Source organism: the organism of the source record quoted next, unplaced genomic scaffold (assembly GCF_019419815.1).
Source record: "Pyrus x bretschneideri cultivar Hongxiangsu unplaced genomic scaffold, Pyrus_bretschneideri_v1 Contig3, whole genome shotgun sequence".
NCBI lineage: Eukaryota > Viridiplantae > Streptophyta > Magnoliopsida > Rosales > Rosaceae > Pyrus > Pyrus x bretschneideri.
This window is the reverse complement of record NW_025999612.1, coordinates 7,438,160-7,575,600: the sequence shown is the minus strand read 5'-3', so window position 1 is coordinate 7,575,600 and position 137,441 is coordinate 7,438,160. Positions and strand designations below refer to the sequence as shown.

General features: G+C 37.2%; 19 protein-coding genes across 29 annotated transcripts in view; 9 read left to right on the top strand and 10 right to left on the bottom strand.

Annotated features, from left to right (window-relative positions):
- LOC103958263 (transcription factor bHLH137) overlaps positions 1 to 1,006 on the bottom strand; it is a 2,728-nt gene extending 1,722 nt beyond the window's left edge. For both annotated transcript variants that reach the window (XM_009370511.2, XM_009370512.2), the window contains exons 1-3: positions 483 to 1,006; positions 190 to 375; positions 5 to 70 (exon numbers count right to left, since the gene is read on the bottom strand). In XM_009370511.2, the coding sequence (XP_009368786.2) occupies positions 5 to 70; positions 190 to 375; positions 483 to 872 (642 nt within the window). In that variant the 5' untranslated portion in view covers positions 873 to 1,006. The remainder of the gene's footprint in view (positions 1 to 4; positions 71 to 189; positions 376 to 482) is intronic.
- Positions 1,007 to 19,428: 18,422 nt separating this feature from the next.
- LOC103958265 (poly(A) polymerase I) lies at positions 19,429 to 22,696 on the top strand. Of its 3 annotated transcripts, none has more exons than XM_009370514.3 (14): positions 19,429 to 19,642; positions 19,749 to 19,842; positions 19,956 to 20,066; positions 20,199 to 20,296; positions 20,384 to 20,467; positions 20,649 to 20,782; positions 20,874 to 20,946; positions 21,039 to 21,084; positions 21,186 to 21,295; positions 21,391 to 21,498; positions 21,576 to 21,635; positions 21,755 to 21,816; positions 21,986 to 22,298; positions 22,419 to 22,696. In XM_009370514.3, the coding sequence occupies exons 1-14, from the start codon at positions 19,565 to 19,567 to the stop codon at positions 22,632 to 22,634; spliced, it is 1,587 nt and encodes a 528-aa protein (XP_009368789.2). In that variant the 5' UTR covers positions 19,429 to 19,564; the 3' UTR covers positions 22,635 to 22,696. The 3 variants fall into 3 exon arrangements, with proteins under 3 accessions (XP_009368789.2, XP_048445682.1, XP_048445684.1); XM_048589725.1 differs by having other exon boundaries at positions 19,749 to 19,860; XM_048589727.1 differs by lacking the exon at positions 22,419 to 22,696 and having other exon boundaries at positions 19,749 to 19,860; positions 21,972 to 22,142.
- Positions 22,697 to 22,796: 100 nt separating this feature from the next.
- Positions 22,797 to 25,381, bottom strand: LOC103958264 (mitochondrial phosphate carrier protein 3, mitochondrial-like). The gene is made up of 6 exons (XM_009370513.3): positions 24,880 to 25,381; positions 23,867 to 24,228; positions 23,737 to 23,780; positions 23,425 to 23,639; positions 23,208 to 23,332; positions 22,797 to 23,105 (listed from the first exon to the last, which is right to left on the bottom strand). Exons 1-6 carry the CDS (start codon positions 25,165 to 25,167, stop codon positions 23,039 to 23,041), a joined length of 1,101 nt encoding a protein of 366 aa, XP_009368788.2. The 5' UTR covers positions 25,168 to 25,381; the 3' UTR covers positions 22,797 to 23,038.
- A 1,483-nt stretch (positions 25,382 to 26,864) lies between these two features.
- Positions 26,865 to 28,362, top strand: LOC103958267 (acyl carrier protein 1, chloroplastic). Its single transcript, XM_009370516.2, has 4 exons — positions 26,865 to 27,020; positions 27,498 to 27,596; positions 27,761 to 27,883; positions 28,084 to 28,362. The coding sequence occupies exons 1-4, from the start codon at positions 26,949 to 26,951 to the stop codon at positions 28,213 to 28,215; spliced, it is 426 nt and encodes a 141-aa protein (XP_009368791.2). The 5' UTR covers positions 26,865 to 26,948; the 3' UTR covers positions 28,216 to 28,362.
- A 1,468-nt stretch (positions 28,363 to 29,830) lies between these two features.
- LOC103958268 (coiled-coil domain-containing protein SCD2) lies at positions 29,831 to 34,500 on the top strand. The gene is given in 18 exon segments (XM_009370517.3): positions 29,831 to 30,210; positions 30,562 to 30,656; positions 30,658 to 30,735; positions 30,833 to 30,914; positions 31,068 to 31,109; positions 31,254 to 31,316; positions 31,496 to 31,545; positions 31,624 to 31,651; positions 31,788 to 31,862; positions 31,940 to 32,050; positions 32,131 to 32,191; positions 32,459 to 32,575; positions 32,689 to 32,807; positions 32,926 to 32,995; positions 33,226 to 33,267; positions 33,656 to 33,696; positions 33,847 to 33,973; positions 34,153 to 34,500. Coding segments are annotated over 18 exon segments (1,701 nt in total). The 5' UTR covers positions 29,831 to 29,841; the 3' UTR covers positions 34,284 to 34,500.
- Positions 34,501 to 38,618: 4,118 nt separating this feature from the next.
- On the top strand, positions 38,619 to 41,929 carry LOC103958270 (serine carboxypeptidase-like 45). The gene is given in 11 exon segments (XM_009370522.3): positions 38,619 to 38,892; positions 38,894 to 38,984; positions 39,187 to 39,288; positions 39,428 to 39,523; positions 40,106 to 40,198; positions 40,335 to 40,411; positions 40,486 to 40,767; positions 40,968 to 41,092; positions 41,214 to 41,306; positions 41,386 to 41,503; positions 41,588 to 41,929. Coding segments are annotated over 11 exon segments (1,500 nt in total). The 5' UTR covers position 38,619; the 3' UTR covers positions 41,738 to 41,929.
- Positions 41,930 to 42,438: 509 nt separating this feature from the next.
- On the top strand, positions 42,439 to 47,349 carry LOC103958269 (dual specificity protein phosphatase PHS1-like). Its single transcript, XM_009370521.3, is given in 12 exon segments — positions 42,439 to 42,680; positions 42,928 to 42,993; positions 43,137 to 43,279; positions 43,359 to 43,563; positions 43,698 to 43,874; positions 43,959 to 44,119; positions 44,457 to 45,531; positions 45,648 to 45,794; positions 45,877 to 46,104; positions 46,330 to 46,414; positions 46,417 to 46,486; positions 46,652 to 47,349. Coding segments are annotated over 12 exon segments (2,769 nt in total). The 5' UTR covers positions 42,439 to 42,626; the 3' UTR covers positions 47,010 to 47,349.
- A 341-nt stretch (positions 47,350 to 47,690) lies between these two features.
- LOC103958271 (ATP-dependent Clp protease ATP-binding subunit ClpA homolog CD4B, chloroplastic) lies at positions 47,691 to 53,141 on the bottom strand. The gene is given in 11 exon segments (XM_009370523.3): positions 47,691 to 49,172; positions 49,333 to 49,422; positions 49,517 to 49,592; positions 49,854 to 50,071; positions 50,356 to 50,571; positions 50,712 to 50,897; positions 51,014 to 51,136; positions 51,228 to 51,343; positions 51,707 to 51,935; positions 51,937 to 52,278; positions 52,973 to 53,141. Coding segments are annotated over 10 exon segments (2,766 nt in total). The 5' UTR covers positions 52,270 to 52,278; positions 52,973 to 53,141; the 3' UTR covers positions 47,691 to 47,993.
- A 7,975-nt stretch (positions 53,142 to 61,116) lies between these two features.
- Positions 61,117 to 64,131, top strand: LOC103958272 (transcription factor ICE1). The gene is made up of 4 exons (XM_009370524.3): positions 61,117 to 62,729; positions 63,029 to 63,256; positions 63,444 to 63,614; positions 63,813 to 64,131. The coding sequence occupies exons 1-4, from the start codon at positions 61,572 to 61,574 to the stop codon at positions 63,894 to 63,896; spliced, it is 1,641 nt and encodes a 546-aa protein (XP_009368799.1). The 5' UTR covers positions 61,117 to 61,571; the 3' UTR covers positions 63,897 to 64,131.
- A 2,868-nt stretch (positions 64,132 to 66,999) lies between these two features.
- Positions 67,000 to 72,220, bottom strand: LOC103958273 (auxin response factor 2B). Its single transcript, XM_009370525.3, has 14 exons — positions 71,563 to 72,220; positions 71,342 to 71,454; positions 70,992 to 71,087; positions 70,813 to 70,869; positions 70,562 to 70,717; positions 70,384 to 70,468; positions 70,124 to 70,214; positions 69,860 to 70,024; positions 69,586 to 69,705; positions 69,401 to 69,476; positions 69,148 to 69,319; positions 68,144 to 69,033; positions 67,848 to 68,038; positions 67,000 to 67,718 (listed from the first exon to the last, which is right to left on the bottom strand). Exons 1-14 carry the CDS (start codon positions 71,702 to 71,704, stop codon positions 67,538 to 67,540), a joined length of 2,535 nt encoding a protein of 844 aa, XP_009368800.1. The 5' UTR covers positions 71,705 to 72,220; the 3' UTR covers positions 67,000 to 67,537.
- A 17,463-nt stretch (positions 72,221 to 89,683) lies between these two features.
- On the bottom strand, positions 89,684 to 92,376 carry LOC103958274. 3 transcript variants are annotated; one of them, XR_007260155.1, is made up of 5 exons: positions 92,219 to 92,375; positions 91,725 to 92,011; positions 91,055 to 91,243; positions 90,026 to 90,198; positions 89,684 to 89,918 (listed from the first exon to the last, which is right to left on the bottom strand). XR_007260155.1 is itself a non-coding variant. In XM_048589317.1 (5 exons), exons 2-5 carry the CDS (start codon positions 91,986 to 91,988, stop codon positions 89,834 to 89,836), a joined length of 618 nt encoding a protein of 205 aa, XP_048445274.1. In that variant the 5' UTR covers positions 91,989 to 92,011; positions 92,219 to 92,376; the 3' UTR covers positions 89,684 to 89,833. The 3 variants fall into 3 exon arrangements, 2 of the variants coding, with proteins under 2 accessions (XP_048445274.1, XP_009368803.2); XM_048589317.1 differs by having other exon boundaries at positions 90,119 to 90,198; positions 92,219 to 92,376; XM_009370528.3 differs by having other exon boundaries at positions 90,119 to 90,198; positions 91,725 to 92,039; positions 92,219 to 92,359.
- A 77-nt stretch (positions 92,377 to 92,453) lies between these two features.
- Positions 92,454 to 96,444, top strand: LOC103958353 (pentatricopeptide repeat-containing protein At5g61990, mitochondrial). The gene is made up of 2 exons (XM_048589316.1): positions 92,454 to 95,901; positions 96,019 to 96,444. Exon 1 carries the CDS (start codon positions 92,587 to 92,589, stop codon positions 95,665 to 95,667), a length of 3,081 nt encoding a protein of 1,026 aa, XP_048445273.1. The 5' UTR covers positions 92,454 to 92,586; the 3' UTR covers positions 95,668 to 95,901; positions 96,019 to 96,444.
- A 505-nt stretch (positions 96,445 to 96,949) lies between these two features.
- On the bottom strand, positions 96,950 to 102,604 carry LOC103958278 (ADP-ribosylation factor GTPase-activating protein AGD3-like). Its single transcript, XM_009370536.3, has 20 exons — positions 102,317 to 102,604; positions 101,695 to 101,771; positions 101,229 to 101,329; positions 101,082 to 101,152; positions 100,873 to 100,935; positions 100,658 to 100,702; positions 100,447 to 100,512; positions 100,280 to 100,327; positions 100,094 to 100,189; positions 99,976 to 100,017; positions 99,639 to 99,854; positions 99,416 to 99,547; positions 99,107 to 99,331; positions 98,916 to 99,002; positions 98,502 to 98,831; positions 98,279 to 98,424; positions 98,104 to 98,197; positions 97,839 to 98,004; positions 97,511 to 97,760; positions 96,950 to 97,401 (listed from the first exon to the last, which is right to left on the bottom strand). The coding sequence occupies exons 1-20, from the start codon at positions 102,359 to 102,361 to the stop codon at positions 97,287 to 97,289; spliced, it is 2,415 nt and encodes an 804-aa protein (XP_009368811.2). The 5' UTR covers positions 102,362 to 102,604; the 3' UTR covers positions 96,950 to 97,286.
- Positions 102,605 to 103,662: 1,058 nt separating this feature from the next.
- Positions 103,663 to 109,175, bottom strand: LOC103931326 (signal recognition particle subunit SRP68). Its single transcript, XM_009340777.3, is given in 15 exon segments — positions 103,663 to 103,994; positions 103,997 to 104,087; positions 104,483 to 104,632; positions 104,926 to 105,055; positions 105,573 to 105,682; positions 105,808 to 106,014; positions 106,146 to 106,273; positions 107,016 to 107,127; positions 107,239 to 107,434; positions 107,752 to 107,837; positions 108,061 to 108,256; positions 108,439 to 108,549; positions 108,669 to 108,735; positions 108,826 to 108,916; positions 109,021 to 109,175. Coding segments are annotated over 14 exon segments (1,803 nt in total). The 5' UTR covers positions 109,021 to 109,175; the 3' UTR covers positions 103,663 to 103,866.
- Positions 109,017 to 118,288, bottom strand: LOC103931321 (probable alpha-mannosidase At5g13980). Of its 6 annotated transcripts, none has more exons than XM_048589576.1 (28): positions 117,990 to 118,288; positions 117,235 to 117,318; positions 115,472 to 115,560; positions 115,201 to 115,375; positions 114,946 to 115,071; positions 114,710 to 114,796; positions 114,553 to 114,624; positions 114,325 to 114,438; positions 114,138 to 114,238; positions 113,956 to 114,049; positions 113,687 to 113,854; positions 113,516 to 113,605; positions 113,334 to 113,399; positions 113,180 to 113,236; positions 112,814 to 113,033; positions 112,568 to 112,707; positions 112,402 to 112,467; positions 112,238 to 112,315; positions 112,090 to 112,164; positions 111,884 to 111,931; positions 111,655 to 111,774; positions 111,467 to 111,532; positions 111,229 to 111,341; positions 110,914 to 110,998; positions 110,607 to 110,813; positions 110,459 to 110,506; positions 110,304 to 110,372; positions 109,017 to 110,200 (listed from the first exon to the last, which is right to left on the bottom strand). In XM_048589576.1, exons 1-28 carry the CDS (start codon positions 118,203 to 118,205, stop codon positions 110,006 to 110,008), a joined length of 3,069 nt encoding a protein of 1,022 aa, XP_048445533.1. In that variant the 5' UTR covers positions 118,206 to 118,288; the 3' UTR covers positions 109,017 to 110,005. The 6 variants fall into 6 exon arrangements, with proteins under 6 accessions (XP_048445533.1, XP_018499032.2, XP_048445530.1 ...); XM_018643516.2 differs by having other exon boundaries at positions 114,952 to 115,071; XM_048589573.1 differs by having other exon boundaries at positions 115,201 to 115,560.
- Positions 118,289 to 119,178: 890 nt separating this feature from the next.
- LOC103958275 (probable alpha-mannosidase At5g13980) lies at positions 119,179 to 125,371 on the bottom strand. Its single transcript, XM_048589578.1, has 27 exons — positions 124,961 to 125,371; positions 124,696 to 124,868; positions 124,425 to 124,599; positions 124,189 to 124,308; positions 123,954 to 124,040; positions 123,759 to 123,830; positions 123,552 to 123,665; positions 123,356 to 123,456; positions 123,166 to 123,259; positions 122,897 to 123,064; positions 122,726 to 122,815; positions 122,568 to 122,633; positions 122,422 to 122,478; positions 121,996 to 122,215; positions 121,750 to 121,889; positions 121,586 to 121,660; positions 121,439 to 121,498; positions 121,279 to 121,350; positions 121,138 to 121,185; positions 120,913 to 121,032; positions 120,711 to 120,776; positions 120,461 to 120,573; positions 120,267 to 120,351; positions 119,971 to 120,177; positions 119,822 to 119,869; positions 119,667 to 119,735; positions 119,179 to 119,564 (listed from the first exon to the last, which is right to left on the bottom strand). The coding sequence occupies exons 1-27, from the start codon at positions 125,192 to 125,194 to the stop codon at positions 119,370 to 119,372; spliced, it is 3,069 nt and encodes a 1,022-aa protein (XP_048445535.1). The 5' UTR covers positions 125,195 to 125,371; the 3' UTR covers positions 119,179 to 119,369.
- Positions 125,372 to 127,691: 2,320 nt separating this feature from the next.
- Positions 127,692 to 129,437, top strand: LOC103931332 (magnesium protoporphyrin IX methyltransferase, chloroplastic). Its single transcript, XM_048589927.1, has 2 exons — positions 127,692 to 128,343; positions 128,802 to 129,437. Exons 1-2 carry the CDS (start codon positions 127,780 to 127,782, stop codon positions 129,207 to 129,209), a joined length of 972 nt encoding a protein of 323 aa, XP_048445884.1. The 5' UTR covers positions 127,692 to 127,779; the 3' UTR covers positions 129,210 to 129,437.
- A 53-nt stretch (positions 129,438 to 129,490) lies between these two features.
- On the bottom strand, positions 129,491 to 131,162 carry LOC103931330 (trihelix transcription factor ASR3-like). Its single transcript, XM_009340780.3, has 2 exons — positions 130,213 to 131,162; positions 129,491 to 130,021 (listed from the first exon to the last, which is right to left on the bottom strand). Exons 1-2 carry the CDS (start codon positions 130,946 to 130,948, stop codon positions 129,732 to 129,734), a joined length of 1,026 nt encoding a protein of 341 aa, XP_009339055.1. The 5' UTR covers positions 130,949 to 131,162; the 3' UTR covers positions 129,491 to 129,731.
- A 3,576-nt stretch (positions 131,163 to 134,738) lies between these two features.
- On the top strand, positions 134,739 to 136,439 carry LOC103931320 (protein MHF1 homolog). The gene is made up of 4 exons (XM_009340768.3): positions 134,739 to 135,004; positions 135,094 to 135,165; positions 135,812 to 135,892; positions 136,075 to 136,439. The coding sequence occupies exons 1-4, from the start codon at positions 134,920 to 134,922 to the stop codon at positions 136,221 to 136,223; spliced, it is 387 nt and encodes a 128-aa protein (XP_009339043.1). The 5' UTR covers positions 134,739 to 134,919; the 3' UTR covers positions 136,224 to 136,439.
- Positions 136,440 to 137,441: the final 1,002 nt, after the last annotated feature.

Sequence of the window (137,441 nt, the reverse complement as noted above, 5' to 3'; positions counted from 1 at the left end):
CCACCTTGTCACAGCCAGGAACAAGTCTTTGCAACATCTTCATCCTCTCACTAATTTTCTGTCTTCTTACCTAAGAAATAGAGAAAAAAAGAATACACAATTATGAGATATGATAAAATGGTGGGCACAATAGCAATTTTGGGACATGAACTGTTGGACATGTTTAATGAAATTTCATATTTTGTGTACCCTTTCTGCAAGGCTGTGACTATCTGTAGCCTGACCCCTCCTTGCTCTAACATGAATGTAGCCAGTTGGAGGTCCTTCTCTTGCTTTCACCTGGTCTTCTTCATCTGATTTAATCTTCTTTTCCTCATCTTTCTTGGTACCGCCATCAATCTTCTTTTGCTTCTTTCCCTTCTGCTCTTTAGTACCCTAATGGAACACAGCACCATTAAACACCCCACTCCCCAAATTCCTATCAATTAAGATTTTTTGAAGGCTCGTATATTACATGTATATATAATAGATTATGAAAATACCTTGGATTGAGCAGAATTGAAGGATGATCCAGGTCTGGATTTTCTCTTCTTGCCCATAGGAGTCACTTTCTGAGTGACCTGATCACCAATTTCAAGCCTATCCACATCCACAACAGTTGAGGACTCTGTGCTCTTGTTTTTGGTCACGGAAGGATCATTCTCATTATCACTAAAAGCAACCTTAGTAGAGCTATGATCCATAGTGCAGCTGCTTTCAACGGCTCTTGAATTATTATCAGCTTGAATTTCCTGGGTTAAAGGCGCAGATGGGTAAAAAGATTGAGAGAAGTTACTGTCAGTGTTGATGTTATTGGTAGTAGGAGAGTTGGGCAAGAAAATTGAGTCAAGGAGAGAAGGGTGGTGGGGATTTTGGTATGAAAAGGCTGCCATGTGTCCTATATCTGGACAGAGAGCTTTTGAAAAATTGGAAAAATGGTTGAGAGTGTTATACGAAAGAAAGTGATATATGGAAGAGAGAGAGAGAGAGAGAGAGAGAGAGAGAGAGAGAGCAAGTCAAGAAAAGTGGGTTTTCTGTGAGAAACTAAGTGGGAAGTGGCATATATAAAGATGAGGAGGGGGGAGTGGAGAGAAGGGAGACACATCCAACAGGTGTATAAAATCTTTCGGTAACTCATTCGCATGCAAATGTTTTCTCTACACCGGTCTTATCTCATCAATCCCTTTCTTTTTTCTCTCTTACTCTACATGAATATACATACAGTTGTGTATGAAAAGAACATAAAATAAAAGAGAAACAGAAAAAGATGAATAGCTGATAAGGATTGAAGCTTATATTATCAACTATGGCCATATATTATTTAAGGGTAATATTAAAATAAAATTCTTATTTAAATCATATTCGGTAAATTATATGACGTGATTGTTAGCATGCTATTTTAAATGTGTACTGGCGGGTGCATCTTTTGTATTGGCTATTTGGTTTAATGTGAAAATAGTATGTTACCAGCTGGGGCATCTTTTGTACTGGCTACTTGGTTAAATGTGATTTAAAATGTCCATGTACATGAGCAGAAACAATCGCACTATGCAGTCAGAAACTAAAAGCAACCGATCGACGGGTGTCATCAATGACAAAATATCACTATCAGTAGAAACAGAAATAAATAAGAAAGAGAGGAAACACTGAGCATTCACCGTTAATTTGCTTCTCTTTCTTCTGCAATTATTTGAGCTAAAGAGCTAGCTATGATGATGTTTTTCAGTTTGGTGAAGTACTGCCTCTGTCTTGAAATTATGGTCCAACGTTTTTTCTTGTTCTACCAAAAGCATATGCCTCTCCTAGCCCCTCATCCTTGCAATTGTACCTAGCTTCTTTTTTGAGATATTGGGGTTCATATTTGAAAGAAAAAGTTCCTTAGCTTCCAATAGAATTCGCATTGTGTTCGAAAACTTTTTAAACAAAGCATTGATCTAGAAAGGTGATCCATCAATCTAATGGTACAAACGCACTTGTATTTGTATAAGTTTCGCGAATTTGATCATTAATAAGTTGACCAAGATCATATATGGCTGAACTCTGTCACAGGGCTATACGGCATACACATTTTTACAAAGGGGTGCTGCTATCTACACTCATTTTCATCTCTCACATATCTGTCTTAATTTTCAACCGTCGGATGAATGAGTTGAAGAAGATCAATGAATAAAAATTAACAAGAGTGTGTAAGTGATAAAAAATGATGTATAAATAGCATTATCCTTTTACAAAACGGAAATTTGACTTCAAAAGAAAATTACGAATTTAATTTTTTCGGAAACAGGAGTACTGGTACTCTTTGTATCATTTGACATGTCAATCATTATATAAGCCAATATACACTCAGTGATATTGTTATCCAGAAATTAAACATGGGTCTGTAATTAGGGATTAATTATGACGAGTTTCCATAGTAGAAGCAAATTAGGACCACCGTCAATGCTATAGGTTCCCTATTCTTAGAGCATGTCCTTGGAGACTAAAGGTCCCCCATTAATCGTTTAGGCCATGTCCGACGAAGATTTAGGTTCCCTAGTGTTGGTCAATGTACACACAATAATATAGAAAACTTCGATCTCTACAGCGGTTAGCAGCACTTGTGGTTACCCTATTTTTGCATTGCGGGTCGATCAAGATTGTCACATTGTCGTTTGACAGGCATTTTTGCATGACAGTTGGGGCGCATGTATATCCGTCACATGTTGATATAGGAAGCCTTTAAAGGAAGGGATCCATATTTTTAAAAAAATATAAGAGCATCCTCCTGACCGTTAGATTTGAATTTAATGAAATCTTGTAGTTGAGATTCTGTGACCTGTGATTTAATCTCAACCACAGAATTTCATTAAAGTCAAATCTAACGGTCAAGAGGGGTATCCCCATTTTTTTTGAAAAATGGGGATCCCTTTCCTTAAAAGGCATGTGTTGACATATTTAAGATTTGATCATCCTTAGTTGCAAGTTTAAGTAAACTACATAACTCTAAAAACTAAAAGTGAGCATCATCTCCTCTTATTGAGTGTTCTAAAATGAGGCATAGGCACTAAAACAATTGTGATTTTTCTTTCTGCCACCGACTACCGTTTTGCGATTTTCAGAACATTGTTAATGAAAAATGTAATGTGACTCATTACTTAAAAGATCTTTAAAAAAATCACAAATGAATTAAGTCAATTGATTAAAACACTATACCTTCTTGCACTAGATTCATTAATTTAAATGTCCTTCCCATATAGATTAAAATAGTTTGGTATTTTTAGAAGAATCACAACATAGAATGCCTTTTGGCGATTAAAAGCGAAGTGCATGAACCAGAGTGCACAGGTAGGTACGTGTACATGTCACGTAAAAGTCTCAGTGTTCTTTTGCTTGCTCTTTTGGTTTCAACTTTGGAAGTACGATTTGTAGAAATTGAGAGGCCCTGAGGGGAACCTCTGTGTTTTCGCGTTCACTTCTCTCTCTGCATGTAAATTGAAAAAAGCATCACCATCGTCATCATGGATTGGGTTCGTGAATTGTAAGGTATCTTTAGGAGCTCTCTGTGCCATGCATACACTGTCATGAAGGGCATCATTCGTTCAGATTTTCTAATCATGGCCTTTTTTTCCCTTCATTTTGTTTTATTTTTATATTATAACAGTGGCCCCTTGTCCTCAGCAACGGATAAAATGTACAATCAACATTTGACCAAATAAAAAATATATATAAATTAAAAAAAAAAAAAAAAAAAAAAACCATTTACAATTATTGTACATGACCTTACCTTCATTATACAAATGGTACAAATATAAAAAAAATGTAATAAGTGTAATATTATTCATTTAAACTACGTATGTACCCATATATGAAAAAGATCTACGTAGTTTATACTGTTTTCACAATTTAACCGTATAAGTATATTAGGGGTTGTTATCCTTTTTAATTAATCCAATTTTTAGTTTTCAAAAATGATGAATATAGCTAAATTACTTAGCATCCCTTAATTTTAAATTGGATCCAAAAAAATACAAAACATGCACTTTAACATCCAAACCCGTTGAACAATATTATCTATTTACTAACTTGGCTCTTATTGCCCTACTTTAATCCTCTCAAAAGATTGGTGCGTCAGTAGTTGTTTTGATAGGTTTTGGTATTAAAAAATATAGTAGAAGATATCACAGTTTCCAATTGGAAATAATATATGTCTAAGAAATTTACACCCAATACTTTCATTTAGAATTTAATCTCCTCATCCTCTAATATGAAATTCGATCTCCGCCACTAAACCTTGCAAAATAGTTAATATTTCCGGTCGGAGGTATATTCTATAATGCTTTACTATTTTGATCACTTTATTTTCTTTATTTTGCACTAGAATGTAGCAAGATCTGCATAGTTTCACTTAAGTTAGTAATTTGCTTGCATTCTTTGACAAAATTGAACTCTCAACCTCATCATTTATTCGAACCCTATGGCCTATACTTCCATCCATCACTTCCTCAAGAAAAATATATCTTAAAAATATTTGTCGGTCTGAAACTGATCAATCTTGGTCGTCCACCTCTTTAAATAGCTAGTTTGGCCGGTTCTTGCTTAAGTATACGGGTGTGATCTTCAATTAAATGCACTTTGTTGACTAGCTAGGCGTACCTAGAAGCCAATAATAAAGATACAACTGGCAACAATAATATTTTGTGCACATTTTCATTGCTTTGTTTTCCCTTCTTCTTCTTCTTCCTCCAAAATAAACCTGCAGATGTCCCTTCAGACCAGCCCTTTGGATATATTTTTGCAATTTTGACTGGTTGGTGCTGCGTGGGTTCTGGTGGGTGCTTGTATATTGATGGTGGTAAATAGCACATCTATTGACTGTGACGAGTCTTTTACGCGTGAAGTGTGGGGGTCCTTGTGATATATTGTCACCATTCTCATATACTTTAGTACGTACCGCAAAAAAATACTATAGTCGGTGCATGTATACACGTTTGGCACCTCATAACTTTAAGAAGCCAAACTCATGAGCTAATAAGATCCGCAGAAATTCTCTATTATGTTCTGATGTATGAAATATACCGAATGGATAAAAAGTTGAACGTGCAACTAAGAATTCAATAATTAAGAATACAATGGCTAAGGATCTTAATGTATAGTATACACTAGTGCACACTAAAAAATTCCTAAGATCAAACTTTGGTTAATAATTGTTGAAGATAACATGAACATTGTGAATTGAGAAAGTAAAACATCATTTTCCATTGTGGAAATGCTCGACCATGGGTTATCGGAAGGAGAGAGTACTTTTCCACCACGAAGATGTCACTGTTACAATATGCATATATGTTGAGAGTATGAATCTCACATATATTAAAAAAAAATAAAAAAATAAAAAGATAATCGTATTCCGGTCTATAAAAATTTATAAAATGAATAAAAAGTTGAACGCCGGTTAAAAAGTCAATAACCGAATCCAACAGCCAAAAAAATATACATTGATGCGTAATAGAAAATCTCTAAAATCAAACTTGGAATAATTGGAGATGGAGAACATGAAAACTATGAATTGGGAAATTAAACATCGTTTTCTATTGCGGAAATGCTCTAGTAGGTCTTGGAAGTTCTACTGCATGGCTGTCATTAAGGAGAGAAGAACTTTCGTAAAACAACGACAATGTCACTGTATAATCTGCATAAATTCTCTTTACATTATATTTTGTTTACGTGCTCTAGCTACAAGCTAGTAGTCCATCATGCATGAAACAGCTTTAGTCTGCATGTGGTTGTTAATTAATTACCGATCCAAATGCAAGCTCTTTGGAGCAACGCATGTGATAGATTAGCTTATAATTAGCAATTATGTGTCTAAATCCTCCCTGGCTCTTATAATTATATATAGCTAATTAACTTAATATAATTTATACGTCGGCATGCATCTTCTCTGGCTCTTATATGTTAGTTCATGACTCCGTCGACTGTATCGCACAAATTAAGGACCTGTATGTAGCCATCTTCTTTCATAACACGAAGTTAATCGCATGGCAAGCTAGCTATCTCATGTGCAACTCTATCATCCAAATTTGGTACACTGAATCTTAATTAGGAGGGCTCTAGTCACTAGCTAGTTCAAATTATCACTTATTACCACTTGTTCAATCCGTATGTAAAAGAAAATTTTAAGTGACTAGCATTTATATTTGTATATTTACTAAACGTCTAATTTACTTGTACATACGCGTACACATATGCAAAACAATAAACATACATGAACACACTGACAAAATCCAGGGCCAACCTCAAAATTTGGGGGGCCTAGGTGAGCTTTTGAAGTGGGAGGCAGATTGTCTGCCCTCCTGTTACCGTGCACTTCCCATTCCCTCCTATTTGTGCGGTCACGATTAAGTTACGTCAACATTTTATATTGATTTTTAAATAGAGATAATAAGACAAAAAGTAATAGGAATATAAAATGTTGACGTGGCTTAATCGTGACCGCACAAATAAAAGGAGATGAGAAGGCACGATAACAAGAGGGCAAAGAATCTGCCTCCTTTGAAGTGGGGCTCTAGAGTTTTTTGAACCAGGGCCTTCCCTTTTTTACATTGGTATATATATATATATAAAAAATAAAAAATAAAAACTACATCTACTGTGCTGTGAAAATAAACAGCTGTAAAATAAAGTTGTTGAGTGTTTGGTAAACCTTTTTTTTTTTTTGTAAAAGTGCTTTTAACAAAGAAAATAGTGTCTGAGTGTTTGGGAAATTTTTATATAAATTGTTATGAATATGTTAAATGACAAAAAAGGATATGGTTATTAATGTGATATAATAATTGTCAAAGAGAATAAAGTATGGGCAATGATTGTCATTTTGTAAAATATATGGGGTTATAAAAAACACTGTTTAAGAAGCATGTAGACCTTGTTTCTACTTTTCTATACTTTTTTATTGTCATTGACAACAGTTTTTTTTTTTAAAAAATCAATTTTTTTGTTTTACCAAACACATTTGATATACTTGATTTTTTTAATAAACTACTTTTTTTAAAGGGAACTTTAACAAAAAGCTTGCGGTACTATTTATTTTAACGAAAAACCACATTTTTACACTACAAAGTCAATCATGGTACTATTCACTTTACCCTTTATTTTTTCTTTATCGTTAAAACTTAAAGTTTTCAAGCCCTTTTCATTAGTTTTCCTTTTTTTTAAAAGCACAACATTCCCAAACCAACCCTAAATAAATGAAAAAGTCTATTTATACATCAAAATCATTAAAAATTAATATCAAAAGAAGAAATATAGTACAAATATTACTTAAATGTTTACTTCTCACGTTTTGTAGATGCAAATGTACTATTAAGTTTACATAATTGTTATCTACTAACTATTTTCAATTAATAACATAGCTAATCCTTCGGGAAACAGTTAAGACCATCTCCAATGGAAGGATAATGTTAGAGAAACTAAAATTTTAAACCAGATTTGCAAACCAAATGATGTGTCACCAATAAGAATGAGCATGTTAATCAACACTTGAGTAATAATCCAATTAGGATAATGCTAGGGAGACAAAATTTACAAACTAAATGATCTGTCACCAATAGAAATGAGCACATTTATCAACGGTTAAGTAATAATCCAATCATTAACTTCCATATCATTTAGTTTATAACATTTTGTCTACAAATTTAGTCTCCCTAACATTACCCATCCAATTATTAACAACCATATCATTTTGTTTACAAAATTTGTTTAAAAATTTAGTCTTCCTAGCATTATCCCTAGTAGCGAAGATACACATGGGCAAGGAGGGGCAGGCCGCCCCTCCCATCATCGGAAATCAAGCTTAGGAGAGGTGGTTTCACCCCTCTAGTCCAGCTGAAAGTGGTGGTGCTCGCTCTGCTGTCAAGTTTTTGCTATACAACAAGGTGTTTTAATTTTTTTTTGGAAAATCCTTAAGTTAGACGACGCCGTTTCGGTTAATGATTAGAAAATTTTTAAAATACTCCTTAGGCAATTTCACAGTTCCATTTAGTTGAATACAAAAAAAAAAGAAAAAAAAAAAAAACCAAAAACTAAGTAGGGACCACTGGTCCCCCTTTGCGTTCACACCATTCAGTCCCACCCCTTTTTGAAAACCAATCATAAAGCACATAGGTGTGTTTTGTGCCTCCCAAAATTTTAATTTCTAAATTTATATATTGGTAACTCTAATTGATTAATTAATATAATTTTGTTTAATTAATATAGAATCATAGAGCAATACACTAATAGAGTTATTGATTATTAATTAGAGATATGAATCCTACAAATGATTATTGATGAATGAAATTGTTATTTAGGGTAGAAATTGAATTCTTGATTATTGATTAATTAATTATCGATATTGATTGAATTTTTGTTTCTGGAATAATTTATACGATTATTGGTATTGATTAATTGAATTGTTGGTTTAATTAGTTAGTAGTCATATGGTATATTTTACTCTAGGATTAAGAGTATTACGACTTTTTTTTTCCATTATACAGTTATGTATTGAAACAATACAATAAGAAACAGTGCTTAAATCCTTCAAATATTCCGGATAGTCCTCCTTCAAATTTCCAGGTAGTCATTCCCATTATTAATATTGGTAAATTAAAGAAGACGTTACTATATAAAAGGATTTGGTTATTGCCATTTTTTTAACATTGCACTCTTTAAATTCCGCTCATCCACTCGAAAATTTCTGGCTTCGCTACTAATTACCCCCAATGAAAATGTCAAAATATAACAGTCAAATTATAATTAATGGTTGATGTGGTAATCTGAAGTTTTATATCAAATTTTGTGTTTGTCTAACCAAATTGTCAAATATTATTTTCTTATTAATGTAGAGCTTTAATTGGTTGTATATATTAAAAAATTGTTGAAACAAAATTTTTATAGGCTAAAATGATAGTGGAATAAGGGACCCACTACTAAACTAATCAAAATAAATTTGACATTGATGTCAAATTTGAAGGCTAATCACAAAGACTTTAAATTTAATTTACAAATAAAATTTCATTGGAAAGATTTTTTTATGACATACATGTAGTGAAATCTGCACTTAAGAATGTTTTGACATCTATTTTGAAATTGCTATAATTCTTATCGGAAGTTGAAAAGGCCAAAATTAAAAAGGGAGCTTTAATGAAAAGGGCTTGAGTTAAGTTTAATTTAATAAAAAATCATCATATAACATTATTTAACAAAAAAAGCTTCATATTTAATCATAAAGATAAAACTAATCTATATCAAACTCACAAATATTTAATACACATGGGCTGAACTAAAAGCCCAAAACGAAATAATTTTTTTTTTCACCTTTGCCCCTAACAGCAATGCTATTATGTCAGCCAATTCTATTAGAAATAAACTTTCTTTTATTTACAAGTATGCCATTATGTCAGCCAATTCTTTCTCTCTTTATTTTTTTTCTTTTGGTTGCTCGTTCTCTCTTCAGGTTTTGCCTTTTTTTTAGGAAAACTAATGAAAATGGCTTGAAAACTTTGAATTTTAACGAAAATGACAAAATAAAGGGTAAAGCGAATAGTACCAAGATTGACTTTTTACTGTAAAAATGTGATTTTTCGTTAAAATGAACAGTACCTGAAGTTTTTTTGTTAAGGTTCTTTTTTTTTTTTCTTTTCTTGTTTCTTCTTGTTGTCCCCCTTCCTCCTGAAAGGGAGGTAAAACTCAACGTGGGTGAAGGAGAGTGGCCACCTCCTCAAACCATTTTGCATGTTTAAAGAAAGGCTTTTTATATCAGCACCCCACATTAAAATTTAATATTAAATGACTTATTTACCCCACCATGCAATGACAAATTTGACCTCATTAGGGTTTTTAAAAATAAAATAAAAATTCTAAATACACCCCAAATCACTTTTAGCGTATTATTTCTCTTCTCAACTATCAAAAACCTCTCACCCTCCATTGTTGAACAAAATCCTAACCAATGAAACTACAAACATGTTGATTGAGAAAAATTATTTTTGACAAATGGAGAACCCTAAACTGGTGATCGTATCTAGAAACGGATCAAGAGAAAAACCAATGAAGACTTGTTGGTGGAAATGTTTGAGAAAATTGGGTTTGAAGTTGAAGTTCTTAGACCTGATTCGAGGATCGAGTTGGTAAAGATTTATTGGGTTCTTAATTTAAGTGATGTCGTGATAGGGGTTCACGGTGCTACCATGACACATTTTCTATTCATGAGACCTGGCTCTGTGTTGATCCAAGTGATTCCTCTTGGAACTAGTTGGGGAGCAGAGGCATACTTTGGGGAACCTGCAAGAAAGCTTGATTTAAACTACATTGGCTACAAAATTCTTCCCACAGATAGCTCATCGTACGATAAGTATGGTAAAGTTGATCCTGTTCTTAAAAATCCAGCAATGCAGCCATTACTGATGTTACCCTACTTAACGATGGTAAAGTTTAGGCCTGGCAAACGGGTCGTGTCTATCGTGTTCGTGTCGTTTTCGTTTAACACCTGTTATCTTAACGGGTCGTGTCGTGTCACACCCGTTATCTTAACGGGTCCTTAACAGGTCGTGTCACTTTACCCAACGGGTAAAGTGACCCGACCCGTTATGACCCGTTAAGAAAAAAATATATTTTTTTTAAATTTGCACATACCACACATTGCCACGTAAATATTACTTCAAAACATTAAAACATTTCTCGTTCAAGTACTATATCTACACTCAAAAATAAAAGCCTAATAAAAAAATAATACATACACTACTAATCTATTACAAATATTAAATGTGCAAGGATAAAGAGTTTTTGTTTTTAAGATAAGATTTTGTGGTATTCACTTGTGTAAATATTTTAAATTGAAGATCGAATTCATTCATTGTATTCATATAGGGTCAAGGAGTGTAGTTATAAAAAATCATCAAAATCGGAGTTAAAATAACCGTTAAATCGTGATTTTTCGTTTATAACCGTTGAAAAGCTTTGTCCCGTTACTTGATCTCTAAATGTTTTTTTTTTGTGATTTTTTGCTGATATGATCTCCAAGCATATACAAACAATTTTGACGGTTTGGATCGTTGAAATTAGTTTTGGAGAATTCGTAAAACGATAGATTGACTAACACTTAGAGTTTATTTATACTTTCATTAAGTATAACATAAGATTTTGTGGTATCCACTTGTGTAAATATTTTAAATTGAAGATCGAATTCATTCATTGTATTCATATAGGGTCAAGGAGTGTAGTTATAAAAAATCATCAAAATCGGAGTTAAAATAACCGTTAAATCGTGATTTTTCGTTTATAACCGTTGAAAAGCTTTGTCCCGTTACTTGATCTCTAAATGTTTTTTTCTTGTGATTTTTTGCTGATGTGATCTCCAAGCATATACAAACAATTTTGACGGTTTGGATCGTTGAAATTAGTTTTGGAGAATTCGTAAAACGATAGATTGACTAACACTTAGAGTTTATTTATACTTTTATTAAGTATAACATAAGATTTTGTGGTATTCACTTGTGTAAATATTTTAAATTGAAGATCGAATTCATTCATTGTATTCATATAGGGTCAAGGAGTGTAGTTATAAAAAATCATCAAAATCGGAGTTAAAATAACCGTTAAATCGTGATTTTTCGTTTATAACCGTTGAAAAGCTTTGTCCCGTTACTTGATCTCTGAATGTTTTTTTTTTGTGATTTTTTGCTGATATGATCTCCAAGCATATACAAACAATTTTGACGGTTTGGATCGTTGAAATTAGTTTTGGATAATTCGTAAAACGATAGATTGACTAACACTTAGAGTTTATTTATACTTTCATTAAGTATAACATAAGATTTTGTGGTATCCACTTGTGTAAATATTTTAAATTGAAGATCGAATTCATTCATTGTATTCATATAGGGTCAAGGAGTGTAGTTATAAAAAATCATCAAAATCGGAGTTAAAATAACCGTTAAATCGTGATTTTTCGTTTATAACCGTTGAAAAGCTTTGTCCCGTTACTTGATCTCTAAATGTTTTTTTTTTGTGATTTTTTGCTGATATGATCTCCAATCATATACAAACAATTTTGACGGTTTGGATCGTTGAAATTAGTTTTGGAGAATTCGTAAAACGATAGATTGACTAACACTTAGAGTTTATTTATACTTTCATTAAGTATAACATAAGATTTTGTGGTATCCACTTGTGTAAATATTTTAAATTGAAGATCGAATTCATTCATTGTATTCATATAGGGTCAAGGAGTGTAGTTATAAAAAATCATCAAAATCGGAGTTAAAATAACCGTTAAATCGTGATTTTTCGTTTATAACCGTTGAAAAGCTTTGTCCCGTTACTTGATCTCTAAATGTTTTTTTTTTGTGATTTTTTGCTGATGTGATCTCCAAGCATATACAAACAATTTTAACGGTTTGGATCGTTGAAATTAGTTTTGGAGAATTCGTAAAACGATAGATTGACTAACACTTAGAGTTTATTTATACTTTTATTAAGTATAACATAAGATTTTGTGGTATTCACTTGTGTAAATATTTTAAATTGAAGATCGAATTCATTCATTGTATTCATATAGGGTCAAGGAGTGTAGTTATAAAAAATCATCAAAATCGGAGTTAAAATAACCGTTAAATCGTGATTTTTCGTTTATAACCGTTGAAAAGCTTGTCCCGTTACTTGATCTCTGAATGTTTTTTTTTGTGAGTTTTTGCTGATATGATCTCCAAGCATATACAAACAATTTTGACGGTTTGGATCGTTGAAATTAGTTTTGGAGAATTCGTAAATAGATAGATTGACTAACACTTAGAGTTTATTTATACTTTTATTAAGTATAACATAAGATTTTGTGGTATTCACTTGTGTAAATATTTTAAATTGAAGATCAAATTCATTAATTGTATTCATATAGGGTCAAGGAGTGTAGTTATAAAAAATCATCAAAATCGGAGTTAAAATAACCGTTAAATCGTGATTTTTCATTTATAACCGTTGAAAAGCTTTGTCCCGTTACTTGATCTCTAAATGTTTTTTTTTTGTGATTTTTTGCTGATGTGATCTCCAAGCATATACAAACAATTTTGATGGTTTGGATCGTTGAAATTAGTTTTGGAGAATTCGTAAAACGATAGATTGACTAACACTTAGAGTTTATTTATACTTTCATTAAGTATAACATAAGATTTTGTGGTATCCACTTGTGTAAATATTTTAAATTGAAGATCGAATTCATTCATTGTATTCATATAGGGTCAAGGAGTGTAGTTATAAAAAATCATCAAAATTGGAGTTAAAATAACCATTAAATAGTGAGATATGTCATGACAGTCATGTGTGTGATAAAAAGTTAAATAACTTAAAAAAAAAAAAAAAATTTCTCACCACTTCTATTAATTTTCATTTTTCCCTCTCTTTTTTGTTACCTTTTCAACTTTTTCTTATCATTTTCACTTTTCCCTCCAACATCTTTCCCTAATTCCCTCACTTTTTTGTTTTATTTTCAACTTTTCTTAACATTTTCATTTTCCCTCCATTTTTTTTCTTTCAAAAAGGGCGGCAAGTTGGCAAATGGCAATGGCAAAAAATTGATTATTGAAATTTGAATGGAAACAAATCACATCTGACGCATCAAATTTCAATGGATGCAAAATCATGCAAGTATGCAATGCATGATCATGCATATTAAATTATTAATTATTAATTATTATAGTTTTTATAAAATTTAATATATATATATATAATTATTATAGATAGACTTAATATTTTGGGGGTATAATTATTATAGTATATATAATTATTATAATTATTATAAATTTTATAGTTAATTTAATATATATATATATATTTATTATAATTTTTAGGGGTATAAAATTGTAAAATTAATGTATATAATTATTACAGTATTTTTTTAGGGTTATAAAATTATAAAAATAATATTCTGCTTATCGTGTATCGTGTTACCCACGTGTATACCCGAACCAACCCGTTATCTTAACAGGTGCTTATCGGGTTACCCGATAAGACCCGATTCGTTATCGTGTCGACCCAAACACCTGTTAATTTCGTGTCGTGTCGTGTCGGGTTATCGGGTCATGTCAGAAATTGCCAGGCCTAGTAAAGTTGATCCTGTTCTTAAAAATCCAGCAATGCAGCCATTACTGATGTTACCCTACTTAACGATGGTAAACATCTGTCAATGAAAACTATACTAAGATGATTTCAAATCATCATTTTGAAATCATTCGGCAAACTAAACATTCAGATGATTTGAAATCTTTCGGCAAACTAAACATTTAAATGGTTAGATTCAGTCCTTGAAAATTAAAAATGAGTGTTATAAGATTTGAGAAATGTGGGGTGTATGTACAAAATATAAGGTGTATATTGAGAATGTGGGGTATGGGGGTATTATGGGAAAGTATGTGGGGTGTATTAAGATAATTTTTAAGTGAAAAAAAAATGTGGGGTGTATTAAGTATATGAGGTTTATTCAACAATTTGTGGGGTGTTAATATAATAAGCCTAAAGAAAATGGGAGCAATTGCTTTCCCAATTTCTTTTATTATATATATATATATATATATATATATTATTATTATTATTATTATTATTTTATTAGTTTATTACTTATTTGTAATTAGGTTGTTCAGATTCTTTTGTTGATCAATTTCCACCCTTAATTTTGCTTACCACTTAGAACCCACCTTCCTAGAATGCAGGAGCCACTTCCATTGGAAATTATCCCTGTTTCATTTTCAGTTTGGGAGTCTTTGTAGATTTGCCAGTGGGTCTCGACTCTTGACAGATAAAACAATGGTCTTGTAGATTTGCTCGTAAAGCTCCAGTATTTTCACCGGCTCTCGGATGTTTTCAACATCACCACCTTTTCGTTGTTATATGTCTTTACCGACAGTGTTGTCCGTGGCTTTGTTATGTCCTAGCAACAACCTAAAAACAAACCAACAAAAAATGCATTGATATCGTACTAACAATTTGATACTTTACGTCTTCAAGTTAAAAAAAAAAAGAGATCAAATAGCTACAATATTTACCCAAGTAAACAAAATATCAATTATAAACATTTAACACTAACTATTTCTCGAATTGAATAGGGCTACCGATATTATTCCTTAAATAGAGCACTAGTACTATTATTATTTTTTAAACTGAATACTGGCACTTTCACTATTTCTTAAACTAACACTCATTATTTCTTAAACTGAGTGGTACTATCACTATTTTTTAAACTAAACATTCACTATTTCGTAAAACTAAATACATATATTATCACTATTTCATAAATTGAATACTCACTATTTTTTATACTGAACACGGGTATTATCATTATTTCTTAAACTTAACACTAATATTTTTTTTTTTTTAAACTGAATACTGACACATATAAAGGAAAGAAAATAAATAGGATATTATCAGCACATCATAACATTTTTCATTTCGAATTCAACTTAACACACTGGGTCGTTCTTTCTCTAAGGTTCCTCTTCCTGAAGTTTCTACTACTGTTTGGATGATTTAGTTGGAGTGTCTTGGCCAAGAGCTGTTTGTTCTGGCTCTAGGGGTTAAGTTTTTCTTTTTAGTATTTGCGCTTTGTGCCCATTTTCTAACCCAAAAGAAAAAAAAAATCAACTGAACACATTTTCTAATATCGTAAATAATTAAGTGGTGTTCAAGTGTATAAGCGCTATCATATTTCCAACCAGAAAATACTCTTTGCCAGATGGCTAGAATGTAACAGTGGGTTTAGATATAGTGTGACTTATCTTGCTGCAGTTTCAGAAATAGTGTGGGTTATTTTGCTGCAATTTCAAAAATAATGTGAGTTACTTTGGTTCAGTTTCAGAAATAGTGAAGTTACTTTGCTGTAGTTTCAGAAACAATGAGTTATTTTGCTGTAGTTCCATAAATAGTGTGAGTTATTTTGCTGTAGCTCCAGAAGTAGCATGACTTATTTTGCTGTAGTTCCAGAAATAATGTGAGTTATTTTGGTTTAATTTCAGAAAGAGTGTAAGTATTTTGGTTCATTTCCAGAAATAGTGTGGGTTATTTTGCTGTAGTTCTAGAAATAGTATGAGTTATTTTAGTTCAGTTTCAGAAATAGTGTGAGTTATTTTGCTATAGTTTTAAAAATAGTGTGAGTTTTTTTTGTTGTATTTCTAGAAATAGTGTGAGTTGCTTTGGTTTAGTATCAGAAATATGGTGGGTTATTTTGGTTCAGTTTCAGAAATAGAAGCCACTGTTCAAGTTCGTAATTTCCCTTTCCTCAATTTAAGTTAACTTATTAAATATTATATAAATAAATGTCTATTTACACTTAAAAAACTATATTTGTATTACGAATTTGGGTTTATTATTTAATATAGAACATATAAATATTAGAATTTTAGAATTTTCTCTTCAGTATCTTAGTAATTTCATGGTATGATATGAAATGCAAACTCAAATGATTACGAGTTCGTAGTACTTTACAAAATATTTTTCAAAAGTCTCATGAATTTATAATAAAGTTTAAAAGAAATAATGGTGTTTTTACATGTGAATAAAAATCATTGGCTGATATAAGACATCGCATCACACCTCCTAATTTTTTTTGTCGGCATGTGTATCGCCTCCGAATTCATAAGTCCTTGAGTTGATAGGATGCTAGGTGGCGGAAGGTCATAGGATTACAATTACAAAAGAAGACTTTGTTTGTCACGTGGGAGAGAGAAAATAAGGTTGAGGTTTCATGTAGACACAGGGAGACATAATCGCAAAGAGAAGGAAGAGAGATTAAACGGAAAAGGCAGGGGCAAAATCGAAATTTCAGTGTTTGGATCATTTTAATTGGATTGATTTAGTATTAGGCTCTCTTCTAATTATTAAATAAAGTTATTACCTGATTTTTGGTTAACATTTCAAAGTTTATAAGTCATTTTTATTAGTTTTCCTAATTAAAAGAGAGAGAGAGAGAGAGAGAGAGAGAGAGGGGAGGGGGGAGGGGGGAGGGGGAGAGAGGGTGGGGAAGCATGTCGCAATCTCCGTGCATGCCCGTATCTAGATAGATCATAATCATAGTAAAAGTCAGTCAAGGGTCAAGTCCAAATTAATTTGCTTTGGACGTATATATTTCTGCAGATTAATTTCTCATACAAGTGGTGGCATATCTTGGATCAGTTCGATTTTATGCTACGGTATGTAAAACAAATTTTGAACTAAACGACGTCAATCAATCCAAGTTGATCAATCAGAAGTGTTCTTCCGCGAAATTGCCTGCAAAATTCATACAAAATTCGATCAAATTTTCACGGAAGTGAATCACTTTCAGAGGGCACCATTAACTTCAAATTGCATGAGATATGTGTACTGTGTTGGCTACGCGTAAACAGACATTGGACGGTGGCCTGTTGACAAACTTATCCCACAACAAATTAAAGAAAAAATGATCCGAAAATCTTGATTTAAAGATCTTCATATATTAAGTGAAAGCAATGCATGCAGGCATGCAGCCCAATAGGAAGCACGTAACATCGATGGTTATATTTGTGGTTGTTGCTTGCCCTTCTTCTCTCTGTGTACCGTCACAGGTTCACAATATTTACGCGTATCTTTTCCCTCCATCAAATTTGGCTTTTCATTTTTCTTCTTCTTTCCTATCAGGTTCCAATCATGTTTTTTACTTAATTTTCCTTCCCCTCCAATTATAAATTACCAAACTACAATTTGATTATGATTGATCAATTATCTAATGTTACATATTCAATGAAGGCTAGTGCTAGTTTCATCATCAATTATTCTAAAGATATTTGTCGATTTTCTCTCTAAACTTGTAAGAAGCTGTCAATTTTCCTCTTGAACTTTAATTTTATAATTACCTCTGAACTTTTATAATTAGCTAATTTCCCTTAACTTTGATTTTCACCGATTACCCACATGAACTTTTATAATTGGTCAATTTCTCCCATGAACTTTAATTTTATAATTGTAAGAAGGAATTTTATCCTTGATGTAGTGGACAACATTTTTTTTCTTCTTCTTCTTCTATTCTACTAGTTCTACTCCATACACTTTTTGTTGAATTTTAAAGTTTAGGAGGGAAATTGACCAATTATAAAAATTCTAGGGTAATCGGTTTAAATTATAGTTCAAGGAGAAATTTGCCAATTATAAAAGTTCAGGGAGGTAATCGGCTAAAATTAAGTTTAAAAAGGAAATTAGTAGCTCCTTACAAGCTCCCCAAGGGGGAATCGGTGAATACCTCATTATTTTTTATGGTGATGCTATCCACACATTTTTTTTTTACTTTCCATACATTTCTCTCAATTTCAAGCTATTATATCGAATGAATTGAAGAAAATTAAAGGATGAATATTAACAGGGTTGTCTCAAGAGTAAAAAAGGGTGTGGATAGCACCACCCACTTTATAGTATGACAATGGTACTAACCTAAGATAAATGATTAGGAGCATAACTCACACTTAGCAACCAGTAGTACTACTAGTCTAGTATAATCGTCTTACTTGTAAGTGAAATGTCAACTCGTATAGATGGTGATTTCGATGCGTAATTTTTTATGACTGGCAGCGTGAATCTAGTCATCCAAAAGTACTGTAATCGGAAATGCTCTCACCCCAACATTGGTTGAAAACTGGCATAATGCCATGGGTTCACTTGGCCACTGATTGAACAACAATTACATTTTTTTCAATATTGGGGTTTAGAAAGGCTCAATGCAACCATTTTCTTAATAGGCCCACGTTTGAGTTGAGGGTTGCCACAAATTTGGGTTGGTTAATTTGGGCTGGACATGCATACCAACCCAGTCCAAGCTAACTAGGCTTTAGGAAAAAAGGAAAAAAAACAAGAATTATAATTGAGCGAAATTTGGATGGTACTATCAACACACTCCTTTTTATCTCACACACTTTTCTTAATTTTGAAGCATCAGATATAATGAATTGAAGAAGATCAAACTATGAAAATTAACAAGGGGTTCGTAGAAAGTAAAAATGAGTGTAGAGGTGGCGCTACCTAGATTTTTATAGTAACCAATTCAATCCAATACGTATTGTGTTGAACTAATCTAGTTCCAGCACGCTTTTAATTGGACTAAACTGGGGGGCATTTGGCACTTGTAAGGAAAATAAAGGCAAAAATGAGTTTGATTTGGTTCGGTTTTTTAATAATATTTGTTAAATTGAACCAAACCAAAACATTATATTGTAATCGACCTTGCCCACTTCTACCAATCAGAAAATGAAAGAAACTACTTTTCACAATATTATTTCTCAACGTTAAAAGTGATTTCAAGTTCGATGTCCTCCACGCTCCAATACGAACATGGGCCAAACCCGTTATGTACCCTAGACCAGTTCATATTTAGCCCAATAAGGTATTTGCGTGTGGAGTAAGCCCATGTAAGCCCAAGCTAATCCAACTTAGATCATCACAGTTCACGTGTGGCTAAAACATTTCCAGTGAGAGGAGCCACTCTGCTCTCACTTCTGCCCCTGTTTTCTAAAACCCTAACAAGTGGGTTTAAGCTCTGCAATCCAAATTCCCAAAACCCGACTCGGTGAATGAATCAACTCCGATAATGGTGATTTCGAGCTTCGGAATCGCCTGCCGACCCCATTTCTGCCTCCGTGCTCCTCCGTTTCACTGCATCAGCAAGGTAATTTCAACCCTGCATATGTCAAATATAATATATATATGTGTGTGTGTGTGTGTGTGTGTGTGTGTGAGTTGCTTTATGAGCCACTCGTTTCAATCAATTGCAGGTGCAAGTGAACTTGGTCGCGGCCATGGAAGCGCTTGATGAGCCGGAGGGTCTGTTTAAGGACAATAAAAGCAGTAATTCTGCCAATGGAAGAAGCAAGTTTCGACCTTTTGGTTTAATTTTCTTGCCTGTAATTTGGGTTTTGTATTATGGATCATTTGAATGGTTTTTTTTTTAACTTTTACTTTCGGATTTTTTGGGGGTGCAGAAGATGCTAAGGCGCCGGCATGGAAGAAGTTGAATTCCACAGAGCTTGGGATTACTACTTCAATGATCGACAAGCCTACTCGAAAGGTTCTCAATGGGCTAAAACGAAAGGGTGCGTGTTAATGTAGCGTTTAGATGGTGATCAAGTTTGAATTTATGGTTGAATTTGGTTTGTATTATTAAAATGGTTGTTGCTTTATTCTTAATTGTGTAAATAACCGTGTTAGCTTGTCTTCTCTTGTAGGATATGATGTGTATCTTGTAGGAGGTTGTGTAAGGGATCTTATATTAAACCGTACGCCAAAGGACTTTGACATAATAACTTCTGCTGAACTGAAGGAGGTTTCGCTCTGAAATTTTTACTTTAATGTTATCTGGTTGTTGATATTATAAGTTGTTTCCAGCTTGTTGTATCTGCTGTATTTTCAGGTGACAAGAACATTTTCTTGGTGTGAAATAGTTGGCAAGCGGTTTCCCATATGTCATGTGCACATTGGTGATACAGTTATTGAGGTTTGTTTTATGGAGTAATTCTAAGCAATTTTTCAACTAATAATGAACTATTAGCCTAATGCATTGGGAGTGCTATCATTTCGAACTCAAATACCACGAAGTTCCTTGTACATTTGCACACAGGCACAACACATATATGCACACTGTTCTAATGTCATGTTAATGTTTGCGCTCATATCAGGTCTCAAGTTTTAGCATCTCTGCACGTAAGTCTGGCAGAAACTTAAGTCGTGATTTCAGGAAACCAAGTCACTGTGACGACAATGATTATATGCGTTGGATGAATTGTTCACAGCGTGACTTTACCATTAACGGGTTGCTTATAAAACCCTTTTTACTTGAAAGTTGGCAATTAAAACTCTTCCTTCTTTTTATTTCTTATAGTCTTCCTTTTTGTCTTTTGCAGGTTGATGTTTGATCCTTATGCAAGGATAGTGTACGACTACATGGGAGGCATTGAAGATATTAGAAAAGCTAAAGTGTGCTTGTACTCTTAGCAGTTGTGATTTCTTAAATTACTTTACCCTAGATGGCAAATACATTGTCCTCACATCATCTTCTTTGGGCCTAGGTCCAAACCGTGAAACCTGCAAGTACTTCTTTTCAAGAGGATTGTGGTGAGTTTATGTGTGCACAATACAAGGTTACCTGTGCTCAATTGGCAAACAGTTTATCATGTTTATGAAGATGCTAAAATCAGATTCTGCATTTTGTGCAGCTCGCATTCTACGTGCAATAAGAATTGCTGCCCGTTTAGGATTTCGTATTTCCAAGGACACAGCTCATTCTGTTAAAAGTTTATCTTATTCAATTCTTAGGCTTGATAAGGTATTTCAATAGCTCTTTGACCTTATCATTTTTATTTTTTTTCCACTTAATATTCTGGAGTTCCTGAATTACTTTCTCATAACTTTATGCTTTAGGGAAGGCTCCTCATGGAAATGAACTACATGCTAGCGTATGGTTCTGCCGAAGCTTCTTTAAGGTTGTTATGGAAATTTGGACTTCTAGAATTGCTTCTTCCTATCCAGGTATGGGTCTTATAAGTGAATAAATTTTCTACTTGTCCACACCATAGAATTAGTTCTAATACAGTTTCATCTTGCAGGCAGCATATTTTGTTCGCCATGGTTTTCGAAGACGTGACAAAAGGACCAACCTGCTTTTGGTAATCATCATTACATAACTATTCACTTACTTGTTATATGCTTATTCATAAGTTCACATATTAAGAGGCTTTGCCTTAACAGCGAAAGACTTGTTAATTCTTTGGCTTGCCACATGCAGTCCCTTTTTTCTAACTTGGACAAACTTCTTTCGCCTGACAAGCCATGCCACAGTAGCTTATGGTAAGATCCTTTCGAAATAAATGAATGCTCGTTTACATTATGCCATTTATAGCAGGAAATTGGAAAGATAAAATTGCATGTTCTCTTGTATAGTAGAGGTTTTAGGATATTCTTTCAAGCTAGCTCATTACACTTTGGACCAAGACTCATCACAGGTTTACACTTCCAGGGTTGCGATCTTAGCATTCCACAATGCACTATCCGAACAACCTCGGGATCCATTGGTGATTGCTGCACTTAGCCTTGCAATTCACAATGGTGGAGATATGTTAGAAGCAGTAAGCATAGCCAAGAGAGTCACTAAAGTACACGATGTTAGCTTTCACGAGTTATTAGAAAATCAGAATTTGAACCATCGAGCATTGCGAGATGAAGTTGTGAATCTCACAACATCTCTTAAGCGTGCCCTCAATAATATGACTGATGAACAAATAGTCTCTCAGGCAATGGCAGCGTACCCACAAGCACCATATTCGGATCTGGTAAGCACTTCCTTTTATTTCTTTTCCCGATGAAGTTGCATGCTGATCAAGCAATTCTTCGTCTCATTTACTGATAAACTGCAAAAGGGCTTACTTATTTGATTTGATCTCAAATCACAGGTACTTATCCCGTGGGGATTATCTTTGAGGGTCTGCCGGATTTTTAGCTGCGTAACGTCAGGCGCAGAGAGGGGATTCATCCCGAAGCAGGGCGGCAAGATTGATTATGAGTCATTAGCTCAGGGAGCCCTGCCGGAAGTTCGGCATATTTTCGCAAGAGTTGTGTTCGATACCATATATCCTCTTAGTCTAAATCCTGATAATGCTCAAACATGACTTGCTTGTGAGAACAAATTTTCGAAATCTTAGTAGTAAGATATGGGAGTCGTTTTTTGTCCCTTTGTTCCCTCACCTAAACTACACGACTAGGTTAGGGCGGTTAAACCAACTCTCATACGAGCTCTTAGCAGTTCATTCATCTGACAGTAGACGATTAAATAGCATCATTGAAGACTTGAATGTTACCTCAATTTAGTGGAACTTTTTATTCTATGTTACATGTTCATTGATGGGAAAATTGACCCCAGAAATTTCTCTTGCCATCAAATCGAGCAGTACAACGTAGTGAACAAGTATACATACAGGATCAATGACCGAAATTGAATCAAATCATCACTTCGAAAGAAATAGTTTATGCAAATTCTCAGAGCCAAAAAGACTTTGGGGTTGTCAGCTATCCGTTATGGATTCAAGCGTTGGCAACCTTGATGGCGGCAGGCAGCAGGAGCAGGACCACCAGTAGTCGGCCTGAGAAAAGCAATTGAACGCACCACGTCACATTTCAACGGCCAAAAACAGAGCATCCTTGGAAGAACAAAACGAAAGACAATGAAGGGAGCAGAAACTTACAGCCCTACAAAAACTTTGAAAGCGTCATAGATAACCCATTGGCCTCCGGTGAGGGTTCCGATCATGACGATTCGCAGAGGAAGGCCTCGGGTGAAAAGACCTAAAACTCCCAGTTTCTTCACAGCCTGCAAGACATCAATCACAATTAAAATAAACAACTAATTATTAAATACGTGTTGGTAAACGCAGAGGAAGCCGGAAATATATGAACACTCACTTCGCCAACGGTTGCTCCCTTGGCATTGTTGAGGAAGGAGACCAAGTTGTCAGCTGGGTGCGAGACAACAGCACAGAACACACCAGCAATGTACCCGCTAGCAAAGCTCACACCCAGCTGCAAGGGTTTGCTGCATTGCTCTTTAGGTGTTGGGATGGCATGCTTGTACATGAGCTCGATAATCGTCTCGAAAGACGCGAATTTCATCATAGTATCTGTAGAAACCAGGATCATGTTTACGCCCTTATGAGTAAATGCATGGGAAGGAAGTTAGGAAGCAGAATAAAAGTTGACTGAAAGGTTTCAACTTACAAGGAACTTGACGTCCCCAGAGCGGAACCATCCCTTTGTACAACCTACAACATAACGAAACTCCTTAGCCTCATCATACCAAAGCTTTTCAACACACAACATTGTGTTTCAGTTTTCGATTCATACGTACCCAAGAGCGCCTTCGGATTTGATGAACTTCGGAAGGCCATCAGTCAAGCCTCTGGCAAAACCGGGCTGAGTTTGGACACGAACTTTGACGGCTTCCATAGGACAGAGGGCGACATCGGCAATGACTTCAGCTGATGCAGAACCTGCAAGGTAGATCAATGTTTTGTACTTGGCTGCATACTCAGGGCCGGCAACGTCGCTGTAGTACTTCTTGAAGAACTCGTAGAGCCCGAACTTGCCGGCTCCCTGAATACTGTAACCAACCCAGGTTGGTGCCCAACCTTTGAACAAACCCCTAATGCCCTGCTCCTTGAGCAGAACTCCGAATCCGGATGTGATGCTCTTGTACTTGATTGGGTCAATCTGAAGAAGGGTTTTAGGGTTTAGAGGCAGTGGTAACTTTAGCAAGCTTAGAATCAACATAAGTAATGCCACAATGTCCGTTTGAGAGGATCGCTATTCAGACTCTATAAAACAAATTTGAGTGGGACTTGTTGACGCTTGTAGTTTTTGTCTTAAGAACAGACTCCTTCAAAAGCAAGGTTAAGTGCGAGTGCTTGCACGTATTGAGAGAGTCTGAATAGCGTTTCTCTTTGCAAAGATATAATGGAGGCACTTGATGTGTAAATGTATAATTGATCATGCTAAGTGATGTTAAAAGTAACATTAACTACTTAATTATTGGGATGAATGTGAGAGAGTCTGAATAGCGTTTCTATTTGCAAAGTAACATTTATATTTGAATGCGTTTCAAAACTTTGTTTATTCGTGATTCATAATCAGTAACCAACTGTGAAGTCACAAGTTACGTGACGCATGATCAAAATACTTGGCTTACTATTTGGTTCCAAACTTGTTAAACAACAACCACATCGGTTACAAGAATCATGAATTCCAAAACCGTGTTCGTGTTGAATAACACCTAGAATCCGTAAATGAACACTACAAAATTCGACGCTTGCTCATATTTTCAGAAACCAAAAGGGAAAAAATAATAGCGAAGAAGCTGATCACCTGCATATTACACTTGACGAGATCGATCGGGGTGACAGCCAAGTGGGTGAGTCCGGTGCTCAACATCCCTCCTACGCCACACGCGGCGTAAAACCCCGCCGAGTACATCTCCACCTTCTCTTTGGGCGCCGGAACCACCACTCTTTTCGACAATAACGCTGCCCCCACCAACGACGATGAAACCGACGGCCGCAGTGCATCAGTACTCGTCGTCATTGAAGAAGATGAAGAGTACAAGAAGCTTGGGACGAGAGAGTGGCGACGAGAGTTGCTGAGTGGATCTGCCATTTTTTGAGCTGTCTGAGAAACGAGAGGAAATTGGAGAGACAGTGTTAAAATGTTGGTGGAAATACACGTCGAAAAATGTGCGCGTGGCGCGCAATTTTATATTATCTTGGCCGGGCGGAGTGGCCATTTGCGGAAGGGACCAATCATCATTCAAATTTTCAAAGCCTTGTCGCACTCAAATATTTGAGATAAATTAACATCATTTTTAAAGAAGATGTCCAATTTTAAGTGAAATGTTATGTAATCAAATTTAGGAGTAAGAGCAAGTTTTAACTGATATGTCAATTCTATGTGGATTAATATATGAGTTTTCATATGTCAAATTTAACATATGCGAAAAAGTGATGTTAAATCATTTTTAATTATTTTATTATGTATGTCTTATTAATGCACCAATTATATATCTGAAACTTTATTTTAATTGATATTTTTATAAAATAGGTCGTACAAATATTATTTAAAACAAACAAAAAACATATCGGTTGAAAAAAAAAAAAAAGTCTGACATTGCCACGTTAACCATCAAATTAATATTTGATATTTATTTTTTAACATCTTCTTTGAAGATACTCCAAAAAAAACAATGACCAAAATTAATAAGAATATGCAAAAATAAAAATAAGTGTATCAATAACATTATCATTTTTGTTCGATGAGCAGCCACGTGTAACTAGTTTCGTTTCTACAAGATGCTAAAAAGAATATTCAGACCTAGAAATATTAAAGAATCTTCTGCCCATACCTTAATAAGCAATAATTACCTTCCAGTTTCAAGATATCAATTTTTACGGAACTGGTAACTGCAATCGTAGTTCTCTTCGTAGTCAGTATTATAATATATGCTGGCTTTCTAATATTAGAGATTATTAGTGCGAAATATCAAACTAGTGATTTACTCGTGTTAAGCGAATCATTTTCGTAGTTTAGTAGAAAAATTTATGGACACCAGTAATGTTAAGCTATGTGAAAAGCCTAAAACACACAATAAAATATTGTGACATGTGATAAATCTGAGGCATCATTATTTTGTCGTTTCTGATTCATATAAGTCTCTATCATATAATGGCCTATGAATGTAGGCAGCTCTTGTAGTTTAAACGACGTTTCACTTCAATTTCTGTAATTCAATTGTCGTGTATCTAAATTAGTAATTGTTGCCATTCGAAATCATAAGTTTTTAATATACTTTTCAAAAGCTCATCTCACTCGCACATGTCCTCTTATGTTCTAATTTAATCTACGTAATTAAGTCGTCGTCCTTTTGGCTTCAATAGTTATTAAACTAAAATGATTAAATAAAAGCGATTTAAACAACACTGAAGACAAATTGTATCCAAATTACTGTAGAGTTAGTTTTAATTTTCACTGTAAACCCATTTTGTGTGATACGACATGTAATTTTTCATTTCACAAGCACCGTTTCAGTCGCAGAACACGGCGATATACTTCATATTTCATCTTTGCGAGATGCGTCATATTTCATCATATAATTTGAAAGAAATTTTTTTAATTTTTAAATATCTCTCCAATTACATATGACATGTGACATTCCGTTCTTATTAATCTCTTTACACAGCATGTCACTTTTGTGCTGGATGCCTAGTTGTTAATTTGTCCCATGTGGCAACTTGTACCTAGCTTTTGGGGACCCACCATGATGTCCGAGTATCTACCACGTAAGTAGTAGATAGGGCTCTGTTCCAATAGGATAATTTAGCTCACTTTCACCATATCTCTATTTCAAGTAACCAAGTTTCTGTGCTTCGCTTTTGTGAGCTCCAATGGCTTCTGCTTCAGCAACTTCTCTCTGCAGGTTCCAAACCTTTCAAAACCAGCCAATCAAGACCTGCCAGGTACTAACATTTACCTTAGATTCACTTTTATTGCAGTTAATTTTGAGAGAGACCTTCAAAGAACACGTTCACTGCAACGTCCTATGCCACTTCTATGTTAGGACTGCTCAAGATGCCACAATAACGGGAACACGTGTCATTAAGTCTTCATTAATTTAGTCTCATTTGGTTTTTTAGTACTACTATACCAAATTTTGTGTGCTCAAGTCACATTTCTCTTGTTGTTCAATTGGGTTATCTCTTGAAAATTTGAGGTACTGTTTTGAAGAAAATCTTGCGTTCAGTAGTGATACTGAAGATAGGTGTACTCTCTGCATGTGCATCTCACACGAGTCTATCTACTTATCTGTGAAAGGCGTTCACATACCTTACTTATAGGTTAACCACTAGGGGTCGTTATTTTTTGAATTTCTTGAATATTGCCCAATTGATGGTTTTTTAGACCAATAAAATGTGCTGAAGGTGAAAATAATGCAGGTAACAAAAACAAGTTCAAGTATAAAGTTGGTTTCTAATGGATGGGCCAATAGTGGCTTCTCTTCTTTGAGGATCTCTCGTCTCCAAATTTGTTGCGCCGTAAGTTTTTCGAACTCGAAAATTAATTGTGTCTCTTGAAAGATTCATAGTTATTATTATTTGTATATTAGCTTGTGTCTATTTCTCTATTTATAATCGGTTATAAGACAGTTGATTTGTAAATTTGAGATTAACAAGTTATATTGAACCACATAAATGGACAGGCCAAACCGGAGACGGTGCAAAAGGTAGTGGAGATTGTGAGGAAGCAATTGGCTTTGCCTCCGGAGTCAGAGGTTTCCCCTGACTCCAAGTTTGCATTACTTGGTGCCGACTCTCTTGACACCGTATGTCTAATTTTCTTATCCAAATTTATCAAATTTAGTTTTATGTGCATATATAATGTAGCAATGTTCTCAAATAGCACTATTACTATGTCAAGTCTCGAGAATGTCGCCAACATATTGATACTTTATTTATAAAATTTCAAAACTATCTCGGATTATTTGCTATCGATTAGGTTGACGAAGAAGTAATTTGGATACAGGTGGAGATAGTGATGAATTTGGAGGAAGAGTTTGACATTAGCGTTGAAGAGGAGAGCTCTGAGAACATAAGCACGGTCCAAGAAGCAGCTGATTTGATAGAGAAGCTCATTGAGAAGAAATCAGCTGCTTAATTTATTCAAATTAATTGAGTTTAATTATGTTAAGCTTATTGGTTATGAGCTGCGACTTTTTCTTATTTGATTTGGTGAGGTTGGTTTGCTAGTTCTGGATTTGGATGACTTTGATTTGGTTTGGTGAAGTTGCCTAGTTTTTCTCTACAAGTTTGTTGCTGCAAAAATGCATGCTATTTGTCCTTGTTAATGTATGTGAACAAATAGAGCTCATCATAATTCCGGCAGTGTCATAGTTAGAAAAAGGATTTAACACTTCTCGGCACGTCGACGTGACATTATAAGTGAATACAATGATGTCTTGTGTTTTAATTTTCTCGCGTTATTGGTTTAAAATGCTATAATAATGTGCCTAAATAAAATCATTGTGTTGGATTTTTGTGGTTCATTGATAAAAGCAAAGTTAATATTGCAAAGATTTTCCAATCAACAGTTTCCCGATTGCTTTTATACACCAAGATATGTAGCTAATCGAGCTTAATTCGTCAAGTTTAACACGCAGTGATGTATTGTATTAAATACAATTCAAGTAAAACTAATATTGTAATATTTTTTAATTAACGGTTCACAATTATTTTCATACACCTAAACATGCATCTAGTGGAGCTCAATTGGTTCCCACTTTTTCATGTTATAGTGAAACACAAGCAACTTTGACGAGAGAGGTTTACATTTGCGCGTATATTATCTTAACATTTCTAACCATTAACGCACTTAAAAAAACAAATGACATGTTATTTGTTTATAATGCCATGACATCTTACTATTTATGTACATGACATCTTACTCCCATTGATCTCTAAGTAACTTCTACTCAATCGCTTGGCATTGAGAAACCAAACACGTTTAATCATTAAACAAGTATGATCACATTAGGGAGTTGACATGATTAAGAATAGTTAGAGATGAATAATTTTTTATTAATTAGTCTTAACAACTCATTGTCCAAAGCTTTCTCCTCACAAAACGTCAATGTTTCATAGACCTCTTCTCGTCCCAACGTTAGTCAGTTCGAATAAGGATCCTTTCCAAATTCTTTTGTGAGAATTCGAGAATTCGTGTTTATTATCATATCGTACGGTCAGAAATTATTTTAAATTTTATTATTTAAAATTGAACATAAATAATATCTAATAAAAATTAACCGTATAATTTACGATGAACGAATACCCTTCATAAATTTTCGAAATTCTTACAAAGAGGATCCGGATTCAGTTGTTCCGCAGCAAAAAGTCTACGTGTCCGAAACTGCCGACGAAATGCATCAATACCCGAAACATCTGGCATCGGCTGCCACCAAAAGCATCGGGTCCACGCCTTCTCATTTGACACGTCACCGCCCGCTTCCACTCATCCTCTCCCGCGAAACGTGCATCAACGTCAATCAAAAGCCAAAACGCCACCGTTTGTTTGCTCAGCATGCGCATTGCAAGTTTCAACCCCACACGACTTGTCTCTAACCCCCGAACTCAAGGGGAAAAACACCTTCCCCTATTTCTCTAGTCTCTCTCAGTCCACCTCCCGATTTTCCTTAGATTTTCCCGAGAAAATTTTCTCGGGAAAATATCAGCTTTCATTTCACAGCAATACATACATATATATAAACACACATACGTACACATATAGATGGATCGGAGGAGACAAGCGAGTCCGGTGTACTCGCGGCAGTGGAGCGGAGGCTCGAGCAGCACAGGCTCTTCTCCGGCGATGTCGCCAGCGCATCCTCAGTCCCGGCTCAATCCGTCGGCCACCGGAATCTCCACCATCAAGCGAAATCAAAACTTCGCCGCTAAAGCCGCCGCTCAACGGCTAGCTCAGGTCATGGCTTCTCAGTCCACCGGCGATGACGACGACGACGACGACGACGATCTCGGTTTCCGATTCGCTCAGCCGCCTCATGCACCGTCTTCTTTCTCCGGAAATGGTTTTACTAACGGCGCAAAGCCTCTTCCGGCGATTGCGGTGGCTCGGCCTAATAGATCTCCCTCGCCTGCGGTAATTCAAAATCTACGCTGATAATTACGTGATTTGAAATTTTGAATCATGTGGAATTGGATTTTTTTAATTAATTTTTTTGTTTAATTTCGTTGATATCGTTTTAAGACCTGAATTTTGCTTACTTCGTTGTGTTTAGATTGAGTTGGAGCTTAGTTTCATAGAGATTTATTTAAATTCGAGTCTAATTAAACTTTAATTATTTTTTCTGCTAGAGTTCTTACCATTGGCTTGTTCTTAATTAGTGTTAATTTAATTATTTGACTTTTAGTTAACGTTCGATTGGTAAACTTGTAAGAGGATTTGAATGTGGTGATCTTATGGCTGATTGGATTCTGGTATTTTAATTAGTTAGGTCGGAACTTTGTAGAGCATACAACATCGGTTCGCTCCTCATCAACGGGGAGGCCCTCTATGTCAGTTCGTTCAGCGGCAGTAGGTGCCACCACCGAGCAAACCATCGCTTAGAACTCCAGTAACCATACCTCCAATTGATCCTCCTTCTAATAGGAATAGAGATAAAAGGCAAGTTCGTATCTATTTCTCACTTGCATTATAGTAGCTAGTTGATATTATCGAAATTTAGGAAGTATGTGTAGCTGATATATTTAATTTGTTACAGGGACAGGTTTACACCAGATATTGGACAGTTCAAAGCAAAGGCCCCAGGAGATGAGCGTGAAGCTTCTGCGCTTCGTGATGAAGTATGTCATTTTCATCCCTTAACGGGCGCTGATAACCTTTACCTGTATTTAAGGATACGCATTATTGCTCCACTTTTAAGATTGTTATTTGTGGAGCTGTAACTGTCATTTTTTCAGCAGTAGTCTTGAAACTAACATGTGCTGTAATTGCAGCTTGATATGCTACAAGAAGATAACGAGATTATACTTCAGAAGGTGTGCTCTTCTACATTTTAGTACACACACGTATATGCAAATACTTTACATTCTAATACAGACATACATTCATAACCATGCACGCACGGAGCATGACTCGGTTATATTCGATGTGTGAAATTTATGCCTAAACATGCATTACAGCTTCGCCTTGCTGAAAAAAAACATGCGCAAGCAGAGGCCAGAGCTAAGGAGCTTGAGAAACAGGTCAAACCTTTTATTCATATTGATGTAACTGTATGGCTTGTAAATCAGGAGATGTTGCCGTTATGTTTCTTTTTATCATGTTATATGTTCCTTTATAGTTTTAACAATATTAGCGTAAGTTTACTACAAAGAAGGTAGCGGTGCTGATTCAGCCATTTTTATGGTCAATTCATTCACAGGTTGCTAATCTGGGGGAAGGTGTAAGCATGGAAGCCAAATTGTTGAGCAGGTAACGTTGAGCTGTTTTGCGTCTGTTCTGCCTTTATTTGATATCCTGGTTGTGATTATTTAAATGATTCATCTGCAGGAAGGAAGCAGCTTTGCGTTCAAGAGAGGTAAGTTGGGAGGGTAAATTAGATGTGGCATAGATATAGCATTTAATAAGGATACTACTAGTATAGGTTGAAACTTGTTCTGTTAAAATGACATAGTCAGTGGCTGTCTTTAAACTAAAACTTATTGATTGTTCAGGCTGCTCTTCTCGCTGCCAAGCAAAACAAGGATGGGAAAGAGGAGGAAATTGCAACTCTTCGATCAGAAATTGAGGTATATTCTTTAGATCTTAATCAAGTGTTTCTGATTTATGTGATAGCTTCTTGAGTTTTTTATGTTGTTATAATCAGAATTTAAAAGATGGGGCAGCAGCAGCAGCCGAACAGCTCCGAGAAGCAGAATCTGAAGCAAAGAGTCTTCGTACAAAGACGCAAAGAATGATTTTAACACAGGAAGAGATGGTTTGTCTACTGATACTCGTGTGAGATTTATTTTTAGCTGTTCATACTCTTTTAAGTTTATTTTTGTATGTATCTTTTAGGAGGAAGTTGTTTTGAAGAGATGTTGGCTTGCTCGTTACTGGGGTTTAGCGGTGCAACATGGTATTCTATTTTCTACCATCTTCTCCTTGAATGAGGATATAAATTGCATGCCTAAATTTGACATCTCAGCTTGCTGAGGAATGTTTCACTTGATTTGGAGATTTTGGTCAATTTCAACATTGTGTATTCCATTTTAGTCATAACGTCAAGAAAGTGTATGGTGAAGTGTGTTTATATATGTGTATATGTGAATATGGATTTGAATGAATCAAGTTGTAGATTTATAATTAGTTAGATTTTGCTTTATTTTTTTCTTTTGTGCTTAAGGCATATGTGCAGATATAGCAGTGTCAAAGCATGAGCATTGGTCGTCGTTAGCTCCTCTTCCATTTGAAGTTGTCATTTCTGCTGGACAAAAGGCAAAGGAGGAACCTTGGCGCAAAAGTTAGTTTAGTTGTTCCTTATATCAAAGAAAACGATTATGTTATCTCTTTATCTAATTTGGTTTTTCATTTGATGCACTCAATTAAACTTTTATATTGTATGATGTCTACCAGGTGGTGATGATCCAGATAGAAGTAAGCTGGCTCGGGATTTAACCGACCTCACCAGCGAAGGAAATATTGAGAGTATGCTTTCAGTGGAAATGGGTATGAGGGAATTATCTTCTCTAAAGGTCGATTCCTAATCTTTGACTTGTGAATCTTTTTATTCTTCTTTAAAACAAAATATACTTTATATTTTTATTATTATCCAATTTTCAACTTCTAATTGCTGTAGTACATTTCTTTTAGGTTGAGGATGCTGTTGTAATTGCATTGGCCCAACATAGACGTCCTAATTCTGTTCGGCAGTCCATTTTAGGTATTTTTCTTTATTGTTTCATGTTATTCTAGAATTTGCCTGGTTATGGTGTTTTGGTAAACTATTTTGATAGTTACATCCATGTGCTTGATGGTTCAAATGCTGTGCGTCGCAACATTTTATTCTTGCTATCAATTTCATGCTGGCTATCCTAGAGTTGTCCAAGGTTAAGGACCGGAGCAGAAAGATTCTGAAAACAATGCTTACCTTACTTTTCTTTTGAATTTCAGATTCGAAATCACCTGGCGCCCCCAAGTTCATGGAGGCATTTGGTAAGAGAGATATTTTGATCTATTGCACAATGTATCTTTGTATCACATATATATGCCGAAATTAAGGAATCTCAGCACACATATATTAATCATACTAGAAAATAATTTTATTACTATTTCCCAAAGCCTCCCATCTTCCGGGACGACTTTTCTTGTAACTTACCCAAAATTAAATGCACATTTTTTTACTAAAAATAAAATGTAAAGAAAAGTGATCACACGTTGCGTTTTGGTGGATATTCAAAACCAAGCAAGTAGTTCAAAACTACCTGCTTCGAGTCATGTGATAGAATCACAGTTATATAGTATTTACACATCAAGTTTATGGGTAGATTTAAACTGATGAAAAGTGGTAATCTTATCACTATTCTGTTTTTTTTCCTTGCAGATCTTAGTGACGATGAGATTGAAGACATTTCTTTCAAAGTGGTTAGTTAGTTTGCCCCCTTGAATATACGAAATGCCCATATATTCTTCCCTTCTGCTATGATATCTACTATTTGTATTAAAACCAGAAACAAGATACCAAATTATGTCAGTCGACATTTGTTTGCATTGAATACTCTATTGACATCACAGGCTTGGCTGACTTACTTTTGGAGAAGAGCTAAAGAACACGGCGTGGAAGATGATATTGCAGATGATAGGCTTCAGTTATGGATAAGCCGTAGTGTGCAGACGCCAACTTGCCACGATGCTGTGGATGGTAAGCTTCATAATGATGAAATATCAACAGTGCCTAGATTCTTATTAATCGGTGATTCGGTAAATTGATGCCTACTAAACGGAGAAATAGAAATAGATTGGAAGACTTGTTTTCGTTTGGAATTTATAATTTCTATCGAATGTTGTTGCTGTAAATGAACGTATAAGTGCTTGTGGCAGCGGAGCGGGGTTTATATGAGCTGCGGAAGCTGGGGATAGAACAGCAACTTTGGGAAGCATCTCGTAAGGAAATCGATCAGCCCGTCTCGGCTTACAAATCTGCTGCAGCAGATTTTGACACCTCTTCATGATAGATGCTGCCTTCAGATGGTTTCTTATATCATTTCTTTTTTCTTTTTATACTATTTTTCACATGAAGTGTTAGTCCAAACTGCTAGCATCTCTCTCTCTCTCTCTCTCTCTCTCTCTCTCTCTCACACACTGGAGTTCCTGTATAATTAAACTGAGTTGGGATTGTAGTACATATATCACTCAATTTTTTTATGTAATCAAGTTCACATTTTTTTTTTCCCATTGCGAGGGTTTGCGAATCAGTAGCGAGTCATTTCTCCTCTCGTCTTTATACGGAATGAGATTTGCAATTGTTTCGGCCAATGAAACATGCCTGTCAAGATCTTTCGGGGACTCTTCAAATGGCTAGTACGAGTTCCTTTTGTGTACAACTGTTGGACGAAATGCTTACTCAGCAACTACGCCCAAGACGAGTAGACAAGACTAGGTAACAGGGTCTCGACAGCACTTGCCAGGGGCACTCAACAAGAGTCGGTAGTTGACATGTGTGCATTATGGCTTGTAGACAACGGTAGCCCACCAAGTGATCGACAAAATGCCAAAAGAAATTGCACACTTACATTGCGACACCTCAAAGTTGTAATCCTAGATGCTTGGAGCACTAGTGTTGTGTTTGGGTCGGTAAGTTACTGGTCCAGAGACCCAAAACAAGTTGAACGATGTTAAATTTGTGTTAGCACTGAGCGGTCCGAAACACTAAACTCCTCTCAATAGATAGCAGAAGCTTCCTAAAAAGAAGGGGAAAAGTCAATCGCCAAACGCAAAACAACATAAGCAACTCCTCTCAAAGCTAAAGCTGCTTCACAGCACCCCTAAATTGAGGATTATGTTTTATATGGTAGACAAGAAAAATGCTAAGAAGACTTTTTCAAAGTAGGAACCGTGAATTCTCTGTCGCCTCACAGCTTAACATTAATTCTCGTGCTAACATTATCAAACGTTGTGCAAAAAATATAAGATGATAAAGAATCTGTGAAAAATCTGATTTTTGAGAGAGTGGCCTTTTGACACTTCTAGGTAGACAAATAGAAGCAAAGTCCAAATTAAACTAAGCTTCTCTACAAGTTCAAGTCAACCGGCACTTACCACATTACCTTAAAAGAAGGAACTCAATAATATTTCCATTTTTTAAACAAAAGAAATATTATATCCTTCTTTTGGAAGCTATTTAAATATAGAAAAGTTGATTGTCTTTTCTCCACTATTAAAATTCCACCAAAAGGGGGGAATATATGTATATAAAAAAATAAAACAAATGAAGAAAAAAGGTGAAAACTTTGCTTTCATGCCAAGACAGTCAAGACTTTATAAAAATAAACTCTAATGTACACATTTTCCAACTGTGATGCTCCTAGCCACGGATTCGAATTCAGATTCTCTCATCTCTCATTATCTCTCTCCTTTAATTCCTTTTGATTTAAACGTTTACAATTAAGGAGTCCCTTGATGAGAAGGGTCTGAGGAAAGCTTGAATTCAGTTCTTATAGTGAAGCCACATTAACATTTTGTGTTAATTTTTTTATAGAGAGACAAAGAGAAAAGTGTGAGAGGAGAGGAGAGGATGAGATAAGAGGATAGAAAATTTGGACGGGAGAGAATCTAACCACTTCCCGTTTTTTATATTCCTCTTTTTTTTTTTTTTTTTTAATAAGCTATTCACACACCTATTTTTACCTCCGAAACACCCTTGTTAATTTTTAATCATTGATCTTCTTCAATTCATTTGATCAGACAACCAAAAATTGAAAGAGATGTGTGAAAAGTAAAAATAAATATGTAGATAACAATACCCTTTTTTATTTCTCTTTCCATTCTACGCAGGCTTAAAACAATGGAACCATGGAACAAATCAAAACATATCAAAGAAATTTAAACATTAATTCTTATGAAAGGATACAATTACCTTTGACAATTTATTTTTATTTTCCTCGACAAGGTAGCGGAAATTTAAACCTGAAATCTCTTCTATATTGAAAAGAATCATTAACCTAGGAGCTAATTAATAATGTTGAGCGCTTGTTAGATGCCAAAATTATGTCCTTAAAAATCAGAGAAAAGGCGTTGAAGCAATGATGAAGAAGACCAGCCATGTTCATGGAATATATATAAAATTGGGACCATATTATTTCCGCCATAACCAAAGTATGGTATGTGAATGTGACTTCATCATGAAGATTTTATCTTATGCTTAAACCTCATATCTAGGTTAAGATGCACATTGAGGACAATCATCCCGTTATTTCTTCAGTTGTAGTTACTTCATTTAGTCTTCACTTTATCGGAAGACATCTTAAAAAAATTATAGATGCTAGATGTTTTATTAGAAAGAGAGAATGCAATTGGTTGTATATTCGAGTTCATGTTGTAACTTTTTTATCTTGATAAAACAAGGGAATGTCACCCTAAAGTGTTGATCCTCTCCTTCAAAATCGAGGGTGACCACTTGCATCATGTGACTTCCACTAGAGAGTTAATCTTGTCTAATTTTTTATTTAAAATCAAATGAGAAGCTTAAAATGATCGATTTACAACCTCAACTGTTAAATTAACCAAAGTCAAATACTGATAGTATTTCAATCAAATATTGAAGAAATACGAATCAAATGCTAGCGATATTAACTAAATACCGAAAGGCATTTTTTTCAGTTATTGAAATTGAAATTTTAATTATTTCGGTCATGTTTAACATTACTTGTTGATTCTATTTGCTTGACTCGTTGATTCTTTATGTAAAGTCTTTTTCAAAGTTTTCCTAGGTCTTCCTCTACCCTTTTTCCCTAAGCCTCTGTCTCATAATTGGATTTTATAATAGAAACATCTATAGGTCTTCGGTTCACATGTTCAAACCACATTAACCAATTTTCTTTCATTATTTTCGATTGCAGCCACTCCCACTTTACCTCAAATATCTTCTTTCTTAATCATGTCATTTCTTGTGTGCCCACATATCCAACAAAGCATTCTCATCCTCTGCTACACTCATTTTTTGCACGTGTTGATGCTTGACCGCCCAACATTTTGTGCCATAAAGCGTTGTTATTGGCCTTATTGTTGTCCTATGCATATTTTTCCTTAAATTTTAGTGGCATACAATAGTGGCACGACACACCCAATGTATTATTTCACTTCATCCATCAAACTTATATTCTATGGTTGAGATCTTCATCTAATTCTCTATCCTTTTGAAAGATAGATCCATGATAACATAAGCGTTCACTCTTTAGTACTTCACAATCTCCAATCATCACTCCTATCTCATTTTAGACCCTCATTCTAACTAACTTGCACCATAGACTTAGTTTTTGACCTACAAATACTTTTAAACTCCATCACTTTTCACCAAAATGTAGACTTCGCATTTACTCCCTCTGATAACCATAAATAAAAAAAGGTGCGTAAACAATTAACAAAAAAAGTGTATAAATTAATCATTTTTTTCTCAAACAAAGTTACACTTTCATTTAACTAGTACCACCTTTCAAATCCGTGACTTGAGGGCTCAGTGGTCATTGGATGACCTGCAGAATCATTTGTTTAGAAATGGCACGCACTGCAATGTGTGTCGTCTTCTTTCAACAATTGAGTTTTACAGGAGTAGGCAGGTCAGTCAGGTCCCATTAGAATTTAGAAGCAAAATTACTTGTTGTTTGTGAAGCTCTGATGGTGTCTTTGTAGACCTGACCTGCATTTTTCTTTGATGGAAAGTATAGTCCACTGTAAAGCCACGTTCCATGGATCATGCTCAAAACTGTTACAGAAACAACAAAGCTTCGGCTTTCAAAAGACCAAACAGGTACAGACCAGATTCACTCCCTACACTCCAGTCATTGCGTCTCTCACACATCGCTTTCATCACCATTTCAGGCCTGCAATCAAAAAGCTAGGACTGTAATCATAATATAAAACAAGGTATGGCATTATGGCACGACAGTTGGCTGGGACAGCATGTCAGTCCTCTTACATTTGAGTTTCGATCATACTCTCTAGATTAGAGTAATTTAGAATAACGTTTTGTCAGACAAAATAATAAACAAGATATGACATAGAGTAATTTAGAATAACGTTTTGTCGGACAAAATAATAAACAAGATATGACATTTATATGAAAAGAATTTTCTTACAGAGGTCACAGTAACTGTATTTCAAATCAATCACACATTACTGCATAAAAAAATTAAAATGCATGTTGATTTGAGATACCGTTATACTAGCATTATTGTAGGTTAATCACATGGACATTATCGAGACAAAATCAAAACTTTGACAATACTTTTTTTGACTTTAAAGTACAACTACAAAGTCTACAATGGTTTAGGTAAGTTTCTCTCCATCTATATGGTCCCCCCACTCTCAACCCCAGGCCTCCACCGAGCAACATTCAACTCCTCTCTCTCTCTCTCTCTCTCTCTCTCTCTCTCCACTTCTGTAACCATGTTTTCTTCTCATACATGGAAGGCCATGGCAATGGCTGCGGCACTTGTACTTCAGACCTACTCTTCCATGGAGGTTGTTGAGTCCTCTTCTCACCACCATCCTGATCACAAGATAACCAGCCTTCCTGGACAACCCCATGTCGGATTCCAACAGTTTTCTGGTTACATTACTGTAGGACGATCACAACCATAAAGCTCTCTTTTACTACTTTGCTGAAGCAGAAATCAATCCAGCTTCAAAGCCTTTGGTCCTCTGGTTGAACGGAGGTCAGTAACCTAATTACTCCCCTTTATTACTTGCTTCAATGTAAATTAAACTTTGGACAACGTGGTTCCTTCATTTTTTTTCTAATTTATGGGTGGGATTCGAACTTGAATGAAAAGAGCGGACGCACTGCTCTGACCAATTGGCCTAACAACATTTGCAATGTGGTTCCTTCATTAATGTGTTATTTTTGTTTTCATGTAGGACCTGGTTGTTCTTCTCTTGGAGTAGGAGCATTCTCTGAGAATGGACCTTTTAGACCAGATGGTGAGGTCTTGGTTAGAAATGAGTACAGCTGGAATAGAGGTATTCACCGGTTTTAGTTTCCGTGTTCGATTCTCCCTTCCTCAATATCGCTTGTATATAAAAAAAGATGAGCATATGTAAGTAGCTGCATGATTTGGAAATTAGTACATTCATAATTTTGGCATTTGATATAATGCAGAGGCAAATATGTTGTATGTAGAGACACCAGTTGGAGTGGGATTCTCTTATTCTAAATCCAACTCCTCCTATATGGCAGTGGATGATGAGGCAACAGGTACATTATCCATGTTCTGTTCATCCTTTTTGCTTCTTTCTTGCTTTCTACTTTTCTCCTTTTGAAACTTATGGTTTTCCAAGTGGACTGCATTGAAGTTGCTTTGGCTTTTCAAGAAGTGACATGTTCAACCGTAATTCTTGGCTGAAATATCGGATTCAAATTGTGGGAATCCTAAGAATCCTTGCATCATATACGTTCATCGTATATTGTACGGTTAGAAATTATTTTGAATTTTTTATTTAAAATTAAATACAAATAGTATCTAATGAAAACTGATATCTACGATGATCGGCTACGATGTGAGGAGCCCCAAGATATCCCCACAAAGAGGATCTTCATCACTGTTACTTTTGCTTTCGACTCCCCCGAATAAGAGATTCTACCGCATAATCGGAATATATCAAATCTCGTGATAAGAGATATACAACAGTTAAACCCGAGATTTTGCCCCCAAGAGCTCAAAACTCTAGTATTAACAGCTCTTTTCACCTTTTTCCTTTCTTATGTTTCTTTGTTCCTAATTCATAATTTAGAACTTACGGTATTTGTGAATGCTGTTTCTGCATTTGACTTCTCAAGCCACGGACAATCTTGTATTCTTGCAACGCTGGTTCAACAAGTTCCCCCAATACAGGCACATGGATTTATTTCTAGCAGGAGAGAGTTACGCAGGTACTCTAAAAATTTATCCGTTTCCGAGAGTCGTTTGGAAAGAGCATTTTGGCATTTCTGCTTCATCCTTTTGCTTTTTCTTTTTCTTTTTCTTATTGTTTTTTTTTTTTTTTTGGTTGCTTATTATTAATTCCAGGTCACTACATCCCTCAACTTGCGAAGCTCATTGTTGAAATCAACAGAAAGGAGAAGTTCAATCTAAAAGGAATTGCTGTGAGTAGAAAGTACTTTTACTGAAATTAACACTTGCCACTCAGAAAGTTCAATAACTTCATGAGGTCTTGCAGCTGGGAAATCCTGTTCTAGAATTTGCCACGGACTTGAATTCGCAGGCTGAGTTCCTTTGGTCTCACGGGCTGATATCCGATTCAACATACAACATGTTCACTTCTGTCTGTAACTATTCGCGCTATGTGAGCGAGTACTACAGACACTCGGTCTCACCTGTTTGCTCAAGGGTTATGAGCCAAGTGACCAAGGAAACAAGTCAATTTGTGGACAAGTATGATGTAACCCTAGATGTCTGTATTTCATCTGTGCTTTCACAATCCAAGTTTATAAGCCCCAATGTAAGCCTAATTCTCCTCCTTAACGTTTTGTTACACCCTTTTTCTCCGTCTGCACATTCCTAATAAATCAAGCGATATTCAAAGAACATAAATAAATAGGAGTGCGTAGACAGAAAAAAGGAGTGCACGGAGATCATTTCCATTTTTTCTGAATTTTTTTTCTCATTACGCATGTGCTTCTTCACATTATGTGGCTGCAGCAAATGACTGAGAGGATAGATGTGTGTGTTGAAGACAAAACTGTGAATTATTTGAACCGGAAAGATGTGCAAAAGGCTCTCCATGCGCGGCTTGTTGGCGTGCGCAGATGGGATGTTTGCAGCAGGTAATTAAATTCTTTTTAGTTGAGATTAAAGAAAAAGCTGATGTAGTAATTCTGTACAAATACAATTTAAGCAGCTACTAATAGAAATTTCATACTTTTGCTGCATATATTGATCCTATAGCATTTTGGAGTACCAAATGCTCAACCTGGAAGTACCTACAATCTCATTAGTTGGATCGCTTGTGAAGCAAGGCATCCAAGTCTTGGTGTACAGGTAACTAAATTTCAGTTTCACCTGCTATATGGATACTTCTTGCTGCTATAAAACAAACTCATAAATTTTCTAAATTCAGTGGAGATCAGGATTCTGTAATTCCATTAACGGGAAGCCGAAGATTGGTCTCTAGATTGGCAAGGGAGTTAGAATTGAACACCACTGTCCCTTATCGAGTTTGGTTCGAGGGAAAGCAGGTATATATATTCTAGGAATTTATTTGTAATGAAAAATGAGTAAGGAAAATCGGGTTTTATGCGATTTCTTCTTGTTCCGTCCAGGTTGGTGGGTGGACGCAAGTTTATGGAAACATTCTGTCATTTGCCACCATCAGAGGTGCCTCTCATGAAGCTCCATTCTCGCAGCCTGAGAGATCACTGAGGCTATTTAAGTCATTTCTGGAAGGCAGGCCTCTGCCTGAAGTTTTCTGATACAACTGTTTGGTCCATGGTGTTCGAGTTTGAAGAGATCTTTCAATTGCAAGAAGAAAGGTTCTAAAAATAAATAAATAAAATTGCAAAAAGAAAAGAGGGAGATTTTGTGTTTGTTTGGTGGATTTTGTAAATGTAATATTGACTGTTTGGGAGGACGAGTTTTGATGCAACAGAAAGTTTGTTCCTTTGTGACCAAAAGATCATGAGTTTGAGTCGTAAAAACAACATTTTTACAAAGCAAAGATAAGGCTGTGTATGATAAACGTTTCGCCCGACCCTCGCAAAGTGAGCAGCCAGGGTTGCCCTTTAATATTGACTGTTTGGATTGCAAATTTTTTGACCTTGACTTGAGCCAATATCAAGGGTTCGATGGAAACTTTGGGTAAGTGATTATTCACAATCCCTTTCTCCTTGCCTTTTCCCTTAAAATTGAATAAATCAAATAAAAATTAGTATAAAATAACATAGCGAGAAGTGATGAAAAAGATTACTGAGCGTGAAAATCACAACATAAGTTTTGTTAAGAGGAGTGAAAATCACAGCATACTAAAAAAACACAACTTAAGTTTTGTTAAGGCAATTTCCCCACCCTTTCTTTCATAATTTGACTTCTATCTCACTCTCTCTCTCTCTCTCTCTCTCTCCACCGTATAACAACAACGCATAGTTTTCAAAACAGCAAAACAAACTGAAAAGGCGCCAACTTCCAACGATCCCGCATTCTCTTTCTTAAAAAAGCCAACTCCTTTTTTTATTTCTTGAATTATGCTTTATCCTCCTCTGCAGCTCTCTCTCCCTCTCTCTCCAACTGCTTCAAGTCTCTCTGTCCTCCTCCCATTTTTTTCATTTTCTAAAGAAAAACCCCAACATCCCAAAAATAAACATTATGGCAAAAGAGCAAAGCCAGGAACCTGCACTCACCAACCCTCTGCAGCTCCAGGTGTTTTCCTCCCTTCCCCTTATCTTTCCTTCCTTTTTATTAAAACCCAGATCGTTAAAATCTCAGATTGCGCCTAATTTGAATGCCATTCGCGTTTATCTGATGTTTTGGAATCTGGGGTTTCTCTGCATTGTGTAAATTTTGCATCTTTTTATTTTATTTTATTTTATTTTTTTTTTTGGGAAAAAATGAGTAAACTTGGGGGTTTCCGATTTCATATTTTGTAATTTATATGCTGGAATTACAGGACAAGGAATTGGACCCCGGTTCTGACGAGCCTGAGGCCCCTTTGCCTCTCACCGTCACTTCCCGGGTTAGTAACTTGTATAATTTGCCGCATTTTTATTGGAATGCTTATGTTGTAGTACGATTTTGCATCGAAAGGTAGTGGTTGAACTTTTGAGAAACAAAAATGAAATTTAGTCATGGATGTTTGGGGGTGCATTGGGAATGCAGGCCTTGTATATGTTGGGCGACATTGCCGCAGGGCAGGCATATAGAATCACGCAATGGATGGAACTGGTTCGTAAACGGAGTGCCAAATATCACTCCTCTGGCTTCCCCCACCACCTTCCGAGTTTCGACAGTATGCCTTCTAGGTCTGTTTCAATTTTTGTGTTATCTTACGTTGAAATGTGGTTACAATGTTCGGTAGTAGTCATCACGGTGGCCATTCAGTGTAGGAGACTTTGTTGATGATTGGGAAGGTTCTCTTCCCTGTGAGCAAACCACGGAAGTCAATCTCTGGGAAAGACTTGGTAAAGCTGCTGCATTGGACATTGAGTCGTGTTATTTTTCCTGGGATAGGCTCTCTTCGCTTCATCACACTGAGCATAGTAGTAGCAATGACAATTCTGAGGATGAAATGAATAAAGCTCTTGAGGTGTGCAATCTAAATTAACTACATTGTATGGAATTCTTGTTATGTTTACTGGATTGAATCACTGAATCAGTATGTACGTCATTATTTATATTCTTATTTGCTTCCCTGTAATCTCTTCAGTTGTGTGCATATAGGTAACCGTAAATTCAGGGGGCGTTGTCTTCTTTGGCCTATTCAACCAGCCAGGGAATGATGATGCTTCTACTAAGGAAGCGGCGGCTGTTATAAAGATTTCATCATCAAGAATGGCCACACAATCTGAACGCCTTGGATATGAATTTGCAAAGTGGCTTGGAGTTCGAACTCCTCAGGTAGTACATTGTCACTCAACTCTCTCCTGCGATAATATCATATCTACCATAATACATATATGCTTTGTCTGTTGGATATTGCAGGCCAGAGTCATTCATAATTGTAGCTTGGAGTGGCTGCAGATGAAGGAAGCTGCAGAGAAAGCAAGAGATGCAGCAAGTTCAGAAGGAGATGAATGTGGGGAAATGACGTGCTCAGAACTTTTGGAAGCTCTTGAACTTAGCCGGTGCCTTTTGCTCATAAGGTCTAACTATAATCTTAGTAGTCTCTATTTCTAACGTAGTTAAGGAGTTAATTCTGCATTATGAAATGTTTGTGCTTCGTTCACCATCGAGCATGCACAGTAACTAGTTAGAGTTGTGGCAAAAACTTGTTTTGATTGCTCGGGTCATTTTGCATGCAGTTAAATTGTTCCCTAGGTTTTCAAGAACCTGATCTCTGCCCCACTCCTTGTATGCTTTTAACAGAAACTAAATGAGGAAGCATCATGTTCCACGATGTGGACCACTAGAAAACGCTTCCTAGTAGATAACTGGTCCTTTTATATGGTGTTCTGAAGGCCAAAGCTTTAATTTTTGCAGCTATGTTCAGGGATCTCCTTTACTTGAAAGCCCAACTGTATTTGAGTCGAGGGAAACTGCAGAAAAAACAGCGGCTGCTCTTGGTAGGATCTTGATGTTGGATCTTGTCATCAGAAATGAGGATAGGCTTCCTTGCCATAAGCTCAGATGGCGTGGAAATTCCGCAAATCTATTGTTGGCTGACAAAATGGCTTTGGGAAATATGGATAGATTGGAGGAAGCCTTCGATTGTGCAATCAAGCGATACAAACCAAGAGTAATCAGAGGTCTTCATAAGGATAGAAGGGCAACTTCAGTAGATAGCAAATTGGGTACTCATAATGCCGTAACAGTAACACAGACCTCTGATCTTTCAGATATTATAGAGTCACCAAGATCTATACAGAGTGAACTATCAGATCATTCGGTGTTTTCTGATTTTCCAGTTGTGGCTATTGACTCTGGGGTTCCTCGTCGACCTCCTGCTGGAAAGCGCGCAAATGATCAGGAAATTTATCCCAGGTTGGTTGAGTTACTACTCAACAGTTCTGAGTACTCCTCTAATGTGTTGCATGAAATAACATTAGGGAAGTTAGGACGTTCTACCATACAAGAAACTGATGCATCTGATATACCAGCGTATGAGATGGCTTCAGTTGTTAAAAAATTTCGTAGTGGATTCCGAGCTGCTCTTAGGGATCTGCAGGGATTCCATATATTCTTACTCACACTTCATCAAAGACTGGAAAACTTGTTAAGAATATTCTTCAATATTATAGATAGAATATCCTCAGGGGAGTCCGACAAAGAGGATTTGGCAGTTCCTGGGTCTCCCTCTCATGCTGCTGGAAGTGTTCATTGTGCTTCTGCACCAAGTAAGGAACGACTTGTCAATGAGAACAATCCTGATTTTAGTGATTCCGAGTCACAGAGAACTGCTCTAAGGTCTTCGTCTTCTGGAAATAAAGAAGGCTATGACTGCAGCTCTCCCATGTCAAGGGATAGTTGGCATGGGAGGTTCTCTAAAGGAAGTGCGGAGCCCCTCAGTAGTCTGCGTTTGACAGCAAAGCTTCGGGACTTTCATAAATACGCCAAGGTTGGACATCCTTAAAGCAAACTAAAATTTTCTTATATGATACCGCAGATGAGGAAACAGAAAGTCGTTTCTTGATACATAGTTTCTCTTAAACTTCGATATATTACAATGCTCAGGTTGATGCTGAATCAAACAAAGAACTGGAACAGTGGAATGAAATGCTAAAGAGTGATGCTATCAAACTATGTCAAGAGAACAATTTTAATTCTGGGTTTTTCGAGGGCAGTGACAACAATGGTGTTGTTGATGCTTATGAATTGAAGGTATATTTGTCCCTTCTTTCCTTTTCTGTTTTGTTATTCCTTTCCTTTCTCTTTCTTGTAAACATTTCTCTATAACGAACAGGTCAGACTTGAGCACATTCTTGAGAGGATTGCATTGATATCGGAGGCTGCAAATACAGAGAGGCCATCTCGAGTCACAAGTTGCATGTTCATCGGTGGAGCCTTGGCTGCACGATCTGTATTCACGCTACAACGCTTAGGAATTACTCATGTATTGTGTTTGTGCTCCAATGAAATTGGACAAGCAGATTCTCAGTTTCCTGATCTATTCGAGTACAAGAATTTTGCTGTAAGGGTTCTTTCTCATCAGTGTTTACACATCCAAATAAGCATATGTGAACGTTGTCTAATGACATCTTCTCTCCCAGAATCCATGCTCACCATTTAATTTGGTGAAGTTTCTGTTTTTAATGTTTTAAAAATTTAATCCCCAACTCTGCATGTATTTTATTGCTTTCATAAAATGTTTGGCACCTGCATTGTCCTGCTTAGACTGCACACCTCCTTTGAACAGATATGCGACAATGACGATACAAATATCAGCACCATCTTTGACGAAGCTATCAGTTTTACTGATCGTGTTGAACAAGAAAGAGGGAAGTTCTCGTCCATTGCTTCGAGGGGAAAAGTAGAAGTGCCACCCTAGTGCTTGCATACCTAATGCTGAGAAAGTAAGTAAAATCTGTTATACTCATCGTAGAACATATATTACACTCCTCATACACATGTGGCATCAACAGATCTTCAATACCCGTATTGCTTTTATTGGTGTAAATTGTGATTCCAACAATATTACTTTGAGAAATGTTTAGCTAAGTAATCTTTCTGTGGTGCAGGAATTGCACTCTATTTGAGGCGTGGAATTCTCTAAAACAAGTTCATCGTCGGGCGCAACCCAATGATGGTTTTGCAAAGATCCTAGTGGATCTGGATAAGAAACTTCATGGGAGAGTTTCCATGGAGTGGCAACAGCGGAAGCCTACGATGAAAGTTTGCCCCATCTGCGGGGTAAATGCAGGTCTTAGTAGCAGCTCGCTTAAGCTTCATCTGCAGAAATCACACAAGAAGCTATCGTCAGGTAGTGTCGATAGTGCAATGACAATGGAGATACAAAAGGCCTTGACAGCGCTAAAAATTAGCCGAGGCGGAAGCATCATCCCTAAACAGAGGTCTCATTCAGATGTTGAAGATTAGGGATCTCCCAGGCCTCCTCTTTATAAGGTGCTTTTGGAGGTCAAGGACTTATGGTTGCAGAAATGTGGCTGGCCATTCATGTAGATATAAATATACAGATTGTAGAGTTTGCCTGGTAATCAAGAAGATTGTAGATTGTCAGACAAGTTAGGCATGTATATTGGCAGTGCCATGCACTGTGTTTCTTACAAAGCGATATTATAATGTACTCTAATTTACGGGTGAAGGGATTCGAACAGAGATGTAAAGGGCAGGCGCACTGGCCTAACCCGCGTCTGCGAGCAAGCACAGTTTTTCAAGTGTACATAGATGAATATCAGCAGCAACTACCCTTTTTTAACTCAAAATCGTTTCATTTCCACGTTAATAATTCATGTTACAGGAGCGCTCAAACACTAACAGTTGGTGACTTGAATATTTCGTACCAGTAATCATTCTTGTAAAAACTCACTCAAATTAGCCATTATTTTGGTAGACATTTCATTGTTTATCGACAATGTTGTGTTCGTCTATTTAACTACTTTGTCAGAGACTCTTTCAATAATAACTTGACAAATATCAGTTCAAACTATGAGAAATATCAGAGAGTAAAGTGGGCCGAAACGCTAGAGATGTTACTAACTGATTAACGCTTGATCAAACTTCATGTCACATGGCAGCACACAACTTCTCAGAGGCATAGAAGTTTAACAGTTGAAAATTTTATTAAAAATACCAACACTGAACCACCACACGAGGTGTAAAAAGAGAAGTCTAATTCTACTATTTGGGAAACTGAAGTATGGAATTGCTATTTTTCTGTATTGAACTGGTACAGCCTTGAACATTCAGGCGATGAACCATTAAACAAACAGCTTTCGATTGCCGCTACCGACTAGTCCTTTTCGACATTAAAACATACTACGTTCAATGGCCAAAGTGCAAATGAAAAATAGATGCAGACATATTGCCAACAGATCAACGACATGCGCCTACGTTAACTCTTCAAACGGGAATCGGCTCTGGCAAGGACTCGGGAGAACCGCTGCTGCCGTTTAGCACGGTCACGTTGCCATCAGAATCGACGTCCACAATGACTGAGTCGCCTTCTTTGATCTCCCTTGCAAGCATCTTCTCAGCCATGCTGTCCTCCAACAGTCTCATGATCGCTCTTCTTAGAGGCCTGGCTCCGTAGCTCGGGTTGTATCCTTCGTCAACCACTCTGTCTCTGAACCTCTCCGTCACTTGAAGCTCTATCTCCTTCTTCTTCAACCTTTCGAATACCTCCTTGAGCATTATATCTGCTATATCCTTTACCTCCAGCTTGGTGAGTTGACGGAAAACAATCATTTCGTCCAACCTGTTCAAGAACTCGGGTCTGAAGTATTGTTTTAGTTCCTCTGTCACCAAGCTCTTAATTCTATTGTAACTGCTATCCTTCTCATCATAATCAAGGTCAAATCCTATGCGTCGGCCTCCCTTCTCAATAACACTGCTTCCGACGTTAGATGTCATTATCAGAAGTGTATTCTTGAAATCCACGGTTCTGCCCTTGCTGTCGGTTAATCTTCCATCCTCGAGTATTTGAAGCATCATGTTGAAGACATCGGGATGTGCCTTCTCAATTTCATCAAAAAGCACCACAGTGTAAGGACGGCGTCGAACGGCTTCAGTCAGCTGACCTCCCTCGGTGTAACCAACATAACCCGGGGGAGAACCAATGAGCTTGGAAACAGTGTGCCTCTCCATAAACTCACTCATATCAAGCCGAATCATGGCTTCTTCAGAACCAAAGTAGTAAGCAGCCAATGCTTTTGCGAGCTCAGATTTCCCAACACCAGTTGGACCAGAAAAGATGAAACTGGCAATAGGACGATTAGGATTCTTCAGTCCAACACGGGCTCGGCGAATAGCACGACTAATAGCCTTGACTGCTTCATCCTGACCAATCACTCGCTTATGGAGGGTCTCTTCCATCTTGAGGAGGCGGTCTGATTCATCGGTGGACACTTTCTCAACTGGAATTCCAGTCCAGGAGGACACAATATGTTGAATATCCACTTCAGTCACGAGAGGACCTACATCTCCTGCCTCACTCTCTGCCTTGCTCATCTCCTTGCCTTTATCAACAACAGCTGTGATCTGTGCCTTTAGGTCCATTTCTTTGTCACGTAACTCCCCAGCCTGTCCAAAATGCATGTTGTCAGCTCAACTTACGCAAGTTTTTTTAAGCCACAGGCCTAACAGATGATGATATTTGACAGTCTTAATCTACCATCAGAAACCCCATTAACTCTGAAATCAATTTTACAACAGAAGTGCATTCAGAAACAGAGTTCTGTACCTTTTCAAAGTCTTGGCTTCTAACAGCCTCGTTCTTCTCTTTAGTGATTGCCCTCAGCTCTTTCTCAAGCTCTCTAGCTTCTTCAGGTAGCTGTAAAAATCATTTAGCATGTCCCCATCATTACAAAATCCCTGAGCTTAAGAAGATGGTGGCTATCAAAACTTAGAAATGGTCATACTCATACCTGTGCATGACGAAGGCGAACTCGAGAACCAGCTTCATCAATCAAGTCAATTGCCTTATCAGGCAGAAAGCGATCACTGAAGTATACACAATTATCAATCAGAACAGAAATATTCGAGTACACATGCATAGGGGAAGAGACAGGTAGCTAGCACCATAAGAAACAAACAGAAAAGTGGAGACCAACTAATTTCTACGGATTGGTTATGCGGAGGGAATGCAAACAATAACAAAGGACATTTGTACTCATCAAAACACTGTCAACATTTAATTAGTTTTAATAAGCATCAACAGTATCCAGCATTAGCAACATTACACATAGAAGTAGGGATGCCTACCTGATGTACTGGTATGATAGCTGAGCAGCAGATACCAGGGCTTCATCAGTGTAGCGGAGCTTGTGGTGAATCTCGTAACGCTCTCTAAGCCCTCTCAAAATTTGAATGGTTTCATCCACGGTTGGTTCAGGAACTTTGACTGGTTGGAATCGCCTTTCCAATGCTGGATCTTTCTCAATGTGCTTTCTGTATTCATCAAGAGTTGTGGCTCCAATACACTGTACCAATAGAGATGAAACTTACTATTCGGATTCAAATGTAAACAGCAGCAAGCTAATATAATGTAGCAAATATATCATTCCTGAATCGTCAGAATTCAAAGAGCACAAAACAAATGAAAAGCTCAACTCCCCAGACAATAAAATCTATAACTGCATCCTCCAGTTAACAAATACATATGTGTTCAATATACATACACGATATTTGTTCAGGTAAAAAAAAACAAAAAATGGTTTGAATACTTTTTATCCGTACATCACTTTTTTAATATTACGATTATTACCTGCAGTTCACCTCTTGCAAGAGCTGGTTTTAATATATTTGCGGCATCAATTGCCCCTTCAGCTGCTCCTGCTCCAATTAAAGTGTGCACCTCATCAATAAACAAAATAATCTCATCACTTTGTTTGATTTCCTCCATTAGCTTCTTTAATCTTTCCTCAAACTCTCCACGGTACTTTGTACCAGCAACAAGAAGGCCCATATCCAGAGTTATAACCTAGACAGTTTTAAGAAGGAGAAAAGGTCAAACGTATTATTACATTGCTTCTCAAGATAATAACTTGATATACTGAAATAGAAGGAACGGTTCCAAATAAGTTTTAACCTATTCAGAATTATAACTAAACTCTCACCCACCTTCTTTCCCTCTATTGTTTCTGGAACATCACCAGTTGCAATCCGTTGAGCAAGACCTTCTGCAATTGCAGTCTTCCCAACACCAGGTTCTCCAATAAGGCAGGGATTATTCTTGGTCCTCCTACCCAAAATTTGGACGACACGTTCAATTTGTGGTTGTCTTCCAACAACAGGATCCAACTTACCCTGTGAATTGAAGAAAAAGTATCTTAAAAACGAACCTTGACACAAAAACAAAACATCTAAAGCAGCGCACATTCTACAACATGACAAAGGAAAAAAGGAATAAACGAGTTCAATACCTCCTCCGCTAGCTTAGTCAAATTGGTCCCGTATTCTTCTAGAGTCGGCATTTTATTACCACTGGTCCCTCCTCCAACACCAGCACCAACAGCTTCTGTGCTCTCACCAACCATACGAATAACCTGCCCGCACCAAGAACGTTTTTATGGTTACTTTCAGTTCTGATAATGAATTTCTTCAAAAAAAATCACTAAACAAGGATGCTATTCTTGCCTGTGTGCGAATGTTACTAGGATCAGCACCTAAATTCTCAAGAACACGAGCTGCTACACCCTCACCCTCCCGAAGCAATCCCAGAAGCAAATGCTCGGAGCCAATATAGTTATGACCTGAAATCCATCATTTATGAACTGTATAACACAAAATTGGATGTATAGCAGAGAAACAAAAAAAGAAAAAAGAGTTATCAACTTGCATTGAGATCATATTTCTGCCTTCAATTCATGTATGATCACTACACTTCAATTGAAATATGGATTCACTCCACAAGGATTACGTTTGATGCCAAACAGCCTATATAAATTTTGTTCCACCTAAATTAAATGAAGGTTTACACATCGCAATTACTAGGAAAACCAAGTAAATAAAGGCAGGATGCCCTTCAAGGAGAAAAAGGATGCTTCTTATTAGTTTAACTTTATATCAATGTTTTTGAGGCATTTGGTGAACAGGAGGAAGAGAAAAGAAGGTACCAAGTTGACGAGCTTCCTCCAGTGACAGCTCCAAAACTCGCTTTGCACGAGGAGTGAATGGAATTTCAACAGCAACAAATCCACTACCCCTTCCAATTATCTTTTCCACTTCAACTCGTGCATCTTTAAGATTGATTCCCATGGATTTGAGAACCTTGGCGGCAATACCGGTCCCTTCACCAATAAGACCCAAAAGTATCTGCTCAGTACCAACAAAATTATGACCTAGTCCGCCTTGCTTCCTCTTGTGCAAGCATAATTACTTTAATTGCTTTTTCTGTGAAGCGCTCAAACATGGCTTTAGGCACACATCTGCTTGCTCGTTCACGACGTTTAGTGTTTGCGAATTTCACCGTCGAAAATAAGTTATGCCTGGGTTTTACGCTAACATCTAAAGCATTAACACTCCGGAGTCCTGTGTAACTGCTCATTCTCAATGCAGGTGCTCGTAAAGTACAGAACATGACTGTCCTTCTGGCATTCCCAGACCCCTTAGAGTAGCCAAGCCTTCTCCCGGTTGCCACACTTGGAATATAAGTAGACTGAACCAGATTCCTCGCCATGATTCCAACCTATTCCGCATTCAGCAACGACCAAACAAAGATTTAGTTCACAATTCAAGACATCCATAGAGACACAAACTCAACATACAGATTTCACTAATAACAGAATTATGCTACGCGCATCAAACTACGGAGATTTACGCAGCAATATTCACACCAGTAAGATTACTACTCAAGGTACAGAAATGTCCTCTCTCCCATTAGAATAAAACATATGTATCGACTTACTCAAAAGTAACTATAACTACAAAATTGAGAAATCCTTTTCACTCCATTTTCGCTATCAACGAAACATAAAGTTCAAGCCTTTCATCCATTTTAGTCTCCAAACCAAGCATGTAAAGCTCAAACATCAAAACCCAACAACAATTACATTCATATAACATTAAAATCTACAGACTTCGTGAATTACAACAGTACAAAAAAGTTCAGAAACATAGTAACCACAAAAACAACGGATCCCAGATTCAAAACATCAGATACCCATGTTACAACAACAACAACATAAAAACATTAACAAATCCGAAACTCGAACATAAGAAGCAGATTTCACTCACAACAGATAAGAACAATCGACTAAAAGGGGAAGACCCCAGAAAACCCAGATTCCAGATAAACCTAGGCAGAAGTACAAAAACCCTAACTTTTCACGCACAGAAGCAGTGAATCCAAAAGGGTAAACAGATTGAAAAGAAAAGCTCACCTAAAACCCCGTTATCTGGATAAACTTTCGAATTGAAATATTAAAAACGGAATTTATAGAGAGAGAAAGAGAGGAGAGAGAGAGGGTCTTTCTTCGGAGACGAAGAGAGAGACCCTATTCTTAGTATGATATGGTCGGCCGAAAGAGGAAGAGATAGGTGTGGTCTTAAGAGAAGCTCTCTCTCTCTCTCTCTCTCTCTCTAAAACTCTCTGTCTCTCTCTCTATAAATTGATAAATCAATCTGTTGGCCTTTTTTCTTCCACATGACGGTGCATCAGCTTTCGTGCACCGTTGCGTACACGATAACGTACAGAACACCGCTAACCTACAACCACGAGTGATCGACGGCAGAGATCTACGACACGTCGTTTAATAGTGTGAGATTGTGGCTTCGAGTGGGCCCACCGGCCTTATCTGTAACCAATGTGATGTTAGCGCAGTCCCCATCTTGACCCTCAGATATTTCGTCGGATGACGGTTTTACCCTTGCTACGCTTCAACTTCATTCGCCAGAAATATTCCGTGAAATATCAATACGCCGCGTTTTGATGGTATCACAGTCGTACACGAGACCAATTGCTTAAGCTTCCTTCAAATTCTTTTTTTTTTTTTAATTCATAATGTTATTTGCACTAAAAATTATTTATAATTTTAGTTCATTTGTGAGGTAAATTCTACAACTCACTTTGTAATTGTAATACGTAAAAATGTTTGTGCTTGTTTGGAATGTTTTTATGATGATTAAGCGTTTCAAATAACATTTGATTAAAAATAAGTTAAAATGTTTGGTAGGTTATAAAATAAACAGAATCTGCTTACAATAAGCACCTCCAAGTACTTTTTTCGAAAACACATCAATTATTAATAAAAATTGGAACATCTTTTCAAAAAATAGTTTTGAGAAGTTTTTTCGTATGGGCTTTCAGCGGGTTGGATTGAATAATATGTTGGAGTGGTCAATTTTTTTTTAAGTTTAGTCTCAATATTTATAAGCTTACTAACGGTTATAACAGTAACTGACGAATTTCCCTAGTAGTTAGGGTCTTCCTCTTCAATCCGTTGTGTTCCGAAATCAAATTCTCTCATCTCTTTAGTGTAATTTAAAGTAGGAACATCAATTGTATTACAATAAAATGTTAATAGAGAGACCATATTTAATAGAAACAATATCTACTTGTATTGTAGACCTTATCACTATTAGAGAAAGATCAATGATTAGGATGCGTTTTGTTGATTGTACATGTAAGAAATACAAAAAGTAATAAAACTTATGTTTTGAAAACAAACGTACCAAAAATTTAAATGTACCAAGAAGCTAAATGGACCAAAAATTCAAATGTAACAAGTAACTAAATATATCATTATAATCAAATGTACCGATATAACAAAACGTACCTAAAAACGAGTTTTGTTACATTCTATCTAATTTACTAAAATAAATATTTTAATAAAAAATAAAAAAATCTTAAATCATCATAATAAGAGATACATAAAAATAGAAGGAAAAAAGGGAATGCTAACGTGAATAGACTTCTAATGAAATAAAATTAAAGTACCAAAATTGTAGGGAAAATGTTTAATCAAATTTGCAAAAAGAATAGATGTTCAGTTTATGACATTTAAAAACGAAGCGTCTATATCAAAATGTCTCATTTTTTTAAGTTGCAAAAAGTCCGGTGCAACAAACGTACTCTAAAAGAAACAAAAACTGCTTACAATAAGCACCTCCAAGTGTTTTTTTCGAAAACACATCAATTATTAATAAAAATTGGAACATCTTTTTAAAAAAATAGTTTTGAGAAGTTTTTTCGTATGGGCTTTCAGCGGTTGGGTTGAACAATACGTTGAATTGTTGTTCAATTTTTTTAAGTTTAGTCTCAATATTTATAAGCTTACTAACTGTTATAAAAGTAACTAGCGAATTGCCCTAGTAGTTAGGGTCTTTCTCTTTAATCTGTTGTATTTCGAAATCAAACTGTCTCATCTCTTTAGTGTAATTTAAAATAGGAACATCGATATTAAAATAAAATAGTAATAGAGAGACCACATTTAATAGAAACGAGATCTACCTTACCACTATTAGAGAAAGATCAATGATTAGGAAACGCTTTGTTGTTTGTACATATAAGAAATATATCATAAAATATTTAGGGAAATAGGTCCTCTCTGGATCCCTTTCCACCTAATCCACTTAGATCGGAATCTGGGTTGTTAAAATTTGATCAAACGGCTACAAATATGGGGTTTCTTCAAAGTGATAATAACTGTAACTGTTTAATCAAATTTAAATAGCCTGAATCGCGAATTAGGTGAAAAATGATATGCGGAAGATCCCTTTCCAATATTTAGGAGTGCTGGGGTCGGCAGCCTTTGTTTTGGCCTTGTTGTCAATTCGGCGACCATAACTTTGTGTGTATTATTTAAGTTTGTTCTTTCTTTTGTAGGCTTATGGAGGTGCTAGATTTTTGGGCTAATTGGGCCAAGGAGACTCAGCCCACTTTGTAGTCTATGTCAAATTCAAGATGGTCCAAAAGTGGGCCGGTCAAGATTTGTTTGTGGGTTTTGACAAAAAAAAAAAAAAAGAAGATGTTTGTGGGCTTCTCAGGCCTTTTAAAGTTGGGCCAAAATAAAGAGAATTATTATTAACACTTCAAAAATCTCATTCTACACTCTTACAAGTGTATTTTTCTTTCTAATTATAGAAAGTTTGGAGTGCCAAATGAGACTTTTAGAGTGTTAATAACAATTCCCCAAATAAATAATCCTTTTTTCGAACTTCTCTTTTCTGCGCAGAAATTATAGTTTGAAGTATTTGGACTAAGATGAGGAATTTAATATCACATATGAAGGGATGAGAATCATGGAATAAGGAAGGAAATCGAACTTTTGACTAAGTTTACCCCATATCTTATTTCTCACTCACCTTCGCCCCTTGGGATAACCCTAAGAACAATTTACGAGTAAGATACAACTAACATAGTATCGCTTTTAGATTGTGACAATGCAACACTTGTAAGCGTAACAATGTAACATCTCACCACATACATGTCATATCGTCTTACAATTAATACTATTACTACCCTAATAGAGTCATATATCTTTACCATACAAACTTCTTCATGGTTTTATCCAAAGTAGCCAATTTGTGCATCACCAATAGATTTCATCGTTTTCTCGATCCCCTCGGTGTGTTGTTGGCCACTTTGAAGGAATGCTACGCTCGACGGCTCAACCCGAACTACTCCGAAGCGACGTAGCTCGTTATGGTCAAATGAAAAAGCATAGGGCCGGCATGGGATGTCCGTGTAAATAATTTCCTAAGTTGGGATGTTATAGTATAAAAGAACGTTTCTCTTGCAAGTACTAAGTAACACCCTAAATAATAAGGGCAGCCTTTTGATGCCAATGGGACAATGTCCATATAGCTCACGAGGATAGTCCTTGAATATTAAAGGCAGCCTTACCCTTGCCATCTTGCAATTGCAATATTATTCTTGCCGGCCCCTCTCCTTCCACTTTTACATCTGTGTACATTTTACATTAATTACACTTTCATTGTGGTCCATAATTTTAATTTCCACTTGTCCTTTGCTTTATTTTGTAGATTTAGTGGGTCCCCTTGTAAATAATTTTTTGTTTTATATACATTTATTTACCATTTTGAATTCAAGTTTCAAAAAATTTCTACGTTTTGGGAGTTGAGGTTAATGAGACTGAATTAGAATAGGTCAAGAGTTCGATCTCTCCAATGTACTAGAAAAGTATTAAGCTTGATTTGATGAACTTTGGGTTTATAAGGTAATCGAGCTCATAAGCAACGGTCAACTCTAATTTGATTTGGTTGGGTATTTCTTAACTTGGAGATAAACTTGTTTAAGGCTGCGTGATTAGAGTAATTCTCACATCTGATAAAACCAAGGTCATTTTTAAATGAGACTAAAATACATAAGATCTCATGTCGGCAAAAGTAAAAGGTGGAGAATCCTTAAAAAAAGGGCAAATTGCGCATAACCTCTTATTTTGTGAGAACTCAATGAATGAGTGATGTATTTTGGGTGTCTCTATAAAAGTTTATCTTAATCAAGAAGGGGAGTTTGATTAGTACATTAGAAATAAAGGTGGGAGGGAGGGTGAATGAAATGGCACACACAACACAAACTAGACCAAAGGGCCAGGGCAGAGAGAGAGAGAGAGAGAGAGAGAGAGAGAGAAGGAAGTAACCGTTGAGGAACCACAAGATCTTAAAAATCCAAAAGAAAAGGTAAGGGAGAAAGAGAGGTTTGATTGGTTGGTTCATGGTTGTTGTGGTGAATAGAAAGAGGCTCACGAGATACTTGGCTTTCTTTCTATTAACTCTGAAAATTATTCCCTCTGCCACTCTGGCTGCTACTGCAAATCATGAATCCCATCTCTCTCTCTCTCCTCTTTACTCAATTTTTTTAATCAAAATCCTACACTACTCCTACTCTTCCTTTAAAAAAAGGAGACAACTTGTAGCGAACCATAATTATTCATTTTTTTGAGGTTTGAAGGAGACTAGTTGAGAATTACATCATATTTGTGACCACAATTAAACAGATTCATAAGCTTATAAGTATCAAACTCAAGACCTCCCGTTTTTTATTTAAGAATCTGCTATCTGCAATTATCCAATCGACTACTTGTTGTGGTTACTACTATTCCTATTTAGTTATTATGTTTCATCCACATATGCTTGAGTTTCGTAATTCAAAGGTCAAATAAGGCAGCCTATTGGGAGCTTTTAGTGGTAATTTGATACTATAACAACGTTCCAGAAGTAAAATGATGAGCATAAGGCGAGCAGTAAACTTAAGCAACAGTCAAGTAGTAGAATAATGAGTATGAAACGAGATGTAGTTCATATTTTGCAAAGGATAAAAACAACAATTGAGTAGTAAAAAGATGAGCATGTAAAAGTTAAACAACAAAACAGATAAGCATGAAACGAATTGTAAACTTAATCACAATTTAAGCATTTGAAAAGAGTAAAATCTCGATTGAGTGATAAACGAATAAGCACGTAAAGGATGACCATACGACATATGCTATAAACTTAAATTTAGTTTAAAGTTTTGAAAAAAGGTAAAAACAATGGGTGATTGATAAAAAAGAGGATGGCAGTGTGACAAGATGTAAACTTAAACACCAATAAGTGGCAAGGGATGAGCATGAGACAAACTATAAACTTAAATGTGGTTTAGACTTTAAGCGACGTAAAAACAATGCTCGAATTGTGATAACATAAGCATGAGACAAGGGTAAAAACATCTAGATTTACCCTTGTATGTGTATTATTGCTTAGTTTACTTGTGAAGAAAGCTGAGGTTTCACCGTCAAACTAATTGATAATATGGGGAATAACCCAATTACTCATAAGCACAAGCACGAGCAAGGTTTCTTAGGATTGATGCTCTCAACAAACCCTCTCACGTGTGACGAATTTTCAAGCATAGTACGTGGATAACACAAATCGTGTATCATGGAGCATGTGTGGCAGTTAAGTATCACATGTAAAATCATCTGCTCTAATATCATAAAAAAAAAACTAAAATGCTATCATAAAACCAATCAGTAATACTTTGTTAGACTCTTGAGAATCAAGAACATGTAAAACATGAAAGCAAAACAAAAAAGTTGGTGAAACAGCATCACCTTTAGTACATTTGTAATTACCTACTTTTGGTTAACAGTTGCCTTATGCAAAAACAGGTAAAACAATAAAAAAAAAAAAAAAGTGGTTCTGCATTTGGCCCAGTAACACAGTCATGTCTCAGAAATAGGAGCCTGGAATCTACAGTGTGATTAGCAGATAAATTAGGGTTGCAGACACTCCAATTAAAGTTTCCTTAATCTGCAATCCATTCTGTTTTTATCATTATATTTTTATGTTTTGATCCCTGCAATATTTATTACATTTTGATAAAATCAAATTTTTTGTAACATGTAATGATTGAGATATGTTGGGGGATGCAGCTGCCAATAACATGTTCACTTCTCATATGCAAGACAAAAACCCAAAAATATATAAATATATATACGTGTATATATATAGGGAATTTTTATTAGCATTCCAAAAATCTCATTTGGTATTCCAAACTTTTTATAATTAGAAAGAAAAATACACTTATGAGAAGTGTAGAATGAGATTTTTGAAGTGCTAATAACAATTATATATATATATATATATATATATAATTGCAGAAAACCAAATACAGCTTAATTATCATGTTGTGAAGAGGGACAGGTACCAAATAGGACCATTGACCACATCTTCAATACAATTCCAGTCTATCCTTCCATTTTTGGATATAAGTTGGCTTTTATTGACGCAAAGGGATAGAATTATAAAATATCAATATTATACTTTATTTACTGCAACTATAGGTTCATTGAGAATTGCTTTTAAAATAATTGAAAGCGTTTTTAGATAATGTTTTGGGTTTCAAAAGCACTTTGCAAGATTCACTTGCGTTTTATTAAAGATTGATTCCAAAAAAATTTCACTAAAAGCACTTTGAGTCATTTTAAAAGTACTTCCAAACAAGCCCTATATATACAGAAAGGCACAATTACTTTCAGTATTTATGCTTGAGAACAACATACTTTTGAAACTCTAATTAGTTTTTGAATAGTTGAATCCAGAATCATTTTGGCATCTATATAGATCAAATGTAACAAGTGTGTCTTACGGACACATGGATGGTTTTGGTGCCTATCTGAGATTGGATTGGATAACATGCTAAATTAATTTCAAGAAAGAAATATATGAAGAAATTTTGTCAAAGTTAATATCTCGTTCAATCCTCACAAAATATATCAAGCACTTCATAACCTATTCATTCCAAATCCCCACAAACACATTCTTACTTCAACATACCTTTTTTTTTTTTTAACATACGATATTATCTACACTAAGAGAGAGAGGGCTTAGCCTCATAATGAGTTAGCAGTAATGTGGTTGAAATTCGTCTTTAGCAAGAATCAAACCTAAAACCTCTCACTTATAAGTAAAGAGGAATAAAACTATACCGTAGTACTAAGTGGCTACTTCAATGTACCTTAAATCTTAGTTATCAAAATCCAATCCAAACACATGTAAGGCCCCAAAAGAGCCCTTAAGGGACAAGGCATGGACCAAGACGCCAAATAAAAACCCCGTCTAATCTCCTAGTCACTAAGCCTCTACCTGCCGCCCCACTAACGTCTTTTAGAACATAGGAGAATGACTTACATTGTATATGTACGGTGTCATTGTGCTATTATGTGCCATGTAAGTTGGTTTCAATTGTGATGGGGTTAGGGTGGGTGTGCTAAGCTAGAGTTAGACTATATGATAGAAATTTTCTCTAATTTGGAGGGTTAGAGCACACTATAATCACCTCTAAGTCTATAATTAATAAGGACACCAAAGAAGTATGTAGGTTAAATATATGTTGCCCTTAGTTCATAACTTACTTTAGAGTCTCATATGCGATATGTGACATAGCAGAAGACACATGAGAGGTGCACGTAACGCATAAGAGTTAAGTGCAAAAGAGTATAATGAATTACTTAAGAGATAAGAATTTCAATAAGAACAATTAAAAAATGTATGTTCTTCAGGGAAAGTGCTTATATAGTCAAATCAAGTTAGGGAAAGTATGTCAATGGCCATAACCGTAAGTATAACGTACTAATGACCTAGCTTAACACACGTGTGAGGCATGTGTAACGCATAATAGTTACATGCATAAAAGTATAATGATTACTTAAGAGATAAAAAAATTAGAAAGAACACTAAAAAACAATACAATTTGAAAGGACGGTGCATATATGGTCAAATCAAGTTAAGGAAAGTATGTTAGTAGCCAATAAATGTACCAATAACCAAGTTTAACACATATATAAGATGTGTGTAACGCATAAGAGTGAGGTACACAAAATTATCATGAATTAGCTAAAAAATAAATAAAATAGATGAATTTTGTGCTTCAAAGTTTCCAAATTTGCAAGCACAGAGCAAATATTCAACCTCTTTTTTAAAAACAAAAATAAAAACAAAATTGCAATGAAGAACTAAATACAAATTTTAGAGGGAGAAAGAAAACTCTCCCTAGCACGTGTGAATCATTACCTGTAAATTTGCAATTAACGTTAAGATGCCATGATTAGAATTTGGAACTCACCTAAAACCCCCTACAAACCTCACACAATCCACCCCCCAAAACCAGCTGAGCTTCTCCTGCAAATCCCTGAATTGCAGGAAAAAAAAAAACCTAGTTCTCCAAAAAGCCGAGCAGGAAACGAGGAAGGAGATGCCATGAAAGCTTATCCCAAAGCTTTCAGTTTTTTTTTTTCTCATAGTAATCATCACATAAATCTAAATGGCGATAAGATTAGATTAGATTAGAGTGTAACGTTTTCCAGAGGTTATCGTGTCAAGAAATCGCCATAAAGCTATGCCCTTTTCCTTCTGCAACCTCCATTTCTTCCTCCCTTAAAAGCTCTCTCACTTTTTGTATTTCTCTCGACCCCTTTCGGTTTCTGCTGATTCTGTCACTTTCCTGAGAAAAACCCAGAAGGGAAAACTCGTTTCAGAATGCTGCCGAGGCTGAACGGTGGTGTTTGGATGGACGACAGGGAGGACAGAGAGACTGTTTCCTGGACTAGAACCTCCGCCGCTGCCATTGCCAGCACCACCGAGAACAAAGACGAGATGGGTTCTCTTTCCACCTTCAAATCTATGCTGGAGGCTGAAGACGACTGGTACATGGCGACGAATAACAGCATCCACGGTCATTCGGATGTCAGAGACATCAGCTTCTCGCCGAGCTTTGCCGACCCAGAAAGCTTGCTGCTCAACCCGGTGGACTCTTCCTCCTCCTGCTCGCCGTCGTCGTCGGTTTTCAACAATCTCGACCCGAATCAGGTTCATTACTACATGCCTCAAAATCCCAACTTGTCTTCGCTGCTTAATGTTGTTCCTAACAACCCTTTGGATCACGGCTTCGATTTGGGCTGTGACATTGGGTTTCTTGACACTCAAGCTTCGACTGGTGGTTCGAGTTTGATGAACCGGGGAGGTGGAGTTTTAACTGGGTTCAATGATTTGAGCTCGAATAGCCAGATGAATGCTCAGAATTTGGGTTCTAATTTACAGTTTTCGACTACCCGTATGCCTCAATTGCTCGAAAACAGTTCAAATTTTTCGGGTTTTCAAGGTTTGGATGATGGTTTAGCCAATGCTTTGTTTCCTAATAGGCCTACGTTACTAAGACCCCTTGAGTCCTTCCCTTCTGTGGGAGCACAGCCAACCCTTTTCCAGAAAAGAGCGGCGCTTCGGAAAAACTTAGCCGATGGTGGAGGGAATTTGGGTGTTTTGGGCTCACAAGGGGGCCTGGTTTTGAATGAAGGCAATGAGAGGAAGAGGGAGATGGGCGTAGAGAATGAGAAGAAGAGGAAAATGAGAGGGGGAGATGATGTTGATGATCTGAGTTTTGATGGTTCGGGTTTGAACTATGATTCGGATGAGTTTACTGAGAACACTAAGGTGGATGACGGTGCCAAGAATGGTGGGAATAGCTCGAATGCGAATAGTACTGTTACCGCTGCTGGAGGTGGAGGAGGAGGAGGAGGGGGTCATAAGGGGAAGAAGAAAGGGTTGCCTGCTAAGAATCTGATGGCTGAGAGGCGCCGCCGGCAGAAGCTCAATGATAGGCTGTACATGCTGAGATCCGTTGTTCCGAAAATCAGCAAAGTAAGAATTATTTTACACAATTTTATCGTGAATTTTAATATGCAATGATATTATGTTTTAGGTGATTAATTACGTCCTCAAAGTTCATAAGCAAATTGTTTTTAGCCTTTTCATTTGTTGAACAAGTAGCATCATTTACGAGGCTCCAAAATACTTCCTTTTCAATTTAAGATGGCATTAATTTCTCTCACATTCAAACTTTTAGCCAATTTAAATGAAAGATTAGTTACTAGTTGCTATTAGAAGGATCTACGAAAAACGTTTTATGATTTGAATGACATTCCGTCGTGTGATATCAGATGGACAGGGCCTCAATCCTTGGGGATGCAATTGAGTACTTGAAGGAACTTCTGCAGAGGATCAACAACCTCCATAATGAATTGGAGTCCATCCCTCCCGGGTCTGCGTTGACACCTACCGGAAATACTTTCCACCCTTTGACACCCACTCCGGCTACTCTGCCAAATCGTATCAAGGAAGAACTTTGCCCCAGCTCATTACCTAGCCCAAATGGCCAACCTGCAAGGGTAACAGCCCCTATGCTTGGAAATTACTTTTTGCTCTTCCTCAATCCAATAGTATAAATTAGATTTTACTCTTAACATCCGGAAACTTTTCTAGTAATTCTACTTTTTGCTATAAGTACGAAAGGAAATGAGTAACTCTCTTCACTTTAGATCATCGTAGTGTTCTGATATTGATCACTATATACAGGTTGAAGTTAGGCAGCGAGAAGGACGAGCAGTGAATATCCACATGTTTTGCGGCCGAAGGCCAGGTCTGTTACTCTCGACCATGAGAACTTTGGATAACCTTGGGTTGGACATCCAGCAAGCTGTCATCAGCTGTTTCAATGGTTTTGCTATGGATGTCTTCCGTGCGGAGGTATCGTTCATTACTCTCATCAGTTCTTTGCACATACAGCACACCACTAACATTATCGTCGCCTAACATTGTTGAGGAGGGTAATGCTCTCCCACCAGACAGTCTAACATGATACGTTATCAGAAATCTTTACACGTAGCCAGTAAGTTAGATGGTTGGATAATGAAGCATTTCTGCTAACTTCTCGATATTTTGCAGCAATGCAAGGAAGGCCAGGACGTCCACCCGGATCAGATAAAGGCAGTACTTCTGGATTTGATCGGGTTCCATGGCATGGTGTAGATTGCAGCAAAACAACCACCTCAAGTTTGATTTAACCAAAGACAGGAAGGAGTCGTGCAATTTGTATGTGTGTTGCCATAGCTGATAGCTCAATTGTGTCGTTCAATCAACTTCTTAATTAGCAGATTTTGAAGGAACATAAACTTTGTAGTTATAGGTTTGCTTTGTACCATTAGCAAATTCAGCTCGATCAGAACTGGATTTACTGAAAAAAATAAAATAATTCTCAGCTTTCTTTTCCTTGTTATTAGATAATTTTGTGACCAGAACTACCCCATAAAATTTAAGAAAAACTAATGAAAATAGCTTGAAAACTTTGAGATTTAACGCTAAGGACAAAATAAAAGATAAAGTGAATAGTACCAGAATTGACTTTTTAGTGTAAAAATGTGGTTTTTCGTTAAAGTGAATAATACCGGGAGCTTTTTGTTAAAGTTCCCTAAAATTTATCCCCTTTACAATAATTGTGCTATTATCGGACCGTGGAGAAATTTTTTGTGTGACTGGAACACGACTCAATACACTAAGTGTCATAATATAATTAGTTGAAATTTTTTTTTTTTTTTTTTACTTTTGAACCAATTGATGTGTTCGTTGCACACTAAAAAATCTCTCTTTGTGGTGAATGGTTTTCTATAAGGTTTTTTAAGGATTGCTTCTATAAAGAAAACAAACACATTACTCATAAGCGTTTTTATTAGATGAATGTCAAATTTTTGTTAAAATTAAAGAGTTTGACAATGAAGAATACATTTTACAACTTTCAAGTTTTGTGTGATTTTAAAATGGGAGACAAATTTTCAAGTTTCTCATATTGGCATGATGAAATTTTCGAAATAGTATCAATTATGCTTTCTTAACTATTTGATCATATGATTCTCTGTTAAAATGATGACGTGTGAGATATTTGATCTATTTTTAAATCTTGTAGAAGCCACACTAATACCGGTCGGACTAATCTATGTGATTGGTTGTGGTTTTGATACATGGATTCGATTAAGGAAAAGTAAAAGTTCCACGATAACTAGTTTAGTTTATAATGCAAGTGTAGCTTCCACGTCAATTCAAAAATAAAATCCATACTTTCCAGGGCAATAATTTAATAAAAAATTACATAAGCAAACTGTTAGACGACATAAATTGGTACGATTCCAAAATCTCGTCTCCGTTTTAAAAATCGCTCCTAACTCGAAGGATATAAAACGTACTTGGCTAAAAAGGCTCTTATGATAACAACAATGTCGAAAGGTTCCGCGCACGAGTGTATCTCGGGTACCCGGAGCCACTATATTCGTCCCCGTACCCATATAATGATCCATAATATAAATGGGCTTGAAAAAGAAATAATTGGGCTTAGAAAAGAAACAATTGGGCTTGAAAAAGAACATTAGTAAGATTGGGCTTAAAATTTTGAATAAATGGGCTTCGTCCAATCCAGATCTTGCTTTGTGGTGACGTAATGTGATTGAATATAAAGGTGACCATGAAAGCAATGAGACCTAAAAATGGTCCCAACCCTACAAATAATATCAAGATGTTGTGAGGTGGGAGATGTTTCTGTTTGGAATATCCTTTTTCCTTGGTCATGGGTCATTGTGAATAGTCATAGCATAGTATGTACGACTAGTATTTCCCTGTCGTATTCGTATATCTTTGCCTCTTATCTTTTCTTACCTTATTTTTGCCATTATTCATATGCTTGGTCACGAAGAACTCCGTGGAGACTATTCTTCTTTCTTAAGATCTTTATTCTCGCTAGTTGGTAACTTCTTGACTTTTTATACGAAAACTGGCCCAATGGGAAAAGTCGTTTTAACGTATTTGTCATGCTATGAAAAAAATGCCTTATCCAACTCCCGGTGTTACATCCTTAGTTACGTTTCGTACGAAAAAGAATTCATTTTTTCTTAACACTGACTTCATTAGCTGTCATCAGATGAGTTCGATTTAATTTATCTCCTTTACGGATCTCAAAAATCAAATTCATCTAATGACTTCATTAGCTGTCATCAGATGAGTTCGATTTAATTTATCTCCTTTACGGATCTCAAAAATCAAATTCATCTAATGATATACAACACAGTGCTATTGATGCCATTCAGACAGTAGACAATCCATTTTTTAGCATCCGAGTCAAACTTTAACAAGTTGGGAGGATTGGGGAAATTATGGCAACGTAGTGGGTGACAAGCGACAACAATGTGTTGTGTGTGACAGTTTTTCTTCAAGTTGGAGGTGTAAAAATTGGCCAAAAGAGAAAAGTTGGGTGGAAACAAAAGTTCAATTTTTGGGGGAAAAAGAAGGGCAAACCCTAATCCAGGAGGGACAGGGAAGAAAACCATAGTGTTGGGACTCTGTAATTTAGGAAAATATTCAAAGATTAACATCAAAAGAGTCAATTAAACACACATTAATTACGTAAAATTGACAGATTCAATGAAGCTTGCTTGGTTTTGAATAGCATTGTCAAAGAGAGGTTGCTTTACACCATGAAATTCGTTAGTTGTGGTAAAAGAAACCTCACGAAACCATACACATTACATATCGTAACAGATAAGCGTCTCAAAATTCCACACCACAACAGAAAACACTTCAATTCCACTTTTTGAAGAAGAAAACACACCCCGGAACTCAACCTTATTGCGCTACATGTGAAGGGACTTGCAACCAAATGAAGCATCCCGGTTCTCCGTCGGCACTTCCCTTACTGTTTCTATGGAGTCTTAACTGGTACAATTCACTTTTAACGTTAGGAACATTTTTGGTCTAAAAAATCACTCATGATACCATTCACTTACAACACTATTTGTCCTTTTGATTAAAACTAAAGTTTTTGGAAACTTTCAGTTAATTTTCCCTTGTTTTTATCCCTCGATTCTCCTTTGAATTATTCAAGCACAGGCTAGGACAAAGAAAAATGCGGATGAAAAAAGAGAGAACACAATTCATTTGGCCACGAAATCCATTGGTTACTTGCAAACTAGGTTGTGCTGCTTGTAAAAATAGCCAAATCTTTACAAAACACAACACGTTCCACAGGAATTCAGCTTTTAACAATGCCGGCTAGACATGCTCGATATTTTACAACATAAACCAACAAAACTGAAAGCAATAAGAAATTTCCTTGACGGAAAAACATCATAACAGCAGATAATCTGTATACTTACATTACAAGGACGGGAAAAAGAGGTCGACGCAGCCTATGTACAAGGTGGAATTGTTTGACAAAAAGCAAGTCCCACGTCAACTTGCTCGAATCAAAAGGTAATACATATTTATCTATATCTATATTATAACCAGATAGCTTCCAAATAAACTAACTGCAGAAATACGTCCAAAACTGGATATATCAAAAGGGTATACATTCGCCATCTATATGCGACTCTCGTCAGCTGAATTTTGAAAGTCAATAGTGAAATGGCTCACACCAACTCCATTACTTCATATATCCGAATAGCTTATAGTAGGGACCCTCACAAGAACACCATGACTATCATCTCGCCCCCAAAACTCTACACGTTTTTCAGTATGATGCATGATGGAAATGGCCAAAGGGGACGTAAAATGGACAACAAAAAGAACATATGATCCAAGGATAATTATATACCTAGTCATATACCCACAAATCTCGAGAACCAGGCTTAACGCTTCTCAGCAGTAGATGCAGATGGAAGTGGTTGACACTTCCCCTCTCTTGCATCCACACCCTCCGCACCTGATGATAGATTATCCTCCCCATGTGCATTCAAGGTCCCAGGGTTCATCTTTTGGACTTCCTCTCTGGTGTAGATGAAAATCTTCCGGACAATGCCACAAAATTCCCTGAACCAAGCATATAAAACCGCTACTTTGTAAACCTCTCAGTCACAAATTTATAAAAAAATCTCTCTTTACTCAACTTGAAGGCAATAAATGACTAATCCTGCAGATTGATAAAAGATAAATACTTACTGCCAGGGATCATCTCCAACAAGCATCATATCACCTTCATCATCAGTATAAACGATCATCCAATTCTTTTTCGGAGACATCAGCTCACCACCAAACTCAAACAACATGTCCAATTCAGCTATCAGCTCCTTGTAGTTGTTGAACTTGGTAAGATCAACAGACCTACCTAGCGCAATACCCTGCTTCTGAACCTGGAGCCAACAGCAATTTATTACGTTCAGCTTTTGATAGGCTTTCGTATTATCAACAGAGCTCCAAATAAAGCCTAAGAAAATAGTCAGGAAGGAGATGTATACCTTAGTACAACTCCTAGTTGAACCACCCTGTGATTTACCCTGAACATCTCTGATATGTTGCTGAGAAGTTTGCAAAGCTGGCTCACTGACAGCCACGAGATTATCTATTGATTTTGAGCCCCTTGATTTTTCAGAATTCAGGTCAGACTCAAAAGTTTGAGCTTGGTTATTACGAGGTGACTCATTCATCATATTTCTGTGTGACAATGCCGGATCTGGTGTTATCAGGGGAATACCAAAAAGCTTGCAGTTTCCATCTTTAGGCTTCACAGCTTCATGTTTGTCTAGTAACATCTGTGGTCTCGGCATGTTGTCCCTTGCATTCCCCGGATTCTCAAAAGGTGATGGAGGTGGTGGAGGCATCATCCAATTTCCATGAGGGAGCTCAATTCTATGCCCATTCACAACAGAATAGTCACCAAACCCACCATATCTAGAATTCCCTTGTGCTTGATGCGACATATTTCCAAGAGGACCTTTCTGATTAGAGTCCAAGCTAAGAGACAGGGGTGATGGTAACATGGACCACGAACGTGCCTGATCCAGTGAATGCTTTCGCATTGAATTAGCAGATGCTACCCCTTGATCGACAAAAGGGGGACAGATACCATGTGAGGAATCAACATTATTCCCAAAGCCTGACAGCAGATCTGTGTAAGTTGGTTCATGCCTCCCTGAGGACATCCAGTTCTCTGAACCATATCTTCTTGAAGCAGATACTACATCAATCTTCTCTTCGTCTATTGACGGTGGCCATGCAACAGATTTCTCAGTAGTATCAGACTCGCTCTCCGCAAAATTGCCTCTCAAGGTCGGGAACTCTTGACCTTGCAAGACCCTTGAAAACCCACCAGGCATCGCAGGGTCAACATTTACTTTTGATGATCCAACTAAAGTAACAGAAGAATATATTATTACTTTTTAGTAGAGCAAGATAGGTAAAAATGTTCTGCATAAAAGAATTTAAGGTATCTAAAAAGATTACAATGTCAATTAGACTGTACCTTCCCTAGTATGGACAGAGGAATCTGGAGATGACGGCACCATGTGTGTTCGAGGTCTTTTTGGCCTGGGCATTGGAAGTGGATTCAGTGCAGGAGGAGCAAGGGCAGGCTCTATTTTCCAAGGTGAAACTCTCTCTGGACGGGGAATAGTAGAGGTTTCATCCCATCTCACCTTTAAGAAACATAAGAAAGTTTGTTTTAGCTTACCCAACAAAAAATAGTCTAAATTGGTGCCCTAAGAAATTCTCCTTACCTTAAGGCATCTCCATTTGGAATCTCGCCACCTTTTGGTGTCAGCATCTTCTGTTCCAATAATGGTGCCAGTAAACCTACAACAAGATAAACTCATTACACTAAACCTACGACAAGATAAACTCGGTACACTTTCAGGTAATTAATATAAACAGAAAGGAGTCATTCAGCATCCATCAAACATACTTCTGCTCTGGAGCTTCTTCACCTTCGAACCTCATCTTAAACCGCATGCCTATAGAATAGTTGTTTTTAACAGACTCCATGTATTGATCAAATGGAACAATGAACTCAGCAGGACTTGTCCTGTAAACAAACAATTGAAACAGTACTTCAAAAACAAAATCGAACTAATCATCAAGATCAAATACTACAAACATTATAAAACACAACTTTCACAGTAAATTTGAAACCTCTAAACTAATTGCTGAGAAATACAAATAATAAAAATAGACCACACCTTGGCTTGTAGTACACAGTGAACATGGTTCCTGTTAAAATGGCATGCCATGCAGTTGCGAGGACACCAAGATGCATACTATGACTGGATATCACAGAAGATGGTACACTGCCTTGCTGTCTCATAGCACGTCTGACGCCAACGCGGAGCTCCCCATTCTCACCCCTAGGAAGTTACACGATGGTCCCATATCAGAACATAAATAAATAAATAACAAATGAACAGCAAGTTTATGGAATCTCAATTTGCGAGAAACCCACTAACCTTAAAAATATAAATGCATCTCCTGCAACAAGCCTCTTGGAGCTAACGAAAACACTCCAACCACTTTGCAGCAAATGCCTCCGTGGTTGACCTGTCATTCCCAACAGCATGTTTATTATGTAAACAATTATACTGCCGAAACTGTCTAGTAAATCTTTCTTTCACTAGTATCAGAAACAATGGTCCTAATACAGTGGTTGGGTAACACCAGAAATGCACAGGAATGCAAAGAAGGTAAGTATCAAAGAAATAGAAGTTACCTCGAAAGATATGGCGAAAGCGCCATTCACTTCCATGCAAGTCTTTGGCAACCAACTCCTGTGTTGGAGGTTGGCGAGACATGTCCTGCCAAAGCACAAGCCAAAAATAGCCACAATAAATCAAATTCAGAAATGAAGAAAAAATGAAAACAACAAACTAAAAGCAATAAAAACTAACCAGCGGTGGAAGGCATTCATCTGCATGCCGCCTTAACACTGAAAATCCACCATGGGTGCTTGTATCAGAAGCAGTTAAGGTCTTGCAAAATGAATGTACTTGAAACCGTGGTGGTGGAGGTGGGGGAGGCTCCTTCTCCACTGCATTCTCATCTTGCTAAAATTTAAAAGAACATCAAACCATCAGAATCTCAACCCATAATCAGTTTTACCCACCCACAAGAAATCAGAATCCTCACGCCAACAACTTACATTTGGTTCGGGAAGTAAAGTGACTTGTGCAAATACTTCATCAGTGTCTGGTTCAGCCTATAATTCAGTAGAAAGAAACTTATTCATTCCAAAAGCTAAATAACTTGAGTACAAAAGAAGCAGCAAAACAATTAAATCCACAATTCTTAGTTTCTTTATAAGATCAACCACCGCACTACCTTCAATGATACATTTATAACCCGGCAAAGAATCTTCGATGGAAGATTATACACTGGCATCTGCTGATCAGCCACCTGATTAGTCGACGCCTCAACCTATTTTCGGACCCAGAAAACACAATTGACAATTTAATACAATGAACGAAAACCCAGAAACACAAAACCTCAGATATATCAGCTAATAAACCCCATACAAAATAAATAAATAAAAAACTCAAATTTCCATGAAACAATGAACATATATTGAACCCAAATGAAGACTAACGAAAAATGGAAGAAAATGAAACTATTTGAAACTATTTGAGTTATGCTGAAACATGGCTGGTGGAATAGAGAAATTGAAAGTCGACCTGCTCGATGTGCCCCTGAGGGAAGTAAAAGACACGTTCCCGTTCACGCGGCACAGTCACGAGCGGCCCTGCGCAGGCGTGCCATAGCTCCGTGTAAAGCGCCGTCTCAGCATCTACACACACCCATCAAAACAAAAGAAAACAATCAACCACAGCACATGGAAAACAGGAGAACCCACAATCTGTCGGCGGAAATGAAACAAAAAGCGGCCGGGGTTTACCCCTCCCGGCGGAAACAGTAGAATGACCGTTCTGCCCCTCGCCGACGGTCCTGGGGTCGTTGTGGTCGCTGAAGCCAGACGAGAAGCTCTCCCCCCTCGGGTTGCCGCAATTATCCTTTATCGAAACCTCCGATGACGTCATTTCTTTAAAGAGCTCAGCACAGATCTCTCATCTGAAACTCTCCGCCGCTGCAATTTCTCAACTTTCACACCCACCCTGAGATCTAAGCAGCCAAAACCCTGAGTCCTGAATCCGCCACAAACTTCCACGCCTCCGCCGCTCTCCGCCTCTCTCTACCTCTGAGACCTCAATCAAAACCCTAACCCAAAAGCTCGAAACAGAAGCAAACAGCTCAAATTTCCACCACTCCAACGCTCTCTCTCTCTTCGTCAGTCCACAGCTCAACGAAAACCCCTTTCGTTTCAGCCGTCGACGCAGAGCTCCGTCAATTCTCAACCAATCCTCTCGATTCGACCGTCAATGTCAGTCTCTATCTCTTCTCTATCTCCCTATGCAACTCACCCCCTCTGTCTCTCTCTCAGCATACAGGAAGCAGCTCCGAGCTTTCTCTCTCCTCTCCTCTTCTCTCTCTCTCTCTATCTACTTTCTCTCTCCTCTATGAGTCGCTGTGTGTCTTAAAAATGAAAGTGCGAAACCCTGAGTGGTCAAAACAGCGTGCAATAATTTTCAACCGCAGTCAATTTCTAACCAAGTCCGGGTGATGACCCGTCGTCTCCGGTGACCTTCCCTTTCCAACCGTCTACACCCGGTCGACGCAAACCCCATACCAGCGACCGCTCCCTTACGTATTGGTTTGTTAGTTTTTTTTATAAAAAGTGGTATAAAAAAAATTGAGCTCAAAAAAATAATTGGTAAATATTTAAAAACAACTTATTTTTATAATTTTAGGTAAAAAAAAGTTAAAAACGTGAAGCAGTAAAAATGAGTTTATTCTCACAGCGCAGAAGTAGTTTTTTTTTTCAAAACAGCAGTACTGCATGTTTCATTAATAAAGGCGACTCTCGGGACAGTACAGAACAACGCTCGCGTTTCGCCGTCCCTAGGTGTCGTTTCCTGATTCGCGCGCTTGAGTGCGTGGTGAGTAACGACGTCGAGTACGGTTTCCAGGTGTTGGGGGACGATTGATGGGGGTGGAGTGAGGAGCAGGTAACGGCGTTAGGAAGTGGAAAAAGTTAATGTATTTATTGGGAAATGGCGTTGTCGTGCTAATAACGGGGCAGGCCTGGATGGATGTAGGAGGGTAGGAGGAGGGGTTGTCTCATAAACCGTGGTTACTTTTTCTTTTTCTCTATTTATTTTTATTTTTTACTCCAAAAATATTTTTACCATGGTAAAAGGTAGAAATTGACCCAATAGGATTCTCTACAAATTCTTTTAATGAAGATCATGAAGATTAGTAAATTGTGTCCATTTATCGTACATTATGCGATCAATTTTATTAAGTACTGTTTGTATTTAATTTTAAATAAAAATATTTAAAATAATTTTTGACTGTATGATGTACAATGAACCAATATGATTCATTGACCCCCGAAATCCTCACAAAGAGAATCCGGATTCGAAATTGACATCTATGACGAAATGTGTGTGTGTATATATATATTATGGAAAGGTTCTTATATTATTCACACAGTTTTAAAAAATGAAAACTAATGAAAATAGCTTGAAAACTTTGAGTTTTAATGATAATGACAAAATAAATGATAAAATGAATAGTATTATGATTGACTTTTTAGTGTAAAAATGTGATTTTTCGTTAAAGTGAACAATATCGAGAGTTTTTCGTTAAAATTCCCTTTTAAAAATTCTCGCTTAGATGCTAAGAGGTTGGCCACCGCCTTACTTAATCACTAGGCATTTGAAAATTAAGAAATGACGCCAAGACCTACTTACCTAGAGCCGCTTAGGTGGCAGAATAGAATTACCTAAGCACCCACTTAAGTCGCGACTGTGACTTAGACAGAAAATAGATAATTTTCATTGTATATTTGAATAAAAATGTAGAAATTAACATGTATGGCGAAATATATGTATATTTTTGGAAGGGTTCTTATACCATTCATTTATATTGGAAGGGTAACTTTTTTGGTTGTTAAACAAAAAAAAAAAAAGTTGTTGTGAACCCTTATAAACGGAGTGTAAAATGGATTTACCGAAAACAACATGAGTGAAATTAAAAAGAATCATCCTCCTTTGAATAAAAAAAAAAAAAAAAATCCTCATATTTTGTTCCCTAGTAGGCAAGCATTTGGACCAATGTGAAAATCTCATGTTAAAGGTGTTATACATGTATCATATTGGTTCATTGAATACGAACCATGTTGATTTGATCTATCGATATTTAGTCTCTATTTTTTCAATAAGACGACTTAAGTTTTAGTTTGATTTAAAGTAGCATTCAACACATATTTCCGTACTTTATACTTTCATCACTACTATTATAAAACCAAGTCATCGTTTGGGGTTACAAAGCTTCATGGAAAATAATTGGACATAAATGCCCATGAAAATTATATGACTTTCAACAATGGTTTGGAAAATCCCCCCAAAGCAATTCACTAACAGTAGGTGGGTTAAGGTTTCGCCCACTTTTTCACCCTATAATTCTTTATTAAAAGAATGACAACCAGTGACAAATTACGGTTATCCACCCCTTTCGGGGACTGGAAGACTCACAGAGGCATTTCAGCCTCCCCTTGATCACAAGTCTGACTTCCACACCAGTAACGGGTTTTTTCACCCTATAATTTTGGCTAAATTGAATTAATATTTCGTGATAAGGAAGTCAGAAAACAGCCTACGTGGTTAAAAACTTGGGATTTAAATCCTTGTGGTGAAAATCGTTAGCAAATTTAATTCAAAAGTGAAAATACCTTACAAAACCAAGACATGATTTTATACCAGCCAATTATCAAATGTTGATGAAAATTCTAGATTAGAAAAATTGAGTACAAATGTGAAAAATAAATTGAACTCTATGGCATACGTAGCGAGCCGGGATTTTTAAAAAAATTCGTACACGCAGAAGTTCATGCAAAAAGGCTATTATTAAGTAGTTTAACAATGATTTGTCTACGTTACTTAGTATTACTTGTAGGCATATATCTAAAATTGAAAAATGTGAATAACTCGATACTAATTTATTCTGCCGTCCTTTTCCGTAATAATGGCTCAGAAGGGTTTAGGGAGAAAGGTATTTTTGTGGTTATGGAGGGCGAGTCACGTGTTGGTGGAAAGGTTGAAGGAGGTAGGGCGTACCAGAGGAGTAGAGATTGGGGTACAAAGCGAGTGTGGGCCCACGTGCATTGTCCAGTAGCAGGTGTGTATGGTCTAAGCCAACGAATGTAACCTGCTTTTATGTTAATAGTGCTTAATGTTATTTATTCAAACTTCAATAAAGATGTTTCTTCAATCCTGAAGAACAACTCTTAGAGTTTCGAGTATTCGGTGGAGTGGTATCTTTAAAGAATTCTTAGTATTTTTTGGACACACGAGTCCAACACACATTCACTTGTTTGAAAACTATCCCTCACACTATCTTCTGAGACCCATCTATAAGCCCTGCAAAGAGCTTCATCTTCTTTTCGGGTCCAAGCCTTACCTTTCATTGCAAATGAGACCATTTGAAAATTATTGAAAAAATTGAAGGAAAGATTATTGGAAGAGGTAAGAAAATATGAGAATTGAAATGGTGAAAATTTTGTGACAAATGGTGTAGGAATGACTAGGTATTTATAGAAAAAAAATAAGAATTTTTTCTAATTTATTTTTAAAATTTGGCCCAAAAAAAAATTAAAATCCAACGGTAACTGACTTCAGCTAGCCGTTGTGTTTGAAATTGTGACCCCGCCCAGGTTGGCTGGCTAGATCCTTTAGGCTGATCGGTTGGCCCTTTGGCCTTTTTTGTCTAGTGGGCCCACAAGCCCTTTGGCCTGGTTCTCGGTTAGAGACGATTTTCAGGTTATTTTCGATCATCTGGCCCTCTGGACCATTCGGTTAGAGATGACCTTAGTGAGGATCCTCGAGCTACGAATGAGAATCCTCTTTGTGTTTGTGAGGATCTCAGAGATCTACCAATCACTTCCATTTATCATACATTGTGCGGTTAGAAATCATTATAATTTTTTTATTTAAAAGTGAATATAAACAGTACCTAACGAAAATTGGTCACACGATGTGCGATGAACGGACGTGAATGGAGGATCCTCATTCTAAAGCAACAACCGGAGGAATCGCAAGCTTTGTCCTGGAAAAGGTTGATATCCTATTCCGGTTCAATAATTAAAAAAATCGAAACATTTTACTTTTATTTTATGAGTAATGTTACAATTATTACGTTTTTTTATCATATTTCTAATAAAAATAGGACCTGCCAACATATGTATGTTTCATCTCTATTAAAAAGATGAAACAAGTATGTAGTAACATAACATTTTTGTTATTTTACTCGCTAACAATTTCAATCTCAATTTTTAGGGACACAAAAATCCATTAAACAATTCGCCCAAGAAAAAGAAAGAAAAAAAAAAACCTACAATGCAAAGGTTCCTTCTTGACATTCCCTTTCCCTTCAACCTTTTTCTCCAACGAAATTTTTGGGCTATTCAAGCATCTCTCATGTTCGGTGGTTATGGTTTGGAAAGAATCATTCGGTGTTATGAAGTGTGAATGACGAATGATACGTTTGGAACTGCTTCAGTAAGTAACACATAAAATTATAAATGTTTTTTATTTAAATAATAATGCTATGAATAAAATACATATTAATAAGAGATTTAGAGCTTGTTTAGATGTGTCTTTAAAATGACTGAAAATACTTTTGGTAAAAGTATTTTTGGAAATAATCCTAAGTAAAAATGCAAGTAAAAAATCTTGAAAAAACACTTAAAGTGCTTCCTCGAATAAGCACATAAATGGTGCTTCTTGTAGAAAGCACTTCAAGTGCTTATGGACCCAAAAATATTTTCTTCAAAAACGCTTTCAGTCATTTTAAAAGTACATCCAAACGAGCCCTTATACAAAAGTAGTTGGGAAAAACATTTGCTTCTCCAAAGAGCCTTCTACGACCTATTAGCACTTAAAAATTCCATCTGTTCAAAAATTTAGCAAGCTCTACTCAAGTGTACGAATGAGATTACCGAAATGGTACATAGACTATAGACTCGTTTGAAAGTGCTTTTAAAATGACTAAAATACTTTTAAAATCAATCTTTAGTAAAAATTCAAGTAAATTCTTAAAAAACATTTTTAGGAACCTAAACTTTAATCAAAAGTATTTCCAGTCATTTTAAGAACACTTCCAAACAAATCATACACGTTGGATTGTCCATGTAAAGAAAAAAAAGAACTCTATGTCACACTAATTTATTGGAAATTAAGAATGTCACATTCCGGCCCGGGGGGGACCACTTCCTGGGCCCGCTCCACCACTGTAGCACGATATTGTCCGCTTTGGGCCCCGACCACGCCCTCACGGTTTTGTTTCTGGGAACTCAGACGAGAACTTCCCAATGGGTCACCTATCCTGGGAATGCTCTCGCGCGCTACTCGCTTAACTTCGGAGTTCCCACGAAACCTGAAGCCAGTGAGCTCTCAAAAGGCCTCGTGCTAGGTAGAGATGAGAATATATATATATATATATAAGGATCACACCCTTGGGCGATGTGTGATGTCACAATCCACCCCCCTTAGGTGCCCGACGTCCTCGTCAGCACACACGCAACCAGGGTTAGGCTCTAATACCAAATTGTCACATCCCGCCCCGGGGAGGACACTTCCCAGGCCCGCTCCACCATCGTAGCAAGATATTGTCCGCTTTGGGCCCCGACTACACCCTCACGGTTTTGTTTTTGGGAACTCACACGAGAACTTCCCAATGGGTCACCCATCCTGGAAATGCTCTCGCGTGCTACTCACTTAACTTCGGAGTTCCCATGGAACCCGAAGTCAGTGAGCTTCCAAAAGGCCTCGTGCTAGGTAGGGATGAGAATATACATATAAGGATCACACTCCTGGACGATGTGGGATGTCACAAAGAAAATGTTATTGTTCTTTAAAATTGCCGTATAAATTGCATGTAATGTACATGCAAGAAAGAAATGGAACCCAAACTTGCATGTGTTCGAGCAAGCTTGTATAAATTGTGCGGTGACAAGTGTGTCAAGTTACCACCCAAATTATAAAGCAATAAAAGTGAACAAAACGTAAGTATTTTGAGTCGCACTATAAGCCAATTCTGCCTCCCTCACCTAACTTATCTTTTAAGGAAATTTTAATTGTTAGCATCGCCACGTTAGTCTAATTTTTTTTAGATTGAAAAGATTCGTAGAGACATTTCAGCTTCTCTTTAACCATCATCATGTGATTCACCAGAACGATAAAAGAAATCCAAGATATGTTATATATAATACATGTCTGAAATTCATTTCCGACTACTGACCTACTTTAGTGAGTTTCCCTCACCTAACTTGGAGTGAGGCTATTTACAGGCCCACGTACTAAAGAGACGTGGTACTCTATTTGCCAATTGATTTACCATTTTTGTGTGTAGTGTCACCTCCATTAGGAGAAATTCAACTTGTATTGAACCGTCTACAAAATTATCAAAGTTTCAGAGTTTCATATACTAAATAAATTATATAAGGGTGGGTAAGGAGACAAGTAAGGAATAAATGAAATACGTAAAGTTAACATATTAATTATGTAATTTTATGATATATACCACTCGTACATGATGACAGTTGATCATATTACTGTTACATTTAGTTGCACATGCACATATGACGATATTAGGTAAAATGATTGTTAGGCAAAAGTAAAACGTAAAATGTTGGTCAAGGAGACGAAACAAGTTATAGCAACCACCAAATGTAATGAAAGATTTTATCTTAATTTAGATAGCAGTTAGATATTTTACACGAAAAATTAGGTTCTCATCCTTATTTCTCATATTCCATTGATTAAAATCTTATTCTTTTTTAATTTTTTTATCAAGGTCCTTAGATTTTAATATAAATCATTAATTATTTCAATAATAATTTTTATTTTAAATATATTCATTCAGTGTTAGAAACGTTACATTTGGTATATTTATAATTATGGCTATTTTTTTTTATCAATATTTTTATTTTTAGTTTGTAACCATTTTTAGTTTGCAACCCTTTTTTTAATTTGTATCAATTTTATTTTTAGTTTTAATTTGTACCCTTGTATTAATTCTTTTTTGTGCCTGTACTTTTTAAACTTTTATTATATTTGTACCCTTATTTTTTAATTTATTTGTATCTATTTTTAATTTTGCTAAATGTACCCATGCTAATTTTATGCCTTAAAATATATCAATAGTTATTTAATAAAATATGTTAATAATTATGTGGGTAGATAATTTTTTTGCTATAATTTTTGTGAAGAACAATATTACTCTAAAACTTAAGTATTTAGTATATTTTAAAAATATTATTTGAATTTGTTTGAATTTCATAATTTGTGGACATTAAATGCATAAATACATGAGTTAAATATCTCAAATAAGACAAAGAATGTCAATCAAAATATTTAAACAAACAAAATTTCAGTCTAACAATTAAATTTATTAGGAACCGAACACAAAATGATCATATTTTAAAAATTACACGATAGAGAATGATATCTTTGATGGGCCGATAAAATTGATCTATTTAAAGCAGAATGATATGAATATAATTATTTTTCTTTAAATTTAGATCGATCGAATATTTAAAAAATGAACCGAACTGAATGGAAAATGAATAGCGTGGGTCCCACATCCAGATGGTGTCTCCTAATTAGATTACAACTAATCCAAGTTGTGGGCCCATCCTTGCTCTGCCTCCTCTCCCCTTAGCAGTTTGGACAACCCCCTAATCCCTCTCTCCTGACCCCTAACCCACAGACCAAACCTCGTCATGTCTTTCTCTCACATACCAAATTTACCCCTAACTTTTTCTTTATTTATTTGCTTTGCTAAAGTCACCGTGGAAATCTCCATCACCTTTATCACAGCCCCACGTCATCTTACGGACCACGGGCCCAATGACGGTTACGGACCTGAAACGGAACTGAATTGCGTTTTCCGGAATTCAAATGGGAATTCAATCCAGTTAAGGAACTTTATGGGGGAAACTGACTGCTTTTCGTCCACTAATAACGTACGGCCACGTGGAAGTGAAGTCATTTGGGGAACACGTGGGCCTCTCAGGTGAACGCCAGCATGCGCAACCGTCTTTTACGGTTTCTGAAAATTTGGTTGCGAGTCCTAATCCCCACACGGGGTTCGCGTGACTGGGGGTTAGGTGGGGATGGAACGTTACGGGTCTACGTCATTAATCAAATGTAGCACGTCATACTTATTATTTTAATAAACTTTATGCGGTGATTTTCACGCGATTTTTTTGTTTCTTACACGTTCCTGTTAATCTTGACAATTGATTTTTCTTGATCTTATTCGAAGTATCACGTTGATTAAGAATCAGGTACTTTGAACTTGGTTTACGCGACATTATTGTTACAATGGCTTGAATTTGTAAGTTAGGATAAGATGTGCTACAACTATAAACGTAATGTTCAATTTAAAATGCGTCACTCACGAATATGACATCAAGGTAAAATAAATAAATAAATAACTATAGTGAATAGTACCTTTTTTTTCTCAATTTAAGACTTTTAAAGTTCACACAAATTTTTTGTTTCTTACGTGTTCCTATTAATTCTGACAATTGATTTTCTTTGATTTCATTCAAAGTATTACGTTAATTAAGAATCAGGTACTTTGAATTTGGTTTATGCGAAACTATTGTTACAACGGCGTGAATCTGTAAGTTAGGATAAGACGTGCTATGACCATAAACATAAGAAATTATTATTAGCACTCAAAAAATCTCATTTGATACTCCAAACTTTCTATAATTGGAAAGAAAAATACACTTGTTAGAAGTGTATAATGAGATTTTTGGAGTGCTAATAACAATTCCTTAAGCATAATGTTCAATTTTAACTACGACACTCAAGAATATGACATTAAGGTAAAATAAATAAATAAATAACCATCGCAAATAGTAATTTTTTTTTCTCAATTTATATCTTTTAGAGTAAATATATTGTTATATAAAAATGAATAAAAGAAAAGAAATGAAATAATTTTGTGGGAGATGAACATCAAACAACTAGTGTAATCAAGCTATTACGGGATGACCCATTAGTTGGGGACAAATTTCAAGTTCAGATTTCACACGAGACATACTGGGTTCGATTTATGGTGCTGGTAAGTCACACGATTGTGACTAGGGGAGGTTAAAATGCATCTATGAATTTTCCGGTCCCAAAAAGATAAACTCAATGGTAGGCCACCAACTGGTACATTTTAGAGGAAAAAAAAACAACTAGTATAATCAGTAGCATAATTCAACAAAATTGATAGGAGTTTCAAAATTAGTGATATAATAATATGAATAATGGAGACAGTCCCAATGAAAATATTAGACATCTTGAGTTAATTAATCAATTTTTTTAAGTGTGATTAGTAGGAGATAAACATTAACAACAACAATTAGAAAAGAAATGAAACCTGATGCACGCATATCCTTTCTTTTCGTGGTGGATGCCCTAGTGGGGAAAGGACTATGTCACATAGATTTGAGAAATTTTTATGGCATGGACCCTACATGCATGCCCTTCCTTGTTCTTGTGAGATTTAATTATTTTTGGCCATGTTGTGTGGATTTAGCAAAGAATCTGTATTTTCATGTAAAATCATGAAGAGCGTGGTGGAAGTGTATTTAGCAATGTCAAAAGAGCTTTCAAATAACCAACAAAAACTTTGAAAATTTTATTTTTCTTAATTGGAGTTTCCTAGATTAAGCATGTGGAGTGTCTTCAATTAACGTTTTTGATCAAATACATAGAAAATAATTCGAGTTTTAAGTACTTATGTGCTTCTAATAACAACATTTTATACACGCTATTGTTTAAATACAATGATGAACTCAAAATTTTGATTATGTGAGAATTGAGAGTAATTAGTAGGATCTCGAGTCTCTACATTTAAATTTTGCGCATTTATGCATTTTACTCAGTCTCAATCATTATAATAATCCGGTGATCTAGGACACGACGCATCACCTATTATAATAATACGGATTAAGCGAAATACAGATAAAAACACAAAACCTAAATGTAGAGACTTGTGATCTATAATTTGGTACATACAATTAAGCCGTGTGTAGGTTTCATTTTCACCAATGATCAAATAGATACCAAGTTAATAACCTCTTATATTTCATAAATTATAAAATAGAATCATAAGAGACTCTTATATGTTAATGTAAACAATGCATCAACGACCGACATACACCCACTATCGCTATCGCACACAACTCATTCATGTACACCGACTCTTATGCGGTTCATATTCCACCTTTGATGTCATGTTGGAGCGTCTAAAGGTCAGTTGGCCGAAATATTCCAAATATAATCAAGTCATTCAGACCTTCTGGTTGTCTGAACATAAAAGTGAGAAAAATTTTACACATTTGGAAATTTGGAGATAAATAAAAAGGTAAACTAATGAAAATAATTTGAAAACTTTGAGTTTTAACCAAAATGACAAAAACATGTTGTAAGTGAATAGTATCAAGGGTGATTTTTTAGAGTAAAAATGTCCTTAACGTTAAAAGTGAACAGTACCAGAAGTGTTTCGTTAAGACTTCCTATATAAAAATAGAAGAAAAAAAGGCATACCTTTGACAAAAGCCAATAAAAAAAGAATAATACTTGGCTACTTGAATGAGAAATAAGAGTTCCAATTCAAAATTGTTCGTTGTCCATTTATAAAACTTCGTTTTTATAATCAAAATCGTTCATATTATAAATCATTCTATAAGGATCTTATCAGTAAAAGATCAATTAAAATTAAGTTCGTTTAATCATCGACATTGTATAAAAACAAACAAACTAAATTGGTAAAAACATTGTGAACCGTCTATGTATTTGCTAGAATAGATTGACTGAACGACCTTAGTTTTAGTTCACTTTTCTTGAATATGTGATTTTTACAGTGTGATTGATAATATAAACAGTCCTGATTATAAGCATAAACTCTGCGATTCGAACATGACGAATGTCGAATCAGAATTCTTACTCATATTTGAGTAATCAAGCATTATTGTTATAAAAATAACCGGCCATGAAAGCTGTCAGCTAGGGAGGCGTCTCCTCCTACCATGGAAGAAACTAGGGTTGATGGTTTTGTAGGCATATTTTTTGTTATCATTAACCTTCAAATCCCATTATTATATGAGTGGTCTGTGATTAATTATATATAATCAGAAATCAGTGACACAATACTCCAACTAATTAAATACACATTAACAATAAGAAGAAAAAAATATAAATTATAAACTCGACAGCCACAAGATGTGCTGGTAAGATACCATCATTGTTGAGTACTAAATTTGAAGCAAATAATTGTTTAAAATAAGAAAAATTAATGAAAATGGTTTAAAAACTTTGAGTTTTAATGATAAAGACAAAATAAAAGGTAAAGTGAATAGTAATAGATTTGATTTTTTAGTATAAAAATATGATTTTTCGTTAAAGTGAACAGTACTGTAAGTTTTTCGTTAAAACTCCCTTTAAAATATTCATCAGATGTGTTATTTGGTATTTTTAAATCTAAAAAGTTACAATGTCTCTCAAATTTAATGTTCAAGCGAGGGCGGTTTGTTTATAAATTGTTGTCTTTCGTGCATAAAAAACTTGTTTATTAATTTTTGCTCATAAAATAATATGCAGACAGAGATTTGAAAAGTCAACTTGAGATTATTAAATTAATTAAAAATGAATGAATATAAAAATAAGGAGCAAGAGGTTCAATGTAACATCCCGGCCTAGGCCCTCATCATATTCCGGGTTCGACTCCGCCGTAGCACGATATTGTCCGTTTTGGGGAGTTCCTAGAAAACCCGAAGCCAGTAAGTTCCTAAAAGGACTTGTACTAGGTATAGATGAGAATATACATATAAGACTTACACGATCGACTTCCACTAAACAATGTGGGATGTTACATTCAATGATCCTTGAAGCGGCACGTTTTTTGTGTAAATAGTTGTTAATTAAGCATCCATATTCTCATATTTCTGGCTTGCACATACATTTGAAACAATTCAAACTTATGTTCTTCAAAGACTTCTTAATTTATTCAAATGTTGGGTATAATATCATACTTTTTAATTCTTATTACTCTTTCTTCTCAGATCAGTCTACCATACAAGCAACACATTACAAGTAGTTAAAAAAAGAAGACGTATAGCCGTATAGTATATAGCTGTTTCCAAGTAAAGTATAGTTCAAAATTAATTTGAAGTCAAGTTTGAAGAATAATTAATCAAATTAATTTTAAAGAGGATGACAGCAAAGAATATCAAAATTAATTTGAAGCTTCATAGCCAAAATGGTCTATGAGAATTTCATAACTTACTTTGGTCTCAAAGATTTAAATCGATACAAGTAGTTTTTGAGATTGTCTAACGTCAATCATTTTGATTATTCTGTGAAAATTTTGAGTCCATCATTGTATTTAAACAATGGCGCGTATAAAATGTTTTTATTAGAAGCACATAGGTGCTTAAAACTCGAATTATTTTCTATGTATTTGGTCAAAAACGCTAATTGAAGACGCTCCACATGCTTAATCTAGGAAACCCCAATTAAGAAAAAAAAATTCAAAGTTTTTGTTGGTTATTTGAAAGAACTTCTGACATTGCTAAATACACTTCCACCACGCTCTTCATGTTTATACAAGAAAATACAGATTCTTTGCTAAGTCCACACAACATGGCCAAAAATAATTAAATCTCACAAGAACAAGAAGGGCATGCACGTAGGGTCCATGCCATAAAAATTTCTCAAATCTATGTGACATAGTCCTTTCCCCACTAGGCCACCCACCACGAAAAGAAAGGATATGCATGCATCAGGTTTCATTTCTTTTCTAATTATTGTTGTCAATGTTTATCTCCTTCTAATCACAGTTAAAAAAATTGATTAATTAACTTAAGATGTCTAATATTTTCGTTGGGGACCGGAAAACTCATAGAGGCCCTCCCATAGTCACAATCTTGTAATTTACCAGCGTCATCGAGGGGAGTGGATCTTATAAGCCTTATATGTATATTCTTATTTTTACCTAACACGAGGCCTTTTGGGAGCTCACTGGTTTCGGGTTTCGTAGGAACTCCGAAGTTAAGCGAGTAGCGCTCGAGAGCATTCCCATGATGGGTGACCCACTGGGAAGTTCTCGTGTAAGTTCCCAGAAACAAAACCTTGAGGATGTGGTCGGGGCCAAAAGCGGACAATATCGTGCTACAGTAAAGTCAAGGTCGGGATGTGGTGGGGGTCCGGGTTGGGTTGTGACAATTTGGTATCAGAGCCAATCATTGGCCGGATGTGTGCCGACGAGGACGTTGGGCCCCTAAGAATGGTGGATTGTAACATCCCACATTGCCAGGGGAGTGGATCCTGTAAGCCTTATATGTATATTCCCATCTTTACCGAACACGAGGCTTTTTGGGAGCTCACTGGCTTCGGATTCTGTCGGAACTCCAAAGTTAAGCGAGTAGCGCGCAAGAGCAATCCCATAATGGGTGACCCATCAGGAAGTTTTTATGTGATTTCCCAGAAACAAAACCGTGAGAGCGTGGACCGGACCCAAAGCGGACAATATCGTGTTACGGTGGAGTCGAGCCAGGGATGTGGTGGGGACCCGGGGTGGGATGTGACACGTAGCACGTCTTATCCTAACTTACAAATTCGTCGTAACAATAGTATCGCGTAAACCAAGTTCAAAGTACCTGATTCTTAATCAGCGTGAGACTTTGAATAAAGTTAAATAAAATCAATTGTCATGATTAACAGGAACGCGTAAGAAATAAAAAAAAATGCGTGAAAATCACTACATAAAGTTTATTAAAATAATAAATTGAAAATCTCCCCTAATTTGAAAAAAAAAAACCATCAATTCAAGGGGACAATTTGATTTGATAAAGATACTTTCAATTTAACGGAAAATTTTCACGTAGTGACCAAAATGATTGTTTGTGGACAATCTCAAAAACTACTTCCATCAATTTTAAATCTCAGAAATCAAAGTGAGTAGTTGTGCCAATATCAGAAATCTTACTTTTGACATTTCTATGTGCTTGCATGGGAGCTACATGCAATTATTGAAATATATATGCTTGGAAATCTTAGCAAGAAAAGTAAAAGAAAAACCCAAAGAGCAAAAGTAACTTTGTTTAATTTTCAAACATGGAATACAGTGTGTATAAAGGGTTGAAATTATACATGAATTTTTTTTTGACATTTACGACATTCATGGTTTTTAAAATGGAGGGAGGGCCTGGTCAAAGAAAGCGTAAATTTGCAGGCATTTTGTTTGTTCATATTTAAAGTGATAAAACCGACATGCATGCCCGACTTTGAACATATCCTAGGTGAATTAACCCATCTTAATTTACCCGAATACAAAACCCTAATCAGGATAATTTGCATGCTTTGGTACGTCTACCACATCACGTCGGGTTCTAATAATAATGGTATTAATTTTTAACATAATGGTTAATGTAGGTTGATATCTAGTTTTAACTTTGTAGTCGTTCTTGTTGTTAAAGCAGTCTATCCGTCTTTTTACACTCTAATTTAGTAAAGTGGTGCGTTTTAAATTATCAGCTTATCATATGTTTCATGTGTTTATCTTTTTATATATATATTTTTTTCCACTTGAATGTTAATTTCTTGGCTGAATATTTGATTGAATATCTTACATTTGAATATTGAGTAACGAAGAAGAAAAATAAAGTGCATATAATAAGAAAACAAAATAAAGCTTGGTCATGGTTCCTTGTAGTATACATAAAAGACCCAAAAAATCAGATATATCCATCCAGGGAATCATGGGCAAGATATCAATATTTTTGGGAGGGGATAACCTAAAATAATATTAATATTTTTGGAAGGGGATAACCTAAAATACTATTGGAGCACAAGCCTTTTTTTCTTTTTATTTAACAATAAAAAAAAATACTGCATCCAGGTGTCTGAAATTTTGAGATTAATTTGCTTATTTTCCACCCACTTGTAAAGGAGAAATTTTATGGTCAGATGTGGCGAATCATGCAATCCATACGGCTCCAGACACAAATAAAACCACCCTACTTCATCTACTTTTCTTTTTTTTTATTATTTTTTATTATTTTTTTCATATTTATCGGTCTCATATGTGTCCCAACCCCTCTCACATAACATTCATAGCCCACCGCTAATGGTGACCTCAAAAAAGAACTACTTGGTAGAGATATTCATTTAGTGTTAAAAACGTTACATTTGATATATTTATATTTATGGCTAAATTTTGTATCATATATTTTTACTTTTTAGTTTGTACCCATTTTAATTTGCAACCCTTTTTCTAAATAGACAATTTCTCTCTTGGCGTTAGATTTTAAAAAAATTTCATCTAATTTTCCATCTATCTTGATCACGGAAACAACTATGAGGGCAAAAAGAGTGAAAAAAATGGATGGATGAAAAATTGAATGAAAGTTTTTAAATTCTAACGCCAATTGGGGGGGGGGGAATTGGCTAATCATAAAGTTCAAGGGGGTAATTGGCTAAAATTAAAGTTCAAGGGAGAAATTGGCAGCTCCATACAAGTTCAGGAGGCAAATCAACAAATACCTATATATATATATATATATATATATATGAAATCTTTAATGGAAGGGATCCCCATTTTTTATAAATATGGAAATTAGTTGTGGGGTCCACACTACATAAACTTTAACGATCCGAACCGTCTATTTTTTAACTCACAGATCATCCTTACAAAATATTAGCCAAATTGAAAATGTTTAAGACATCTAATTTGGTTCAAATAAATTAACGAATACTTTGTTATATAAGAAACAATGAAAATTCATCTTGATAATTAAATAGGCAAATGGTTTCGAATTGAATTGAATTTTTGCAAGAATGATCTATGAATCAAGACTTACAAAATAGATGGTTCGGATCATTGAAGTTCGATGTGAAGTGGGACCCACACTTAATCCCCATTTAAAAATAAAAAATAAAACCCCTTTGCATAAAGGGCGCACGCTTGTGTATTTCTAACATATAAGATACTGACATGTGTACAGGTTCCGTCCGGTATTATGGACACACTAGAAAGTCTCTCCTCTAGTTGTATCTTAAAATTAGAATTGGAATTGGAATTGGAATTGGAATAGGAATATATATTAAAATCTTGAAAGTTTCAAAATATACTGTGTTATTCAAGTTTGAACTATTTAGAATGACAAACTAGTAGTCAGTACATACCTTAGTATGAATGTTGAAATTTCAAATTTGAAATAGTTTTTTTTCAAAAGTAACACTCCACTAATTATAATTCTTCTTGCAAAATGCGACTTTGTAGCTCCTGTGTTAGCATATGATAGTTTCTTCGGGGTTTCACTCGGTTTTCAATTTTGATCTGTCAAATTGTAGGACATACTCAAAATTTTGAGTAAGTAATAAAAAAATTATGAAACAAAAATGCTACTTTTACTATATTTTTCACACATATTCATAATAATGCTCTAATAAAAGTGGGACTTGCGTGTATTGGTGGTCCTACCTCTATTAGAGTAGTGATACAAATGTGGTAAGTGTAGCATTACTCATAATGAAATATGTTGCTTCTAAAGTTTCCAATAAATTCTGATTTTTTGAAATTATAATGGATGTTGAAATTCCAATTTTCTTTTTTTTTTAAAAATAGAATTGGAAGGCAATTCTCGTTCGAAATTCTTTTGATCGGATTAGAAACTCCTTTATTCTGATTTGATTTATCCAAAAACTAGGCCACAAACCATAAGGTGCTAACATGCATACAACATTTGATTAGCAAATTTAGTGATTCTCACATTACCGCACTCGAAAACTAAATTTTAAAATTTTAAGCACCTCTGGGCTCTAGCATGGGCCATATTTTCAATAGATGAATAAACCTTTTAGTGAGGGTGGAATATATGTGGTTAGGAATAGCATAGTGTAAATTGCATCACTGTCCCCCGCAATCTCAATTGAGAAATGAGTGGCCTTGAGCAGCAAGTTCTAGTTCTTGTACTAAAAAGTGCAATCCAAATGCTAGAAATTGAATAAAATCTCTCTTTTCCTGCAACGAGTTGGAACACACATATCCACTTGCACTTTTTGAAAGGGCAAAAATTGAGTTCTATTTGAAAGGGTAGTGGCAAACACAAAAACCCAGAGAACGATGTTGCAAACCGACATTCTTGGCTTTCCGATTCTTTATGACTCAATTGGCATTAATTGGTACTCACCGAGCAAGTCGTGCATTATTTTGATAATCTTTTTCTTCTCTTTGGTAGTTTATAACAGTAATATCATTTGTAATGACAAAAATTTGGCGTAATTGGCAATCGAGGGTTGAACGTTTTACTTTTTGATAAAACAATACTAAGGAAGGGAGAGTCGAACATCTGCACTTGGTTCGGCTATTCGGCTCCTTATTCTTCCTCCATGGACTTTGGTTGAAGGCGTGCTTTGGGTTTCTGTGGCTGCTAAAGTGCAATTCGCACTACTTGGTAGGATTATGGGAGACTTTTAGTGCAGGTGGCTTGCGCACCCCCATTTTCCGTTCATCCCTGCGCTTCGTTGGTTTTTCTTACCAATGGCAGCGGACTTAGCGATGGTGGTGCTGCTATTTTGGTGGAGGAGGCTGACTCTCGTTTCCAGATCTAGGGTTTCCATTAGGGCATTGTTTTGGTCTTGCTTTTGGAGCTTGTTTCTTTACTTTTGTAATGGGCTGCACTTTTACTTTAGTGTTATGGATTGTCTTCGAACTTGCCTCACTTTGTATTAGTGTGCTTTGTCTTTAATAGAATTAGTTGTTTCACCAAAAAAAAAAAAAAAAAAAAAGAAAAAATCCATGTGTAAGATAAGTGCTCTTAATCACTTGATATTAGAGGAGGAGGGCTTTAAATACGTGATTGGCTTTAAATACTACCACAATCACATCTCAGGTGGTACCAAAGGTTTTACTTTTTACTGTGAAGATAGGAAAATGAGATAAGATATCAGAGTTTGCCTTTGGAAAGCAAACATAACAGAGCAAGTAGGCCCAACAAATTGAACAAAATCGTACACACTTGCCTCTGCAAGCTCTGGCTACCATCAGATGGAACGTGCAAGCAGAATGCATCCTTTCCCACCTGCCTTTGCAACCATTGCTTTGTGATGGTTCTTTGAAGTATACTTTCTGCATTAAAGCATCACAAAATTATACCAGAAATCAAATCCACATGACTGCAAGATATCCCTTCAGAAGCAACTCATAGATGCTATCTTCTGGAGGCTCGTAAGTACCTAGAATTGGTCCAAAGTAGGCTTTGTGTATGACTGATTAAAAAAATTCGATATTCACTATGTTACATAGTCAAAAGATGGGGAAAAAGTCACTTGGAAGTGTGTCTAACGCTTTCTTCAACCCGAGCAAATGCATCTGTCAGCACATCTATCGTCCAATCCTTCACATCCTCCTGCGAGAAATGTGTGAACAAACATTTTTTTGCTGCTCCGAAGCAAAACATAAAGGGTAGCAGATGTACAAAGCATCAAACCGTTTTCATTTGGAACAATGGAATATACATTTCCTACTTATGTTCTTTCAGAGAAATCCATTAAAATCAAAATATTTAAGATCTATGGTTTTCTACATTCTAGTGCAGTGAACCAAATTATGAAACAAAAAGCACCGAAGTAAAATATCACAGAGATGATACTTTCTAAAGCAGTTAAGCATAGCAAGGTTGCAACAGAAAATTTTACGCGGGTTGGAAGCTATTAAGGGTGAGAAACATGATACAACTTAAACTCCTCAGATCAAGAGGCAAATATATAGTTCAGAACTTGTGAAAATGTCAGCAAATTTGTCACCAGTGCAAGTCTAGGTATGCAAATATCCAAGTGCTAAATGGCCAATTGAAAACCAAAAATAAAAATACATGGTTGCTTAAGCACTCAAGTATGTTAGAAAAACCAGTAGTAACGTAAAGTTCATGCACATTAGAAAAACCAGCGGCAACCTAACATTAATGTGCATTAGAAAAACCAGCAGTAACCTAACATTCATGTGCATAAGCAGACCCGCTAAAACTAGACTCAAATTCTGTAAATGGCAGCTTGGGGGAGAACATCAGCTGGTGCCATTAGTTATAAAACTTGAGATGCTATACCATTTTTCATTGCATATATACCAAAATGACACTGCAATTTGATGTAGGAAAACAAGACTGATCCTAGCCTATTATCCAACGATCAGCAAGACCAAGACTGCAAAAACAATGTTACAAATATGTAGCACTGGTTAAGAGTAAAAAATAAATTATGCCTCACCATGCGTAATGGTTCTCCAGTTCTTAAGCGTGCATTTGGACGAGCAAGCTTGGATTCAAATGGAGTCCTCGGTCTTACTTCACGAATTTCTTCCCATTCCTCTCGGGAGAGCATCCTAACAGTGCCTTGCTCAGCAGGAGCATTCTTTATTTTGCGTTCAATCAATTCTTGGGACCTTGAGTCGTCATACTGCCAGCGATGAGAGGCCAGTTACATAAGTCACTATATAGACTTAAAACCAACGAAATCCAAAACATTACCTACATCAAGGTATAATTCATTTACGTATTTCATCTTACTTTGAATCAAACATGACCAGTGACAGGTAAGAAGACAAGATTATAACTTCCAAGATCTAATTTTTTGATCTGACCTTTCGGCCTTGATCTAATCCTTTTTATCTGTACAAGAAACTAATATTCTCAAGCATTTATAACGTGCAAACAAGTAGGAAACCATTCTTTTCTTGGAATACACAAGCAGCTATAACAATGGCAGAACAATGCAGTGTGCAAAAGACAGCTATGAATATCATCAAAATCAAATTTTCCACAAGATGCGATTTCTATTCGGAGATTACAATAAAGCAACAAAATTTAGGAAACAGAAAGCAAATAAACAAATGGGGTTGTGGAAACATTGATAGAAAAATATAGTTAATTTTTCTTACCATCATGAGGAGCTTGGCGAAGAGGGCAATGCCAACGGCAGTGAGAATCTGGGGCATTGTGGCTGTGTCGAGGTAGGCCATGGACTCCGGAACCTCGACGAACACCGATTGTTTATCTTTCTTTGAGCTTCTCCTCCTCCTCATTTTCCCGAACTCTGCAATCTTCGTCTTCAAGCTTTCGCTCGGCGCATCGTAAGTATGCAGCAAACGCCTCTGCCCCTGCCTCCCAACTGACCACAGCACTCTCTGCCTCACCCAGTTCATACCTGCTGGCTTCTATCACTTTCCTATGCAGCAACAGTTCAAAGACCAAAGCTTCAAAGTAAATTTCACATTTCTCATTGAACAAATTGTATAATACCCACTTCATGAATCGAAAAAGAGACAAAAGTCCATTGAACAAAATAAATGAAAGAAAATTAGCCATTAAATATACGATCCAAAATTGCATAACCCATCAAACAATTTGAAAAAACAGATTGAACAAGATGTACCTGATGCTGATTAGATAGGAAAATTACAGAGCATCCATGGATTTTTCTGCAGAATTCAAAGGAGCGTTTGTTGTTTGCAGTGCATTAATGGAGGTTACGAGTTCAAGAAGCTTTGAGGCAGAAGAAGGAGGAGGGAACCCGGCAGCAACTAACCGCAGATGAGAATTTGGAGCTGAAGAATGTACATGGCCATTTGGGTTTTTGAATTGGGCTTCAAAGTTCAAGACTTTACAAAATAGTCCAGCCCAATCACTCTCTCTCTCTTCTTTCTCCCTCTACGCATTTCACCTTCGTCAGATGACTTTGTGTTGCTCTCATGCCTCCATTGCCATAGCTGAGTCGCTCACAAGTTGGGGTATCAGATAAAAATGGGGTTATTTTCTCACGGAAATCTCTTTGCATTTCATCTGAGCAATCGAATTGGTATTGCAAAAGCAAGACTAGTGATTCATATCAAATACTGCACCACCACCTCGCAGCAATCAGAGACGTTCAAACAGGACGATGATGAAACAGTGAGAGAAATCTCCACCATCCTCAGAAACCACAGCGACTGGCACTTGGTTCTCAACTCCTCGCACCTCCCCAGGAAGCTGAACCCACATGTGGTCCGAGCCGTTCTGCAGCAGAACCACCAGGTTGGTGACCCAAAACGCCTCCTCAGTTTCTTCCTATGGACCGATACCCACCTGGGTCTTCCCCAAAATTTGCATTCCTTTTCGATTCTTGCTGTTGTTCTGTGCAATTCCAAGATGTTTGAGCAGGCTAATGCTGTGTTAGATAGAATGGTTAAGACCCGAAAACCGGTTTTTGAAGTTTTGGATTCTGTTGTTAGTTGTTTTAGAGATGGTGAGTGTGATGGATCGGATAAGATTGTTTTTGAGATTCTGATTAGAACTTTTATGGCGGCGGGGCGGTTGAACGAGGCTGCTGATGTTTTTCTGGGACTTAGGAAAGTTGGGATTCTGCCAAGATTGGATTGCTGCAATTTTCTGTTGAATGATTTGTTGAAGTGTAATAAAATGGAGTTGTTTTGGAAGGTGTATGATGGGATGTTAGAGGCGAAAATGAAACCCGATTTTTACACTTATTACAATGTGATCCATGCCCATTGTAGGGCAGGGAATGCCGGGCAGGGAAAGAGGTTTCTGTTTGAGATGGAGGAGAAGGGTGGTAATCCAGATTTAAGTACCTATAATGTGGTGATTGGTGGTTTGTGTAGAGCTGGGGATGTCGATGAAGCCTTAGCGGTAAAGAAGTCTATGGTTGAGAAGGGATTGGTCCCGGATAGGTATACTTATTCGGCACTTGTTGATGGGTTATGCAGACAGCAGAGATCAACAGAAGCAAAATTGATGTTGAAATACATGTATGATAAAGGTTTGAGTCCTGACAACACCTGCTACGCTGCCTTGATTGATGGATTGATGAAAGAAGGTTACTTGGAAGAGGCTCTGAGGATCAAAGATGAGACAATTGTTCGTGGCTTTAAGTTGTGCGATTCCACATGTAATGCAATTTTTGCTGGGATGTCTAAAATTGGTAAGATGGAGAAGGCAGAAGCTCTCCTGAATGAGATGAATGTTATGGGCACTAGACCTAATGCCCAGACATACAAGTTTTTAATTGACGGGTATTGTCGAGAGCAAAATATGGTCAAGGCTTGTGAGTTACTTAACGAGATGAAGAAGAGGAACTTTGCACCCAATGTGTACACTTATGGAGCTATAATCAATGGCCTAAGCCGGTGTGGAGATATGCAAGGGGCTAATCAACTTTTGAAGGAAATGACTGGCAGAGGTTTGAGACCAGGTGCTGTTATCTACACAACTGTAATTAGAGGTCATGTCCAGGAAGGAAAACTTGGAGAGGCAATAAAAGTACTAAAAGGAATGACAGAAAAGGGGGTCATGCCTGATGCCTTTTGCTACAATTCTCTTATAATTGGCCTCTGTAAAGCCAGGAAAATGGACGAAGCCAGGACTTACTTCGTGGAAATGGTTGAGAGAGGATTAAAGCCTAATGCGTATACTTACGGGGCTTTTATTCATGGGTACTGTAAGGAGGGGAAAATGCAACTTGCGAATACGTATTTCCAGGAGATGTTGAGTTGCGGTATAGCTCCTAATGATGTTATCTATACAGCCCTGATTGAAGGGCACTGCAAAGAGGGTAACTTAACGGAAGTATATTCTACGTTTAGGTGTATGCTTGGACGAGGGGTGCTCCCAGATATCAAAACTTATAGTGTCATTATTCATGGTCTCTCAAAGAATGGAAAAATTCAAGAAGCACTGGGGATTTTCTCCGAGCTCCTTGGCAAGGATCTGGTTCCAGATGTTTTTACTTACAGCTCTCTCATATCTGGCCTTTGTAAGCAGGGAAATTTGGACAAGGCTTTCGAACATCTTGAACAGATGTGCCGGAGAGGCGTTGATCCAAACATTGTTACTTATAATGCCTTGATTAATGGATTGTGTAAGTCAGGTGACACTGATAGAGCCAGAGAACTGTTTGATGGAATCTCCAGAAAGGGTTTGTCTCCTAATGCTGTGACTTATGCTACAATGATGGATGGATATAGCAAATCCGGAAAATTATCCGAGGCATTTCAGTTATTAGATGAGATGCTTCTACACGGGATCCCTACAGATAGCTTCATCTACTGCATCCTCATTGATGGGTGCTGCAAGGCACGTGACCTAGAGAAAGCCCTGTCTTTATTTCGGGATATGGTGGGGAAGGGCATTGCAGCCACTTCTCCTTTCAATGCATTGATTGATGGCTTCTGCAAATTGGGGAGGATGATGGAAGCTAAACAGTTGTTGGAAGATATGGTGGATAAGCATGTGACACCAGATCATGTCACCTACACGATTCTGATTGTTTCCCTCTGCAAAGAGGGATTGATGAGAGAATCAGAACAGCTCTTTCTGCAAATGCAGAAAAGGAATATGACGCCAGATATTTTATTGTATGCTTCACTTTTACACGGATACAATAGCACGGGAAGCAGATTTAAGATGTTTGCTCTTTTTGAGGAGATGGTGGCGAGGGGACTCAAGCCTAATGAAGTTACATATTGTATGATGGTTGATGCTTATTGCAAAGAGGGTGATTTGGTAAAATGTTTAAGGCTGGTGGATGAAACTTTGGTCAATGGTGCAATCTCGAACAGTGTAGTGGTTGATGCACTGACAGGTACACTATTCCAGAGGGAAGAATTTTCCAAGACAGTGAAGTCACTTGATGAAATGGGAGAACAAGGATTTATGCTCAGTCTTGCTACATGCAGCACATTAGTTCGCGGATTTTACAAATTAGGGAATGTGGAGAAAGCAGCCAGGATTTTTGAGAGCATGCTTAGGTTTGGATGGGTTTCACAGTCCACCAGGTTAGATGACTTAATTCATGAGGACCGAAGTGAGGCTAGCTCCGGAATATGTTGAAGCAAAAAAAGGTGGCGATCAGGCACAAGTCTAGTTGATTGTGACAGAATTTCTGGTTCTCTTCCTATTCATTGCTTCATGAACCAAATTCAAATGCTGGCTCGAGGGTGGACTTAACAAGTTGTGGTGGTGGAAAAGGTCTGCTTTTGCCAATGCGCGGCTTCCTCATTCTGGACCAGTGATTGTGTTCTCCCTAAAGGCTAAAGCAAAGTGGTGGATTCAATGGTTAGACAGGTAACCTTTTACCTGTGCAACTTAATAGGTTACTGCATAATGGTTTGGAATGTTTCTATTGATTTAATTTTAACCTCATGAAAACTTGGTGCAACTTTCTTTTTTGGTTTGAAACAGATGTTGATGTAAAGAGGATGGGGAAGGCACAGCAGTGGGAGGATACGAAGTAGTCAGTGCACTCGAAGGTCGGTGTAGTGGGCTGATTCAGATGATACGAAGATGGGTGATAAAAGCAAGATCAGGTAACAGACCTTGCAATTTTGCTTGTGAAAGAAGCAACTTAGTTGGCTGATATTTTCATGCTGGAAGATTTCTGCTTCTTCGTGCTCATTTGTTTAGAACTTCTTAGTTCCTCCCCTTAATAATGTCTGATATTACGTAGCAAGTGCCCTTGTATTGTACAGAATGAATGCAGATTAGATACGAAAGAAAATCATTTCGAGTCAATGTAAAGAGGATCTGTTTTGAACATTCTACTTTCTTGTATCTCAACAGTCAGATTTGATAAACCACTAAATTGCGTCTTACTCATGATGCATCTCAGCTGTTCGCGTGTTAAATCTTAGTTACCGTTATGCAAATTCGCAGATGATAGAGCAGTCTGAAGCTGTTGGTGTTTCTGGACAGATTGAATTCAACACTGTTTCTAAATTGCTTTTATGTTTTTTATTTGCTAAAACTCTTCTCAATATTGACATGTTATGTCATGTTTCTAATGATGTTTATCATAGGTTGCATTTTCTGCGCAGATCATTTGATTTATAAACCATGTCTTTTTTTCCTTATCTATTCATTCAGAAAGGCTATCACTGCTAGTGGGCGGTAATGAGTTAGAATTAAGATAGGTAAATAACTTTTGCAACGAAAAAAAGATGGTTAAAACGCTTAATTCCTTCCAATATTAAATTAAAATTTTGATTTTCGCACACTCCTTTTTTTTTTCCTTTTGTGCACCCATGTTTATTGTTGTTTCTTAATTCTCTGTTAATTTATTTAATCCAAAATAAAAAATAAACAAAAATACATAGAAAAAAAAGCCGTACAGAAATCACTTCCAATCGACAATTCTTATAAAAAATAAGAAACAAATAGTTACCTCATTGATACAAAAGCAAATGAAATTTTGCCTAAACTAAACTGATCATCTACATACAAGTACAACAACAAAATAACTTTGCTAAAACCTACTAGCATTCTTTTTCTATACACAAATCCAAATTATAAAGAACAAAATAGTTCACAAACAGATACAAACCAAATCAAACTGCCTCTATTTACCTCAACCCACAAAACTAGACTGATCCTACATTTCGAAGAGGCAAAACGGTCTCACGTTTTCGATCAGTTCTCGTGTTAAGTATGCGAAAAAGTTTCGGTTTTAAACATCATCTGCCGGAGTTTGTTAAAAGAGCCAGCATCCCATTGTCTTTGGAGGCTGATTCTGATACAAGCTCACTTGGTGTTTTACCTTCTCTGTCAGTGGCTTTTGGATCAGCTCCCCTGCAATTGAATTAAACAAGCCAAGCGTTTAATAAAAGCACTTCTAGAAGAACCAGTTATGAGCAGAAGTGCTTCGTACAGAAGCAGTCCCAAATGCACAAAGTCTTACCTTGTTAGAAGCAACTTTGCAATAGCAATATTCCCTCTTATAACGGAATAATGTAGTGGTGTTTGACCTTTTGAATCAGTAGCTTTTACGTTGGCACCGTACTGTAAAAGGAGCTCTACCATGCCAATATCGGCACTTTGGCAGGCTAGGTGAAGCAGGGAACAGCCTTCAGCGGTGTCTTCTGCGGGCTGAATTTCACTTTGAGTGACAGAATTTAAGTTACTTGAGGAGGGCTTGTCTCCGGAATTATCTGCAAAGCGACCAAATTGGTATCAAGTATTTTCTGTTCAACCAATCACATTGCATTTTGCAGATTATAAGAGCATACCATCTAATGCTTGCACAGATCTAGAATTAACATCTGCTTCATAACCAACGATATAGCGGTAAACTGCTTTCTTGTCATTAGCACGGACGCTTTTGCACAACTGTTGCCCCATGACATGAAGTTTCTGATTGTTTTTTGTACGACGAACAAAAAGTTTTTCTGCATACTGCATTTAGAAGGAAATCTCAGAGGTTCCGAACAACACATCATATCGAAATTATGCAGTTGAAACAAAAAGGTGTGAGCAGATTATTTAGAAGAATACCTTTGCTTGAATATACCTCTCCTTTGTCGAATTAAGATCGTCATTACATGGCTTTATCATAAGAAACGGCTCATTCCTATCAGCCTTGGAGAAACTACATCGCACGAACTGACGAGTTATTAGCACACTAAGAATATTAGTTTCAATCATATAGATTTACAGAATCCTTAATTACCCTATAGGCATTTTATCAGCCTGCAAAGTACTTCTTGAATACAACATCTCCTCCCAAATCGAGTTTGCGAAAGCATTTCCCAGTGATTGAAACAAGGTTAAGACAGAAGGTTCCCATACTTTCACATCAAGTGTTAGTGATCGAACCTGCATCAAAGCAGTATTAAACAAACCAAGACATCCATAACCATTTCACAGACTAAATCTTAACCTAGACAACTTGCCTTTGATACATGTACACCAAGATTACGATGAACACCAGAGCATTCAATGCAAATAAGAATTCCGAGGTTCAAAGATGCCCAATCTGGTTCAGGTGCACCACAATCAGCACATTTTTCATTACCGCACACTCTTCTCAGTATGTCAATTGGCTTCTCACTTTTGAGCTTGTGCGGCTGCATACTTCTAGAGATTCGTAGATAATTATAAGCTGTGATCTTAGGTGACAGTTCCGGAATAGCTGTCTGCTCAGCATCAGGAGCACTTTCTAATAAGTAGCCCTCGTTTCCAGAGAATTGATCATCGCTTCCTGTAGGGCTAGTTGAGAGACGCTGCAAAACAATTGTTATAACCATTTCAACAACTATAGATTCAAAGATTGCATGTCCGAAAGAATGCACATTCAGTAAAATTACCCTCTCAAGTGTCTGGAAACTCAACAATGAAGCTATTACTCCAGTTATTTTCTCAATCCAATCCATTTGGTCAAGTGCATTCTCTGCCTGCATCACCAAAAAAATTTCAGGACCTACCGTCATATGTTTAACGTGTTAAATTCACTATGCATCTGGCATTACCCTCTGAGAAATTTTCGGAAAAGAAATACCTGCAAAGTGTAGATTTTAGCAGGTGATATAATTCTGAAGCAGAACCTTAAGTCCGTCTGGTCTGCATCAACCTTTATCGTTGATGTCAGCAAGTTCACAGTGTGGCTAGCAACGGATTTCTCATCATGTATACCACCATGGTAATGAGATGAAAGCCATCGACTCAAAAGCCCGGAGCCGTTTTCAGAGGAATTATTCTTCTGTGGAGAAGATGGACTCCCATACTGAAACAGTATGATTAACATCAAGTAAGCAGTGGGAGGCACAAAACAGGGTTTACATAACGTATCCTCTGGCGAATGACTTACAGATGGCCGACTCCATGGTTTGCGATAGTAGTACAGCATCCCTCGACTATCAAGAATGAAATACCTTCTTTTCCAGTCACCTCTCAAATTGGAGGAACGCTTTGATAGATATCCTTGCCGAATGGTTTGTACCTGAAGAGGATATTTGTATCTAAAGGGATGCAACTTGAAAGTACATATTGAAACTAAAAGATATCCAAAAAATATCTGCAACTGCAATTACCTTCCCCTTTGCAGCAGATTGCATCACTTCCTCGATCACTTTATGTGATTTCCTGGAGAAAGGTTGCGGACCATCTCCTTTAGGAGAACCATGGATACCGCTCAAGGACTGCGTACTTTCCCGATCAATCTGCTTTTTGTACTCTTGTATCCTTTCATTGAGACACGTCTGTTCCTGGTTGCAACTTTCTCGTGTCTGTTGCGCGTCAGCCAAAGCCTACACAGAAAAAACAGCAAAAACTCTTACAATCAACAATTAACAGAGAACTTTGCCATGTGACTGGACAGACCTCTTCACGAAAAATACCAAGTGATGAAGAAAGTTTGTAATTGTAAACCTGATGAATGTAGGGTTCCATTGCATGCAGTAACTCATAACTCTGCAAACGGAGGGGGAAAATATCATAAGCAGTGTATATGTTGGATTGCAAATTACGCAAGGGTTGTGTCCTATACCTGTTTGAAGTAACGAAGATGAGCGTCCATCACCCCGCTGACAGCTTCCAGAAACTCAAACCTCTTTTTGGCCTCAATATCAGAAAGAACAGCAACCTGGATACATAAGTGGACTATATGTTGAAAGCCTAACTGCTTCTGCATTGTATCTTTCTTCAAAACAAAATGTCGTGAAACTTATCTTACCAGGCTGAAGCGGGCTTGCTCAAACGAGGATCTTGCATTCTGCAGTTCCTGGAATGTCTCTCTACCAAATTAGATTTAAATGGTCACCCATGGAAAACTATCTTAATTCAACCTATACAACAGACTGAATAATACTGGAACTCGGAGGTAAACCATTGTGGATATACCTCCTCTATACTAGCAGCTATATCCATCCTCGTGCTCTTCCTCAATGACAGAAACTTCTCGCGTGCCTGTGCATAGAATACACATTACCCTTGTACAAAAACACATATGCTTGCTGCACAAGAAACCATATTTTGATTGAAGAAAAATATTGTGTTCTACAAACTTCAACAAGTAACACGTATGTATGAAATTTTCAGAACAGAAGACCACCTGATCATATACAAGTGATGTCTTGTCAAAACGCTTTCGGGATTCCTGCATCAATAAGATACTTTAGCGAAAAAAGGAATTTGTTAGACAATGAGAGGGATGAAAGGAAGTACAACACATCACAGTTCATTATATCGAAAGCGATGCCATGTAGAAGCAACTGCTGTAAATATAGTGCATATGTAAACAAGCCTAGTTAACCGTTCGCCTTGTACCTTGACTTCATGGAGGTCAACATGGACAATGTTCACCAGCCTATCATTTAGCATGTGCTCTATCTGAGAACAAACATGAGATTTCAACACATCAATCATATATAAGTATCGTGAGATGAAGAAAAGGTTAAGGTTGAAAAAATATGATTGCTATCGACATATATTGTTCAGATTATGATTTTGTTGAGGAAACCAGAACAAATTACTACCTGTGAACGCAAAACTTCCTTGTACGTCGCGATTTCTCTTAATGCAATTGTGAATCTGGACATAACCTGGCCTGAGAAAATTAATGTGGAATTTATAAGTGCTGACAGAAAATAGGCAGACATAAACACAATCATACACAGACATACTTCCTAAAGCTGAAAAAATAGGATCATTGTGGCCTCCCCCAAAACTTTCAAGGGCAGTTATAAAAGCGATTTCACCATCATACGCTTCTCCAAGCCCTTCTCTGAAAAATTAAATTGGATACAAATTATAAGATACATATAACAGTTGCTAATAATTATACAACTCCGCAATTCCATCTACTTTTCTTAAGAAGTAAAAAACTCCGTGGTTTGAACGGGGGGAGATTGTGGGAGAAGTTTTGGTTTAAATTCTTCATATAAAGAGGGTATAGTTTTCCTCTGTGCATTCATGTGTTTGTGCCCTATTCTTAGTGTAATCTGCTTAATCTCGGATACTAAAATTCTTAAGATTTGATGTTTCGACGTCACAGCAAAGACACGACTGCGAAAGAAAACTGTTCAACGAGGAAGTGGGCTCATTATTCAGCTCGAAAGCATAAGGAGATAGAGAGACTTCTCATCATACGTATACTTTCGGCATCCTTTGTAAAACTTATAACATCTTCCCCTCAGTGACTCTGCACTTTCCTCCAAACCTTGTATCTGTTTCCAAAGTAGCATACATCAGTAAGCAAACATCAAAACTTCAAGTGTCCAGATTGTGCAGAGTAACGAATATCGAATAAACAACAAATGCAGAGAAAAGTAGCAATTTTCTTCATCCCATGTAATTTCTTTTTCGGTACGTAGGAATTTTAACGACATGGTTTCGAATATAATTAGAACATCAAGGTTGCTGCGTTAGCTATCTATATTATGCAGAAATTGTTTCACTGTATGCGTTTATTTATAAAGAACATCAACCAAACTGTCAAACTCAGATACAAGCAAAAATGTCACACCATTGTTAACAAGAATCCATAAATTCAGAAAAAAAAAAGAGGAGGTGAAATTTGTAAATTATGACGATAAAATCAGCTCTACCAAAACAAACAATTTGATTTGAGCTTTTTTTGGCATAATTTAACACACAAAAATAATTACAATAAATATAAAAATATAGAAAATGAAGAAACCTATCGGTGCTAATCTAACGTCTAATCTAACAAAATTTATCGTTTGACAAAAACAAAAAAGAAAAAAGAAACCTGTTGGCGGAACATAGGCGAATCATCAAGCTTTGCGAAATGCATGTTTGGAAGGATACAGAGATCGCCTTCGTCTTGAATTTCTGCAGAGAGAGAGAGGAGGAGGGGAGGTTCCAAAAGCTTCTCTTTTTTGGTCAGAAAAAAAGAAAAAAAAAAAAACCTTCTTCTTGTTGCTGTTTTTTGTTTTTGTTAGAGAGGGAGGGATCGAAAGTGAAGGGAGGTTTGTGCAGTTGGAGGACGAAGGTGTCTGCGATTTTTCATGGCCGTTACTAAAACTTAAATTACATGTCACTAAAATCTCACCCGCCTTTTTCCTTTTTACTCTCTCTCTTCTTTATTTATTTATTTTTAAATTTATTACTATTATTCGAAACTATTACAATAGTTTAGGCTAGGATGGTTCAAACTTAGAACGCATAGGTGAAAACTCAACACCCTATACATTAGGATATTAAACCAGATACAACATATTTGTTTGAATCTATACAATGCAGTATTGAGAGAGAAGTCTAACATAGAACATCTGCTAGGAATAAATGCTCTTTTCTACTCGGATTTTAAGGTAAGTCTTCCAATGTTAAAAGAGGCATAAATTACAGGATCTTATCCCAAAATGATTAAAAACACTTATTTTACAGTTAATATAAATCTTGTAGGATAATTCGGAATATGAGTGGCCGGTCGATCAACGAAATACAACCGGCGGACCGGCCTCTCACATCGCGCAAGATTTGTCATGCATGAAATTCAGTGTACCTAATTGTACTTAAAATCCAAGGTTGTTAATATAATGAAGGTAATATTAACGTTACGTTGGCCTCAGCCAACTACTTCTTCCAGCAATTGATGACATTGATAGAAACCTCATTGTCGGTGACACCAATCTCTTTTGCCACTTGCCGGTATTAAGTAGTCATGCTGTGAGATCTGATAACCAAGTTTCTCTAGAGATGGATACTTCCCCGACAAACCCGACCCCCGCCCCGCACACGGCGGGTTTGGGCAGACCCACAGAGAAGGCCACTATCGCATCTTCAACTAAAAACACATAAGAACAAGACTTTTTAGTCAAAATGATCTCTGAAATTGACATAACTCTTCATTTTGGTTACTGAGATTTGAAATCAATAAAATGGTCCCTGAATTCGCCCACTATCAATCATTTTGATCGTTCCGTAAAAAATATCTGTTAAATAAGGATAAATGACAAAAATACCTCAATTTCACGGAATGATCAAAATAATTAACGCTATTCTATCGATTTTAAATCTTAAGGACCAAAGTGAAGAGTTATGTCAATCTTAAAGGCCATTTTAGCTAAAACGCCTAGGAATAAAAACCACCACTTTCCCCTCTAAAAATTTCATGTTGTGCTTATATAATTTTTCCATCATTCGACAACAAAAGTAGAAGTTGCATATCCATATTCCCTGTTTGCTAATTTAAAAACTTGTGTCTCTAAGGCAGCCGAGGACAGTACAATTAACAGAAATCGTCAAATTCTTCCGAGTATGTAGTGAACCTATCGTATAGAAAAAAACTCTGAGAACTCATCCCCAAAACCTTTTAAGGAAGCCGCCGCTTTTGTCTTTCCTCATCCTATGTTGAAGTGACGGGAAGTCGATGTGATTGTAGGCAAGGTCGAGCACAATGGGGTTGCGAGGAATTGATTGAAAGGAGGAGGGAAGGCTTCAATACGCGGAGCACTTTTCACATTTGCATCGCCAACTGCAGACTCGTAGACGTTGAGTTTCTCAAGGAGGAATTCCACCTGAAAAAAATATCCAAATCAGCGTATCACATAAAGTGATAATATTAAGAGCAGAATCACAGAGATGCTAATACACAAAATTTCAGAGAAACTCATCCAAAAGAAGGTTAGTATCACGGGGTTAGGAGTCCCGGTTTCTCACAACCTAGATAATACATAACAGCTTGAACATCTATAGAAGCCAGTTCTTGAATCTGGATGGTCCAATGTCCGGGCAAGCCTAGACAAGCCAGAGACGGCCTTAAATGGTCCAGATTAGGTACACCTCTTCACTTTTGGCCTCAGTATCTTGCCCGACACATTACACACTAACCAGACAAACACTGATATGATTACCAGAAATTCTTGCACATTCTGGTTTATTTTTAAAGAAGAGGAAATGATTTAAGTGGTACCTTCTTGTCAACGCCACTTAAGTTGATACTAGATATCTTTTTTGAAAGGTTTTCAGGAGCCTTAAGCTCTTCCATGATCCCCATGGCATGTTCGATGCAACTGTTGGATCTGCACTCATCACACAATGTCTTCAACTCCTTGATGACCGCCTGCTATAAAGACAGAACCGATCAAACTTGTATTCATCTTAGAGCTCATTCATGAAAATTGGTATTTGGTATGATAAGAGGTCAACTAATTGAAAGTTTTAACTCAAAAAGATCGGTCTCCCCTGGTTGCATGGGAACCAAAGGCCATATAGTAAACAGAAACCTAATGTAATGTAACCCAAGATGCATCTGACAAAAGAGTATTAATTTAAAGTACAGAGGTCAATGTTTATGCAAAGTTGCAAACATATTTCCAAAAAAAAAAAAAAAAAAAAACCCACACTAATACGCACCTCATCACCATTATTCACAGACTGGAATTTCTGTAGGGCATTCTCTGCAAGGGAGCGAGCATGGCAGTACAACACATAAGCTTCTACCCTCTTACCGGCCAAGCTGTATGATTTGCCCAGAAAGAAACACCTGCGAAAAGTTGGAATACTGATAAATTTATGGAATAGACAATATCCCTTGACACCTATATACCAACTCTATTGATAAGAGTAGAACCTTGGTTGTTTGTTCAAGCAGAGCAAAATAACAAGCATGAAACTGTAAACAAGATATAGTGAACCTCGCTATCATGTGCCTTAGTTTTTTCTAAAGGGGTGAAGAAGACAAAAGACACGTAATTTGGTAACTGCAGAAAATTTAAAAGTCAACCTAAGTACAAGAAAACCACTTTGTGGTATTAGCTTTTACGTAAGAGTTCCTACAATGGCAAGAAAAGTCATCATGATACATGTAAAATTGGTGTTTTAGGGCCAATGACTTTGTAGAAGATAGGGATGTCCTGAATTCAAGATTTAATGAGGCATTGGTGTCATCTGAAAAATCAAGCACAGAAGCAATCCCCAGAATATAACATTGATGAATAGAAGTATGCCAGAGTTCATAAAACAATATATATATTAAAAAGAGAGCTCTGCCGAAAAAAAACCTCTCTGCCCGGAAGGCTAAACTTTTTAGTTCACATTCGTCAGCAAAAGCCACTTCTTCTGGTTTTCTGTCTCTTCCCGAGCTGACTAAATCTGATAGATCAGATGTATTCTGCCAAATATCACAACAAACATGGTATTCTATTTATAACCTGAGATATCAGCATCTAGTAAAAGTAATGCATTTACACATGATGAAAGGCAAGTAGGAAACAATTCAAAACAGAGGCAACTAACTTGTAATAGTAGATCATACAACCGAACAAGCTCTTCAGGCTTAGTAGCTTTCTCGTTTTTGTCATCACGTCTTTTGGTAAGTTTACTCTTCGCAATGGTAACCAACATTTGGTTGCGCTCAATGGTTCGCTCTCCCAATACAGCACTAACAGCTTTATCAAGGCCATTCAGGTCATCCTTCACATTTTCAGAATTACCTGCACTGGCCTATATACAGTGCATCAGAACAGCAGCATGAAAAAGATACAAAATAATGATGAAGCACATGACAAAAAGACAAATCCCTGGGGGCATCAGAAAAGGAAAAGAAAATATCTTATATTGAGAAACTTCCATACCAAGTCACTGCGAATGCAACCCCTTGCCTCATGGTATGCAGTAAAAATTTTGTCAAAAATGCCTAGTTTTTTCTCTGGTGGGAGTGAATTAGTTGATGAACCAAGCAAATCTTTCTCCAATTCTTGAGCTGAACAATTTTGTCAAATCAAACACAAAGAATAGCGGTTAGTGGAATTAAAGTATGCAAAAAGAAAGAAACAAATAAAACAAAAGATAGCACTTTATTGGAATTATAAATGTGCAAAAATAAAGAAAGAAACATGACATGATGATTCACACCAAATTTGCACAAAAATTTCATAGAATCTGTAACTCGTGAAATCTAAGGAGGTTAAAGGCTGCATATTTCTCAATTGCAATGACATATGACAAGTATCCGGTTCTGGCTAGGACTTTTCCCTACCTATAACTTTTCTAAGTCAAACAGTTCCCTGAAATATGCATCAAAACCTTGTCTAGTTTTTATTCCCATTCTGAAGATTACAAAGACCCCACCCCACATACAGTCCTATTGAATGGTACACTTTTTCAAATTCCAAAGACTAGTTCAGTTTTGTGGTTCTCAGATCCTTTTAGAGTTATAGACAAACCATCATTTTTTCAGTGAAAAACAAATTTCCATCTTCAGCTAAAGGTTCTCATCATACAAACAAATCACTCTCGTGAGACCTTACTGGCACATACATTTACACTCTCACACACACAGCATGAACAACAAGAGATATGATCTGCTATGCAATGTCCTCTACCAACTAACAAAAACCTAAAATCAGTAGGATTTTATTTTATTTTTTTATTTTTTATGAGAACAAGAAAAAAAAAATCTTTATATTGGTGCCATGACTTAAAATAGTAAACAAACTACTGACCTTTTAAAATGGAAACTCGAGTTTTTGGATTTGATATTGGAAATCTATGACCAAGCCAATGAAACTCTGTCATGGAGGCAGCCTGTTGAGATCTTGCCTCGGCCATAACAGCCTATATTTTCAAGTTTCTTCAAGTCATCAGTAAAATAAAAAAAAGCCTCTGAGGGATAAAGGGAGGAAAAGCATCAAATGTATGGTTTACTTTAAATGAAACCAACCCTACCTCCAATTTAGCCTTGAAGAGGTCCAGCGCAGGTCCTTCCATCTCACCAATCTGTAGAAGTTCAGAGGCTTGTAGATTTGACTCTCCAACCTTGTGTAGGCAGTATCGAATACTAGGTTCTAATTCCTCAACACGCTCACGGCACAAAACTTGATTCTCCAGGTCTCCATATTTAGCAAGTTCCTCATAAACAGCCCTAAACATATTAACACAAAGTTATACGTACACTACTCATTGAACCAAAAATACTTGACTCCTACATGCATAAGCGTCTAATTCAAAATTCAAATGCTGTATCTGTTCCATTAGAATTGTATTATTGGCGCTTAACTTGTAGCAAAAAGCAACTAGAGAAATTATATTCCCTTTTGCAGCATGTATTTTAATCGGTTAGTGCTTTTGAACATTGATACTTTATACTTTTGGGGCAAACACAAGCTATAGGCATCAAATTACCCATGAATTTCTAACATAAAAGCAGCATTAATCAATGTATATAATTTGAGATTGAACCTGGCACTTTTGAAATTCATCAATGCGGTGTCCCAATTTTGATCTTGCTCAAACAACAAGCTCCCTTTCATAAAGGAGGCATAAGCCTACATATTAAATTAAAAGTTGCAAGGTGAGAAGAAAATAAACCATGCCCCTTGAACAAAAGTTCTATTAAATCAATGAAAATCACATGTTAATCATACCATATGATTATCATCAGTGCCGATGGCAATTAAACATCTAGAACACATCATATTATGACCCAAAAATATTATAAATTTGAGACAGGACATGCACATGCAACTGAAACAAGAAAAAATTAAGCACCTCGGCTTCTAAAGAAGTCCTGGAATCTCCCTTGATTGCACACAACTGTGCAAAAAGTGTAGCCCATTTTACTGCCTTCCTCAGCCTACCAATTAGATAGATTCGCTGACGAGCATTTGGACCATCCAGAACCTGTCTCTTTTCCATGGCATGACTCCACGCTCTCTCTGCCGTATAAAGAACCACATGAAGATACCTATCATAAATCCAGAAAATTAAACTGTTAAATCATGAAAAAAACTCATGAAATAAAAAATATTGTTTCCTAGTTCATACATATACCAAAATTCGTACATTTTCGCTAGTCCAGCAACAAAAATAGACGACCAACATATAATTCAACTCCGAAAACAAAATTCATGAGAAAATAAGACCCACCTCACTTCAGTGACAGTAGATTCAGTAATGGCCCGGCGGTTGTATTTACCACGGCCATGAGTGAACTTCAACGACTTATACAACCTCCTCAACCTTGCAGTGCAATACCTCCTGCGAAAAAATTCAATTCCAGCAACAAAACATATCAATTTCTACTCACAATGCACACAAACACACACCATGAACAACAATAAAACACAAAATTAAACCAAATGACAATGAATATGTACCGATAACGAGTGTAATCTCCGTGGCGCAATCCGTGCTGCATCTGAGCAGATTTCAAGAGCTGCAGCACTGTTTAAATCAAAATTAAATTAAAATCCAGACGAAAAAAACCGACGACGCATATAATGATATCAGAAACGAAGGGATTTGCGAGCGAACCGTTAATGGAGAATTTAGGGGAGATCTGATCGGAATTTTTGGGCTTTGGATCGTCGATTTCCATGGCGGACGCCTGGCTCTCTTTCCTCATCTGAAAAACTCTCTCATTGAGAAAAAAAAACACAGACAAATCAATTGATAAGTAGAAGCATTTCACAGAGAAACGGCGGCGTTTGGTTGCCGGAAAATACCTACCTGGGATAAGGTGATGTCTCGGGTAATGTAATTCGATGGATTGCTCCGGCGGCGGCGGCGTCGCAGTCGCAGTGCTCTAGGTATCTCTCTTTCTGGCACGTTCTACTTTTGTGGTTGGTCTCTTGCCTTTGGCGCTGTTACAGCATGTGCCCTTCACGTGAATGGACAAAAAGTCTATTTCCACCCCAATACGATCTGAATTCACGGCACCACAATATGAACAATAATTTAAATCAATCCAAATCATCCAATATTTGTAGTATTTAATGCTATACATTTATGTAGTATGGAAGAATTTTAGATGGTGAATGTATTAGGTAAATGCACGTAACTTGGCAAATATTTTTGTCAATGAATTTGACACGTGTGCAAATATTTCTAATTTTGTGTTTTGAATGAGCAATTTATGCTTATGTGCCAAATTGTCCGTGGTTACGATTTATCACCACATGGCGTCTCGATTTAGTAATGCATTGTATTGGACAAAAACGCTACGATAACAGTAAACATGTTTCATCTAAATCATTCTTTAAGTAAAAGTCAAAATTTTCCAATTCTAAACTGCTTTTATAAATAAGTAACTTTTTTCTAGTAATAGTCAAATTTCATATTTTAAGTTGAAAATTCTTTAGCTTTAAGTTTTACATCGTTGTTTTTAGAGCGTTTAAAGCTCAATGATAAGAGGTTTGCACCAAAGACTACATTTTGAAGAATATAAAGACGATAATTCAGTGTTGTGAAAAAAAAAAAATTAGAACAAAAACCTAAAAATAAATAAGTAATCTGCAAATGCGGAGGATGGGCTCGTACAAGTCTATATACGAGCCGATTCTCCCATATGACTTATTCATTTGGTTCCTCATCTTCTCCATGTCCGACGAGACATGTCAATTCAGTCTCTTCTAAATCGAAGTACTCGAGCGCCCTTGACAAACGAACTCCTCAACATCGCACATTCTTACTTTCCAGCGGTCGAACATCTGGACTACATGTCGATGATAAGCGTTCGAATTTCCATTGGAGCAAGATCAACCACCAGCTTTGTTGGATCAACAGGTCCTCCCCTCAACACTTTAGCTTCTCCTTCGGGGGAGCCTTCTGCTTTCCACACTAGTCGCTTCTTCTCCATTTCCGCTCGTTCTTGGTTTGCAGATAAACTCATTTCCGTTACTTTTCTAATCTGAGTTCCATTGCAATGAAAAAGGTGTTACCAGAAGTATTTTGGATGGTTAGTTTTTCGGATCAGTGTTCATCTTCATGCGACCGATGTTTATGTTACGTACCTTCTTATCTGCAAACACTTTTTTGAGCTCTACACTTGCCATTACCGAAAGATCCTTGTCCTCATCAATCTAGCATTCGATACACCATACAAACATCGGTCTTATTAGAACTCGTTGCTGAAAATGTCAAGTATGAGCAAGGAAGAAACTAAAACCTCGTATAAATGTGCAAGGCGGAACAGAAGTTTTCCATCTTCCAGCTCCTACAGAGTTTTAAAACAGGATTAACAATGTTAATCTGATAGGGGAATTTTTTATTTTCCAGTAGGATGCTGCTTCCATCTTCTCGGGGAGATCACAAACCTGGAGGGTTATTATCGCGACATTATCAGGTAAAGTGTAGGAAGGATCCATTCCGGAAAAGGTTGTGACATGAGAGCTTGTCCAGCTATCTTCATCTTGTTCTGTGAAGGCTAAAAGAAATGGAGAGTATATCTCCTGACCAAATGATCGACGCCATTTAGCGCCCTCTCCCAATGGATCGAGCCTGAGGTAGTACTTTCCGATGATCTGTCAATGTATTTAAAAGTTAGCATATCATATGGGGGAGTTATGGTCTTTATGAACGCTAAGAACCCTAGCTAGCTAGGGTGAGTTTTTAGGATCATACAATGAGTCCTTCACAATCATCTTGAATGCACACAGTTTCGTTTAGGGCTTCGGCTACACCTTTGTCGTCGTCCCAGAGCAACCTCCTAATAAAAGTGGAGTGTAATCAAGAAGATATTAACGAATTCGTTAGTGTTCCAGCATTTCAGAATACAAGTGAGGAAATTGATTCGTTTCCAAAACAAATAGCGGGAGGCTAATGCCGAGGCATATAAATTCAAGATAGATTATAGCGTTCTCACTAACCGCGTTATTAACTAAACAACAAAGACAGATCGAAAAAAGAATTGTAGATCCAGAGTAAAGGGAAGAAAACCTATGGAGCATGAGTTCCAATTGTCCATCCACAATGCTGGATCCACCCACAGATCTATCTACTAATACTGACAGCTCTGTGTTGTTATCTTTCGTGTAGATTCCGAGATTAATCTGTGATGACAGAGAACTTTGTCATGTCTTGGTTAAAGATACATACTTGTCGTAAAAGGTAATTTTCCAGAAAATTCGAACATGAGACAACGAGACACATTGATCGATGTAGTAATTACACATACTGGATAATAATTTCCTGCAACAGGTTGATTCACTTCAAGATCCCAGTCTTTTCTATAGTCTCGAATCTGCAAAACAATAATTTCTGTGAAAATTTCTAGCAAGTTGAAGACATTGAACAAGGCTGGTCAAAAACCGGAAAGACAGCACGTTATTCTGCATAACAAATGAGATCAAACACAGAACATACTCTTTCGATAAAATCGCGCCCGTTGGAGTCTGTGTAGAATCGTTTGTTTGTTTTCATGCCGGTTGTAATCTTGCTTACGATATCTTTGCCAACACCGTCATCGATTGGTATAGGGCCAATCTGAAAAATCAGAACATTGTTGTAAAAGGAAAATTCTCGAAACTTTTAGTTCTTTGATCTTCAATTGTGGTATCCAGTGGAAACACACAATACAGTGCAGTTAACTCACAATAAATTCAATCTCAGCATGCTCTTTTTCCTTGTACACTCTAGTGACCTGTTTAAGCATATGCAACAAATAAACTGTTGTTAGTATTGATCACGAAATCTTCACAGCACGAAAGAAAACTCATATATATATATATACATATATAGTACACACACACACACATACACATATGATCCCATATTTTTATTAAGATTCTGTGTAACCACCTGGTAAATCCAAGAGTTTATCCTCTGATGTACTTCATCGAGCAATGGTCCTCTCAGAACAGTAAAATGATCAACCTGCAATTCCTAATGGTGAATTTGCTATTTCTTACTGTGATTGCATAAGGTAAAATGACATTCATTTACCTACCTTCCCTCCGGATTTAATGGGATATGAACCATTAGGGCGGAAGACATACGCTCCCTCGGCCCTCTGCTCTCCCTCGGCCTTCAGAAAATAGAAACATTCCCTTTTCAATCTTCGTCACATATAATCACGTTTAATTACATTTAAAATGTGTATTACTTCATTACCTGTAAATCGACAAATCCATTATCTCCAGCGTAGTAGCTAAATGACTGTTTTATCCGCTTTTTGACCTATATTTATAGTACATATCAAATTATATGCACAGAGAAAATCAATTTAGCGAATATTTTTGCAGAAAACAAGTACTGTTTGAGTGCAGAAGTTACATACCAAGCTTCTGCTGTTCATATATTTAGTAAGTTGTCCATCATTTCCAGAATAAATAAGTCTCAAGTTGCCTCGCCCAACTTCTATTGTATCATTTTGACCTGCTTCTGACCTGTACACTGTCGGTCCCTCTGAAGTAGTAGCTGCATTTGTAAGGCGGAAACACAATATCTGAGCCGTCAGTAAAAGTTAAATCTGGTTCTGATATGTTTCTTCAGTATCATACGGTAAAGAATTCACATAGTCAACCTTTTCGTGTGGCACTTGAGATGACGTAAGTGCTAAAACCAAGAGGGGGTACAGTTGCAGAAAATGCAAGCCAATAACTTGGAGTATCTCCCAGGGATTTACCAAGATATGCCTTGACATGGTAATTTCTTATGGTCGCGGACGCATTAAGCAGAGGTATGAGCTGTGACTCAACTTCTTTTCCTGTAGAATCTCTCACAGCGATGTTCGTATTGATAACCTGTAGAAAACAAGTATCCAGAAAGTAAAAAAACAGGAAGAACATATACTTACTAACCTAGAGATATGCACACGTACGCGTGAGAAATATAAAAAATCTTAAAACACCGTAAGGATTTCAACATGGAAGAGGAAATAACTACTCACAGGAATCTTTACGACATCCTTTCTTTTCCATCCCAGAGAATTATAGACAACAATAACCTACAAAAGAGAAATGCATAATCACGAAATAATTCGTACTTCTTGATTGAAACATAAGCATGGCAGTTGGTAAATGTCATCGCTAAACTATCCTCACCAGGGATTTCCCAGTTGACAGATCCGCCTCTGACGGGGGGCAATAGCTAATGTTCAGAAGTGGACACTGAAACAAAATATAAATGGAAGAATATGAACAAAAATTGTAACGTCAGCTTGTTGTTAATCCAGTGGAAAAGTGAAACAGCTGAAAAATGTAGGACAAAGGGTAGTTTAATTTGCCTGTTGAAACTTCGTTAACAGATTCTCGCAACCAGCTCTTGATTTGGATTCTGTCATGCAAGCAAGCGATTCTGCAACAACCTTCTCAGCCTGCGAGAAATCGAAACCATTTCGCTATGCAAAAGTAAAGAAACTACTGAGAATATCAGGAATGGTATAAGTTTTATCTACCTCATTGTAGCCTATTGAAAGTCGTTTTGCATAATCATCCGCCACATGCTGCCTCTCCGTGCCACTAACTGCATCGTGATGTTGAGCGATTGCTAAGGCGTCAGCCAGAGAATCTGTCTTAGACCCTGATTTACTCATTCCCTTAAAAAATTCGAGTTGCCTCGCTGCCTGATCATAGATTGAAGAACACAACTACCTTAATACTCTTTGAAATCTTACTCAAAACATAATTATTACCAACGCAGGCTAAAATGTTCTGAAGAGTATACCAAATAGTAGCCGCTCATCATTCTAACATAGCCCTTGAGGGCTGGCCTGCTTGTAAAATATCCGGTCCAGTAAATATTTTCTTTCTCAGCGTATCTGATGGATACGCATAGTTATAGGTTAACAAGCTGGAAAAGGACCGGGGTACCTGTAAATGACGATGAATTTCAAGATTTGAACTCACGGAAAGAAGTCTCCAGTCTTGATTGGCCAGGGTTCATTTGTTGCATGTTTGGCATCAGTGTATATTGACGGAGTTGAGTATAGCGCATTCACACGCCCATCCTACGAACATTAATACGAAGACTTCCATTAACAGGGCAGAAAATGTGAAACGACAACAAAGTTACACTTTACAGCCATGGACTAACTTGATTCACGTAATGAATGAACTTATCCATCTGCAGAAACCATGAATGCGCGTACTGATACTTGAAATCTGATCCCATTGTCCACATGATGTGATTCGTACGAGTAATGTTTGCCTGAAAACCAGACGAGTGGTTTGCATAAGCCCCGACAGATCTAAACTCTTTCCTGAAAGTAAAACTTGGGCAGAAATGAATCACTGGTAGACAATCTAATAGGATACATCTTACTTGTGAGATTGCAGCAGATACGAAATCATTTACACGCTCGAGCACATTGTAGTCAGACAGATCAGTATCATCCTTCAAACAAGGAAAGCCAAAAGAAAATAAATGAATCTGTCATTACGTTACTACGGACTACATAGGCATTAGAGTGTGGACTCACCTGAACAATAGGGGATAAGTCATCAACTTCAAAGTAAAATTCATTTGTCGGAGGTCCATAATTCTCAGGGAATGCACCGGCAAAAATCTACAAACACAAAGAAAAGAGGTTGATTAATAGTACATTTCCAATCTTCAAAAAGTTCGCAACTGAAAGAAAGAAAGAAACACGGTTTCAAAGCTGAAACACCAATCCCTCCAGAACTAACAACACAACTTTGTGGCGCACACACGCACATGCACCTGTGCAGATGATCCGAGACTCTTAGAACCTCGCCAGACAACCTCGAGGCTTTTCTCATGCTTCCGTTTAGCTCTGTCTTGGTAGTCAATTCGCGCAAAGAAAAGGGAGTCAAATCCAACCTATGCCAACAGTATAACTGATGTTCAACAAATGGTTTCACAAATATCGATCATTCACTAAATGCATGTTATGAACAGAGGAACGAAATGGTTATAAAACGGGCCCTAATAGTTTCAAGAAACGCGGACCTCAGCTCCCAACAGGTAGGCCTGCACTGCAGAATGTCCGAATGGATCGATCTGCCAGCCAATTCTGGGAGTCACATTGAACTCTTGCTTGATAAACCGATGCCCGAGAGTCGTCTGATCAATCATATCGATGTAATGAGAAGCAGCCTCATCATGCATGCACATCCCCCCATTTCTGCAAAACAAACCCAGATCGTAAACAACAGAAAGACATTTTAAATAAAACGATAAAAATTGAAACTTGGACTGCAAGGCATTGCAGATTTTGAACATGAGTTCCAGTTGACCGGAGCTGACTAGTTGCTTGACCGTGTTTTGGGTCGCCTCCGTTTGGTCTCTCCACCAACGTTGGAAAAAAATCTGCATTAATTAATCAACTAACCCATTTACATTTCTGATTCCATTTTCGTTTTTCTTATAAAAAAAAAAAAACACATCAACAATCAGACATTAACGTAATTAAATTGGCTAAAGCGGATATGCTCTCCATATACACTTGAGCTTAAATCCCCCTCCTAAACATTAGATTAGATTGGTTTTAAGTACCATCACCTCTCTCCCCACTTGAGTTCGAACCCGTTTGGCTTGTTATATAAAAAAACATACTATTATTTAGACATAAAATTAGCACATAAAATAGCCACTAAACCCGGAGAAAGGATCCTCATTGGATCCTTTTTGTGGGGATCCGGAGGATCAAGCAATCACGGTTGTTCATCATATATCATGCGGTTAGAAATTATTTTAAATTCAAATTTTAAAATTGAACATAAATAGTATCTAACGAAAACTGACCACACAATATACGATGAACGGCCGTGATTGCTTAATCCCCCAGATCCTCACCAAGAGCAATTCCACCTCTAAAGACTTTGCGCCAGTACCCAGCTCATTTATCCACTCAAGTGAACAGTAATAGACTCTAGTGTACAATAATAGACCAAAACATCTCCATCCCTAAAACCAAATAGCCTAGTCAATTTTATTAAAATATTATTAATTATTATTATAAAATAATAATTTAATTTTTAACAAATGCATCTCCACTCCCCTCCCCTGTCTCTGCCTCAAAAGCTCCCCCACCTCTCTCCTCCAATGTGCAGAAGAAAGAAACCCATTAACAAGATAAAGGGATATGGGAAGAGCATAGTGGAAGGGATCTATCTTTCTCTTTCTCTCTCTGAACCTTAGCCTCGAGGAGGGCGTTGAAGGCCCCCAAACCCCTATCCCCGCCGCCCTTTGCTCTGCCTGCAAATTGGCCTTCTTCAACCTCAGCCTCGCGGAGCTCTACACCAAGATCTCTCTACGACGTGTTGATCGTGGGGGAGGTTGATGGCTCGACTAACGTCAAATGGCCTGGCATGTGGGTCTGTCGATTTTAGGCCGGTCACTTGCCTGGCTTGGGTTGGGTGCCAATCAAAATGCTAGGCTAGAGTGGATAGCTTAGGTGCCGGGCTGGTTTTTTGGCTGGGTGTTGGCCTATCAGTTCCCCTGTGGAAGTGCTCTAAGAGGATCCGGCGAGGATCCTTTTCCACTAAACCCAACCCTTGATAGTGGGACCCATAACCATACCCCAAATTTTGGTCCCACCTCCCTCTCGCACCACCTCTAATCCAAATGGCCGGATACAATACAAATGAACATGTGTGCTCTACTATTGAATGCGGTAGAGGTAGCAAATCAACGCATTGAGTTGTTAATGAATACCCATTAAGACATATTTAGTTTGATTCACCTTATATCCTCATCACTACCAATCCCACCTCTGTATAATGATGATATCAATTTTGGATACCACACCGCTCCAATTCATTAATTCTTCTTCACCACTTTCAAATGGTGCTTGTTGCCCACCCTTTTTCTCTCAAGACCCTGGTAAGTAAATACGTGTATATGTGCGTTTCTAACATACAATACATGTATTATACACGTACATATATACTTTTTAGGTTTAAAACCCGTTATTTTCACACAATTTTTAATCATACGTATAAAAATCACATATTTTCAACTAATATTAACGATATTGATTGCCTGTTCAACATATATGAATTTGCGGTTCTTATCGGCCAACAAAGCGGGAACCAACGAATCCAGCACCATCCGAACACAAGCTACCTGAAAACAGTAGTTTTAATTATTATTATTTTAATATCATAAAAGATCGAGTGTTCATTAGCAATTGAACATCCAAATTTCAAATTAAGAACCGGAAGATAAATTAAAATTTTAAAAGTGAATGAAGAAAAAATGTTCATACGGGATTTTTTCTTAATAATTTCCTATAATAAAAGCAATACAATTAACTGAAAAGCACAAGTAAATTAATATGAATAATGCTTGTGTTCCCTTAGGGGAACCTACTTGTCCCCTACCAGTCCTCATCCTACGAACATTATAATTGGAACCGTTCGTTTACGTTATTATCATTTAAAGATCGTATATGAAAAAAAAAATCATTCAGTGTAGAGATCTTTTAACCATTCTTATGCACCAAAAAATGGACGTTTCATCGTAAGAGCATTTCCATCATGGTCAAAACCGTTGATTGGTTTGACACTTATGGAAGGTTAAATGATATCCAGATCAAATGATGTTTTACAGATATAATCTTTAGATGATGAGAAAGAGAATGAATGGTTCTGATTATGATTTTCGTAGAGTGAAAACGCGCTAATCATAAGTGGGAGGTCACGTCATAAGTAGGTTCCCCATGAGAAACACCAGCATTATCGAATTATTAATTAAAAGTAAAATGATCAAATTAAAGAAAGGGATGGGAACCCAACCTGAAGGGAATTGTTGGAGCCAGTATAGTACTGATCAACGGTCTTCTTCCATCCGACGTCGTCGTGGGTGTGAGGTACTAAATGAACGTTGAGCTTCCCGGGAACAAGGCGCGACGTCGTATTGTAAACCATGTACTTGGACTCCCCACGTAGAAACACTTGAACTAGCAGTACCATAACCAAAAGAAGCCTCAAGCAATTAGCTTCAACCGCCATTGGACTCGTAGCTCAATTGTTTAAGAACATTCACGCTTGCACCCAACGTTTCAAGTCTTGAAAAACAAAAGAAAGAAAATATATTAAGGTGATGAGAAAGCTCATGAACTTATTTAAGGACGTCGCAATACCAAAGTCCTGGTCGTTGTGGAAAATATGCGTGTCTTGGTCTTTTGTGGTTGGCATTGGGCCTGTCCGTGATTAAGGAAGTGTTATGGAGGTAGTCGGCAGAACCCTTTTTTTGTTTTTTTTATTGGGTAAAATCTTTAGACTACATCACTTTGACTGGACCAGATGTAACGTGTTGTTTGATGTGTAACCAGTTATATGCTAGCCTAGCACTGGGTTTCGTTTGGTAAGTTGGATGAGATAGGTTGTGATCAATTAAAATGAACATGAGTCCGGTTTGTTGTTTGTTGTGTTAAATGTGAGATGAACAGGATTGAACATTATAGGTTATGAGTTCACAATAAAGTGGGTTATCTAACATATCTTTATACATAGATTACAAGTCCTGTCTTACAAGTCTCTGCCAATCCAGTTCTATCCTTAAGGCCAAATTTCATCCAGCCCACCAAACGAGTTCTAATGGATGTTTATTTTAGTAGCACTTTCTAAGGAGAGAGAGAGGGGGGGGGGGTGGTGTATGATAGCTCTCTTCTTTAAAGCTTATTCCGTAGAAGCTAATATCAAGTTATTGGCATTTTATCCGCATCTTCCCGACCAAGACTCGGAAGGGGTTCACTTTTTCATAAGATTTTAAATATCTTTTAAGTGACATTTCAAAGAATTTTAAATGCTTTCTGAATAAAGTACATACATGTGATGTGATCCTACACCAAAAAATGCTATATAATCAATTCTAGCACAGTTGTGCATTTTCGTTTGATATAAGCGTTTTTGGTTGTCTGAAAACGTGTTTATATTATGAATCATTCGTCTTAAAAACTTCTGAGAATTAGAGCCAGGCTAGTGATCCACATCACATTATCTTATAACATAAGCAATAATGTATAACAATCATAAAGGACTCTGAACTTCATTTTGATTCAGTGCCTTCTGAATCCAAGTTATCCGAGCACCCTTGAGTGTTCGAGCTTAGTATCGAGCGAAAGCAATGTCTGTACGTCGCACATTCTTACTTTCAGCCGTCGGATATTTGGACTAGAAGTCGATGATAAGCGTTCGGATTTCCATTGGAGCAAGTTCAACCACCAGCTTTGTTGGATCAACAGGTCCTCCCCTCAACACTTTGGCTTCTCCTTCGGAGGAGCCTTCTGCTTTCCACACTAGTCGCTTCTTCTCCATTTCCGCTCTTTCTTGGTTTGCAGATAAACTCATTTCCGTTACTTTTCTAATCTGAGTTTCATTGGAATGAAAAATGTGTTACCAGAAGTATTTTAGATGGTTAGTTTTTCGGATCAGTGTTCATCTTCGTGCGCAGATGTTTATGTTACGTACCTTCTTATCTGCAAACACTTTTTTGAGCTCTACACTTGCCATGACCGAAAGATCCTTGTCCTCATCAATCTAGCATTTGATAAACCAGAAAAATATCAATCTTATTAGAATTCGTTGCTGAAAACGTAAAGTATGAATAAGGAAGAAACTAAAACCTCGTATAAATGTGCAAGGCGGAACAGAAGTGTTCCATCATCCAGCTCCTACAGGGTTCGAAAAACAGGATTAACATTGTTAATCTGATCGAGGAATATTTCATCTTTCATAGGATGCTGCTCCCATGTTCTCGAGGAGAGATACGAACCTGGAGGGTTATTATCGCGACATTATCAGGTAAAGTGTAGGAAGGATCCATTCCCGAAAAGGTTGTGACATGAGAGCTTTTCCAGCTATCTTCATCTTGTTCTGTGAAGGCTAAAAGAAATGGAGAGTATATCTCCTGACCAAATGATCGGCGCCATTTAGCACCCTCTCCCAATGGATCAAGTCTGAGGTAGTACTTTCCGATGATCTGTCAGTATTCAAATCAATCACATTAGATGCAAAAAATTCTGGTATTTGTGAACACGAAGAACCATAAGGCTGGTTTTATGATCTTACTGTTAATCCTTTGCAACCATCTTGAATGCACACAGTTTCGTTTAGAGCTTCTCCAACGCCTCTGTCATCATCATGGAGCAACCTCCTAACAGACAGATGGTTGCAACATCAATAACCATGAAATTTACTCAATATCAATCGACATAATTAGACGTAGTTAAACATGAAAATTCGAAGTAACCGAGAGAACAAACCTATGAACCATGAGTTCCAATTGCCCATCCACAATGCTGGATCCACCCACAGATCTATCTACTAGTACTGAAAACTCCGTGTTGTTGTCTTTTGTGTAGAGTCCGAGATTAATCTAAAACGACAGAAAACCAGACTTTGTCATGTGATTAAAGAACCTAATCACTTCATAATTTACAACAGTTTGAATGATTAATTTGGGAAATTCTTGGCCACTTTTTCTTTGTCCTGCTTTATCCGATATATACATACCGGATAATAATTTCCTGCGACAGGTTGACTCACTTCCAAGTTCCAATCCCTTCTATAGTCTCGAATCTGCAAAATAGTAATTTTGCTAAGACAATGTATAGCTGCACCTTACATTCACTTGTTTCTTTCGAGTTGCAGATGCTTCGTACATGTTCTATAGAGGACATTTTTGCACTACAAATGAAACAAGTATACGACATACTCTTTCAATAAAATCACGCCCGTTAGAATCTGTGTAGAACTTTTTGTTGGTTTCCATGCCGGTTGTAATCTTAGTCACAATTTCTTTGCCAATTCCATCATCGATTGGTATAGGCCCAACCTGCAAAATGAGAATCTGTTGTCAAAGAAAGTTCTCCAAATGGTGATTCTTTGATATCCACATGAAACGTGCAATGGCAATACGCAACACAATGCAGTAACTCACTGTGAATTCAATCTCAGCATGCTCCTTTTCCTTGTACAATCTAGTGACCTGTTTAAATTTGCAGCAAATAAACAATTGCTAACATCGTTAGCGAAATCTTCACACCGTGAAAAAGAAAACCCATATATCATTTCCACACACCTGATATATCCAAGAGTTGATCCTCTGATGTACTTCATCTAACAGCGGTCCCCTCAGTACAGTAAAAGAACCCTGCAATTTCTAACGGTAACTCGCTATTTCTTATTGAGATTGCATTTGATAAAAGTTGAAACACTCATCGAAGATATTATGTATGTACCTGCCCTTCGGAGTTAATGGGGACTGTACCATTAGGGCGGAAGATATAAGCTCCCGAGGCCTTCAGAAATTAAAATGTATATCAAGGTTAGGGAAGTAACAACAACAGCTAGCAACAACTGAAGACTTCGATATATCTTTGTTTTACCTGTTTATCCGCACTTCCATGATCTCCATCATCTCCAGGATAATAACTAAAAGCTTGTTGTATCGACTTGGTGACCTTCAGTTGTAAACTAGACGTTAAATCAGACGCATTGAGAAATAGCCTCAAGAATCGAAACACAGATGCAAGTTGGCAAATTTGCTTACCAAGCTTCCGGTGTTGATGTATTGAGTAAGTTTTCCATCATTTCCGGAATAAACAAGTTTCAATTTTCCTGGCCCGACTTCTATGGTATCATTCTGACTCGTTTCTGACTTGTAAGCAGTTTGTCTCTCTGAAGTTGTAGCTGCAGCAATAGTAAGGAAGCATGAGAAACAAAATTTGAGCCACTATGCATAAGTAGTACGGTATGTTGAATGAGTATTGTATGCGTAAAAATTCTCATCGCTAACCTGTTCGTGTGGCACTTGACACGGTGTAAGTGCTAAAACCAAGAGGTGGTACAGTTGCTGAAAATGCAAGCCAGTAACTTGGTGTGACACTTGGTGATACACCCAGATATGCCTTAACATAATTGTTTCTTAGACCCACTGACGCATTAAGCAGCGGTAAGATTTGTGATTCAATTTCTTTTCCTGTATAATCCCTTACAGTGACGTTCGCACTGAAAACCTGTACCAGGTCGGGAAGATGAGATCGTTCACTCGAATAAACAAAACAAGTATTCAAAACAAGATTACATTGAGTAGATTGTATGCAAAGCTAAAACATATTGCTCAATTTTATCCAAAGCGAAAACTGTTCAGGACTTGAAGTAATGATTTCCATCAAAACGCAAAGGTGAGGGTTAGAACATAGAACCGGAAATAATTACTTACAGGAATCTTTACGATATCCTCTCTCTTCCATCCGAGAGCATTGTAGACAACAATAACCTACGAAAGAGAATGTGTCGCGAAATAATTCTTACTTCTTAATCAAAACACAAACATGGAAGTAAAGGTCGTCGCCAAATTGTCCTCACCAGGGTTTTCCCATTTGATAGATCAGCTTCTGATGGGGGACAATAGCTAATATTTAGAAGTGGACACTGAAAGAAGGATAGATATAGTGTCAGCTTCTTAATCTAGTTTTTAAGCGAAGCGCCTCAAAAGTGTACGATAAAGGGTAGTTATAATTTGCCTGTTGAAACTTAGTTGATGAACTCTTGCAACCAGCTTCTGATTTTGTCTCTGTCAAGCAAGCAAGTGATTCCGCAACAACCTGCTCCGCCTGCATGAGACAATTGAACAGAAATCATTTCAGGAAGCGAAACTACAGAAATTAACGAGCATCAGGAGAGATCAAGTTTACCTCCTTGTAACCTATTGAGAGCCGTTTTGCATAATCATACGCCACGTGCTGCTTCTCTGTGCCACTAACTGCATCATGATGTTGAGCAATCGCTAAAGCATCAGCCAACGAATCTGTGTTAGGCCCCGACTTGTTCAACCCCTTGAAAAACTCCAATTGTCTTGCTGCCTGTTTGTAATTAAAGCACAAGTACCTCAACAGGCTTCACATTTTCTAAAATCATAAAACGTAATACTTTACCAAGAATTAAAATGATCGTAAGAGTTTACCATATAGTAGCCGCTCAGTGTTCTAACATATCCTTTGATGGCTGGCCTGCTCGTGAAATATCCAGTCCAGTAAGCATTCACAATGTCGGCATATCTGATAAATAAGCATGGTTAGAGCCTTAGAGGTCAAGAGAAAGGAGAAGGAATCCGCACCTGCAAGAGAATTTGAATTTCTTAAATTTGAACTCACGGAAAGAAGTCATCGGTCTTGATTGGCCAGGATTCATTTGCTGCATACTTGGCATCGGTGTATATTGATGGCGTTGAGTATAGCGCATTGACACGCCCATCCTACAAGGATTCATATGAGTACTTCGATTAATGCAGAAATCATAAAAGGGGCAGAAGATGCAAAATGACACCAATATTTTCAGCTATGGACCAACTTGATTCACATAATGGATGAACTTATCCATCTGTCGGAACCATGTATTAGCGTATTGATACTTGAAGTCCGTTCCCATAGTCCACATGATATGATTCGTACGCGTGATGTTTGCCTGAAAAAGAGAAGCAAGTAATTCATATAAGCGCCGAGAGATTCTCACACTTAATGTAATCAGCCTAAACTGATGACAGTTTGATCATCTTACTTGTGACATTGCAGCTGATACAAAGTCGTTAACACGATCCGGCACATTGTAGTCAAACAGAAACGTATCATCCTTCAAACAACGAAAGCAGAAATGATTGAATATTTATAAAACTACAGGGAGCGTAGTCGATACCACACACACACACACACACATATAGAACATCGTGTCAGCTTCATTTGACAGTGGACTCACTTGTACAATAGGTGAAGGGTCATCAACTTCAAAGTAGAAATTATCAGAAGGAGGTTCATAATTCTTAGGAAATGCGTCTGCGAAAATCTACACACACGAAGGATTGATTAATAACCTAATTCCAATCTTCAAATTCAAGCAATTAACACAGTTTCGGAGCTGAAAGACCAAATTCAACACTGATAATTTTGATTAGTCCAACATCAGAAGAACATAAACTTCGTGTTACACACACCTGTGCAGATGAACCGAGACTCTTAGAACCCCGCCAGACAACCTCGAGGCTTTTGTCACCCATCCGTTTAGCTCTGTCTTGGTAGTCGATTCTTGCAAAGAAAAGAGAATCGAATCCAACCTATGCAAGCAATATTGCTGATGTTCAATCAGTGGTCTCACAAATACGATTCGCTAATAGAAAAACTCTAAATAAATTGGCAATTTCGAAAACAAAAAGTTTCGAGAAACGCAGACCTCAGCTCCCAACAGGTAAGCCTGCACTGCAGAATGTCCAAACGGGTCGATCTGCCATCCAATCCTCGGAGTCACATTGAATTCTTGTTTGATAAACCGATGCCCGAGAGTCGTCTGATCAATCATATCAATGTAATGAGTGGCAGCCTCGTCGTGCATGCACATCCCCCCATTTCTGCAAAACAAACCCAAATCAACAAATTCACAACCCAAAGCGAAACACCAACGAAATGATTCGAAACAATGTGAAGGGCATTGCAAGATTTTGTACATGAGTTCAAGTTGACCGTCGTTGACTAGCTGTTTCACTATGTTCTGAGTCCCCTCGCTCTGCTCTCTCCACCAACGTTGGAAAAAAGCCTGCTCAACATATATGAACTTGCGGTTCTTATCGGCCAACAAAGCCGGAACCAGAGAATCCAGCACGTTCTGAACGCAAGCTCCCTGCAAATATTCATAAACATTATTGTTATTTTAATCATAATAAACTAATTAAACGTAAATTAATTTGAAGGAGCATAATAATTTAATCATACCTGAATGGAATTATTGGAGCCAACGTAGTACTGATCGATGGTCTTCAACCACCCCACGTCGTCGTGGCTATGAGGGACCAAATGCACGTTCAGCTTCCCGGCGACAAGCCCCGACGTCGTATTGTACTGCATATACTTGGACTCCGCAGACAGTATAAACTCGGACACAACTAGTACTACTACTACTAACAACAGAAGCCGTGTTACACGGCGGCAAGCTTCAAAGGCCGCCATGTCGTCGCAGGTTAATGTTGTCGGTGTCGGTGACGGAATGCACTGAGACCCTAGAAAAGTTTTTACATATAATATATATATATATATATGTATCTATGTATCTATGTATGTATATTGTGATGGGGCGACAATATTAAGGAAGAAGATGTTGCAAATCAACAAAATCGGATGGACTGTTGTCTTGTAGTTTGGTTTGTCGATGATGTTAAAATATATGCCAAGTTTTGGTCTTTGGCTGCTGCCAGTTGGCTTTTGGTATGGTGCTGCTGCATGCGAAATAACAGTAAATTCTTCCCTACTACGACTAACGAATCAAGTTAGTCAAAGCAGTGCCTTTGTCGTTCCGCTAAAATTTAAACTTAATAAGATGTAATTCGGAAACTGACTCGCATGAAATAAGATTCATCGTCATTATTAACTGACTCGTGATCTAATAATACAATGTGATGTGTAGATATTGAAAATTACTTTTCGGTGCAGGCGCCGGGACCATTGACAAAATAAATTTGGGTTTTGGGAATTGAGAGTGGACCACTCGATTGGTGTCATCAGTGTGGCCCTAGGAGTCCTGGCTATTTCTTAAGGCTAAGGGCTTGTTTGTGTAACAATTTTGACTTTTCTAATGAACTCAACTATTTGGATGATTGCATCTGATTTTTTGTTATTTTATATTTTTTTTATGAAGATTACATCTGATTTTTTTTGTTTTTTATATTTTATGAAGATTACATCGGATTATTTAAGAGAGCACCCTTGTTGAAATGATCTTGTAGTGCAAATCGTTTTGAAATAATAATAATTTTAGACTCATCCCCTCCTTTACTACAACCATAGTTAAGACGGAGGATATGGTAATCCATTTTTATTCAACATTCTCACGAAGGAAGATAGTGTCTATCGATCCATTTACAAATACAAACATGAGGATCACGAAGGGAATATGAGAATGACATCTTTAATTAAACTTATTCTCTTAAACAGAAGAAGTCGAGTTAATATCTCGAGTCAATCAAAAACGATAACAGAAAAAAGTTAAAACAAGAAAATCTTAAGTTCAGTCATACCACGTCACCATCTATCAAAACACACACACACAAGAAGAAGACCCCTAAGCATTATGGTCAAATACGAGTCTACTATGATGGAGTGAATATGCAAGGAGAAAATTTCTCACGTATTCATACCAATAACAAGTGAGTGTTGTGATTTCTTCTCTCTTTTTTCTCTCTCTCCTCTTAATTATCACTTTCCATCAATACAAGCCTAGGAGGCGCTGATGAAATTTTTCATTGGATGCATGTAAGATTCTTTTGAAGGAAAATGAATGACGAATTTGGTATTATTTTAGATGCGGAAGAGTTAAAAGATGGAAGCATCATTTAGGTAAGAAAAATTATTGGAGAATTGGTAATTCAGGGGTTAAAAAATTATTTGATACTCCCATATCCCGAAAATGGATGTTATGGACTTTTCAGACTGTTCAAATGAGCGGTACTTTCATTTGGCCTAATAGATTTCTCTCCGTAAGCCATAACGCGGTTGTAGAAGAGGTGGTCCTTTCTAGCCACTTTTTGCAAAAATCAGTTAACGCAATTCTCCCACAAAAGTGCCTCGAACCATCTTCGTAGAAATTCGTCAAAACTGCAAGTTACTAACAAATGAGGGTTTTTATTTTTCAAGGGTTTTATGTTCTTTATAGTTTGTCTTTTCGGGTTTCAAGGATTTTATTAGCTGCTTTTATTTTTCTTGAGCAAGCCTTTATAATATGTTCTTAGGCCTTGTATTGAGCAACCTTTTCATTCAATAAAATTCAGAAAACGAGAGTTTCTTTCACAACCTCTAGTATTCCAGAGTTCTAAGGATGATCATTTGTAATCTCTAAACTCATCACTTTCGCTATGTCAAAATGTTAAGAATACCACATGTGAATTACTTGTATAATAAAATTGGGACCTACTTGTATTAAGATCCCTAAAAAATGATTTACATGGGAACTATAAAAATGTGGTTTCTCTAGTATTGTCACTATTTTGGGAGCTTTAACGAAACATTCCTAGTATTATTCACTTCTAACGAAAAATCACTTTTTTACTTTTCCTGGTATTATTCACTATACATTTATTTGTTATTTTTCATTAAAACTAAAAAAAATTTGAACTTTTCGTTAATTTTCCTTTCTTTCAAATGCAAAGGGGTTTCAGTATATCTCTATCAATTAATGAAACCCTCTTTGTTAACCAAAAAATGATGAAAATATTATTTACCCTTCTATCACACAAAAAAAAATAATGAGCAATAAAGTAATTTTATATATTCAAATTTTACTATTTTTCATTGAAACATTACTTGATGTTAATGTATTTTAAACTATCGAGCGCACGAGTAATGTGGCACGACGGGACGCACTCGAAAATATTCCCAAGCCAAACACAGCCCAACAAAGTGGGGCCCGCGGGAATCGGGAAGCATGATGTCTCTTATCCTAACGAGGATAAGCTCATCAACTATCCAACGTACACAGAGACACAGTTACGCTCCCACTCTCTCTCTCGCCGGTCGGAGAGAGAAGTACCCAAGAAAAAAAAATGGCATCCTCCGCCTCGCTATCTTCGCCACTCCACTTCCCCAACCCCAATCCCAGGCCCATATTCTCCCCAAAGCCCACAAAACCCACCACGCTAAGACCCCCTGCCCCCATCACTACCGTCAAGCCCCTCTTCGCCCTCCCTCCCGCCGACGTCGACAGCGCCACTATCGCCGCCATTGGCGGCGGCTCAGTGGCCGCCCTCGCCGCCGCGCTCTCCTTATCGGACCCAGAAAACAGGCGCCGCCTCCAGGCTGAGGAGGTCGGCGGCGGCGACAAGGAGGTCGTGAAGGACTACTTCAACAAGTCCGGGTTCGAGCGGTGGAAGAAGATATACGGAGAGACGGATGACGTCAACAGGGTTCAGAGGGACATCAGGCTCGGCCACTCCAAGACCGTTGAGAATGTGATGAAGATGTTGACCGATGAGGGCCCACTTCAGGGGGTCTCTGTGTGCGACGCCGGGTGTGGGACCGGGTGCTTGGCCATTCCGTTGGCCAAGGAAGGGGCGGTTGTCACGGCTGCTGATATTTCAGCTGCCATGGTTGCAGAGGCTGAGAGGCAGGTGAGTTTTGAATTAGTGATTTTGAAAAAAAAAATCTGCTTTTTGTGGTTGTGGGTTTTGGAAATAAGTGTTGAATTCGATGGAATTGGGGAAATTGGCAATGTGGGTTATGGTAGAATTGGATTTTGCTAATCTGGGTTAGTGTTTGACTGCTTCTGTCTAAAAGCACTTTCTCGCACTTTCTTACCACCACTCAAAGTGCTTTTGACTACATTTAGCACAAAAACCTTTAAGTATTATATGGGTCCTATAAGCATTTTCTATAGAAGCACTTGAAAAAAATTCAAAGTGTTTTTGTAATAAAAGTATTTCTAGCCGAAGTACTTATAACCAGAAGTGCTTCTTACAGAAGCAGTCCCAAATGGTCCTTTAGTCTTCTTGGTGATAGTTTTGCTTGAATGTGAGTTGCTGGTGGGTGGTGACTGTGGTTTAATCTCAAAGTTTTGATTTTTATGCAGGCAAAAGAGCAGCTTAAGTTAAGCAATGGCTTCTCGGCAGGGCCAGTACTGCCGAAATTCGAAGTGAAGGATTTGGAGAGCTTGGATGGGAAGTACGACACAGTGGTCTGTCTTGATGTTTTGATTCATTACCCGCAGAGCAAGGCTGATGGGATGATTGCCCATCTTGCTTCATTGGCGGAGAATCGCTTACTTATAAGTTTTGCACCAAAGACATTGTATTATGATGTGCTAAAGAGGATAGGAGAGTTGTTCCCGGGGCCTTCGAAGGCAACGAGGGCGTATCTACATTCGGAGGCAGATGTGGAGAGAGCCTTGAAGAAGGTTGGGTGGAGGATAAGGAAGAGAGGACTAACCACTACACAATTTTATTTTTCGAGGCTGGTCGAGGCTGTTCCTGCTAAGTGAGGAAGAGTGCCATATTTGAGTTCTGCATTTTGCTCTGATACCGAAAATTCTTAGGATCTTCCTCTAACTGGTTGTAAAGCTCATTTACATGTACGTTCTCACGAATCTCATCCTCTTCGTGTATGTATGGCTTTTGTACTCTTTATATACTAGATGTTCATGTATCAATCTTAATTGTATGATGACAATTTTGTGTCTTTATATGAAATTTAAAGTCGTTGCCTTTGATCCCAAGAAGCAATTCTGAAATTTTATTATCCTGGTTTCGATTTGCATAGCTAGATGGCAAAAACTTGATAACCAAAACAGTAAGCAGATGCAACGATCAAGTTTCCGAAGCTAACAATGATCTGTGTATCTCTTACGGAGTCTGATGTTGTCTGTAATTAACCACTTAAGACTCGAAGAAAGAAATTTGATAGCTTTATGTCAACAACTGGTACAAGAAGAAAATAAAAATGAGCCTAAGATAAAGATGTGTATGCAGCTTCCTAGGATTTTTCGCTTTACCACGAAGTTTGATCATAGTTTGTGAGCAATTCTTGCTAGAACATCTGTGACCTTGCCGAGAGCAGCGAGTATGCTGTTGTTTTGCTCCTTCCTTTGTTCTCTTTCCAAATGGCAATTTATGTTATGAGCTTCAAGATGCGCACTCAGCATGTTGCTGTTCCTTTCCAGAACTTTGACCAGCTGGTCGATGTTGTTGCTGTGTTCGCTTTCATCTGTCGACACCCGCCTCTGCTTCCATTTCTCCTGATAAATATTTTCTCCGGGAGTCTTTGAGCCTAGACTTCGTTTCTCCTTTACCGCCCCTGTATAATCGAATCACAACAAATAAACAAAATTCAAGTTGTAAGTTTGCTTCAAGCCCAATGTGTTATGTTTTGACTAGGTATTCAGATAGACCTTTTGCATTCAGATGAAGAATCATAAACCCGAAAGCTTATAGGATGACGATTCACAATTGTAATGAAATGATTTTGATGCAAAGAAAATAAATCACCTGAATTAGGCATTGGAGTTGTGACTGTTTTTGTTGGACTTTCCTGCATAATGTTTTCGTTCTTCGATTTCTTGACTGTCTTGTCTTGCCCAGACTCCTCAAAATCTGAACATAATCCATCTTCTGCCATATCATCTCGACCGCCATGTAAATCTTTCTCAGGTCCTTCCTCCTCCTCTTCCTCTGCAGCCGCCTCCTCTGTTCCATCACCATCCATCGCATCTGTTTGCCCCGGCATAAACAATGCCAGTGGACAGGCTTCCGTTGCAGTCACTTCCCTTCCATCCAACACATTGTAAACCTCCCGATCAAAGAACCCAGGCAGCCTCCTCTCCCTCCTCGCATCATTCCTCATCACCCAAAAAGACTCGGCCTCTCGCTCTATCTGTGCCTCCCAGTTCCTGATTTTCTTAAAATCCACAAGCAGATTGCTCCATCTTTTCCTGCACTGAACCGGCAATCTGCTCATGCCGCGCTGCCTGCAGTAAGACGAGACCAAATCCCACTTGGGTTCAAAACTTTCTGCCCCCAACGCTGAAGTAGATCGCTGGCCCCTCTGGACTGCATTCTCCACGACCCTCTTGCCCTCTATGAGGACAAAGGTCTCATGTCTGGTCCATCGAGGGTGCCTCGTGATCTTCGTTTTGTCTTCGCTGCTCCCGTTTGGCGTTTGCTGCTTGTCAGCTTGGTCAGGTCTAGGACTGGCAGCTTCATGATTCATAGACTCCAATGCCATCAGGAGACCGAAGGGTCTTCTTATCACACAAAAGTTTTGGTTAGAAGTGATGAGGACTGTGCTTTTGGGACAATGGCTCCTCCTATAAGTATTTACAGCCCATATATTGCAAGTAAATCCTACAAATTAAGTAAAATTTACAGCCTAATCTTCAATGCATAGGCACTCTCAGCGGAGAAATAATTCAGTGTGACCGTAACTCTGCTACATCGGGTTACCAATCCAGTTATTTTGCAACACGTATATATCTATTAAAAATATACTCTAGGCATCGGGAGTGTAGAAGTCTGTCAACCATTGATATTATGACACGTGAATTACTATCATCATGTGATGGTTTCACGGTGTATCTTATGGTTTTTGGTGTAATCTAATCAGTTTTGGCAGATTTAAGGAATTGCCTTGAGCCCAGATGTGGTACGAATCGTCAGTTAAGGAAATCAGAGATTTTGGTGGTTACATATTTGGTATATTATTAATTTTGTGATATGCAAAAATCTGGGTTTGGAGACAACGGCAGATGCAAAAATGATTTCATTATCTTCCAACCATCATTACATAGCCATAATATAAGGATAAACTTTTTTTTTAAGAAACGGTATTATCTACACTAGACCTGTAACGGGTCGAGTTTACTGGGTTTGGGTCCCGTTAATTTAACGGGTCACCCGAACCGAACCTGTTAAGCTAACGGGTCATCCAAACCCAACCCATTAATGTAATAAGTAATTCGTTAACACCCGTTAACAATTATTTATTTATTTTTTTATATTTTGAATTCCAATACAAATTACACATCTTTTAACCAAAATTACAGACATTAACTAACATCGTATGTGTGTGTGTGTGTGTGTGTGTGTGTATCAAAGTGAAAGCGTTTATAAGCATAGAAAGTATTGATAGCCTTGCCAACATCATGAACGCAAGAGTACCTCCTGATCATGATCAAGAGAGAGTGAGCAGTGTCAAACTTTCCCAATCATTGCGAATGCGTGAAAGAACCGCTACCACCAGCTCTGACGAGGTTGCTATGCCACATTGATTTAGCTTCCTCTTCATCTTAGAGCCCAACGACTTGCTCCGTAAACTTAAGATGTCGACAATGCTTTTCACATCTCGAGAAAAACCCGAATCTGAGACTCCCAACTCAGTATCATCATCATCTTCGTCGTCGTCGTTAGCAACAGCAATATTGACATGTGATTCTTCTGCTATGGAATTGTCATCAGCTGAATTTTGACATGTGATTCTTCTGTTGTGGAATTGTCATCAGCTGAGTTCGAAGAAGAAGACCAAAGAAGGACAAGAGTAAAGAAATGTGTTGGAGGTGCTGATACAGCAGCAGGGGTTTCATTATTGACTATCGAAATTACACAAAATCCCTCAATAACGGGTGTTAACGGGTGGTTAACGAGTCTTACGGATTCACCCAAAATGACCCGTTATTTAACAGGTGACCTGTTAACCACCCGACCCGTTAAACACTCACCCAAATACTCATTTTAACAGGTCGTGTTGGGTCGGGTTTGAAATGCCAGGTCTAATCTACACTAAGGGGGCAAGAAAGTGAGTTAAGCCTCACAATGACCCAGCAATAGTGTGCTTCAAATTTGCCATCAGTGAGAACCAAACCTAGGACCTCTCACTTAAAAATGAAGAAGAATATCACTAAATCGTAGTATTAAGTGACATAAGGATAAACTTAATTATGAAAATATTAGCACCTATCCTAAAATCATGAATTTAATTTGCGAACGTTACCCTGTTGAAAGCGAACGTTGTAGGAACTTCATGCCACATATTCATTAGATAAGCTTAAACCGTACTTCAAACATGTTTACAATTACAATAGGGAAGTGGATCATGTAAACCTTATATGTATATTCTCATCTCTACCTAGTACGAGGCCTTTTGGGAGATCACTGGCTTCGGGTTCCATTGGAACTTCAAAGTTAAGCGAGTTTGGGTTAGAGCAATCACAGGATGAGTGACCCACTAGGAAGTTCTCGTGTGAGTTCTCAGAAACAAAACCGTGAGGGTGTGGTAGGGGCCCAAAGCAGACAATATCGTGCTACGGTGGAGTCGAGCCCGGGATATAGTGGGGACCCGGGTTAGGACGTGACAGTTTGGTATCAGAGTCAATCCATGGCCAGAAGTGTGCCAACAAGGGCGTCAGGCCCCTGAGGGGGGTGGATTGTAACATCCCACATCGTCCAGGGGAGTGGATCCTGTAAGTCTTATATGTATATTCTCATCTTTACTTAGCACGAGACCTTTTGGGAGCTTACTGGCTTCGAAGTTCATCGGAACGACAAATTAAGAGAGATCGTACGAAAGCAATCCTAGGATGAGTGACCCACTGGGAAGTTCTTGTGTGAGTTCCCAGAAACAAAACTGTGAGGGCGTGATCGGGGCCCAAAGCGAACAATATCGTACTATGGCAGAGCCAATCCCTGGCCGAAAGTATGTCGACGAGGACGTCAGGCCCATAAGGGGGGTGGATTGTAACATCTCACATCGCCCATGAAAGTGGATCCTGTAAGCCTTATATGTATATTTTCATCTGTACCTAGTACGAGGCCTTTTAGGAACTCACTGGCTTTCGGTTCCATCGGAACTCCGAAGTTAAGCGAGTTTGGGCTAAAGCAATCCCAGGATGGGTGACCCACTAGGAAGTTCTCGTGTGAGTTCCCAGAAACAAAACTGTGAGGGTGTGGTAGGGACCCGAAGCGGACAATATCGTGCTATGGTGGAGTCGAGCCCGGGATATGGTGAGGGCCTGGGCCGGGATGTGACACTCCAAAAAGCTCTTTCTACACTCATTACAAGTATTTTTTTTTCTTCTAAATATAGAAAGTTTGGAATGTAAAATGCAAATTTTGAAGTGCCAATAACAATTCTCTTACAATATATCAAAGACATTAGTTGTAAGAGAAAATTGGAACATTGGTCCTCGAATTTTGACCAATTAAAGCTTTGGTCACTGAACTACAAATTTATGGGTAGAGCAATCATATTTTTTTAATAACACCATTAAAACTCTAAAATCAAGCGTTTCAAAAGGCAAATAATTGACTAAAATTCTAACGGAATTACTCAAAATGATCAATACTTTATATTATAACAAATTCATGGACTAATACTTGAATTCAATTTAACATCAACACTCTGATTTTTTAATTGTAACCGTAATGATCAAATGAAAAAAAATTAAAGCAGGTCAACGTTGCACAACTAAAGCGGACAATATCCTCACTAGCAACTACGAAGCCTTCTTCACCAGTACATCATAACCCTAGTCAAACCCATGGAACCTAAAACAACCAAAATTCTAGACTAACCTATCATCCTAAACCTCGATTGCCACCACGAATCAAAATCACGTTGTTATCAAGCTTATCGCATTTGGCCAACTGCACATAAAAAAAGGATGATCCTAAGTTAATAAGGTTCTCCGCTTTTCAAAAGTCGGGAGTTGAACATACATCATACGCAACACAACCTTTGCTTTTGCAAAAAGATTACATCCACGACTTGAAACTACATTGTTATCAAACTCATCGCATCTAGCCAAACTGCACATAAAAAAAGCACGATCCCATGCCAGTAAGGCTCATTGCTTTACGAGAGTCGAGGAGAGGCAACGTATATCATACACAGCATTACTCTTACTTTTGTAAAAATCAAATCAACAACCTTTCAATTACAAAAGAGCAACTTTTCTATTATTTCAAGGCTTAAAGGAATGTATATGAGGCTTCCAAGTTGAAGTCTTCGTACTTGGAATATAGAAAAACAAATATACCATGAGATGACAAAACACAATAGCTGAGCAAAGCGGTGCGTTTAAACCCGCGAAGTTCAATCTCCATTTCAATTTACCAAACGCTGCGTTTGATCCGTTTTCCCGCGCACAACTGGTACAAGTAAACGGAACCCTAGAATTTCCCACAGAGCAAGAAGAGTGAAAAATGGAGAGGGAGGAAGACGACTCAGTGAGCGAGCTTCTCAGAGATCGATTCAGACTCTCCACCATCCATATCGCCGAAACCGAAGGTAAACGCACGCATTCTCCAATTTTCCACAACGTTTCATTAATTTGGACGGTTCTGATTTCGTCTACACATTCCCCATTCGCTGCGCAGCGAAGCGAAATGAAATGGAGATTTCAGGCCCCGTGATGACTTGCATTGCCGATTTGGCCTTCAAGTATACAGGTATTTTGTGTTTAGCTTTGATCTTTTTGCTTCTTGCTTTACAATTAAGAATTTTGGGAAAATTGCGATGACCGCACAGTTTCGTTTAATCGATGATAGAACTGGATGGAACAGAGCGGTGGAATTCTTGTGCTTGTGTGATTGAAAATCGAATCGGAATGCCTATTTTGGTAATGATTTTAGTTTCTGAACTGGGTTTTTGGAGTTTGATAGAGAAATGAAATGTCGGATTAGGAATTGGGCTACTTCCTTACTCGGAGCAGAAATGAATTTTGATGAACGAATGTCGTTTGCGTGGACCGAAGCAATTCCAGTTAGATTTGTTGGTAGGAGGTGATTGATACTCCAAAATGGACTGCCTCTTTTGGTAGGAACATTTGTTTCTGAATTGGGTTTTTGGAGTTCGATTGAAAAATGATAGGTCTGATTTGGAAGTTGGATTACTGGGAGGAGAATGAATGCATTTCGTTTGAAATTCGGATTAGATTTGTTGGTAAGAGGGATCGTGAGAGATATTATGTGATGATTTGAAAATTGTGAGATAGCTTTTGATGCATCATTGTGAAAGAAAGTTTAGATTGCTGCAATTGAAGATTTGCAGCACTCATGGATTACTAATGGAAGATTTGCAATTTGTGCAAAGCAGAACAGCTGGCAAAGGACCTCGAGTTATTTTCTCAACACGGTGGTCGTAAAACAGCAAGCATGGAAGATGTCATACTTTCTGGTGAGTCTTCTTCAAGCCCTAGAGTTCTCGTTGATTTCAGCTCCACCGGGACTGAATGTTACAACAATGTTTCCCAAATTCTTATGAACCTAGTTATTATGTTCAGCCATCTATATTTTTTGTTTGAGCTTTTTTCTTTGGACTCTGGATGTACTAATTCTTCTTGGAAAACACGGTTTCAGTGCATAGAAACGAACATCTGGCCGCCATGTTGAGGTCGTTCTGCAATGATCTGAAAGCCAAAGAACCACAATCCGAGAGGAAGAGAAAGAAAGCGTCAAAGAAGGAAGACCAAGCAACTACCAGTGTAGTACATATTCCAGATTCTTAGCTTGGGTATGTCTCTGCCTTAACATGATTTACTAATGCACACCCGGATAGAGGGATTCCGAAAATCGGATAGAGGGATGAAACCTTGTTGTCCAAGTTTGCCAAATTTATGTCTATGTAAGAAATCTGCAACTTGTTTTGACCTTTTAGCAGCCTCCAACTTCTGCATCATGTGACTTTCTGAAGAATCCTGAGTAAATACATATGAAAAACAAAAGCCATTTCAGATTAAGCACCTAGCTGGTGCTTAATCAGGAAGCAATTTAAAGTGATTTTTAGGAAACACTTGGATTTTTAATTACCTTTTTAACATGTTTCTAATGAAAAATTAAAGAACTTTAATTGATAATCAAGGACTCGTCTGAGATTGTTTATGGAATGTTAAAAAATTGTTTTTTTGAAAGCATTTTGAACTGCACTGGGAGAAAAATTTGGAAGTGTTTATAAGTCATAGAGAGACTTTCTAGAGAAGCACATGACATATGCTTTTTTAGGAAGCACTTTCAAGACTTTGTAGGAATGGTCCCTTAACTTTAACTCAATTGGAACAATGACCCCTCAACTAAAAATTCATTATCATTGGGCCCTCAACTCATCAAAGCGTGAAGCTATGGTCCCTCAACTAAAAATTTATTACCATTGGTCCCTTTAACTTTAATCCAACTAGAGAAATGGTCCTTCAACTTTAACCTAATTGGAGCAATGATCCCTCAACTTTAACCAAATTGTAGCAATGATCATTCCAACATAACTCATTTTGACAAATTTCTAATGAAGTTGACGAAAAGAATCATACCTACACGTTTTGATGAGTTGAGAGATCCCAATTTAGCAATGGTTCTTCCAACATAACTCATCTTGACAAAATTCTAACGAAATTGATGAAAATGACCATGGCTACACATTTTGATGAGTTAATGGACCAATGGTAATGGATTTTTAGTTTAGGGACCATTACTCCAATTTAATTAAAGTTAAAGCATCATTGCTACAATTTACTCTTCTAATAAAAGCACTTTTGCTCCCAATTGGGTAAAATAAAAAAAACACTTCTCAAGGAGTCCCTAGTTCTTGGTATGACCCATGTTTGACCCAAATCTGGCTAGAGTGGGACAGCCCAATCTGAATTAGGGTACATTTCCACTGGCCCAATGGAAAATACCTAAATTGCACCCACTAAACGAAATTTTATCCAATGTCCCCACTTAAACCGATTTTC

What these genes read in the sequence shown, in the direction of transcription:
- LOC103958265 (XM_048589725.1), top strand. Translation starts at nt 19,565, where the DNA reads ATGGTGATTTCGAGCTTCGGAATCGCCTGCCGACCCCATTTCTGCCTC. An exon ending in AAGATATTAGAAAAGCTAAA is followed by an intron (nt 20,947 to 21,038) that starts GTGTGCTTGTAC and finishes CTTTGGGCCTAG; the next exon opens with GTCCAAACCGTGAAACCTGC. An exon ending in CAATTCTTAGGCTTGATAAG is followed by an intron (nt 21,296 to 21,390) that starts GTATTTCAATAG and finishes TTTATGCTTTAG; the next exon opens with GGAAGGCTCCTCATGGAAAT.
- LOC103958264 (XM_009370513.3), bottom strand. Translation starts at nt 25,167, where the DNA reads ATGGCAGATCCACTCAGCAACTCTCGTCGCCACTCTCTCGTCCCAAGC. An exon ending in TCGTCAAGTGTAATATGCAG is followed by an intron (nt 24,229 to 24,879) that starts GTGATCAGCTTC and finishes ACCCTTCTTCAG; the next exon opens with ATTGACCCAATCAAGTACAA. An exon ending in TTCAAAGTTTTTGTAGGGCT is followed by an intron (nt 23,106 to 23,207) that starts GTAAGTTTCTGC and finishes TGCTTTTCTCAG; the next exon opens with GCCGACTACTGGTGGTCCTG.
- LOC103958267 (XM_009370516.2), top strand. Translation starts at nt 26,949, where the DNA reads ATGGCTTCTGCTTCAGCAACTTCTCTCTGCAGGTTCCAAACCTTTCAA. An exon ending in AGCCAATCAAGACCTGCCAG is followed by an intron (nt 27,021 to 27,497) that starts GTACTAACATTT and finishes AAAATAATGCAG; the next exon opens with GTAACAAAAACAAGTTCAAG. An exon ending in GTCTCCAAATTTGTTGCGCC is followed by an intron (nt 27,597 to 27,760) that starts GTAAGTTTTTCG and finishes ATAAATGGACAG; the next exon opens with GCCAAACCGGAGACGGTGCA.
- LOC103958272 (XM_009370524.3), top strand. Translation starts at nt 61,572, where the DNA reads ATGCTGCCGAGGCTGAACGGTGGTGTTTGGATGGACGACAGGGAGGAC. An exon ending in CAAATGGCCAACCTGCAAGG is followed by an intron (nt 63,257 to 63,443) that starts GTAACAGCCCCT and finishes CACTATATACAG; the next exon opens with GTTGAAGTTAGGCAGCGAGA. An exon ending in TGGATGTCTTCCGTGCGGAG is followed by an intron (nt 63,615 to 63,812) that starts GTATCGTTCATT and finishes GATATTTTGCAG; the next exon opens with CAATGCAAGGAAGGCCAGGA.
- LOC103958273 (XM_009370525.3), bottom strand. Translation starts at nt 71,704, where the DNA reads ATGACGTCATCGGAGGTTTCGATAAAGGATAATTGCGGCAACCCGAGG. An exon ending in CTCAGGGGCACATCGAGCAG is followed by an intron (nt 71,088 to 71,341) that starts GTCGACTTTCAA and finishes GTCCGAAAATAG; the next exon opens with GTTGAGGCGTCGACTAATCA. An exon ending in CTCTGTCCATACTAGGGAAG is followed by an intron (nt 69,034 to 69,147) that starts GTACAGTCTAAT and finishes CTGTTACTTTAG; the next exon opens with TTGGATCATCAAAAGTAAAT.
- LOC103958274 (XM_048589317.1), bottom strand. Translation starts at nt 91,988, where the DNA reads ATGAACTGGGTGAGGCAGAGAGTGCTGTGGTCAGTTGGGAGGCAGGGG. An exon ending in TCGCCAAGCTCCTCATGATG is followed by an intron (nt 91,244 to 91,724) that starts GTAAGAAAAATT and finishes CATCGCTGGCAG; the next exon opens with TATGACGACTCAAGGTCCCA. An exon ending in CTGGAGAACCATTACGCATG is followed by an intron (nt 90,199 to 91,054) that starts GTGAGGCATAAT and finishes CATTTCTCGCAG; the next exon opens with GAGGATGTGAAGGATTGGAC.
- LOC103958353 (XM_048589316.1), top strand. Translation starts at nt 92,587, where the DNA reads ATGGGGTTATTTTCTCACGGAAATCTCTTTGCATTTCATCTGAGCAAT.
- LOC103958278 (XM_009370536.3), bottom strand. Translation starts at nt 102,361, where the DNA reads ATGCATTTCGCAAAGCTTGATGATTCGCCTATGTTCCGCCAACAG. An exon ending in TTGACCTCCATGAAGTCAAG is followed by an intron (nt 100,703 to 100,872) that starts GTACAAGGCGAA and finishes TTATTGATGCAG; the next exon opens with GAATCCCGAAAGCGTTTTGA. An exon ending in GCAAAGTTGCTTCTAACAAG is followed by an intron (nt 97,402 to 97,510) that starts GTAAGACTTTGT and finishes ATTCAATTGCAG; the next exon opens with GGGAGCTGATCCAAAAGCCA.
- LOC103931321 (XM_048589573.1), bottom strand. Translation starts at nt 118,205, where the DNA reads ATGGCGGTTGAAGCTAATTGCTTGAGGCTTCTTTTGGTTATGGTACTG. An exon ending in TGTTAACGAAGTTTCAACAG is followed by an intron (nt 113,400 to 113,515) that starts GCAAATTAAACT and finishes ATTTTGTTTCAG; the next exon opens with TGTCCACTTCTGAACATTAG. An exon ending in GCCTTGCACATTTATACGAG is followed by an intron (nt 110,373 to 110,458) that starts GTTTTAGTTTCT and finishes ATCGAATGCTAG; the next exon opens with ATTGATGAGGACAAGGATCT.
- LOC103958275 (XM_048589578.1), bottom strand. Translation starts at nt 125,194, where the DNA reads ATGGCGGCCTTTGAAGCTTGCCGCCGTGTAACACGGCTTCTGTTGTTA. An exon ending in ATGCTGAGATTGAATTCACA is followed by an intron (nt 121,033 to 121,137) that starts GTGAGTTACTGC and finishes CTCATTTTGCAG; the next exon opens with GTTGGGCCTATACCAATCGA. An exon ending in TTGGAACTCATGGTTCATAG is followed by an intron (nt 120,352 to 120,460) that starts GTTTGTTCTCTC and finishes TCTGTCTGTTAG; the next exon opens with GAGGTTGCTCCATGATGATG.
- LOC103931332 (XM_048589927.1), top strand. Translation starts at nt 127,780, where the DNA reads ATGGCATCCTCCGCCTCGCTATCTTCGCCACTCCACTTCCCCAACCCC. An exon ending in TTGCAGAGGCTGAGAGGCAG is followed by an intron (nt 128,344 to 128,801) that starts GTGAGTTTTGAA and finishes ATTTTTATGCAG; the next exon opens with GCAAAAGAGCAGCTTAAGTT.
- LOC103931330 (XM_009340780.3), bottom strand. Translation starts at nt 130,948, where the DNA reads ATGGCATTGGAGTCTATGAATCATGAAGCTGCCAGTCCTAGACCTGAC. An exon ending in AACTCCAATGCCTAATTCAG is followed by an intron (nt 130,022 to 130,212) that starts GTGATTTATTTT and finishes TCGATTATACAG; the next exon opens with GGGCGGTAAAGGAGAAACGA.
- LOC103931320 (XM_009340768.3), top strand. Translation starts at nt 134,920, where the DNA reads ATGGAGAGGGAGGAAGACGACTCAGTGAGCGAGCTTCTCAGAGATCGA. An exon ending in TTTGGCCTTCAAGTATACAG is followed by an intron (nt 135,166 to 135,811) that starts GTATTTTGTGTT and finishes TGTGCAAAGCAG; the next exon opens with AACAGCTGGCAAAGGACCTC. An exon ending in GGAAGATGTCATACTTTCTG is followed by an intron (nt 135,893 to 136,074) that starts GTGAGTCTTCTT and finishes ACACGGTTTCAG; the next exon opens with TGCATAGAAACGAACATCTG.